Below are 144,179 nucleotides of genomic sequence, written 5' to 3'. Positions count from 1 at the left end.
TGACCCTGCCCACCAAATCAGACTTAGTGACCCCGCCCACCAAATCGGACCCATAGTGACCCCGCCCACCAAATTGGACCCAGAGTCACCGCGCCCACCAAATCGGACCCAGAGTGACCCCGCCCATCAAATCGGACCCAGAGTGACACCGCCCACCAAATCGGAACCAGAGTGACCTTGCCCACTAAATCGGACCCAATGACCCCGGCCGCCAAATCGGACCCAGAGTGACCCCGCCCACCAAATATATCCCTGACTGGCTCCGCCCACTAAACCGCTAAATCGGGCCTTGACTGACCCCACCCACCAAATCTATCCCTGACTGGCCCCGCCCACAAAATCGGACCCAGAGTGACCCCGCCCACCAAATCGGACCCAGTGACCCCGCCCACCAAATCGGACCCAGAGTGACCCCGCCCACCAAATCGGACCCAGAGTGACCCCGCCCATCAAATCGGACACAGAGTGACACCGTCCTTTAAATCGGACCAAGAGTGACCCCGGCCACCAAATTTATCCCTGACTGGCTCCGCCCACTAAATCGGACCCAGAGTGACCCCGCCCACTAAATCGGACCCAGAGTGACCCAGCCAACCAAATCAGACCCAGAGTGACCCCGCCCACCAATTCGGACCCAGAGTGACTCCGCCCACCAAATCAGACGCAGAGTGACTCCACCCACCAAATCGGACCCAGAATTACCCCGCCCACCAAATCGGTCCCAGAGTGACCCCGCCCACCAAATCGGACCCAGAGTGACCCCGCCCACCAAATCGGACCCAGAGTGACCCCACCCACCAAATCGGACCCAGAGTGACCCCGCCTACCAAATCGGACCCAGAGTGACCCCACCCACCAAATCGGACCTGAGTGATCCCACACACCAAATCGGTCCCTGAGTGACCCCGCCCACCAAATCGGTCCGAGTGACCCCGCCCACCAAATCGGTCCCTGAGTGACATTGCCCACCAAATCGGACCCCGAGTGACCCCGCCCACCAAATCGGACCCTGAGTGACCCCGGCCACCAAATCTATCCCTGACTGGCTCCGCCCACCAAATCGGCCCCTGAGTGACCCAGCCCACCAAATCGGACCCAGAGTGACCCAGCCCACCAAATCGGACCCAGAGTGACCCCACCCACCAAATCAGACCCAGAGTGACCCCGCCCACCAAATCGGACCCAGAGTGACCCCGTCCACCAAATCGGACCCAGAGTGACCCCGTCCACCAAATCGGACCTGAGTGACCCCGCACACCAAATCGGACCTGAGTGACCCCGCACACCAAATCGGACCCTGAGTGACCCCGCCCACCAAATTGAACCCTGAGTGACCCTGCCCACCAAATCGGACCCTGAGTGACCCCGCCCACCAAATCGGACCCTGAGTGACCCCGCCCACCAAATCAAATCCTGAGTGACCCCGCCCACCAAGTCTATCCCTGACTGGCTCTGCCCACCAAATCGGTCCCTGAGGTGCCCCGCCCACCAAATCAGACCCAGTGACCCTGCCCACCAAATCGGACCCTGAGTGACCCCGCCCACCAAATCGGGCCCTGAGTGACCCCGTCCACCAAATCGGACCTGAGTGACCCCGCCCACCAAATCGGACCCTGAGTGACCCCGCCCACCAAATCGAACCGAGTGACCCTGCCCACCAAATCAGACCCTGAGTGACCCCGCCCACCAAATCGGACCCTGAGTGACCCCGCCCACCAAATCAAATCCTGAGTGACCCCGCCCACCAAATAAGACCCTGAGTGACCCCACCCACCAAGTCTATCCCTGACTGGCTCCGCCCACCAAATCGGTCCCTGAGGTGCCCCGCCCACCAAATCGGACCCAGAGTGACCCTGCCCACCAAATCGGACCCTGAGTGACCCCGCCCACCAAATCGGACCCTGAGTGACCCCGTCCACCAAATCGGACCTGAGTGACCCCGCCCACCAAATCGGACCCTGAGTGACCCCGCCCACCAAATCGAACCGAGTGACCCTGCCCACCAAATCAGACCCTGAGTGACCCCGCCTACCAAATCGGACCCTGAGTGACCCCGCCCACCAAATCGGACCCTTAGTGACCCCACCCACCAAGTCTATCCCTGACTGGCTCCGCCCACCAAATCGAACCCTGAGTGACCCCGCCCACCAATTCGGACCCAGAGTGACCCCGCCCACCAATTCGGACCTAGAGTGACCCCGCCCACCAATTCGGACCTGAGTGACCCCGCCCACCAAATCGGACCCTGAGTGACCCCGCCCACCAAATCGGACCCTGAGTGACCCCACCCACCAAATCGGACCTGATTGACCCCGCCCACCAAATCGGACCCTGAGTGACCCCGCCCACCAAATCGAACCCTGAGTGACCCCGCCCACCATATCGGACCCAGAGTGACCCCACCCACCAAATCGGACCCAGAGTGACCCCGCCCACCAAATCGGACCCAGAGTTACCCCGCCCACCAAATCGGACCCAGAGTGACCCCGCCCACCAAATCAAATCCTGAGTGACCCCGCCCACCAAATCGGACCCTGAGTGACCCCACCCACCAAGTCTATCCCTGACTGGCTCCACCCACCAAATCAAACCCTGAGTGACCCCGCCCACCAATTCGGACCCAGAGTGACCCCGCCCACCAAATCGGACCCAGAGTGACCCCGCCCACCAAATCGGACCTGATTGACCCCGCCCACCAAATCGGACCTGATTGACCCCGCCCACCAAATCGGACCAAGAGTGACCCCGCCCACCAAATCGGACCCAGAGTGACCCCACCCACCAAATCGGACCCAGAGTGGCCCCGCCCACTAAATCAGACCCAGAGTGGCCCCGCCCACCAAATCGGACCCAGAGTGACCCCACCCACCAAATCGGACCCAGAGTGACCCCACCCACCAAATCAGACCCAGAGTGGCCCCGCCCACTAAATCGGACCCAGAGGGGCCCCGCCCAGCAAACCAGCGCCTGAGGGGCACCCAAGTGTGAAATTCTTGCAGGGGCAGCCCGGGCACCATTCCAAAGCACTTTCTGTAGTTCCTTCAGGAAATACCCATCTAGTTATTCTTATTATAGTGCTTTGGCACAAAGCACTATATTGTTATTCCACTGTAGTAAACTTCCTATTCTTCTTATTATTAGGCTTTTTTCCGCAATTAATGCGGCCCGAACCGCTGCACGCACAGACTCCAGTGAGGTGTCATTTCGAAGCCAGCAAATATAACCAGCAGAAAGAAAAGTATCACTCCAGTTATGCACACCACGTATAAAAAATGAAAACATAATGTAGGAAAAAACACAAGATTTTATTGACACACAACATAATAAAACATACTTAAACAGAAAGGCAAGGCCCTGTCCATAACACTCAGTAAATACAGAGTACAATAATATATATAACCCATAATAAGCATACTGATAACCAATGCTATAAGCCTGCCTGTACCCTAGGACTAGATGCAGACCATACGTGGCCAGCTCACAGGACAAACTAAGGCTACTTTCACACTAGCGTTAACTGCAAACCGTCACAAAAACGTCTTTTTGCCAAAAAAACGGATGCGTCAAAAAAGTGCAAAATGTATGCAACACATACAGCATTTCGACGGATCCGTCTATTTGGGGATGTCTGGCCAATTAGCTAAAAAAATCCTGTTTCTGAGCATGCTCAGTAGAAAAAAACGTATTGCAGCGCTGCAGTGCGTCGTACGACGTGTCTCGACGCATCCGTCGCTCATAGACTTTCATTGTAGCCAAAGACGCATGCCGATGGATGCGCCGAGACACGTTTTTTTGTCGGAGCCAAAAAACGTTGCAATCTACATTTTTCCAGACGACGTGTCGCCTAATTTCGACGCATCCGTCGAAAGACGTATACCGACGTATGCAAATCCGTCGCAATGCGTCGCCAATACAAGTCTATGGGGAAAAAACGCATCCAGCAAAATATTTTGCTGGATGCGTTTTTTCTGCAAAACGACGCATTTTAACGTATTGCAGTTAACGCTAGTGTGAAAGTAGCCTAACCAACCCAGGCGGATGTATACAAAATCCTAAGTGGCCAGTAAACACCCAAATACTGCATTTAGCCCGAACGGCTCATGGGACAAAAATATCTACCCTAAGCCAGTAAGGCAACAGGATCCCAAAATAACAGTGGGAGAAAAAAAAAAAAAAAGCACTGGAACCGCCAGGAAAAACCTCAGAGCACTAGAAGAAGGGGTTACTCAAGTGGTGACCAGAGCGGAGTCCGTGGACAGCCAGGCAAGCAAGCAGGACAGGGACCAGAGCAGCCCCACGCGTATCGCCCTTCAAGAGAGGGCTTCGTCAGGGGAAGTACCAACATGTGTCCCAAACCCTGTATAAATACCATCCCAATAAATTAGAACAAACGGCCCACCTGTGACTGAGCAAAGAAGCTGCAAATGTGCAGAAATTCAGCCAGCAACCATGAGAGGTGTGCTAAGTATTTTTCGTGTCGATCGGATTTGTAGTTTTGGCGCAATTTTCGTTTGAAATTTTTTTTCCCCTCATTGGAAAGCATTGCCTCAATGCATTTCAATAGGAAAATTTTGCCATAGGGAAATAATGGACTGATTTCTGAGGCAATTTCAAAATAACTGCCAACTGCCATCTGGCTGATTAGCTCACTCATTGATATGCGCAGTCAGATCCAGTTATTATGTCAACGCCTACGAACTCTACATGACCCCACCAGGACACAGTTTTGCCAGATAATATCAGCTCTTAAAGTGACCCGCACACCAAATCTGACCCTGAGGTGCCCAGTCCACCAAATCGGACCCTGAGGGGCCCAGCCCACCAAATCGGACTCAGAGGGGTCCCGCCCACCAAATCGGATGCTGAGGGGCCCCGCCCACCAAATCGGATGCTGAGGGGCGCCGCCCACCAAATCGGACCCTGAGGGGCCCCGCCCACCAAATCGGACCCAGACTGACCCCGCCCACCAAATTGGACCCTGAGGGGCCCCGCCCACCAAATCGGACCCCGAGCGGCCCCGACCACCAAATCGGCCTCCGAGCGGCCCCGACCACCAAAACGGCCCCCGAGCGGCCCGACCACCAATTCGGCCCCTGACCGGCTCCAACCACCAAATCGGCCCCCGAGCGGCCCCGACCATGAAATTGGCCCCCGAGCGGCCCCGACCACCAAATCTGACCCAGAGCGGCCCCGCCCACCAAATCGGACCCTGGGGGGGCCCGCCCACCAAATCGGACCCAGAGTGACTCCGCCCTCCAAATCGGTCGCTGAGGGGCCCCGCCCACCAAATCGGACCCAGAGCGACCCCGCCCACCAAATCGGACCCTGAGGGGCCCCGACCACCAAATCGGCCCCCGAGCAGCCCCGACCACCAAATCTGACCCAGAGCGGCCCCGCCCACCAAATTGGACCCTGAGGGGCCCCGCCCACCAAATCGGTCCTTGAGGGGCCCCGACCACCAAATCGGACCCTGAGGGGCCCCGCCCACCAAATCGGACCCAGAGTGACCCCGCCCACCAAATCGGACCCAGGGTGACCCCGCCCACCAAATCGGACCAAGAGTGACCCCGCCCACCAAATAGGTCCCACAGTGAACCCACCCACCAAATCGGACCCAGAGTAACCCCGCCCACCAAATCGGTCTCTGAGGTCCCCCGCCCACCAAATCTGACCCTGAGTGGCCCCGCACACCAAATCGGACCCAGAGTGACCCACCCACCAATTCGGACCCAGAGTGACCCCACCCACCAAATCGGACCCAGAGTGACCCCGCCCACCAAATCGGACCCAGAGTAACCCCACCCACCAAATCGGACCCTGAGGGGCCCCGCCCACCAAATCGGACCCTAAGGGGCCCCGCCCACCAAATTGGCCCCTGAGAGGCCCCGCCCACCAAATCGGACCCTGAAGGGCCCCGCCCACCAAATCGGACCCTGAAAGGCCCCGCCCACCAAATCGGACCCTGAGGGGCCCCGCCCACCAAATCGGACCCTGAGGGGCCCCGCCCACCAAATCGGCCCCTGTGGGGCCCCGCCCACCAAATCGGCCCCTGAGGGGCCCCACCCACCAAATCGCCCACCAAATCGGAGGACCCAGTGTGACCCCGCCCACCAAATCGGACCCAGAGTGACCCCGCCCACCAAATCGGACTCAGAGTGGCCCCGCCCACTAAATCGGACCCAGAGGGGCCCCACCCAGCAAACCAGCGCCTGAGGGGCACCCAAGTGTGAAAGTCTTGCGGGGGCAGCCCGGGCACCATTCCAAAGCACTATCTGTAGTTCCTTCAGGAAATACCCATCTAGTTATTATTCTTATTATAGTGCTTTGGCACAAAGCACTATATTGTTATTCCACCGTAGTAAACTTATTCTTATTTAGGCTTTTTTCCGCAATTAATGCGGCCCGAACCGCTGCACGCACAGACTCCAGTGAGGTGTCATTTCGAAGCCAGCAAATATAACCAGCAGAAAGAAACGTATCACTCCAGTTATGCACACCACTTATAAAAAATGAAAACATAATGTAGGAAAAAACACAAGATTTTATTGACACACAACATAATAAAACATACTTAAAAACAGAAAGGCAAGGCCCTGTCCATAACACTCAGTAAATACAGAGTACAATAATATATATAACCCATAATAAGCATACTGATAACCAATGCTATAAGCCTGCCTGTACCCTAGGACTAGATGCAGACCATACTTGGCCAGCTCACAGGACAAACTAAGGCTACTTTCACACTAGCATTAACTTCAAACCGTCACAAAAACATCTTTTTGCCAAAAAAACGGATGCGTCAAAAAAGTGCAAAATGTATGCAACACATACAGCATTTCGACGGATCCGTCTATTTGGGGATGTCTGGCCAATTAGCTAAAAAAATCCTGTTTCTGAGCATGCTCAGTAGAAAAAAACGTATTGCAGCGCTGCATTGCGTCGTACGACGTGTCTCGACGCATCCGTCGCTCATAGACTTTCATTGTAGCCAAAGACGCATGCCGATGGATGCCCCGAGACACGTTTTTTTTGTCGGAGCCAAAAAACGTTGCAATCTACATTTTTCCAGACGACGTGTCGCCTAATTTCGACGCATCCGTCGAAAGACGTATACCGACGTATGAAAATCCGTCGCAATGCGTCGCCAATACAAGTCTATGGGGAAAAAACGCATCCAGCAAAATATTTTGCTGGATGCGTTTTTTCTGCAAAACGACGCATTTTAACGTATTGCAGTTAACGCTAGTGTGAAAGTAGCCTAACCAACCCAGGCGGATGTATACAAAATCCTAAGTGGCCAGTAAACACCCAAATAGTGCATTTAGCCCGAACGGCTCATGGGACAAAAATATCTACCCTAAGCCAGTAAGGCAACAGGATCCCAAAATAACAGTGGGAGAAAAAAAAAAAAAAAGCACTGGAACCGCCAGGAAAAACCTCAGAGCACTAGAAGAAGGGGTTACTCAAGTGGTGACCAGAGCGGAGTCCGTGGACAGCCAGGCAAGCAAGCAGGACAGGGACCAGAGCAGCCCCACGCGTATCGCCCTTCAAGAGAGGGCTTCGTCAGGGGAAGTACCAACATGTGTCCCAAACCCTATATAAATACCATCCCAATAAATTAGAACAAACGGCCCACCTGTGACTGAGCAAAGAAGCTGCAAATGTGCAGAAAGTCAGCCAGCATCCATGAGAGGTGTGCTAAGTATTTTTCGTGTCGATCGGATTTGTAGTTTTGGCGCAATTTTCGTTTTAAATTTTTTTCCCCCTCATTGGAAAGCATTGCCTCAATGCATTTCAATAGGGAAATTTTGCCATAGGGAAATAATGGACTGATTTCTGAGGCAATTTCAAAATAACTGCCAACTGCCATCTGGCTGATTAGCTCACTCATTGATATGTGCAGTCAGATCCAGTTATTATGTCAACGCCTACGAACTCTACATGACCCCACCAGGACACAGTTTTGCCAGATAATATCAGCTCTTAAAGTGACCCGCACACCAAATCTGACCCTGAGGTGCCCAGTCCACCATATCGGACCCTGAGGGGCCCCGCCCACCAAATCGGACCCAGAGTGACCCCGCCCACCAAATCGGACCCAGGGTGACCCCGCCCACCAAATCGGACCCAGAGTGACCCCGCCCACCAAATAGGTCCCAGAGTGAACCCGCCCACCAAATCGGACGCAGAGTAACCCCGCCCACCAAATCGGTCCTTGAGGTCCCCCGCCCACCAAATCTGACCCTGAGTGGCCCCGCACACCAAATCGGACCCAGTGACCCCGCCCACCAAATCGGACCCAGAGTGACCCCGCCCACCAAATCGGACCCAGAGTGACCCCGCCCACCAAATCGGACCTGAGTGACCCCGCCCACCAAATCGGACCTGAGTGACCCCGCCCACCAAATCGGACCTGAGTGACCCCGCCCACCAAATCAGACCCTGAGTGACCCCGCCCACCAAATCGGACGCTGAGGGGCCCCGCCCACCAAATCAGACCCTGAGGGGCCCCGCCCACTAAATCGGACGCTGAGGGGCCCCGCCCACCAAATCGGATGCTGAGGGGCCCCGCCCACCAAATCGGACCCTGAGGGGCCCCGCCCCGCCCACCAAATCGGACCCAGAGTGACCCCGCCCACCAAATCGGACCCAGAGTGACCCCGCCCACCAAATCGGACCTGAGTGACCCCGCCCACCAAATCAGACCCTGAGTGACCCCGCCCACCAAATCGGACGCTGAGGGGCCCCGCCCACCAAATCAGACCCTGAGGGGCCCCGCCCACCAAATCGGACTCAGAGGGGTCCCGCCCACCAAATCGGATGCTGAGGGGCCCCGCCCACCAAATCGGACCCTGAGGGGCCCCGCCCACCAAATCGGACCCTGAGGGGACCCGCCCACCAAATCGGATGCTGAGGGGCCCCGCCCACCAAATCGAACCCTGAGGGGCCCCGCCCACCAAATCGGACCCTGAGGTGCCCCGCCCTCCAAATCGGCCCCTGAGGGGCCCCGCCCACCAAATCGCCCACCAAATCGGACCCTGAGGGGCCTCGCCCACCAAATCAGATGCTTAGGGGCCCCGCCCACCAAATCGGACCCTGAGGGGCCCCGCCCACCAAATCGGACCCAGAGTGACCCCGCCCACCAAATCGGACCCTGAGGGGCCCCGCCCACCAAATCGGACCCAGTGACCCCGCCCACCAAATCGGACCCAGGGTGACCCCGCCCACCAAATCGGACCCAGAGTGACCCCGCCCACCAAATAGGTCCCAGAGTGAACCCGCCCACCAAATCGGACGCAGAGTAACCCCGCCCACCAAATCGGTCTTTGAGGTCCCCCGCCCACCAAATCTGACCCTGAGTGGCCCCCGCACACCAAATCGGACCCAGAGTGACCCCGCCCACCAAATCGGACCCAGAGTGACCCCGCCCACCAAATCGGACCCAGAGTGACCCCGCCCACCAAATCGGACCTGAGTGACCCCGCCCACCAAATCGGACCTGAGTGACCCCGCCCACCAAATCGGACCTGAGTGACCCCGCCCACCAAATCGGACCCTGAGTGACCCCGCCCACCAAATCGGACGCTGAGGGTCCCCGCCCACCAAATCGGACCCTTAGGGGCCCCGCCCACCAAATCGGACTCAGAGGGGTCCCGCCCACCAAATCGGATGCTGAGGGGCCCTGCCCACCAAATCGGATGCTGAGGGGCCCCGCCCACCAAATCGGACCCTGAGGGGCCCCGCCCACTAAATCGGACCCAGAGGGGCCCCGCCCAGCAAACCAGCGCCTGAGGGGCACCCAAGTGTAAAAGTCTTGCAGGGGCAGCCCGGGCACCATTCCAAAGCACTATCTGTAGTTCCTTCAGGAAATACCCATCTAGTTATTATTCTTATTATAGTGCTTTGGCACAAAGCACTATATTGTTATTCCACCGTAGTAAACTTCTTATTCTTCTCATTATTAGGCTTTTTTCCACAATTAATGCGGCCCGAACCGCTGCACGCACAGACTCCAGTGAGGTGTCATTTCGAAGCCAGCAAATATAACCAGCAGAAAGAAAAGTATCACTCCAGTTATGCACACCACGTATAAAAAATGAAAACATAATGTAGGAAAAAACACAAGATTTTATTGACACACAACATAATAAAACATACTTAAAAACAGAAAGGCAAGGCCCTGTCCATAACACTCAGTAAATACAGAGTACAATAATATATATAACCCATAATAAGCATACTGATAACCAATGCTATAAGCCTGCCTGTACCCTAGGACTAGATGCAGACCATACGTGGCCAGCTCACAGGACAAACTAACCAACCCAGCCGGATGTATACAAAATCCTAAGTGGCCAGTAAACACCCAAATAGTGCATTTAGCCCGAACGGCTCATGGGACAAAAATATCTACCCTAAGCCAGTAAGGCAACAGGATCCCAAAATAACAGTGGGAGAAAAAAAAAAAAAAAGCACTGGAACCGCCAGGAAAAACCTCAGAGCACTAGAAGAAGGGGTTACCCAAGTGGTGACCAGAGCGGAGTCCGTGGGCAGCCAGGCAAGCAAGCAGGACAGGGACCAGAGCAGCCCCACGCGTATCGCCCTTCAAGAGAGGGCTTCGTCAGGGGTAGTACCAACATGTGTCCCAAACCCTGTATAAATACCATCCCAATAAATTAGAACAAACGGCCCACCTGTGACTGAGCAAAGAAGCTGCAAATGTGCAGAAAGTCAGCCAGCATCCATGAGAGGTGTGCTAAGTATTTTTCGTGTCGATCGGATTTGTAGTTTTGGCGCAATTTTCGTTTGAAATTATTTTTCCCCTCATTGGAAAGCATTGCCTCAATGCATTTCAATAGGGAAATTTTGCCATAGGGAAATAATGGACTGATTTCTGAGGCAATTTCAAAATAACTGCCAACTGCCATCTGGCTGATTAGCTCACTCATTGATATGCGCAGTCAGATCCAGTTATTATGCCAATGCCTACGAACTCTACATGACCCCACCAGGACACAGTTTTGCCAGATAATATCAGCTCTTAAAGTGACCCGCACACCAAATCTGACCCTGAGGTGCCCAGTCCACCAAATCGGACCCTGAGGGGCCCAGCCCACCAAATCGGACTCAGAGGGGTCCCGCCCACCAAATCCGATGCTGAGGGGCCCCGCCCACCAAATCAGACGCTGAGGGGCCCCGCCCACCAAATCGGATCCTGAGGGGCCCTGCTCACCAAATCGGACCCTGAGGGGCCCCGCCCACCAAATCGGATGCTGAGGGGCCCCGCCCACCAAATTGGACCCTGAGGGGCCCCGCTGTTGTGAATTCTGTGGCTGAATTCACTCCTGTGGTCACAAGTGGTATTGCAGCCTCTGGGCTTCCTCCCTCAGGTGTTTTGGTGAGCTCGTTGGCTGCCTTGCTATTTAACTCCACCTGAGTCTGTCTTCCTTGCTCCTTGTCAATGTTCCAGTGTTGGATCTGAGCTACTGCATCTTTCCTGTGGCCTGCTGCTCTGCTAGATAAGTGTTACTTTGTTTTTGTTTCCGTTTTTTCTGTCCAGCTGTGCTATTCTCTTTTTCTGGAAGCTCTGAGACGCAAAGGGTGCACCGCCGTGCCGTTAGTTCGGCACGGTGGGTCTTTTTGCCCCCCTTTGCGTGGTTCTGCTTTAGGGTTTTTTGTAGACTGCATAGTTCTCTTTGCTATCCTCGCTCTGTCTAGAATATCGGGCCTCACTTTGCTGAATCTATTTCATTCCTACGTTTTGTCTTGGTTCAGAAAGGGTCTCTCTGAAGCTCTTAAGGATGTCATGGTGGGATTTCCTATGCCTGCTGGTTTGAATGAGTCTATGTCCTTGGCCATTCAGATCGGTCGTCGCTTGCGCGAGCGTAAATCTGTGCACCATCTGGCGGTATTGTCTGAGAGTAAACCTGAGCCTATGCAGTGCGACAGGACTATGACTAAAGTTGAACGGCAAGAACACAGACGTCTGAACAGGCTGTGTTTCTACTGTGGTGATTCCACTCATGCTATTTCTAATTGTCCTAAGCGCACTAGGCGGTTCGATAGCTCTGCCGTCATTGGTACTGTACAGTCCAAATTCCTTCTGTCCATTACCTTGATATGCTCTTTGTCATCGTATTCTGTCATGGCGTTTGTGGATTCAGGCGCTGCCCTGAATCTGATGGATTTGGATTATGCTAAACGTTGTGGATTTTTCTTGGAGCCTTTGCGGTGTCCTATTCCGTTGAGAGGAATTGATGCTACACCTTTGGCCAAGAATAAGCCTCAGTACTGGGCCCAGCTGACCATGTGCATGGCTCCTGCACATCAGGAAGTTATTCGCTTTCTGGTACTGCATAATCTGCATGATGTGGTCATGTTGGGGTTGCCATGGCTACAAACCCATAATCCAGTATTAGATTGGAACTCTGTCGGTAACCAGCTGGGGTTGTCAGGGAGTACATGGTGATGTTCCATTTTTGTCTATTTCGTCATCCATTCCTTCTGACATCCCAGAGTTCTTGTCTGACTTTCAGGATGTATTTGAAGAGCCCAAGTCTGATGCCCTACCTCCGCATAGGAATTGTGATTGTGCTATCAATTTGATTCCTGGTAGTAAATTCCCTAAGGGTCGTTTATTTAATTTGTCCGTGCCTGAACACACCGCTATGCGCAGTTATGTGAAAGAATCCCTGGAGAAGGGACATATTCGCCCATCGTCATCACCATTGGGAGCAGGGTTCTTTTTTGTAGCCAAAAAGGATGGTTCGCTAAGACCGTGTATTGATTACCGCCTTCTTAATAAGATCACTGTTAAGTTTCAGTATCCCTTGCCATTGATATCTGACTTGTTTGCTCGGATTAAGGGGGCTAGTTGGTTTACTAAGATTGATCTTCGTGGTGCGTATAATCTGGTGAGAATCAGGCAGGGAGATGAATGGAAAACGGCATTTAATACGCCCGAGGGTCATTTTGAGTATCTGGTGATGCCGTTCGGACTTGCCAATGCTCCATCTGTTTTTCAGTCTTTTATGCATGACATTTTCCGTGAGTATCTGGATAAATTCCTGATTGTTTACTTGGATGACATTTTGATCTTCTCTGATGATTGGGAGTCTCATGTGAAGCAAGTCAGAATGGTTTTCCAGGTACTGCGTGCTAATTCCTTGTTCGTGAAGGGATCAAAGTGTCTCTTCGGTGTGCAGAAAGTTTCATTTTTGGGGTTCATCTTTTCCCCTTCTACTATCGAGATGGATCCGGTTAAGGTCCAGGCCATCCAGGATTGGACTCAGCCGACATCTCTGAAAAGTCTGCAGAAATTCCTGGGCTTTGCTAATTTTTATCGTCGCTTCATCTGTAATTTTTCTAGCATTGCCAGACCATTGACCGATTTGACCAAGAAGGGTGCTGATTTGGTTAATTGGTCTTCTGCTGCCGTGGAAGCTTTTCAGGAGTTGAAGCGTCGTTTTTGCTGTGCCCCTGTGTTGTGTCAACCAGATGTTTCTCTTCCGTTCCAGGTCGAGGTTGATGCTTCTGAGATTGGAGCAGGGGCGGTTTTGTCACAGAGAGGTTCTGGTTGCTCAGTGTTGAAACCATGTGCTTTCTTTTCCAGGAAATTTTCTGCTGCTGAGCGTAATTATGATGTGGGCAACCGAGAGTTGCTGGCCATGAAGTGGGCATTCGAGGAGTGGCGTCATTGGCTTGAGGGAGCTAAGCATCGCGTGGTGGTATTGACTGATCATAAGAATCTTACTTATCTCGAGTCTGCCAAGCGCTTGAATCCTAGACAGGCCCGTTGGTCGTTATTTTTTGCTCGTTTTGATTTTGTGATTTCATACCTTCCGGGCTCTAAAAATGTGAAGGCGGATGCTCTGTCTAGGAGTTTTGTGCCCGACTCTCCGGGGTTATCTGAGCCGGCGAGTATCCTCAAGGAAGGAGTCATTGTGTCTGCCATCTCTCCTGATTTGCGGAGAGTGTTGCAGAAATTTCAGGCTAATAAACCTGATCGTTGTCCGGCCGAGAAACTGTTCGTCCCTGATAGGTGGACTAGTAAAGTTATCTCTGAACTTCATTGTTCGGTGCTGGCTGGTCATCCAGGAATCTTTGGTACCAGAGAGTTAGTGGCTAGATCCTTCTGGTGGCCATCTCTGTCACGGGATGTGCGTGCTTTTGTGCAGTCCTGTGGGATTTGTGCTAGGGCTAAGCCCTGCTGTTCACGTGCCAGTGGGTTGCTTTTGCCCTTGCCGGTCCCGAAGAGGCCTTGGACACATATTTCGATGGATTTCATTTCTGACCTTCCCGTTTCTCAAAAGATGTCGGTCATTTGGGTGGTCTGTGATCGCTTTTCTAAAATGGTCCATCTGGTGCCCTTGGTTAAATTGCCTTCCTCCTCTGATTTGGTGCCTTTGTTCTTCCAGCATGTGGTTCGTTTGCATGGCATTCCTGAGAATATTGTTTCTGACAGAGGTTCCCAGTTTGTCTCGAGGTTCTGGCGAGCCTTTTGTGGTAGGATGGGCATTGACCTATCTTTTTCCTCGGCCTTCCATCCTCAGACTAATGGCCAGACCGAACGAACCAATCAGACCTTGGAAACATATCTGAGATGTTTTGTTTCTGCTGACCAGGATGATTGGGTGTCATTTTTGCCGTTGGCTGAGTTCGCCCTTAATAATCGGGCCAGCTCGGCTACCTTGGTCTCTCCATTTTTCTGCAATTCTGGGTTCCATCCTCGTTTCTCTTCAGGACAGGTTGAGTCTTCGGACTGTCCTGGTGTGGATTCTGTGGTGGACAGGTTGCAGCAGATCTGGACTCAGGTAGTGGACAATTTGACCTTGTCCCAGGAGAGGGCTCAGCTTTTCGCTAATCGTAGACGCCGTGTGGGTCCCCGACTTCGTGTTGGGGATCTGGTTTGGTTATCTTCTCGTCATATTCCTATGAAGGTTTCCTCTCCTAAATTTAAACCTCGTTTTATTGGTCCGTATAGGGTTTCTGAGATTCTCAATCCGGTGTCTTTTCGTCTGACCCTCCCAGACTCCTTTTCCATACATAATGTATTCCATAGGTCGTTGTTGAGAAGATACGTGGCACCTATGGTTCCATCTGTGGAGCCTCCTGCCCCTGTTTTGGTGGAGGGGGAATTGGAGTATATTGTGGAGAAAATTTTGGATTCTCGTGTCTCTAGACGGAAACTCCAGTATCTGGTCAAATGGAAGGGTTATGCTCAGGAGGATAATTCCTGGGTTTTTGCCTCTGATGTCCATGCCCCAGATCTTGTTCGTGCCTTTCATGTGGCTCATCCTGGTCGGCCTGGGGGTTCTGGTGAGGGTTCAGTGACCCCTCCTCAAGGGGAGGGTACTGTTGTGAATTCTGTGGCTGAATTCACTCCTGTGGTCACAAGTGGTATTGCAGCCTCTGGGCTTCCTCCCTCAGGTGTTTTGGTGAGCTCGTTGGCTGCCTTGCTATTTAACTCCACCTGAGTCTGTCTTCCTTGCTCCTTGTCAATGTTCCAGTGTTGGATCTGAGCTACTGCATCTTTCCTGTGGCCTGCTGCTCTGCTAGATAAGTGTTACTTTGTTTTTGTTTCCGTTTCTTCTGTCCAGCTGTGCTATTTTCTTTTTCTGGAAGCTCTGAGACGCAAAGGGTGCACCGCCGTGCCGTTAGTTCGGCACGGTGGGTCTTTTTGCCCCCCTTTGCGTGGTTCTGCTTTAGGGTTTTTTGTAGACTGCATAGTTCTCTTTGCTATCCTCGCTCTGTCTAGAATATCGGGCCTCACTTTGCTGAATCTATTTCATTCCTACGTTTTGTCTTTTCATCTTGCTAACAGTCATTATATGTGGGGGGCTGCCTATTCCTTTGGGGTATTTCTCTGAGGCAAGTCAGGCTTGTATTTCTATCTTCAGGCTAGTCAGCTCCTCAGGCAGTGCCGAGTTGCATAGGTAGTGTTAGGCGCAATCCACTGCTGCTTTTAGTTGTGTGAGGATAGGTTCAGGTATTGCAGTCTGCAGAGATTCCACGTCTCAGAGCTTGTTCTATTGTTTTTGGGTTATTGCCATATCACTGTATGTGCGCTGATTACTGCACACTGTGTTGCCTGATAGCACAGCATAACACCCCGCCCACCAACTCGGACCCTGAGGCGCCCCACCCACCAAATCGGCCCCTGAGGGGCCCCGCCCACCAAATCGGCCCATGAGGGGCCCCGCCCACCAAATCGGACCCTGAGGGGCCCCGCCCACCAAATAGGACCCTGAGAGGCCCCGCCCACCAAATCGCCCACCAAATCGGACCCCGAGGGGCCCCGCCCACCAAATCGGACCCTGAGGGGCCCCGCCCAACAAATCGGACCCTGAAGGGCCCGCCCACCAAATCGAACCCTGAGAGGCCCCGCCCACCAAATCGGACCCTGAGAGGCCCCGCCCACCAAATCGGACCCTGAGGGGCCCCGCCCACCAAATCGGACCCTGAGGGGCCCCGCCCACCAAATCGGTCCTTGAGGTCCCCCGCCCACCAAATCTGACCCTGAGTGGCCCCGCACACCAAATCGGACCCAGAGTGACCCCGCCCACCAATTCGGACCCAGAGTGACCCCGCCCACCAAATTGGACCCAGAGTGACCCCGCCCACCAAATCGGACCCAGAGTGACCCCGCCCACCAAATCGGACCTGAGTGACCCCGCCCACCAAATCGGACCTGAGTGACCCCGCCCACCAAATCGGACCTGAGTGACCCCGCCCACCAAATCGGACCTGAGTGACCCCGCCCACCAAATCGGACCCTGAGTGACCCCGCCCACCAAATCGGACGCTGAGGGGCCACGCCCACCAAATCGGACCCTTAGGGGCCCCGCCCACCAAATCGGACTCAGAGGGGTCCCGCCCACGAAATCGGATGCTGAGGGGCCCTGCCCACCAAATCGGATGCTGAGGGGCCCCGCCCACCAAATCGGACCCTGAGGGGCCCCGCCCACCAAATCGGACCCTGAGGGGCCCCACCCACCAAATCGGACCCAGAGTAACCCCACCCACCAAATCGGCCCCTGAGGGGCACCGCCCACCAAATCGGCCTCTGAGGGGCCCAGCCCACCAAATCGGACTCAGAGGGGTCCCGCCCACCAAATCGGATGCTGAGGGGCCCAGCCCACCAAATCGGATGCTGAGGGGCCCCGCCCACCAAATCGGACCCTGAGGGGCCCCGCACACCAAATCGGACCCTGAGGGGCCCCGCACACCAAATCGGACCCTGAGGGGCACCGCACACCAAATCGGCCCCTGAGGGGCCCCGCCCAACAAATCGGACCCTGAAGGGCCCGCCCACCAAATCGAACCCTGAGAGGCCCCGCCCACCAAATCGGACCCTGAGGGGCCCCGCCCACCAAATCGGCCCCTGAGGGGCCCCGCCCACCAAATCGGACCCTGAGGGGCCCCGCCCACCAAATCGGACCCTGAAGGGCCCGCCCACCAAATCGAACCCTGAGAGGCCCCGCCCACCAAATCGGACCCTGAGAGGCCCCGCCCACCAAATCGGACCCTGAGGGGCCCCGCCCACCAAATCGGCCCCTGAGGGGCCCCGCCCACCAAATCGCCCACCAAATCGGACCCTGAGGGGCCCCGCCCACCAAATCGGACCCTGAGAGGCCCCACCCAACAAATCGGACCCTGAAGGGCCCGCCCACCAAATCGAACCCTGAGAGGCCCCGCCCACCAAATCGGACCCTGAGAGGCCCCGCCCACCAAATCGGACCCTGAGGTGCCCCGCCCACCAAATCAGACCCTGAGAGGTCCCGCCCACCAAATCGGTCCTTGAGGTCCCCCGCCCTCCAAATCTGACCCTGAGTGGCCCCGCACACCAAATCGGACCCAGAGTGACCCCGCACACCAAATCGGACCCAGAGTGACCCCGCCCACCAATTCGGACCCAGAGTGACCCCGCCCACCAAATTGCACCCAGAGTGACCCCGCCCACCAAATCGGACCCAGAGTGACCCCGCCCACCAAATCGGACCTGAGTGACCCCACCCACCAAATCGGACCCTTTGGGGCCCCGCCCACCAAATCGGACTCAGAGTGGTCCCGCCCACCAAATCGGATGCTGAGGGGCCCCGCCCACCAAATCGTATGCTGAGGGGCCCCGCCCACCAAATCAGACCCTGAGGGGCCCCGCCCACCAAATCGGACCCTGAGGGGCCCCGCCCACCAAATCGGATGCTGAGGGGCCCCGCCCACCAAATCGGACCCTGAGGGGCCCCGCCCACCAAATCGGACCCAGAGTGACCCCGCCCACCAAATCGGTGGCTGAGGGGCCCCGCCCACCAAATCGGACCCAGAGTGACCCCGCCCACCAAATCGGACCCTGAGGGGCCCCGCCCACCAAATCGGACCCAGAGTGACCCCGCCCACCAAATCGGACCCAGAGTGACCCCGCCCACCAAATCGGACCCAGAGTGACCCCGCCCACCAAATAGGTCCCAGAGTGAACCCGCCCACCAAATCGGACGCAGAGTAACCCCGCCCACCAAATCGGTCCTTGAGGTCCCCCGTCCACCAAATCTGACCCTGAGTGGCCCCGTACACCAAATCGGACCCAGGGTGACCCCGCCCACCAAATCGGACCCAGAGTGACCCCGCCCACCAAATAGGTCCCAGAGTGACCCCGCCCACCAAATCGGACCCAGAGTGACCCTGCCCACCAAATCGGACCTGAGTGACCCCGCCCACCAAATCGGACCTGAGTGACCCCGCCCACCAAATCAGACCCTGAGTGACCCCGCCCACCAAATCGGACCCAGAGTGACCCCGCCCACCAAATCGGACCCAGAGTAACCCCACCCACCAAATCGGACCCAGAGTGATCCCACCCACCAAATCGGACCCAGAGTGACCCCGCCCACCAAATCGGACCCAGAGTGACCCCGCCCACCAAATCGGACCCAGAGTGACCCCGCCCACCAAATCGGACCCAGGGTGACCCCGCCCACCAAATCGGACCCAGAGTGACCCCGCCCACCAAATAGGTCCCAGAGTGAACCCGCCCACCAAATCGGACGCAGAGTAACCCCGTCCACCAAATCGGTCCTTGAGGTCCCCCGCCCACCAAATCGGTCCTTGAGGTCCCCCGCCCACCAAATCGGACCCAGAGTGACCCCGCCCACCAATTCGGACCCAGAGTGACCCCGCCCACCAAATCGGACCCAGAGTGACCCCGCCCACCAAATCGGACCTGAGTGACCCCGCCAACTAAATCGGTCCTTGTGGTCCCCTGCCCACCAAATCTGACCCTGAGTGGCCCCGCACACCAAATCGGACCCAGTGACCCCGCCCACCAAATCGGACCCAGAGTGACACCGCCCACCAAATCGGACCCAGGGTGACGCCGCCCACCAAATCGGACCCAGTGTGACCCCGCCCACCAAATCGGACCCAGAGTAACCCCGCCTAACAAATAGGTCCCAGAGTGAACCCGCCCACCAAATCGGACGCAGAGTAACCCCGCCCACCAAATCGGTCCTTGAGGTCCCCCACCCACCAAATCTGACCCTGAGTGGCCCCGCACACCGAATCGGACCCAGAGTGACCCCGCCCACCAATTCGGACCCAGAGTGACCCCGCCCACCAAATCGGACCCAGAGTGGCCCCGCACACCAAATCGGACCCAGAGTGACCCCGCCCACCAAATCGGACCCAGAGTGACCCCGCCCACCAAATAGGTCCCAGAGTGACCCCGCCCACCAAATCGGACCCAGAGTGACCCTGCCCACCAAATCGGACCTGAGTGACCCCGCCCACCAAATCGGACCTGAGTGACCCCGCCCACCAAATCAGACCCTGAGTGACCCCGCCCACCAAATCGGACCCAGAGTGACCCCGCCCACCAAATCGGACCCAGAGTAACCCCACCCACCAAATCGGACCCAGAGTGATCCCACCCACCAAATCGGACCCAGAGTGACCCCGCCCACCAAATCGGACCCAGAGTGACCCCGCCCACCAAATCGGACCCAGAGTGACCCCGCCCACCAAATCGGACCCAGGGTGACCCCGCCCACCAAATCGGACCCAGAGTGACCCCGCCCACCAAATAGGTCCCAGAGTGAACCCGCCCACCAAATCGGACGCAGAGTAACCCCGTCCACCAAATCGGTCCTTGAGGTCCCCCGCCCACCAAATCGGTCCTTGAGGTCCCCCGCCCACCAAATCGGACCCAGAGTGACCCCGCCCACCAATTCGGACCCAGAGTGACCCCGCCCACCAAATCGGACCCAGAGTGACCCCGCCCACCAAATCGGACCTGAGTGACCCCGCCAACTAAATCGGTCCTTGTGGTCCCCTGCCCACCAAATCTGACCCTGAGTGGCCCCGCACACCAAATCGGACCCAGTGACCCCGCCCACCAAATCGGACCCAGAGTGACACCGCCCACCAAATCGGACCCAGGGTGACGCCGCCCACCAAATCGGACCCAGTGTGACCCCGCCCACCAAATCGGACCCAGAGTAACCCCGCCTAACAAATAGGTCCCAGAGTGAACCCGCCCACCAAATCGGACGCAGAGTAACCCCGCCCACCAAATCGGTCCTTGAGGTCCCCCACCCACCAAATCTGACCCTGAGTGGCCCCGCACACCGAATCGGACCCAGAGTGACCCCGCCCACCAATTCGGACCCAGAGTGACCCCGCCCACCAAATCGGACCCAGAGTGGCCCCGCACACCAAATCGGACCCAGAGTGACCCCGCCCACCAAATCGGACCCAGAGTGACCCCACCCACCAAATCGGACCTGAGTGACCCCGCCAACTAAATCGGTCCTTGTGGTCCCCCGCCCACCAAATCTGACCCTGAGTGGCCCCGCACACCAAATCGGACCCAGTGACCCCGCCCACCAAATCAGACCCAGAGTGACACCGCCCACCAAATCGGACCCAGGGTGACCCCGCCCACCAATTCGGACCCAGAGTGACCCCGCCCACCAAATCGGACCCAGAGTGACCCCGCCCACCAAATCGGACCCTGAGTGACCCCGCCAACTAAATCGGTCCTTGTGGTCCCCCGCCCACCAAATCTGACCCTGAGTGGCCCCGCACACCAAATCAGACCCAGTAACCCCGCCCACCAAATCGGACTCAGAGTGACACCGCCCATCAAATCGGACCCAGGGTGACGCCGCCCACCAAATCGGACCCAGTGTGACCCCGCCCACCAAATCGGACCCAGAGTAACCCCGCCCACCAAATAGGTCCCAGAGTGAACCCGCCCACCAAATCGGACGCAGAGTAACCCCGCACACCGAATCGGACCCAGAGTGACCCCGCCCACCAATTCGGACCCAGAGTGACCCCGCCCACCAAATCGGACCCAGAGTGGCCCCGCCCACTAAATCGGACCCAGAGGGGCCCCGCCCAGCAAACCAGCGCCTGAGGGGCACCCAAGTGTGAAAGTCTTGCAGGGGCAGCCCGGGCACCATTCCAAAGCACTATCTGTAGTTCCTTCAGGAAATACCCATCTAGTTATTATTCTTATTATAGTGCTTTGGCACAAAGCACTATATTGTTATTCCACTGTAGTAAACTTCCTATTCTTCTTATTATTAGGCTTTTTTCCGCAATTAATGCGGCCCGAACCGCTGCACGCACAGACTCCAGTGAGGTGTCATTTCGAAGCCAGCAAATATAACCAGCAGAAAGAAAAGTATCACTCCAGTTATGCACACCACGTATAAAAAATGAAAACATAATGTAGGAAAAAACACAAGATTTTATTGACACACAACATAATAAAACATACTTAAAAACAGAAAGGCAAGGCCTTGTCCATAACACTCAGTAAATACAGAGTACAATAATATATATAACCCATAATAAGCATACTGATAACCAATGCTATAAGCCTGCCTGTACCCTAGGACTAGATGCAGACCATACGTGGCCAGCTCACAGGACGAACTAACCAACCCAGCCGAATGTATACAAAATCCTAAGTGGCCAGTAAACACCCAAATAGTGCATTTAGCCCGAACGGCTCATGGGACAAAAATATCTACCCTAAGCCAGTAAGGCAACAGGATCCCAAAATAACAGTGGGAGAAAAAAAAAAAAAAAAGCACTGGAACCGCCAGGAAAAACCTCAGAGCACTAGAAGAAGGGGTTACCCAAGTGGTGACCAGAGCGGAGTCCGTGGGCAGCCAGGCAAGCAAGCAGGACAGGGACCAGAGCAGCCCCACGCGTATCGCCCTTCAAGAGAGGGCTTCATCAGGGGAAGTACCAACATGTGTCCCAAACCCTGTATAAATACCATCCCAATAAATTAGAACAAACGGCCCACCTGTGACTGAGCAAAGAAGCTGCAAATGTGCAGAAATTCAGCCAGCATCCATGAGAGGTGTGCTAAGTATTTTTCGTGTCGATCGGATTTGTAGTTTTGGTGCAATTTTCGTTTGAAATTTTTTTTCCCCTCATTGTAAAGCATTGCCTCAATGCATTTCAATAGGGAAATTTTGCCATAGGGAAATAATGGACTGATTTCTGAGGCAATTTCAAGATAACTGCCAACTGCCATCTGGCTGATTAGCTCACTCATTGATATGCGCAGTCAGATCCAGTTATTATGTCAACGCCTACGAACTCTACATGACCCCACCAGGACACAGTTTTGCCAGATAATATCAGCTCTTAAAGTGACCCGCACACCAAATCTGACCCTGAGGTGCCTGTTATGGCCGGCAATCAGGCAACACAGCGTGCAGTAATCAGCGCACATACAGAGATCTGGCAATAACCAAAAACAATAGGACGAGCTCTGAGACGTGGAATCTCTGTAGACTGCAGTACCTGATCTATCCTCACACAACTATAAGCAGCAGTGGATTGCGCCTATCAACTACCTATGCAACTCGGCACTGCCTGAGGAGCTGACTAGCCTGAAGATAGAAATACAAGCCTGACTTACCTCAGAGAAATACCCCAAAGGAATAGGCAGCCCCCCACATATAATGACTGTTAGCAAGATGAAAAGACAAACGTAGGAATGAAATAGATTCAGCAAAGTGAGGCCCGATATTCTAGACAGAGCGAGGATAGCAAAGAGAACTATGCAGTCTACAAAAAACCCTAAAACGAAAACCACGCAAAGGGGCAAAAAGACCCACCGTGCCGAACTAACAGCACGGCGGTGCACCCCTTTGCTTCTCAGAGCTTCCAGCAAAAGTTAATAGCAAGCTGGACAGAAAAAACAGAAAACAAACTAGAAGCACTTATCTAGCAGAGCAGCAGGCCCAAGGAAAGATGCAGTAGCTCAGATCCAACACTGGAACATTGACAAGGAGCAAGGAAGACAGACTCAGGTGGAGCTAAATAGCAAGGCAGCCAACGAGCTCACCAAAACACCTGAGGGAGGAAGCCCAGAGACTGCAATACCACTTGTGACCACAGAAGTGAACTCAGCCACAGAATTCACAACAGGTGCCCAGTCCACCAAATCGGACCCTGAGGGGCCCAGCCCACCAAATCGGATGCTGAGGGGCCCCGCCCACCAAATCGGATGCTGAGGGGCCCCGCCCACCAAATCGGATGCTGAGGGGCCCCACCCACCAAATCACCCACCAAATCGGACCCTGAGGGGCCCCGCCCACCAAATCGGACCCAGACTGACCCCGCCCACCAAATTGGACCCTGAGGGGCCCCGCCCACCAAATCGGCCTCCGAGCGGCCCCGACCACCAAATCGGCCTCCGAGCGGCCCCGACCACCAAAACGGCCCCCGAGCGGCCCGACCACCAAATCGGCCCCTGACCGGCTCCAACCCCCAAATCGGCCCCCGAGCGGCCCCGACCATGAAATTGGCCCCCGAGCTGCCCCGACCACCAAATCTGACCCAGAGCGGCCCCGCCCACCAAATCGAACCCTTGGGGGGCCCGCCCACCAAATCGGACCCTGCAAATCGGACCCTGGGGGGGCCCGCCCACCAAATCGGACCCAGAGTGACTCCGCCCTCCAAATCGGTCGCTGAGGGGCCCCGCCCACCAAATCGGTCCCAGAGCGACCCCACCCACCAAATCGGACCCTGAGGGGCCCCGACCACCAAATCGGCCCCCGAGCAGCCCCGACCACCAAATCTGACCCAGAGCGGCCCCGCCCACCAAATTGGACCCTGAGGGGCCCCGCCCACCAAATCGTTCCCTGAGGGGCCCCGACCACCAAATTGGCCCCCGAGGGGCCCCGCCCACCAAATCGGACCCAGAGTGACCCCGCCCACCAAATCGGTCCCTGAGGGGCCCCGCCCACCAAATCGGACCCTGAGGGGCCCCGCCCACCAAATCGGACCCAGAGTGACCCCGCCCACCAAATCGGACCCAGGGTGACCCCGCCCACCAAATCGGACCAAGAGTGACCCCGCCCACCAAATAGGTCCCACAGTGAACCCGCCCACCAAATCGGACCCAGAGTAACCCCGCCCACCAAATCGGTCTCTGAGGTCCCCCGCCCACCAAATCTGACCCTGAGTGGCCCCGCACACCAAATCGGACCCAGAGTGACCCACCCACCAATTCGGACCCAGAGTGACCCCACCCACCAAATCGGACCCAGAGTGACCCCGCCCACCAAATCGGACCCAGAGTAACCCCACCCACAAAATCGGACCCTGAGGGGCCCCGCCCACCAAATCGGACCCTGAGGGGCCCCGCCCACCAAATTGGCCCCTGAGAGGCCCCGCCCACCAAATCGGACCCTGAAAGGCCCCGCCCACCAAATCGGACCCTGAGGGGCCCCGCCCACCAAATCAGACGCTGAGGGGCCCCGCCCACCAAATCGGCCCATGAGGGGCCCCGCCCACCAAATCGGCCCCTGAGGGGCCCCACCCACCAAATCGCCCACCAAATCGGAGGACCCAGTGTGACCCCGCCCACCAAATCGGACCCAGAGTGACCCCGCCCACCAAATCGGACTCAGAGTGGCCCCGCCCACTAAATCGGACCCAGAGGGGCCTGTTATGGCTGGCAATCAGGCAACACAGCGTGCAGTAATCAGCGCACATACAGAGATCTGGCAATAACCAAAAACAATAGGACGAGCTCTGAGACGTGGAATCTCTGTAGACTGCAGTACCTGATCTATCCTCACACAACTATAAGCAGCAGTGGATTGCGCCTATCAACTACCTATGCAACTCGGCACTGCCTGAGGAGCTGACTAGCCTGAAGATAGAAATACAAGCCTGACTTACCTCAGAGAAATACCCCAAAGGAATAGGCAGCCCCCCACATATAATGACTGTTAGCAAGATGAAAAGACAAACGTAGGAATGAAATAGATTCAGCAAAGTGAGGCCCGATATTCTAGACAGAGCGAGGATAGCAAAGAGAACTATGCAGTCAACAAAAAACCCTAAAACGAAAAACACGCAAAGGGGCAAAAAGACCCACCGTGCCGAACTAACAGCACGGCGGTGCACTCCTTTGCTTCTTAGAGCTTCCAGCAAAAGTTAATAGCAAGCTGGACAGAAAAAACAGAAAACAAACTAGAAGCACTTATCTAGCAGAGCAGCAGGCCCAAGGAAAGATGCAGTAGCTCAGATCCAACACTGGAACATTGACAAGGAGCAAGGAAGACAGACTCAGGTGGAGCTAAATAGCAAGGCAGCCAACGAGCTCACCAAAACACCTGAGGGAGGAAGCCCAGAGACTGCAATACCACTTGTGACCACAGAAGTGAACTCAGCCACAGAATTCACAACAGGGGCCCCACCCAGCAAACCAGCGCCTGAGGGGCACCCAAGTGTGAAAGTCTTGCGGGGGCAGCCCGGGCACCATTCCAAAGCACTATCTGTAGTTCCTTCAGGAAATACCCATCTAGTTATTATTCTTATTATAGTGCTTTGGCACAAAGCACTATATTGTTATTCCACCGTAGTAAACTTATTCTTATTTAGGCTTTTTTCCGCAATTAATGCGGCCCGAACCGCTGCACGCACAGACTCCAGTGAGGTGTCATTTCGAAGCCAGCAAATATAACCAGCAGAAAGAAAAGTATCACTCCAGTTATGCACACCACTTATAAAAAATGAAAACATAATGTAGGAAAAAACACAAGATTTTATTGACACACAACATAATAAAACATACTTAAAAACAGAAAGGCAAGGCCCTGTCCATAACACTCAGTAAATACAGAGTACAATAATATATATAACCCATAATAAGCATACTGATAACCAATGCTATAAGCCTGCCTGTACCCTAGGACTAGATGCAGACCATACGTGGCCAGCTCTCAGGACAAACTAAGGCTACTTTCACACTAGCGTTAACTTCAAACCGTCACAAAAACGTCTTTTTGCCAAAAAAACGGATGCGTCAAAAAAGTGCAAAATGTATGCAACACATACAGCATTTCGACGGATCCGTCTATTTGGGGATGTCTGGCCAATTAGCTAAAAAAATCTTGTTTCTGAGCATGCTCAGTAGAAAAAAACATATTGCAGCGCTGCATTGCATCGTACGACGTGTCTCGACGCATCCGTCGCTCATAGACTTTCATTGTAGCCAAAGACGCATGCCGATGGATGCCCCGAGACACGTTTTTTTTGTCGGAGCCAAAAAACGTTGCAATCTACATTTTTCCAGACGACGTGTCGCCTAATTTCGACGCATCCGTCGAAAGACGTATACCGACGTATGAAAATCCGTCGCAATGCGTCGCCAATACAAGTCTATGGGGAAAAAACGCATCCAGCAAAATATTTTGCTGGATGCGTTTTTTCTGCAAAACGACGCATTTTAACGTATTGCAGTTAACGCTAGTGTGAAAGTAGCCTAACCAACCCAGGCGGATGTATACAAAATCCTAAGTGGCCAGTAAACACCCAAATAGTGCATTTAGCCCGAACGGCTCATGGGACAAAAATATCTACCCTAAGCCAGTAAGGCAACAGGATCCCAAAATAACAGTGGGAGAAAAAAAAAAAAAAAGCACTGGAACCGCCAGGAAAAACCTCAGAGCACTAGAAGAAGGGGTTACCCAAGTGGTGACCAGAGCGGAGTCCGTGGACAGCCAGGCAAGCAAGCAGGACAGGGACCAGAGCAGCCCCACGCGTATCACCCTTCAAGAGAGGGCTTCGTCAGGGGAAGTACCAACATGTGTCCCAAACCCTGTATAAATACCATCCCAATAAATTAGAACAAACGGCCCACCTGTGACTGAGCAAAGAAGCTGCAAATGTGCAGAAAGTCAGCCAGCATCCATGAGAGGTGTGCTAAGTATTTTTCGTGTCGATCGGATTTGTAGTTTTGGCGCAATTTTCGTTTTAAATTTTTTTCCCCCTCATTGGAAAGCATTGCCTCAATGCATTTCAATAGGGAAATTTTGCCATAGGGAAATAATGGACTGATTTCTGAGGCAATTTCAAAATAACTGCCAACTGCCATCTGGCTGATTAGCTCACTCATTGATATGCGCAGTCAGATCCAGTTATTATGTCAACGCCTACGAACTCTACATGACCCCACCAGGACACAGTTTTGCCAGATAATATCAGCTCTTAAAGTGACCCGCACACCAAATCTGACCCTGAGGTGCCCAGTCCACCATATCGGACCCTGAGGGGCCCCGCCCACCAAATCGGACCCAGAGTGACCCCGCCCACCAAATCGGACCCAGGGTGACCCCGCCCACCAAATCGGACCCAGAGTGACCCCGCCCACCAAATAGGTCCCAGAGTGAACCCGCCCACCAAATCGGACGCAGAGTAACCCCGCCCACCAAATCGGTCCTTGAGGTCCCCCGCCCACCAAATCTGACCCTGAGTGGCCCCGCACACCAAATCGGACCCAGAGTGACCCTGCCCACCAATTCGGACCCAGAGTGACCCCGCCCACCATATCGGACCCAGAGTGACCCCGCCCACCAAATCGGACCTGAGTGACCCCGCCCACCAAATCGGACCCAGAGTGACCCCGCCCACCAAATCGGACCTGAGTGACCCCGCCCACCAAATCGGACCTGAGTGACCCCGCCCACCAAATCAGACCCTGAGAGACCCCGCCCACCAAATCGGACGCTGAGGGGCCCCGCCCACCAAATCAGACCCTGAGGGGCCCCGCCCACCAAATCGGACTCAGAGGGGTCCCGCCCACCAAATCGGATGCTGAGGGGCCCCGCCCACCAAATCGGACCCTGAGGGGCCCCGCCCACCAAATCGGACCCTGAGGGGACCCGCCCACCAAATCGGATGCTGAGGGGCCCCGCCCACCAAATCGGACCTGAGTGACCCCACCCACCAAATCAGACCCTGAGTGACCCCGCCCGCCAAATCGGACGCTGAGGGGCCCCGCCCACCAAATCAGACCCTGAGGGGCCCCGCCCACCAAATCGGACTCAGAGGGGTCCCGCCCACCAAATCGGACCCTGAGGGGCCCCGCCCACCAAATCGGACCCAGAGTGACCCCGCCCACCAAATCGGACCTGAGTGACCCCGCCCACCAAATCGGACCCAGAGTGACCCCGCCCACCAAATCGGACCTGAGTGACCCCGCCCACCAAATCGGACCTGAGTGACCCCGCCCACCAAATCAGACCCTGAGAGACCCCGCCCACCAAATCGGACGCTGAGGGGCCCCGCCCACCAAATCAGACCCTGAGGGGCCCCGCCCACCAAATCGGACTCAGAGGGGTCCCGCCCACCAAATCGGATGCTGAGGGGCCCCGCCCACCAAATCGGACCCTGAGGGGCCCCGCCCACCAAATCGGACCCTGAGGGGACCCGCCCACCAAATCGGATGCTGAGGGGCCCCGCCCACCAAATCGGACCTGAGTGACCCCACCCACCAAATCAGACCCTGAGTGACCCCGCCCGCCAAATCGGACGCTGAGGGGCCCCGCCCACCAAATCAGACCCTGAGGGGCCCCGCCCACCAAATCGGACTCAGAGGGGTCCCGCCCACCAAATCGGACCCTGAGGGGCCCCGCCCACCAAATCGGACCCTGAGGGGCCCCGCCCACCAAATCGGACCCTGAGGGGACCCGCCCACCAAATCGGATGCTGAGGGGCCCCGCCCACCAAATCGGACCTGAGTGACCCCGCCCACCAAATTAGACCCTGAGTGACCCCGCCCACCAAATCGGACGCTGAGGGGCCCCGCCCACCAAATCAGACCCTGAGGGGCCCCGCCCACCAAATCGGACTCAGAGGGGTCCCGCCCACCAAATCGGATGCTGAGGGGCCCCGCCCACCAAATCGGACCCTGAGGGGCCCCGCCCCGCCCACCAAATCGGACCCAGAGTGACCCCGCCCACCAAATCGGACCCAGAGTGACCCCGCCCACCAAATCGGACCTGAGTGACCCCGCCCACCAAATCAGACCTGAGTGACCCCGCCTACCAAATCAGACCCTGAGTGACCCCGCCCACCAAATCGGACGCTGAGGGGCCCCGCCCACCAAATCAGACCATGAGGGGCCCCGCCCACCAAATCGGACTCAGAGGGGTCCCGCCCACCAAATCGGATGCTGAGGGGCCCCGCCCACCAAATCGGACCCTGAGGGGCCCCGCTCACCAAATCGGACCCTGAGGGGACCCGCCCACCAAATCGGATGCTGAGGGGCCCCGCCCACCAAATCGAACCCTGAGGGGCCCCGCCCACCAAATCGGACCCTGAGGTGCCCCGCCCTCCAAATCGGCCCCTGAGGGGCCCCGCCCACCAAATCGCCCACCAAATCGGACCCTGAGGGGCCTCGCCCACCAAATCGGATGCTTAGGGGCCCCGCCCACCAAATCGGACCCTGAGGGGCCCCGCCCACCAAATCGGACCCAGAGTGACCCCGCCCACCAAATCGGACCCTATGGGGCCCCGCCCACCAAATCGGACCCAGTGACCCCACCCACCAAATCGGACCCAGGGTGACCCCGCCCACCAAATCGGACCCAGAGTGACCCCGCCCACCAAATAGGTCCCAGAGTGAACCCGCCCACCAAATCGGACGCAGAGTAACCCCGCCCACCAAATCGGTCTTTGAGGTCCCCCGCCCACCAAATCTGACCCTGAGTGGCCCCCGCACACCAAATCGGACCCAGAGTGACCCCGCCCACCAAATCGGACCCAGAGTGACCCCGCCCACCAAATCGGACCCAGAGTGACCCCGCCCACCAAATCGGACCCAGAGTGACCCCGCCCACCAAATCGGACCTGAGTGACCCCGCCCACCAAATCGGACCTGAGTGACCCCGCCCACCAAATCGGACCTGAGTGACCCCGTCCACCAAATCGGACCCTGAGTGACCCCGCCCACCAAATCGGACGCTGAGGGTCCCCGCCCACCAAATCGGACCCTTAGGGTCCCCGCCCACCAAATCGGACTCAGAGGGGTCCCGCCCACCAAATCGGATGCTGAGGGGCCCTGCCCACCAAATCGGATGCTGAGGGGCCCCGCCCACCAAATCGGACCCTGAGGGGCCCCGCCCACCAAATCGGACCCTGAGGGGCCCCGCCCACCAAATCGGATGCTGAGGGGCCCCGCCCACCAAATCGGACCCTGAGGGGCCCCGCCCACCAAATCGGACCCAGAGTGACCCCACCCACCAAATCGGTGCCTGAGGGGCCCCGCCCACCAAATCGGACCCTGAGGGGCCCCGCCCACCAAATCAGACCCAGAGTGACCCCGCCCACCAAATCGGACCCAGAGTGACCCCGCCCACCAAATCGGACCCAGAGTGACCCCGCCCACCAAATAGGTCCCAGAGTGAACCCGCCCACCAAATCGGACGCAGAGTGACCCTGCCCACCAAATCGGACCTGAGTGACCCCGCCCACCAAATCGGACCTGAGTGACCCCGCCCACCAAATCAGACCCTGAGTGACCCCGCCCACCAAATCGGACCCAGAGTGACCCCGCCCACCAAATCGGACCCAGAGTAACCCCACCCACCAAATCGGACCCAGAGTGACCCCACCCACCAAATCGGACCCAGAGTGACCCTGCCCACCAAATCGGACCCAGAGTGACCCCGCCCACCAAATCGGACCCAGGGTGACCCCGCCCACCAAATCGGACCCAGAGTGACCCCGCCCACCAAATAGGTCCCAGAGTGAACCCGCCCACCAAATCGGACGCAGAGTAACCCCGCCAACCAAATCGGTCCTTGAGGTCCCCCGCCCACCAAATCTGACCCTGAGTGGCCCTGCACACCAAATCGGACCCAGAGTGACCCCGCCCACCAATTCGGACCCAGAGTGACCCCGCCCACCAAATCGGACCCAGAGTGACCCCGCCCACCAAATCGGACCTGAGTGACCGCGCCAACCAAATCGGTCCTTGTGGTCCCCCGCCCACCAAATCTGACCCTGAGTGGCCCCGCACACCAAATCGGACCCAGTGACCCCGCCCACCAAATCGGACCCAGAGTAACCCCGCCCACCAAATCGGACCCAGAGTGACACCGCCCACCAAATCGGACCCAGGGTGACCCCGCCCACCAAATCGGACCCAGGGTGACCCCGCCCACCAAATCGGACCCAGAGTGACCCCACCCACCAAATAGGTCCCAGAGTGAACCCGCCAACCAAATCGGACGCAGAGTAACCCCGCCCACCAAATCGGTCCTTGAGGTCCCCCGCCCACCAAATCTGACCCTGAGTGGCCCCGCACACCGAATCGGACCCAGAGTGACCCCGCCCACCAAATCAGACCCAGAGTGACCCCGCCCACCAAATCGGACCCAGAGTGGCCCCGCCCACTAAATCGGACCCAGAGGGGCCCCGCCCAGCAAACCAGCACCTGAGGGGCACCCAAGTGTAAAAGTCTTGCAGGGGCAGCCCGGGCACCATTCCAAAGCACTATCTGTAGTTCCTTCAGGAAATACCCATCTAGTTATTATTCTTATTATAGTGCTTTGGCACAAAGCACTATATTGTTATTCCACCGTAGTAAACTTCTTATTCTTCTTATTATTAGGCTTTTTTCCACAATTAATGCGGCCCGAACCGCTGCACGCACAGACTCCAGTGAGGTGTCATTTCGAAGCCAGCAAATATAACCAGCAGAAAGAAAAGTATCACTCCAGTTATGCACACCACGTATAGAAAATGAAAACATAATATAGGAAAAAACACAAGATTTTATTGACACACAACATAATAAAACATACTTAAAAACAGAAAGGCAAGGCCTTGTCCATAACACTCAGTAAATACAGAGTACAATAATATATATAACCCATAATAAGCATACTGATAACCAATGCTATAAGCCTGCCTGTACCCTAGGACTAGATGCAGACCATACGTGGCCAGCTCACAGGACAAACTAACCAACCCAGCCGGATGTATACAAAATCCTAAGTGGCCAGTAAACACCCAAATAGTGCATTTAGCCCGAACGGCTCATGGGACAAAAATATCTTCCCTAAGCCAGTAAGGCAACAGGATCCCAAAATAACAGTGGGAGAAAAAAAAAAAAAAAGCACTGGAACCGCCAGGAAAAACCTCAGAGCACTAGAAGAAGGGGTTACCCAAGTGGTGACCAGAGCGGAGTCCGTGGGCAGCCAGGCAAGCAAGCAGGACAGGGACCAGAGCAGCCCCACGCGTATCGCCCTTCAAGAGAGGGCTTCGTCAGGGGAAGTACCAACATGTGTCCCAAACCCTGTATAAATACCATCCCAATAAATTAGAACAAACGGCCCACCTGTGACTGAGCAAAGAAGCTGCAAATGTGCAGAAAGTCAGCCAGCATCCATGAGAGGTGTGCTAAGTATTTTTCGTGTCGATCGGATTTGTAGTTTTGGCGCAATTTTCGTTTGAAATTATTTTTCCCCTCATTGGAAAGCATTGCCTCAATGCATTTCAATAGGGAAATTTTGCCATAGGGAAATAATGGACTGATTTCTGAGGCAATTTCAAAATAACTGCCAACTGCCATCTGGCTGATTAGCTCACTCATTGATATGCGCAGTCAGATCCAGTTATTATGCCAATGCCTACGAACTCTACATGACCCCACCAGGACACAGTTTTGCCAGATAATATCAGCTCTTAAAGTGACCCGCACACCAAATCTGACCCTGAGGTGCCCAGTCCACCAAATCGGACCCTGAGGGGCCCAGCCCACCAAATCGGACTCAGAGGGGTCCCGCCCACCAAATCCGATGCTGAGGGGCCCCGCCCACCAAATCAGACGCTGAGGGGCCCCGCCCACCAAATCGGACCCTGAGGGGCCCCGCCCACCAAATCGGATGCTGAGGGGCCCCGCCCACCAAATTGGACCCTGAGGGGCCCCGCTGTTGTGAATTCTGTGGCTGAATTCACTCCTGTGGTCACAAGTGGTATTGCAGCCTCTGGGCTTCCTCCCTCAGGTGTTTTGGTGAGCTCGTTGGCTGCCTTGCTATTTAACTCCACCTGAGTCTGTCTTCCTTGCTCCTTGTCAATGTTCCAGTGTTGGATCTGAGCTACTGCATCTTTCCTGTGGCCTGCTGCTCTGCTAGATAAGTGTTACTTTGTTTTTGTTTCCGTTTTTTCTGTCCAGCTGTGCTATTCTCTTTTTCTGGAAGCTCTGAGACGCAAAGGGTGCACCGCCGTGCCGTTAGTTCGGCACGGTGGGTCTTTTTGCCCCCCTTTGCGTGGTTCTGCTTTAGGGTTTTTTGTAGACTGCATAGTTCTCTTTGCTATCCTCGCTCTGTCTAGAATATCGGGCCTCACTTTGCTGAATCTATTTCATTCCTATGTTTTTTCTTGGTTCAGAAAGGGTCTCTCTGAAGCTCTTAAGGATGTCATGGTGGGATTTCCTATGCCTGCTGGTTTGAATGAGTCTATGTCCTTGGCCATTCAGATCGGTCGTCGCTTGCGCGAGCGTAAATCTGTGCACCATCTGGCGGTATTGTCTGAGAGTAAACCTGAGCCTATGCAGTGCGACAGGACTATGACTAAAGTTGAACGGCAAGAACACAGACGTCTGAACAGGCTGTGTTTCTACTGTGGTGATTCCACTCATGCTATTTCTAATTGTCCTAAGCGCACTAGGCGGTTCGATAGCTCTGCCATCATTGGTACTGTACAGTCCAAATTCCTTCTGTCCATTACCTTGATATGCTCTTTGTCATCGTATTCTGTCATGGCGTTTGTGGATTCAGGCGCTGCCCTGAATCTGATGGATTTGGATTATGCTAAACGTTGTGGATTTTTCTTGGAGCCTTTGCGGTGTGCTATTCCGTTGAGAGGAATTGATGCTACACCTTTGGCCAAGAATAAGCCTCAGTACTGGGCCCAGCTGACCATGTGCATGGCTCCTGCACATCAGGAAGTTATTCGCTTTCTGGTACTGCATAATCTGCATGATGTGGTCGTGTTGGGGTTGCCATGGCTACAAACCCATAATCCAGTATTAGATTGGAACTCTGTCGGTAACCAGCTGGGGTTGTCAGGGAGTACATGGTGATGTTCCATTTTTGTCTATTTCGTCATCCATTCCTTCTGACATCCCAGAGTTCTTGTCTGACTTTCAGGATGTATTTGAAGAGCCCAAGTCTGATGCCCTACCTCCGCATAGGAATTGTGATTGTGCTATCAATTTGATTTCTGGTAGTAAATTCCCTAAGGGTCGTTTATTTAATTTGTCCGTGCCTGAACACACCGCTATGCGCAGTTATGTGAAAGAATCCCTGGAGAAGGGACATATTCGCCCATCGTCATCACCATTGGGAGCAGGGTTCTTTTTTGTAGCCAAAAAGGATGGTTCGCTAAGACCGTGTATTGATTACCGCCTTCTTAATAAGATCACTGTTAAGTTTCAGTATCCCTTGCCATTGATATCTGACTTGTTTGCTCGGATTAAGGGGGCTAGTTGGTTTACTAAGATTGATCTTCGTGGTGCGTATAATCTGGTGAGAATCAGGCAGGGAGATGAATGGAAAACGGCATTTAATACGCCCGAGGGTCATTTTGAGTATCTGGTGATGCCGTTCGGACTTGCCAATGCTCCATCTGTTTTTCAGTCTTTTATGCATGACATTTTCCGTGAGTATCTGGATAAATTCCTGATTGTTTACTTGGATGACATTTTGATCTTCTCTGATGATTGGGAGTCTCATGTGAAGCAAGTCAGAATGGTTTTCCAGGTACTGCGTGCTAATTCCTTGTTCGTGAAGGGATCAAAGTGTCTCTTCGGTGTGCAGAAAGTTTCATTTTTGGGGTTCATCTTTTCCCCTTCTACTATCGAGATGGATCCGGTTAAGGTCCAGGCCATCCAGGATTGGACTCAGCCGACATCTCTGAAAAGTCTGCAGAAATTCCTGGGCTTTGCTAATTTTTATCGTCGCTTCATCTGTAATTTTTCTAGCATTGCAGACCATTGACCGATTTGACCAAGAAGGGTGCTGATTTGGTTAATTGGTCTTCTGTTGCCATGGAAGCTTTTCAGGAGTTGAAGCGTCGTTTTTGCTGTGCCCCTGTGTTGTGTCAACCAGATGTTTCTCTTCCGTTCCAGGTCGAGGTTGATGCTTCTGAGATTGGAGCAGGGGCGGTTTTGTCACAGAGAGGTTCTGGTTGCTCAGTGTTGAAACCATGTGCTTTCTTTTCCAGGAAATTTTCTGCTGCTGAGCGTAATTATGATGTGGGCAACCGAGAGTTGCTGGCCATGAAGTGGGCATTCGAGGAGTGGCGTCATTGGCTTGAGGGAGCTAAGCATCGCGTGGTGGTATTGACTGATCATAAGAATCTTACTTATCTCGAGTCTGCCAAGCGCTTGAATCCTAGACAGGCCCGTTGGTCGTTATTTTTTGCTCGTTTTGATTTTGTGATTTCGTACCTTCCGGGCTCTAAAAATGTGAAGGCGGATGCTCTGTCTAGGAGTTTTGTGCCCGACTCTCCGGGGTTATCTGAGCCGGCGAGTATCCTCAAGGAAGGAGTCATTGTGTCTGCCATCTCTCCTGATTTGCGGAGAGTGTTGCAGAAATTTCAGGCTAATAAACCTGATCGTTGTCCGGCCGAGAAACTGTTCGTCCCTGATAGGTGGACTAGTAAAGTTATCTCTGAACTTCATTGTTCGGTGCTGGCTGGTCATCCAGGAATCTTTGGTACCAGAGAGTTAGTGGCTAGATCCTTCTGGTGGCCATCTCTGTCACGGGATGTGCGTGCTTTTGTGCAGTCCTGTGGGATTTGTGCTAGGGCTAAGCCCTGCTGTTCACGTGCCAGTGGGTTGCTTTTGCCCTTGCCGATCCCGAAGAGGCCTTGGACACATATTTCGATGGATTTCATTTCTGACCTTCCCGTTTCTCAAAAGATGTCGGTCATTTGGGTGGTCTGTGATCGCTTTTCTAAAATGGTCCATCTGGTGCCCTTGGTTAAATTGCCTTCCTCCTCTGATTTGGTGCCTTTGTTCTTCCAGCATGTGGTTCGTTTGCATGGCATTCCTGAGAATATTGTTTCTGACAGAGGTTCCCAGTTTGTCTCGAGGTTCTGGCGAGCCTTTTGTGGTAGGATGGGCATTGACCTATCTTTTTCCTCGGCCTTCCATCCTCAGACTAATGGCCAGACCGAACGAACCAATCAGACCTTGGAAACATATCTGAGATGTTTTGTTTCTGCTGACCAGGATGATTGGGTGTCATTTTTGCCGTTGGCTGAGTTCGCCCTTAATAATCGGGCCAGCTCGGCTACCTTGGTCTCTCCATTTTTCTGCAATTCTGGGTTCCATCCTCGTTTCTCTTCAGGACAGGTTGAGTCTTCGGACTGTCCTGGTGTGGATTCTGTGGTGGACAGGTTGCAGCAGATCTGGACTCAGGTAGTGGACAATTTGACCTTGTCCCAGGAGAAGGCTCAGCTTTTCGCTAATCGTAGACGCCGTGTGGGTCCCCGACTTCGTGTTGGGGATCTGGTTTGGTTATCTTCTCGTCATATTCCTATGAAGGTTTCCTCTCCTAAATTTAAACCTCGTTTTATTGGTCCGTATAGGGTTTCTGAGATTCTCAATCCGGTGTCTTTTCGTCTGACCCTCCCAGACTCCTTTTCCATACATAATGTATTCCATAGGTCGTTGTTGAGAAGATACGTGGCACCTATGGTTCCATCTGTGGAGCCTCCTGCCCCTGTTTTGGTGGAGGGGGAATTGGAGTATATTGTGGAGAAAATTTTGGATTCTCGTGTCTCTAGACGGAAACTCCAGTATCTGGTCAAATGGAAGGGTTATGCTCAGGAGGATAATTCCTGGGTTTTTGCCTCTGATGTCCATGCCCCAGATCTTGTTCGTGCCTTTCATGTGGCTCATCCTGGTCGGCCTGGGGGTTCTGGTGAGGGTTCAGTGACCCCTCCTCAAGGGGGGGGGTACTGTTGTGAATTCTGTGGCTGAATTCACTCCTGTGGTCATAAGTGGTATTGCAGCCTCTGGGCTTCCTCCCTCAGGTGTTTTGGTGAGCTCGTTGGCTGCCTTGCTATTTAACTCCACCTGAGTCTGTCTTCCTTGCTCCTTGTCAATGTTCCAGTGTTGGATCTGAGCTACTGCATCTTTCCTGTGGCCTGCTGCTCTGCTAGATAAGTGTTACTTTGTTTTTGTTTCCGTTTTTTCTGTCCAGCTGTGCTATTCTCTTTTTCTGGAAGCTCTGAGACGCAAAGGGTGCACCGCCGTGCCGTTAGTTCGGCACGGTGGGTCTTTTTGCCCCCCTTTGCGTGGTTCTGCTTTAGGGTTTTTTGTAGACTGCATAGTTCTCTTTGCTATCCTCGCTCTGTCTAGAATATCGGGCCTCACTTTGCTGAATCTATTTCATTCCTACGTTTTGTCTTTTCATCTTGCTAACAGTCATTATATGTGGGGGGCTGCCTATTCCTTTGGGGTATTTCTCTGAGGCAAGTCAGGCTTGTATTTCTATCTTCAGGCTAGTCAGCTCCTCAGGCAGTGCCGAGTTGCATAGGTAGTGTTAGGCGCAATCCACTGCTGCTTTTAGTTGTGTGAGGATAGGTTCAGGTATTGCAGTCTGCAGAGATTCCACGTCTCAGAGCTTGTTCTATTGTTTTTGGGTTATTGCCATATCACTGTATGTGCGCTGATTACTGCACACTGTGTTGCCTGATAGCACAGCATAACACCCCGCCCACCAACTCGGACCCTGAGGCGCCCCACCCACCAAATCGGCCCCTGAGGGGCCCCGCCCACCAAATCGGCCCATGAGGGGCCCCGCCCACCAAATCGGACCCTGAGGGGCCCCGCCCACCAAATAGGACCCTGAGAGGCCCCGCCCACCAAATCGCCCACCAAATCGGACCCTGAGGGGCCCCGCCCACCAAATCGGACCCTGAGGGGCCCCGCCCAACAAATCGGACCCTGAAGGGCCCGCCCACCAAATCGAACCCTGAGAGGCCCCGCCCACCAAATCGGACCCTGAGAGGCCCCGCCCACCAAATCGGACCCTGAGGGGCCCCGCCCACCAGATCGGACCCTGAGAGGCCCCGCCCACCAAATCGGTCCTTGAGGTCCCCCACCCACCAAATCTGACCCTGAGGGGCCCCGCACACCAAATCGGACCCAGAGTGACCCCGCCCACCAATTCGGACCCAGAGTGACCCCGCCCACTAAATTGGACCCAGAGTGACCCCGCCCACCAAATCGGACCCAGAGTGACCCCGCCCACCAAATCGGACCTGAGTGACCCCGCCCACCAAATCGGACCTGAGTGACCCCGCCCACCAAATCGGACCTGAGTGACCCCGCCCACCAAATCGGACCTGAGTGACCCCGCCCACCAAATCGGACCTGAGTGACCCCGCCCACCAAATCGGACCTGAGTGACCCCGCCCACCAAATCGGACCCTGAGTGACCTCGCCCACCAAATCGGACGCTGAGGGGCCCCGCCCACCAAATCGGACTCTTAGGGGCCCCGCCCACCAAATCGGACTCAGAGGGGTCCCGCCCACGAAATCGGATGCTGAGGGTCCCTGCCCACCAAATCGGATGCTGAGGGGCCCCGCCCACCAAATCGGACCCTGAGGGGCCCCGCCCACCAAATCGGACCCTGAGGGGCCCCACCCACCAAATCGGACCCAGAGTAACCCCACCCACCAAATCGGCCCCTGAGGGGCCCCGCACACCAAATCGGACCCTGAGGGGCACCGCACACCAAATCGGCCCCTGAGGGGCCCCGCCCACCAAATCGGCCCCTGAGGGGCCCCGCCCACCAAATCGCCCACCAAATCGGACCCTGAGGGGCCCCGCCCAACAAATCGGACCCTGAAGGGCCCGCCCACCAAATCGAACCCTGAGAGGCCCCGCCCACCAAATCGGACCCTGAGGGGCCCCGCCCACCAAATCGGCCCCTGAGGGGCCCCGCCCACCAAATCGCCCACCAAATCGGACCCTGAGGGGCCCCGCCCACCAAATCGGACCCTGAGAGGCCCCGCCCAACAAATCGGACCCTGAAGGGCCCGCCCACCAAATCGAACCCTGAGAGGCCCCGCCCACCAAATCGGACCCTGAGAGGCCCCGCCCACCAAATCGGACCCTGAGGGGCCCCGCCCACCAAATCAGACCCTGAGAGGTCCCGCCCACCAAATCGGTCCTTGAGGTCCCCCGCCCTCCAAATCTGACCCTGAGTGGCCCCGCACACCAAATCGGACCCAGAGTGACCCCGCACACCAAATCGGACCCAGAGTGACCCCGCCCACCAATTCGGACCCAGAGTGACCCCGCCCACCAAATTGGACCCAGAGTGACCCCGCCCACCAAATCGGACCCAGAGTGACCCCGCCCACCAAATCGGACCTGAGTGACCCCGCCCACCAAATCGGACCCTTTGGGGCCCCGCCCACCAAATCGGACTCAGAGTGGTCCCGCCCACCAAATCGGATGCTGAGGGGCCCTGCCCACCAAATCGTATGCTGAGGGGCCCCGCCCACCAAATCAGACCCTGAGGGGCCCCGCCCACCAAATCGGACCCTGAGGGGCCCCACCCACCAAATCGGATGCTGAGGGGCCCCGCCCACCAACTCGGACCCTGAGGGGCCCCGCCCACCAAATCGGACCCAGAGTGACCCCGCCCACCAAATCGGTGGCTGAGGGGCCCCGCCCACCAAATCGGACCCAGAGTGACCCCGCCCACCAAATCGGACCCTGAGGGGCCCCGCCCACCAAATCGGACCCAGAGTGACCCCGCCCACCAAATCGGACCCAGAGTGACCCCGCCCACCAAATCGGACCCAGAGTGACCCCGCCCACCAAATAGGTCCCAGAGTGAACCCGCCCACCAAATCGGACGCAGAGTAACCCCGCCCACCAAATCGGTCCTTGAGGTCCCCCGTCCACCAAATCTGACCCTGAGTGGCCCCGCACACCAAATCGGACCCAGGGTGACCCCGCCCACCAAATCGGACCCAGAGTGACCCCGCCCACCAAATAGGTCCCAGAGTGACCCCGCCCACCAAATCGGACCCAGAGTGACCCTGCCCACCAAATCGGACCCAGAGTGACCCCGCCCACCAAATCGGACCTGAGTGACCCCGCCCACCAAATCGGACCTGAGTGACCCCGCCCACCAAATCGGACCTGAGTGACCCCGCCCACCAAATCGGACCTGAGTGACCCCGCCTACCAAATCGGACCCTGAGTGACCCCGCCCACCAAATCGGACGCTGAGGGGCCCTTTCCACCAAATCGGACTCTTAGGGGCCCCGCCCACCAAATCGGACTCAGAGGGGTCCCGCCCACGAAATCGGATGCTGAGGGGCCCTGCCCACCAAATCGGATGCTGAGGGGCCCCGCCCACCAAATCGGACCCTGGGGGGCCCCGCCCACCAAATCGGACCCTGAGGGGCCCCACCCACCAAATCGGACCCAGAGTAACCCCACCCACCAAATCGGCCCCTGAGGGGCCCCGCACACCAAATCGGACCCTGAGGGGCACCGCACACCAAATCGGCCCCTGAGGGGCCCCGCCCACCAAATCGGCCCCTGAGGGGCCCCGCCCACCAAATCGCCCACCAAATCGGATCCTGAGGGGCCCCGCCCAACAAATCGGACCCTGAAGGGCCCGCCCACCAAATCGAACCCTGAGAGGCCCCGCCCACCAAATCGGCCCCTGAGGGGCCCCGCCCACCAAATAGGCCCCTGAGGGGCCCCGCCCACCAAATCGCCCACCAAATCGGACCCTGAGGGGCCCCGCCCACCAAATCGGACCCTGAAGGGCCCGCCCACCAAATCGAACCCTGAGAGGCCCCGCCCACCAAATCGGACCCTGAGAGGCCCCGCCCACCAAATCGGACCCTGAGGGGCCCCGCCCACCAAATCGGCCCCTGAGGGGCCCCGCCCACCAAATCGCCCACCAAATCGGACCCTGAGGGGCCCCGCCCACCAAATCGGACCCTGAGAGGCCCCGCCCAACAAATCGGACCCTGAAGGGCCCGCCCACCAAATCGAACCCTGAGAGGCCCCGCCCACCAAATTGGACCCTGAGAGGCCCCGCCCACCAAATCGGACCATGAGGGGCCCCGCCCACCAAATCAGACCCTGAGAGGTCCCGCCCACCAAATCGGTCCTTGAGGTCCTCCGCCCTCCAAATCTGACCCTGAGTGGCCCCGCACACCAAATCGGACCCAGAGTGACCCTGCACACCAAATCGGACCCAGAGTGACCCCGCCCACCAATTCGGACCCAGAGTGACCCCGCCCACCAAATTGGACCCAGAGTGACCCCGCCCACCAAATCGGACCTGAGTGACCCCGCCCACCAAATCGGACACTTTGGGGCCCCGCCCACCAAATCGGACTCAGAGTGGTCCCGCCCACCAAATCGGATGCTGAGGGGCCCTGCCCACCAAATCGTATGCTGAGGGGCCCCGCCCACCAAATCAGACCCTGAGGGGCCCCGCCCACCAAATCGGACCCTGAGGGGCCCCGCCAACTAAATCGGTCCTTGTGGTCCCCCGCCCACCAAATCTGACCCTGAGTGGCCCCGCACACAAAATCGGACCCAGTGACCCCGCCCACCAAATCAGACCCAGAGTGACAACGCCCACCAAATCGGACCCAGGGTGACCCCGCCCACCAATTCGGACCCAGAGTGACCCCGCCCACCAAATCAGACCCAGAGTGACCCCGCCCACCAAATCGGACCTGAGTGACCCCGCCAACTAAATCGGTCCTTGTGGTCCCCCGCCCACCAAATCTGACCCTGAGTGGCCCCGCACACCAAATCGGACCCAGTGACCCCACCCACCAAATCGGACCCAGAGTGACACCGCCCACCAAATCGGACCCAGGGTGACGCCGCCCAACAAATCGGACCCAGTGTGACCCCGCCCACCAAATCGGACCCAGAGTAACCCCACCCACCAAATAGGTCCCAGAGTGAACCCGCCCACCAAATCGGACGCAGAGTAACCCCGCCCACCAAATCGGTCCTTGAGGTCCCCCACCCACCAAATCTGACCCTGAGTGGCCCCGCACACCGAATCGGACCCAGAGTGACCCCGCCCACCAATTCGGACCCAGAGTGACCCCGCCCACCAAATCGGACCCAGAGTGACCCCGCCCACCAAATCGGACCCAGAGGGGCCCCGCCCAGCAAACCAGCGCCTGAGGGGCACCCAAGTGTGAAAGTCTTGCAGGGGCAGCCCAGGCACCATTCCAAAGCACTATCTGTAGTTCCTTCAGGAAATACCCATCTAGTTATTATTCTTATTATAGTGCTTTGGCACAAAGCACTATATTGTTATTCCACTGTAGTAAACTTCCTATTCTTCTTATTATTAGGCTTTTTTCCGCAATTAATGCGGCCCGAACCGCTGCACGCACAGACTCCAGTGAGGTGTCATTTCGAAGCCAGCAAATATAACCAGCAGAAAGAAAAGTATCACTCCAGTTATGCACACCACGTATAAAAAATGAAAACATAATGTAGGAAAAAACACAAGATTTTATTGACACACAACATAATAAAACATACTTAAACAGAAAGGCAAGGCCTTGTCCATAACACTCAGTAAATACAGAGTACAATAATATATATAACCCATAATAAGCATACTGATAACCAATGCTATAAGCCTGCCTGTACCCTAGGACTAGATGCAGACCATACGTGGCCAGCTCACAGGACAAACTAACCAACCCAGCCGAATGTATACAAAATCCTAAGTGGCCAGTAAACACCCAAATAGTGCATTTAGCCCGAACGGCTCATGGGACAAAAATATCTACCCTAAGCCAGTAAGGCAACAGGATCCCAAAATAACAGTGGGAGAAAAAAAAAAAAAAAGCACTGGAACCGCCAGGAAAAACCTCAGAGCACTAGAAGAAGGGGTTACCCAAGTGGTGACCAGAGCGGAGTCCGTGAGCAGCCAGGCAAGCAAGCAGGACAGGGACCAGAGCAGCCCCACGCGTATCGCCCTTCAAGAGAGGGCTTCGTCAGGGGAAGTACCAACATGTGTCCCAAACCCTGTATAAATACCATCCCAATAAATTAGAACAAACGGCCCACCTGTGACTGAGCAAAGAAGCTGCAAATGTGCAGAAATTCAGCCAGCATCCATGAGAGGTGTGCTAAGTATTTTTCGTGTCGATCGGATTTGTAGTTTTGGCGCAATTTTCGTTTGAAATTTTTTTTCCCCTCATTGGAAAGCATTGCCTCAATGCATTTCAATAGGGAAATTTTGCCATAGGGAAATAATGGACTGATTTCTGAGGCAATCTATATATATAATTGTCTAAGGGTTTTTCCGTCTGTCTGTCTGTCTGTCTGTCTGTCTGTCCTGGAAATCCCGGCTCTCTGATTGGTCGAGGCCGCCAGGCCTCGACCAATCAGAGACCGGCACAGCATCGACGTAGAAATCCGGCGTCTCTGATTGGTCGAGGCCGCTAGGCCTCGACCAATCAGCAACGGGCACAGCGACGATGATGTCATAAAGGACGTAGACATCCTGCGTCTCTGATTCAGCGACGGGCACAGCGACGATGATGTCATAAAGGACGTAGACATCTCACGTTTCTGATTCAGCGACGGGCACAGTATCGACGTAGATGTCATAATGGTTGCCATGGCGACGATGATGTCATAAAGGTTGCCTCGACCAATCAGCGACGGGCACAGTCTGCCGCGAATTCTGGAATCATCATTGTCCATATACTACGGGGACATGCATATTCTAGATTACCCGATGCGTTAGAATCGGGCCACAATCTAGTTTCAAAATAACTGCCAACTGCCATCTGGCTGATTAGCTCACTCATTGATATGCGCAGTCAGATCCAGTTATTATGCCAATGCCTACGAACTCTACATGACCCCACCAGGACACAGTTTTGCCAGATAATATCAGCTCTTAAAGTGACCCGCACACCAAATCTGACCCTGAGGTGCCCAGTCCACCAAATCGGACCCTGAGGGGCCCAGCCCACCAAATCGGACTCAGAGGGGTCCCGCCCACCAAATCCGATGCTGAGGGGCCCCGCCCACCAAATCGGATGCTGAGGGGCCCCGCCCACCAAATTGGACCCTGAGGGGCCCCGCCCACCAACTCGGACCCTGAGGGGTCCCGCCCACCAAATCGGCCCATGAGGGGCCCCGCCCACCAAATCAGACCCTGAGAGGCCCCGCCCACCAAATCGCCCACCAAATCGGACCCTGAGGGGTCCCGCCCACCAAATCGGACCCTGAGAGGCCCCGCCCACAAAATCGGACCTTGAGAGGCCCCGCCCACCTAATCGGATGCTGAGGGGCCCCGCCCACCAAATCGGACCCTGAGGGGCCCCGCCCACCAAATCGGACCCTGAGGGGCCCCGCCCACCAAATCGGACCCTGAGGGGCCCCGCACACTAAATCGGCCCCTGAGGGGCCCCACCCACCAAATCGCCCACCAAATCGGACCCTGAGGGGCCCCGCCCACCAAATCGGACCCAGACTGACCCCGCCCACCAAATTGGACCCTGAGGGGCCCCGCCCACCAAATCGGACCCCGAGCGGCCCCGACCACCAAATCGGCCTCCGAGCGGCCCCGACCACCAAAACGGCCCCCGAGCGGCCCGACCACCAAATCGGCCCCTGACCGGCTCCAACCACCAAATCGGCCCCCGAGCGGCCCCGACCATGAAATTGGCCCCCGAGCGGCCCCGACCACCAAATCTGACCCAGAGCGGCCCCGCCCACCAAATCGAACCCTTGGGGGGCCCGCCCACCAAATCGGACCCTGGGGGGCCCCGCCCACCAAATCGGACCTAGAGCGACCCCGCCCACCAAATCGGACCCTGAGGGGCCCCGACCACCAAATCGGCCCCCGAGCAGCCCCGACCACCAAATCTGACCCAGAGCGGCCCCGCCCACCAAATTGGACCCTGAGGGGCCCCGCCCACCAAATCGGTCCCTGAGGGGCCCCGACCACCAAATTGGCCCCCGAGGGGCCCCGCCCACCAAATCGGACCCAGAGTGACCCCGCCCACCAAATCGGTCCCTGAGGGGCCCCGCCCACCAAATCGGACCCTGAGGGGCCCCGCCCACCAAATCGGACCCAGAGTGACCCCGCCCACCAAATCGGTCCCAGGGTGACCCCGCCCACCAAATCTGACCCTGAGTGGCCCCGCACACCAAATCGGACCCAGTGACCCCACCCACCAAATCGGACCCAGAGTGACACCGCCCACCAAATCGGACCCAGGGTGACGCCGCCCAACAAATCGGACCCAGTGTGACCCCGCCCACCAAATCGGACCCAGAGTAACCCCACCCACCAAATAGGTCCCAGAGTGAACCCGCCCACCAAATCGGACGCAGAGTAACCCCGCCCACCAAATCGGTCCTTGAGGTCCCCCACCCACCAAATCTGACCCTGAGTGGCCCCGCACACCGAATCGGACCCAGAGTGACCCCGCCCACCAATTCGGACCCAGAGTGACCCCGCCCACCAAATCGGACCCAGAGTGGCCCCGCCCACTAAATCGGACCCAGAGGGGCCCCGCCCAGCAAACCAGCGCCTGAGGGGCACCCAAGTGTGAAAGTCTTGCAGGGGCAGCCCAGGCACCATTCCAAAGCACTATCTGTAGTTCCTTCAGGAAATACCCATCTAGTTATTATTCTTATTATAGTGCTTTGGCACAAAGCACTATATTGTTATTCCACTGTAGTAAACTTCCTATTCTTCTTATTATTAGGCTTTTTTCCGCAATTAATGCGGCCCGAACCGCTGCACGCACAGACTCCAGTGAGGTGTCATTTCGAAGCCAGCAAATATAACCAGCAGAAAGAAAAGTATCACTCCAGTTATGCACACCACGTATAAAAAATGAAAACATAATGTAGGAAAAAACACAAGATTTTATTGACACACAACATAATAAAACATACTTAAACAGAAAGGCAAGGCCTTGTCCATAACACTCAGTAAATACAGAGTACAATAATATATATAACCCATAATAAGCATACTGATAACCAATGCTATAAGCCTGCCTGTACCCTAGGACTAGATGCAGACCATACGTGGCCAGCTCACAGGACAAACTAACCAACCCAGCCGAATGTATACAAAATCCTAAGTGGCCAGTAAACACCCAAATAGTGCATTTAGCCCGAACGGCTCATGGGACAAAAATATCTACCCTAAGCCAGTAAGGCAACAGGATCCCAAAATAACAGTGGGAGAAAAAAAAAAAAAAAAGCACTGGAACCGCCAGGAAAAACCTCAGAGCACTAGAAGAAGGGGTTACCCAAGTGGTGACCAGAGCGGAGTCCGTGAGCAGCCAGGCAAGCAAGCAGGACAGGGACCAGAGCAGCCCCACGCGTATCGCCCTTCAAGAGAGGGCTTCGTCAGGGGAAGTACCAACATGTGTCCCAAACCCTGTATAAATACCATCCCAATAAATTAGAACAAACGGCCCACCTGTGACTGAGCAAAGAAGCTGCAAATGTGCAGAAATTCAGCCAGCATCCATGAGAGGTGTGCTAAGTATTTTTCGTGTCGATCGGATTTGTAGTTTTGGCGCAATTTTCGTTTGAAATTTTTTTTCCCCTCATTGGAAAGCATTGCCTCAATGCATTTCAATAGGGAAATTTTGCCATAGGGAAATAATGGACTGATTTCTGAGGCAATCTATATATATAATTGTCTAAGGGTTTTTCCGTCTGTCTGTCTGTCTGTCTGTCTGTCTGTCTGTCCTGGAAATCCCGGCTCTCTGATTGGTCGAGGCCGCCAGGCCTCGACCAATCAGAGACCGGCACAGCATCGACGTAGAAATCCGGCGTCTCTGATTGGTCGAGGCCGCTAGGCCTCGACCAATCAGCAACGGGCACAGCGACGATGATGTCATAAAGGACGTAGACATCCTGCGTCTCTGATTCAGCGACGGGCACAGCGACGATGATGTCATAAAGGACGTAGACATCTCACGTTTCTGATTCAGCGACGGGCACAGTATCGACGTAGATGTCATAATGGTTGCCATGGCGACGATGATGTCATAAAGGTTGCCTCGACCAATCAGCGACGGGCACAGTCTGCCGCGAATTCTGGAATCATCATTGTCCATATACTACGGGGACATGCATATTCTAGATTACCCGATGCGTTAGAATCGGGCCACAATCTAGTTTCAAAATAACTGCCAACTGCCATCTGGCTGATTAGCTCACTCATTGATATGCGCAGTCAGATCCAGTTATTATGCCAATGCCTACGAACTCTACATGACCCCACCAGGACACAGTTTTGCCAGATAATATCAGCTCTTAAAGTGACCCGCACACCAAATCTGACCCTGAGGTGCCCAGTCCACCAAATCGGACCCTGAGGGGCCCAGCCCACCAAATCGGACTCAGAAGGGTCCCGCCCACCAAATCCGATGCTGAGGGGCCCCGCCCACCAAATCGGATGCTGAGGGGCCCCGCCCACCAAATTGGACCCTGAGGGGCCCCGCCCACCAACTCGGACCCTGAGGGGTCCCGCCCACCAAATCGGCCCATGAGGGGCCCCGCCCACCAAATCAGACCCTGAGAGGCCCCGCCCACCAAATCGCCCACCAAATCGGACCCTGAGGGGTCCCGCCCACCAAATCGGACCCTGAGAGGCCCCGCCCACCTAATCGGATGCTGAGGGGCCCCGCCCACCAAATCGGACCCTGAGGGGCCCCGCCCACCAAATCGGACCCTGAGGGGCCCCGCCCACCAAATCGGACCCTGAGGGGCCCCGCACACTAAATCGGCCCCTGAGGGGCCCCACCCACCAAATCGCCCACCAAATCGGACCCTGAGGGGCCCCGCCCACCAAATCGGACCCAGACTGACCCCGCCCACCAAATTGGACCCTGAGGGGCCCCGCCCACCAAATCGGACCCCGAGCGGCCCCGACCACCAAATCGGCCTCCGAGCGGCCCCGACCACCAAAACGGCCCCCGAGCGGCCCGACCACCAAATCGGCCCCTGACCGGCTCCAACCACCAAATCGGCCCCCGAGCGGCCCCGACCATGAAATTGGCCCCCGAGCGGCCCCGACCACCAAATCTGACCCAGAGCGGCCCCGCCCACCAAATCGAACCCTTGGGGGGCCCGCCCACCAAATCGGACCCTGGGGGGCCCCGCCCACCAAATCGGACCCAGAGCGACCCCGCCCACCAAATCGGACCCTGAGGGGCCCCGACCACCAAATCGGCCCCCGAGCAGCCCCGACCACCAAATCTGACCCAGAGCGGCCCCGCCCACCAAATTGGACCCTGAGGGGCCCCGCCCACCAAATCGGTCCCTGAGGGGCCCCGACCACCAAATTGGCCCCCGAGGGGCCCCGCCCACCAAATCGGACCCAGAGTGACCCCGCCCACCAAATCGGTCCCTGAGGGGCCCCGCCCACCAAATCGGACCCTGAGGGGCCCCGCCCACCAAATCGGACCCAGAGTGACCCCGCCCACCAAATCGGTCCCAGGGTGACCCCGCCCACCAAATCGGACCAAGAGTGACCCCGCCCACCAAATAGGTCCCACAGTGAACCCGCCCACCAAATCGGACCCAGAGTAACCCCGCCCACCAAATCGGTCTCTGAGGTCCCCCGCCCACCAAATCTGACCCTGAGTGGCCCCGCACACCAAATCGGACCCAGAGTGACCCACCCACCAAATCGGACCCAGAGTGACCCCACCCACCAAATCGGACCCAGAGTGACCCCGCCCACCAAATCGGACCCAGAGTAACCCCACCCACAAAATCGGACCCTGAGGGGCCCCACCCACCAAATCGGACCCTGAGGGGCCCCGCCCACCAAATCGGCCCCTGAGAGGCCCCGCCCACCAAATCGGACCCTGAAGGGCCCCGCCCACCAAATCGGACCCTGAAAGGCCCCGCCCACCAAATCGGACCCAGAGTGACCCCGCCCACCAAATCGGACCCAGAGTGACCCCGCCCACCAAATCGGACCCAGAGTGGCCCCGCCCACCAAATCGGACCCAGAGGGGCCCCACCCACTAAATCGGACCCAGAGGGGCCCCACCCAGCAAACCAGCGCCTGAGGGGCACCCAAGTGTGAAAGTCTTGCGGGGGCAGCCCGGGCACCATTCCAAAGCACTATCTGTAGTTCCTTCAGGAAATACCCATCTAGTTATTATTCTTATTATAGTGCTTTGGCACAAAGCACTATATTGTTATTCCACCGTAGTAAACTTATTCTTATTTAGGCTTTTTTCCGCAATTAATGCAGCCCGAACCGCTGCACGCACAGACTCCAGTGAGGTGTCATTTCGAAGCCAGCAAATATAACCAGCAGAAAGAAAAGTATCCCTCCAGTTATGCACACCACTTATAAAAAATGAAAACATAATGTAGGAAAAAACACAAGATTTTATTGACACACAACATAATAAAACATACTTAAAAACAGAAAGGCAAGGCCCTGTCCATAACACTCAGTAAATACAGAGTACAATAATATATATAACCCATAATAAGCATACTGATAACCAATGCTATAAGCCTGCCTGTACCCTAGGACTAGATGCAGACCATACGTGGCCAGCTCACAGGACAAACTAACCAACCCAGCCGAATGTATACAAAATCCTAAGTGGCCAGTAAACAACCAAATAGTGCATTTAGCCCGAACGGCTCATGGGACAAAAATATCTACCCTAAGCCAGTAAGGCAACAGGATCCCAAAATAACAGTGGGAGAAAAAAAAAAAAAAAAAGCACTGGAACCGCCAGGAAAAACCTCAGAGCACTAGAAGAAGGGGTTACCCAAGTGGTGACCAGAGCGGAGTCCGTGGGCAGCCAGGCAAGCAAGCAGGACAGGGACCAGAGCAGCCCCACGCGTATCGCCCTTCAAGAGAGGGCTTCGTCAGGGGAAGTACCAACATGTGTCCCAAACCCTGTATAAATACCATCCCAATAAATTAGAACAAACGGCCCACCTGTGACTGAGCAAAGAAGCTGCAAATGTGCAGAAATTCAGCCAGCATCCATGAGAGGTGTGCTAAGTATTTTTCGTGTCGATCGGATTTGTAGTTTTGGCACAATTTTCGTTTGAAATTTTTTTTCCCCTCATTGCCCAGTCCACCAAATCGGACCCTGAGGGGCCCAGCCCACCAAATCGGACTCAGAGGGGTCCCGCCCACCAAATCCGATGCTGAGGGGCCACGCCCACCAAATCGGATGCTGAGGGGCCCCGCCCACCAAATTGGACCCTGAGGGGCCCCACCCACCAACTCGGACCCTGAGGGGCCCCACCCACCAAATCGGTCCCTGAGGGGTCCCGCCCACCAAATCGGCCCATGAGGGGCCCCGCCCACCAAATCGGACCCTGAGAGGCCCCGCCCACCAAATCGCCCACCAAATCGGACCCTGAGGGGCCCCGCCCACCAAATCGGACCCTGAGAGGCCCCGCCCACCTAATCGGACCCTGAGAGGCCCCGCCCACCTAATCGGACCCTGAGGGGCCCCGCCCACCAAATCGGACCCTGAGAGGCCCCGCCCACCAAATCGGACCCTGAAGGGCCCCGCCCACCTAATCGGACCCTGAGAGGCCCTGCCCACCAAATTGGACCCTGAGAGGCCCCGTCCACCAAATCGGACCCTGAGGGGCCCCGCCCACCAAATCGGCCCCTGTGGGGCCCCGCCCACCAAATTGGCCCCTGAGGGGCCCCGCCCACCAAATCGGACCCAGAGTGACCCCACCCACCAAATCGGACCCAGAGTGACCCCGCCCACCAAAAAGGTCCCAGAGTGACCCTGCCCACCAAATCAGACCCAGAGTAACCCCGCCCACCAAATCAGACCCAGAGTAACCCCGCCCACCAAATCGGTCCCTGAGGTGCCCCGCCCACCAAATCAGATCCAGAGTGACCCCGCCCACCAAATCGGACCCTGAGGGGCCCCGCACACCAAATCGGACCCTGAGAGGCCCCGCCCACCAAATCGCCCACCAAATCGGACCCTGAGGGGCCCCGCCCACCAAATTGGACCCTGAGAGGCCCCGCCCACCAAATCGGACCCTGAGAGGCCCCGCCCACCTAATCGGACCCTGAGGGGCCCTGCCCACCAAATTGGACCCTGAGAGGCCCCGTCCACCAAATCGGACCGAGGGGCCCCGCCCACCAAATCGGCCCCTGTGGGGCCCCTCCCACCATATTGGCCCCTGAGGGGCCCCGCCCACCAAATCGGACCCAGAGTGACCCCGCCCACCAAATCGGACCCAGAGTGACCCCGCCCACCAAAAAGGTCCCAGAGTGACCCTGCCCACCAAATCAGACCCAGAGTAACCCCGCCCACCAAATCGGTCCCTGAGGTGCCCCGCCCACCAAATCAGATCCAGAGTGACCCCGCCCACCAAATCAGACCCAGAGTGACCCCGCCCACCAAATCTTACCCAGAGTCACCCCGACCACCAAATCGGACCCCGAGCGGCCCCGACCACCAAATCGGCCTCCGAGCGGCCCCGACCACCAAAACGGCCCCCGAGCTGCCCCGACCTCCAAATCGGCCCCTGACCGGCTCCAACCACCAAATCGGCCCCCGAGCGGCCCCGACCACGAAATCGGCCCCCAAGCGGCCCCGCCCACCAAATCTGACCCAGAGCGGCCCCGCCCACCAAATCGAACCCTGGGGGGGCCCGCCCACCAAATTGGACCCTGGGGGGCCCCGCCCACCAAATCGGACCCAGAGTGACTCCGCCCACCAAATCGGACCCTGAGGGGCCCCGACTACCAAATCGGCCCCTGAGCAGCCCCGACCACCAAATCTGACACAGAGCAGCCCCGCCCACCAAATTGGACCCTGAGGGGCCCCGTCCACCAAATCGGTCCCTGAAGGGCCCCGACCACCAAATTGGCCCCCGAGGGGCCCCGCCCACCAAATCGGTCCCTGAGGGGCCCCGCCCACCAAATCGGACCCTGAGGGGCCCCGCCCACCAAATCGGACCCAGAGTGACCCCGCCCACCAAATCAGACCCAGAGTGACCCCGCCCACCAAATAGGTCCCAGAGTGAACCCGCCCACCAAATCGGACCCAGAGTAACCCCGCCCACCAAATCGATATCTGAGGTCCCCCGCCCACCAAATCTGACCCTGAGTGGCCCCGCACACCAAATCGGACCCAGAGTGACCCCACCCACCAATTCGGACCCAGAGTGACCCCACCCACCAAATCGGACCCAGAGTGACCCCGTCCACCAAATCGGACCCAGAGTAACCCCACCCACCAAATCGGCCCCTGAGGGGCCCAGCCCACCAAATCGGACTCAGAGGGGTCCCGCCCACCAAATCGGATGCTGAGGGGCCCAGCCCACCAAATCGGATGCTGAGGGGCCCCGCCCACCAAATCGGACCCTGAGGGGCCCTGCACACCAAATCGGACCCTGAGGAGCCCCGCCCACCAAATCGGACCCAGAGTGACCCCGCCCACCAAATCGGACCCAGAGTGACCCCGCCCACCAAATAGGTCCCAGAGTGAACCCGACCACCAAATCGGACCCAGAGTAACCCCGCCCACCAAATCGGTATCTGAGGTCCCCCGCCCACCAAATCTGACCCTGAGTGGCCCCGCACACCAAATCGGACCCAGAGTGACCCCACCCACCAATTCGGACCCAGAGTGACCCCACTCACCAAATCGGACCCAGAGTGACCCCGTCCACCTAATCGGACCCAGAGGAACCCCACCCACCAAATCGGCCCCTGAGGGGCCCAGGCCACCAAATCGGACTCATAGGGGTCCCGCCCACCAAATCGGATGCTGAGGGGCCCAGCCCACCAAATCGGATGCTGAGGGGCCCCGCCCACCAAATCGGACTCTGAGGGGCTCCGCACACCAAATCGGACCCTGAGGGGCCCCGCACACCAAATCGGCCCATGAGGGGCCCCGCACACCAAATCGGCCCCTGAGGGGCCCCGCCCACCAAATCGCCCACCAAATCGGACCCTGAGGGGCCCCGCCCACCAAATCGGACCCTGAGAGGCCCCGCCCAACAAATCGGACCCTGAAGGGCCCGCCCACCAAATCGAACCCTGAGAGGCCCCGCCCACCAAATCGGCCCCTGAGAGGCCCCGCCCACCAAATCGGACCCTGAGGGGCCCCGCCCACCAAATCGGACCCTGAGAGGCCCCGCCCACCAAATCGGACCCTGAGAGGCCCCGCCCACCAAATCGGACCCTGAGGGGCCCCGCCCACCAAATCGGCCCCTGTGGGGCCCCGCCCACCAAATCGGCCCCTGAGGGGCCCCGCCCACCAAATTGCCCACCAAATCGGACCCTGAGGGGCCCCGCCCACCAAATCGGACCCTGAGGGGCCCCGCCCACCAAATCGCCCACCAAATCGGACCCTGAGGGGCCCCGCCCACCAAATTGGACCCTGAGAGGCCCCGTCCACCAAATCGGACCCTGAGGGGCCCCGCCCACCAAATCGGCCCCTGTGGGGCCCCGCCCACCAAATTGGCCCCTGAGGGGCCCCGCCCACCAAATCGGACCCAGAGTGACCCCGCCCACCAAAAAGGTCCCAGAGTGACCCTGCCCACCAAATCAGACCCAGAGTAACCCCGCCCACCAAATCGGTCCCTGAGGTGCCCCGCCCACCAAATCAGATCCAGAGTGACCCCGCCCACCAAATCGGACCCTGAGGAGCCCCGCCCACCAAATCGGACCCTGAGAGGCCCCGCCCACCAAATCGCCCACCAAATCGGACCCTGAGGGGCCCCGCCCACCAAATTGGACCCTGAGAGGCCCCGCCCACCAAATCGGACCCTGAGAGGCCCCGCCCACCTAATCGGACCCTGAGGGGCCCTGCCCACCAAATTGGACCCTGAGAGGCCCCGTCCACCAAATTGGACCGAGGGGCCCCGCCCACCAAATCGGCCCCTGTGGGGCCCCTCCCACCAAATTGGCCCCTGAGGGGCCCCGCCCACCAAATCGGACCCAGAGTGACCCCGCCCACCAAATCGGACCCAGAGTGACCCCGCCCACCAAAAAGGTCCCAGAGTGACCCTGCCCACCAAATCAGACCCAGAGTAACCCCGCCCACCAAATCGGTCCCTGAGGTGCCCCGCCCACCAAATCAGATCCAGAGTGACCCCGCCCACCAAATCAGACCCAGAGTGACCCCGCCCACCAAATCTTACCCAGAGTCACCCCGACCACCAAATCGGACCCCGAGCGGCCCCGACCACCAAATCGGCCTCCGAGCGGCCCCGACCACCAAAACGGCCCCCGAGCTGCCCCGACCTCCAAATCGGCCCCTGACCGGCTCCAACCACCAAATCGGCCCCCGAGCGGCCCCGACCACGAAATCGGCCCCCAAGCGGCCCCGCCCACCAAATCTGACCCAGAGCGGCCCCGCCCACCAAATCGAACCCTGGGGGGGCCCGCCCACCAAATCGGACCCTGGGGGGCCCCGCCCACCAAATCGGACCCAGAGTGACTCCGCCCACCAAATCGGACCCTGAGGGGCCCCGACTACCAAATCGGCCCCTGAGCAGCCCCGACCACCAAATCTGACACAGAGCAGCCCCGCCCACCAAATTGGACCCTGAGGGGCCCCGTCCACCAAATCGGTCCCTGAAGGGCCCCGACCACCAAATTGGCCCCCGAGGGGCCCCGCCCACCAAATCGGTCCCTGAGGGGCCCCGCCCACCAAATCGGACCCTGAGGGGCCCCGCCCACCAAATCGGACCCAGAGTGACCCCGCCCACCAAATCAGACCCAGAGTGACCCCGCCCACCAAATAGGTCCCAGAGTGAACCCGCCCACCAAATCGGACCCAGAGTAACCCCGCCCACCAAATCGGTATCTGAGGTCCCCCGCCCACCAAATCTGACCCTGAGTGGCCCCGCACACCAAATCGGACCCAGAGTGACCCCACCCACCAATTCGGACCCAGAGTGACCCCACCCACCAAATCGGACCCAGAGTGACCCCGTCCACCAAATCGGACCCAGAGCAGCCCCATCCACCAAATCGGCCCCTGAGGGGCCCAGCCCACCAAATCGGACTCAGAGGGGTCCCGCCCACCAAATCGGATGCTGAGGGGCCCAGCCCACCAAATCGGATGCTGAGGGGCCCCGCCCACCAAATCGGACCCTGAGGGGCCCCGCACAGCAAATCGGACCCTGAGGAGCCCCACCCACCAAATCGGACCCAGAGTGACCCCGCCCACCAAATCGGACCCAGAGTGACCCCGCCCACCAAATAGGTCCCAGAGTGAACCCGAACACCAAATCGGACCCAGAGTAACCCCGCCCACCAAATCGGTATCTGAGGTCCCCCGCCCACCAAATCTGACCCTGAGTGGCCCCGCACACCAAATCGGACCCAGAGTGACCCCACCCACCAATTCGGACCCAGAGTGACCCCACCCACCAAATCGGACCCAGAGTGACCCCGTCCACCTAATCGGACCCAGAGGAACCCCACCCACCAAATCGGCCCCTGAGGGGCCCAGGCCACCAATTCGGACTCATAGGGGTCCCACCCACCAAATCGGATGCTGAGGGGCCCAGCCCACCAAATCGGATGCTGAGGGGCCCCGCCTACCAAATCGGACCCTGAGGGGCTCCGCACACCAAATCGGACCCTGAGGGGCCCCGCACACCAAATCGGCCCCTGAGGGGCCCCGCACACCAAATCGGCCCCTGAGGGGCCCCGCACACCAAATCGGCCCCTGAGGGGCCCCGCACACCAAATCGGCCCCTGAGGGGCCCCGCCCACCAAATCGGCCCCTGAGGGGCCCCGCCCACCAAATCGCCCACCAAATCGGACCCTGAGGGGCCCCGCCCACCAAATCGGACCCTGAGAGGCCCCGCCCAACAAATCGGACCCTGAAGGGCCCGCCCACCAAATCGGCCCCTGAGAGGCCCCGCCCACCAAATTGGCCCCTGAGAGGCCCCGCCCACCAAATTGGACCCTGAGGGGCCCCGCCCACCAAATCGGACCCTGAGAGGCCCCGCCCACCAAATTGGACCCTGAGAGGCCCCGCCCACCAAATCGGACCCTGAGGGGCCCCGCCCACCAAATCGGCCCCTGTGGGGCCCCGCCCACCAAATCGGCCCCTGAGGGGCCCCGCCCACCAAATCGCCCACCAAATCGCCCACCAAATCGGACCCTGAGGGGCCCCGCCCACCAAATCGGACCCTGAGGGGCCCCGCCCACCAAATCGCCCACCAAATCGGACCCTGAGGGGCCCCGCCCACCAAATCGGACCCTGAGAGGCCCCGCCCAACAAATCGGACCCTGAAGGGCCCGCCCACCAAATCGGACCCTGAGGGGCCCCGCCCACCAAATCGGACCCTGAGAGGCCCCGCCCACCAAATCGGACCCTGAGAGGCCCCGCCCACCAAATCGGACCCTGAGGGGCCCCGCCCACCAAATCGGACCCTGAGAGGCCCCGCCCACCAAATCGGACCCTAAGGGGCCCCGCCCACCAAATCGGCCCCTGTGGGGCCCCGCCCACCAAATCGGCCCCTGTGGGGCCCCGCCCACCAAATCGGCCCCTGAGGGGCCCCGCCCACCAAATCGGACCCTGAGAGGCCCCGCCCACCAAATTGGACCCTGAGAGGCCCCGCCCACCAAATCGGACCCTGAGGGGCCCCGCCCACCAAATCGGCCCCTGTGGGGCCCCGCCCACCAAATCGGCCCCTGAGGGGCCCCGCCCACCAAATCGCCCACCAAATCGCCCACCAAATCGGACCCTGAGGGGCCCCGCCCACCAAATCGGACCCTGAGGGGCCCCGCCCACCAAATCGCCCACCAAATCGGACCCTGAGGGGCCCCGCCCACCAAATCGGACCCTGAGAGGCCCCGCCCAACAAATCGGACCCTGAAGGGCCCGCCCACCAAATCGGACCCTGAGGGGCCCCGCCCACCAAATCGGACCCTGAGAGGCCCCGCCCACCAAATCGGACCCTGAGAGGCCCCGCCCACCAAATCGGACCCTGAGGGGCCCCGCCCACCAAATCGGACCCTGAGAGGCCCCGCCCACCAAATCGGACCCTAAGGGGCCCCGCCCACCAAATCGGCCCCTGTGGGGCCCCGCCCACCAAATCGGCCCCTGAGGGGCCCCGCCCACCAAATCGGCCCCTGAGGGGCCCCGCCCACCAAATCGGACCCAGAGTGACCCCGCCCACCAAATCGGACCCAGAGTGACCCCACCCACCAAAAAGGTCCCTGAGTGACACTGCCCACCAAATCAGACCCAGAGTAACCCCGCCCACCAAATCGGTCCCTGAGGTGCCCCGCCCACCAAATCAGACCCAGAGTGACCCCGCCCACCAAATCGGACCCAGAGTGACCCCGCCCACCAAATCGTACCCAGAGTGACCCCGCCCACCAAATCGGACACCGAGCGGCCCCGACCACCAAATCGGCCTCCGAGCGGCCCCGACCGCCAAAACGGCCCCCGAGCGGCCCCGACCACCAAATCGGTCCCTGACCGGCTCCAACCACCAAATCTGACCCAGAGCGGCCCCGCCCACCAATTCGGACCCTGGGGGCCCCGCCCACCAAATCGGACCCAGAGTGACTCCGCCCACCAAATCGGTCACTGAGGGGTCCCACCCACCAAATCGGACCCTGAGGGGCCCCGCCCACCAAATCGGACCCAGAGTGACCCCGCCGACCAAATCGGACCCTGAGGGGCCCCGACCACCAAATCGGCCCCCGAGCAGCCCCGACCACCAAATCTGACCCAGAGCGGCCCCGCCCACTAAATTGGACCCTGAGGGGCCCCGCCCACCAAATCGGTCCCTGAAGGGCCCCGACCACCAAATCGGCCTCCGAGCAACCCCGACCACCAAATCTGACCCAGAGCGGCCCCACCCACCGAATCGGACCCTGAGGGGCCCCGCCCACCAAATCGGACCCAGAGTGACCCCGCCCACCAAATCGGACCCAGGGTGACCCCGCCCACCAAATCAGACACAGAGTGACCCCGCCCACCAAATATGTCCCAGAGTGAACCCGCCCACCAAATCGGACGCAGAGTAACCCCGCCCACCAAATCGGTCCCTGAGGTCCCCGCCCACCAAATCTGACCCTGAGTGGCCTCGCACACCAAATCGGACCCAGAGTGACCCCACCCACCAATTCGGACCCAGAGTGACCCCACCCACCAATTCGGACCCAGAGTGACCCCGCCCACCAAATCGGTCCCAGAGTGACCCCGCCCACCAATTCGGTCTCTGAGGTGCCCCGCCCACCAAATCTGACCCAGAGTGACTGCCCACCAAATCGGACCGAGTGACCCAGCCCACCAAATCGGTATCTGAGGTCCCCCGCCCACCAAATCTGACCTCGAGTGGCCCCGCCCACCAAATCAAACCCAGTGACCCCGCCCACCAATTCAGACCCAGAGTGACCCCACCCACCAAATCGGACCCAGTTACCCCGCCCACCAAATCGGACCCAGAGTGATCCCGCCAACCAAATCGGACCCAGAGTGACCCCGCCCACCAAATCGGACCCAGAGTAACCCCGCCCACCAAATCGGTCCCTGAGGTGCCCCGCCCACCAAATCGGACCCAGAGTGACCCCACCCACCAAATCGAACCCAGTGACCCAGCCCACCAAATCGGTCCCCCGCCCACCAAATCGGTCCCTGAGGTGCCCCGCCCACCAATTCGTACCCAGATTGACCCCACCCACCAAATCGGACCCAGAGTGACCCCACCCAACAAATCGGACCCAGAGTGACCCCGCCCACCAAATCGGACCCAGAGTGACCCCGCCCACCAAATCAGTCCCTGAGGTGCCCCGCCCACCAAATCGGACCCAGAGTGACGCCACCCACCAAATCGGACCCAGAGTGACCCCGCCCACCAAATTGGTCCCTGAGGTCCCCCGCTCACCAATCGGATTTCGAGTGGCCCCGCCCACCAAATCAGACCCAGAGTGACCCCGCCCACCAAATTAGACCCAGAGTGACCCCGCCCACCAAATCGGACCCAGAGTGACCACGCCCACCAAATCGGTCCCTGAGTTGCCCCACCAACCAAATCAAACCCAGAGTGACCCCGCCCACCAAATCGGTCCCTGAGGTGCCCCGCCCACGAAACCGCACCCAGAGTGATCCCTCCCACCAAATCAGACCCAGAGTGGCCCCGCCCACCAAATCGGACCCAGAATGGCCCTGCCCACCAAATCAGACCCAGAGTGGCCCTGCCCACCAAATCGGCCTTAAAGTGGCCCCGCCCACCAAATCGGACCCAGATTGACCCCGCCCACCAAATCGGACCCAGAGTGGCCCCGCCCACCAAATCAGGTATCTCCTATACTAATAGAGCCACATGCTCACCGGTTTGCCACATGCTGCAGGCCTATGGACTGAACAAGAAACCACCAAAAATTTTAACCCATCATCGTTCTCACAACACTGAGGACGATTCATTCGAAATGACTTCTCCATGCATTTTATGCATTGGTAAAAGCACTATGATGAAAAGTGTGATGTTTTCAGGTATCTCCTATACTAACCTGGTCAAAACCAGGGATTCAAGCTTCAGGAGGCTAATTTGCATATTCCAGGTGCCTTCTGGGAGAAGCGAAGTCTCCCTAAGCTAGAAGATCGTTGGGTACAGCCGGGACCAGCTGCTTCGAAAGCATCACCAAACCAGGGATTCAAGCTTCAGGAGGCTAATTTGCATATTCCAGGTGCCTTCTGGGAGAAGCGAAGTCTCCCTAAGCTAGAAGATCGTTGGGTACAGCCGGGACCAGCTGCTTCGAAAGCATCACCAAACCAGGGATTCAAGCTTCAGGAGGCTAATTTGCATATTCCAGGTGCCTTCTGGGAGAAGCGAAGTCTCCCTAAGCTAGAAGATCGTTGGGTACAGCCGGGACCAGCTGCTTCGAAAGCATCACCAAACCAGGGATTCAAGCTTCAGGAGGCTAATTTGCATATTCCAGGTGCCTTCTGGGAGAAGCAAAGTCTCCCTAAGCTAGAATTTTTGCCTGTAGGACATTATTGCAAGAGAGCTTGGCTGAGTAGATTACACAAGAAGGAAAACACACAGCAAGTCAGCAGGATCTAGGAGCAACATGGCAGATGTGACAACCTACATGGTGAGCTGCAGCATGTGCTACATGTTCACAGATCGACCAGAAGAAGAATCCAATTTCACCTGTCAGAAGTGTAGACTAGTGGCCCTTTTAGAAGAAAAGGTGCGGGGTCTGGAAGAAAGAATAGCAACTTTGAAACTCATCAAAGAGAATGAAGACTTTCTAGACAGAACAGAAGCATCTCTACTGGTCACAGAAGGTGCAAAAAGTGTCAGAGAACCTCCAAAAGCAGATGAGTGGAAGCATGTGACCAAAAGAAGCAAGAAGACCATGGAGAAATCACCAACCACACAACTGAAGAACCGATATCAAATCTTTGTAGAGGATGAAGATGGCACACCTAAGGATGAAGCAATACCAGCAAGCAAAAAAGAAAAGGGCACACAGCAACAAGTGACAGCAAAAAGTACAGCCAAGAAGCAACGAAGAGTGGTGGTGGTGGGAGACTCACTACTGAGAGGCACCGAAGCAGCCATCTGCAGACCGGACATAACTGCAAGAGAAGTATGCTGCCTTCCAGGTGCGATGATCAAGGATGTGACCGATAGGATACCAAAGCTCTTCAGCTCCAAGGACGTCCACCCATTTCTTCTGATACATGTTGGCACCAATGACACGGCAAGGAAGGACCTACCGACAATCTGCAAGGACTTTGAAGAGTTGGGGAAGAAAGTAAAGGAACTGGATGCACAGGTAGTTTTTTCTTCTATCCTTCCAGTAGACGGGCATGGCACCAGGAGATGGAACAGGATCCTTGATGCAAACAACTGGCTAAGACGATGGTGCAGACAACAAGGATTTGGATTCCTGGACCACGGTGTGAATTACTGGTATGATGGACTCCTCGCCAGAGATGGACTACACCTCAACAAACCTGGGAAACACACATTCGCCAGAAGACTCGCTACACTCATCAGGAGGGCGTTAAACTAGAAGAAGAGGGGACGGGAAGAAAAACATTAGACTCGAACAAAGACGACCCAGGAAAACATACTCAGAAGGGAGGTAAGAACATTTCTAAAACAATCCACAGTGAGGAGATTGGAACAAAACAAAATCCTCTAAACTGCATGCTCGCAAACGCCAGAAGCCTGACAAACAAGATGGAAGAACTAGAAGCAGAAATATCTACAGGTAACTTTGACATAGTGGGAATAACCGAGACATGGTTAGATGAAAGCTATGACTGGGCAGTTAACTTACAGGGTTACAGTCTGTTTAGAAAGGATCGTAAAAATCGGAGAGGAGGAGGGGTTTGTCTCTATGTAAAGTCTTGTCTAAAGTCCACTTTAAGGGAGGATATTAGCGAAGGGAATGAGGATGTCGAGTCCATATGGGTTGAAATTCATGGAGGGAAAAATGGTAACAAAATTCTCATTGGGGTCTGTTACAAACCCCCAAATATAACAGAAAGCATGGAAAGTCTACTTCTAAAGCAGATAGATGAAGCTGCAACCCATAATGAGGTCCTGGTTATGGGGGACTTTAACTACCCGGATATTAACTGGGAAACAGAAACCTGTGAAACCCATAAAGGCAACAGGTTTCTGCTAATAACCAAGAAAAATTATCTTTCACAATTGGTGCAGAATCCAACCAGAGGAGCAGCACTTTTAGACCTAATACTATCTAATAGACCTGACAGAATAACAAATCTGCAGGTGGTTGGGCATTTAGGAAATAGCGACCACAATATTGTGCAGTTTCACCTGTCTTTCACTAGGGGGACTTGTCAGGGAGTCACAAAAACATTGAACTTTAGGAAGGCAAAGTTTGAACAGCTTTGAGATGCCCTTAATCTGGTAGACTGGGACAATATCCTCAGAAATAAGAATACAGATAATAAATGGGAAATGTTTAAGAACATCCTAAATAGGCAGTGTAAGCGGTTTATACCTTGTGGGAATAAAAGGACTAGAAATAGGAAAAACCCAATGTGGCTAAACAAAGAAGTAAGACAGGCAATTAACAGTAAAAAGAAAGCATTTGCACTACTAAAGCAGGATGGCACCATTGAAGCTCTAAAAAACTATAGGGAGAAAAATACTTTATCTAAAAAACTAATTAAAGCTGCCAAAAAGGAAACAGAGAAGCACATTGCTAAGGAGAGTAAAACTAATCCCAAACTGTTCTTCAACTATATCAATAGTAAAAGAATAAAAACTGAAAATGTAGGCCCCTTAAAAAATAGTGAGGAAAGAATGGTTGTAGATGACGAGGAAAAAGCTAACATATTAAACACCTTCTTCTCCACGGTATTCACGGTGGAAAATGAAATGCTAGGTGAAATCCCAAGAAACAATGAAAACCCTATATTAAGGGTCACCAATCTAACCCAAGAAGAGGTGCGAAACCGGCTAAATAAGATTAAAATAGATAAATCTCCGGGTCCGGATGGCATACACCCACGAGTACTAAGAGAACTAAGTAATGTAATAGATAAACCATTATTTCTTATTTTTAGTGACTCTATAGCGACAGGGTCTGTTCCGCAGGACTGGCGCATAGCAAATGTGGTGCCAATATTCAAAAAGGGCTCTAAAAGTGAACCTGGAAATTATAGGCCAGTAAGTCTAACCTCTATTGTTGGTAAAATATTTGAAGGGTTTCTGAGGGATGTTATTCTGGATTATCTCAATGAGAATAACTGTTTAACTCCATATCAGCATGGGTTTATGAGAAATCGCTCCTGTCAAACCAATCTAATCAGTTTTTATGAAGAGGTAAGCTATAGACTGGACCACGGTGAGTCATTGGACGTGGTATATCTCGATTTTTCCAAAGCGTTTGATACCGTGCCGCACAAGAGGTTGGTACACAAAATGAGAATGCTTGGTCTGGGGGAAAATGTGTGTAAATGGGTTAGTAACTGGCTTAGTGATAGAAAGCAGAGGGTGGTTATAAATGGTATAGTCTCTAACTGGGTCGCTGTGACCAGTGGGGTACCGCAGGGGTCAGTATTGGGACCTGTTCTCTTCAACATATTCATTAATGATCTGGTAGAAGGTTTACACAGTAAAATATCGATATTTGCAGATGATACAAAACTATGTAAAGCAGTTAATACAAGAGAAGATAGTATTCTGCTACAGATGGATCTGGATAAGTTGGAAACTTGGGCTGAAAGGTGGCAGATGAGGTTTAACAATGATAAATGTAAGGTTATACAAATGGGAAGAGGGAATCAATATCACCATTACACACTGAACGGGAAACCACTGGGTAAATCTGACAGGGAGAAGGACTTGGGGATCCTAGTTAATGATAAACTTACCTGGAGCAGCCAGTGCCAGGCAGCAGCTGCCAAGGCAAACAGGATCATGGGGTGCATTAAAAGAGGTCTGGATACACATGATGAGAGCATTATACTGCCTCTGTACAAATCCCTAGTTAGACCGCACATGGAGTACTGTGTCCAGTTTTGGGCACCGGTGCTCAGGAAGGATATAATGGAACTAGAGAGAGTACAAAGGAGGGCAACAAAATTAATAAAGGGGATGGGAGAACTACAATACCCAGATAGATTAGCGAAATTAGGATTATTTAGTCTAGAAAAAAGACGACTGAGGGGCGATCTAATAACCATGTATAAGTATATAAGGGGACAATACAAATATCTCGCTGAGGATCTGTTTATACCAAGGAAGGTGACGGGCACAAGGGGGCATTCTTTGCGTCTGGAGGAGAGAAGGTTTTTCCACCAACATAGAAGAGGATTCTTTACTGTTAGGGCAGTGAGAATCTGGAATTGCTTGCCTGAGGAGGTGGTGATGGCGAACTCAGTCGAGGGGTTCAAGAGAGGCCTGGATGTCTTCCTGGAGCAGAACAATATTGTATCATACAATTATTAGGTTCTGTAGAAGGACGTAGATCTGGGTATTTATTATGATGGAATATAGGCTGAACTGGATGGACAAATGTCTTTTTTCGGCCTTACTAACTATGTTACTATGTTACTATGTTACTATCTGATCTGCAGGTCATCTAGATGCTCCAAAACCGCTATAGAGGAGATTTTCTGGGAGAAGAGTCTATCTTCAGCCATGGATAGAGTAAATTCCATTTTAACAGCACTGGTCTCCAATTTTGTGAGCTCTCGAGAGTTGTTGCATATCTGATTTAAAGCCATATCTGTAGAAGTGTGAAGAAGGACGAGGCGTTGTCTAATAACATCAGTCTATTCACCTCACGCGCTACAAAAGTGGCTGATGGATTGTCTTCCATGACTGGAGAGTTGGGACTGTCATAGGGAGAAATGGATGAAGGTTTACCCCAGTCAAAAATTTGCAGAGAGCTAAGCTGTTGTAGCTGGATGGGACTTTCCAAGTTTACTTGCAGAGGTTCTTGGAGGTGTGAAAGATTGGTTGACTTGTATGGTCTTCCCTTCTTAACCATATCAGCAGGACAAATAAGCAGTGACTTGTCTGTATTGGGGATGGATGGACAAATAGATGAGTCAGTCCCATAAGTTGCTGCAAGTGAGAGTAATAATTCCACGGTGAGGACAATGAGGTTAGATCACATTAGGTAAGTTTATGAGAAATTGGAACTAACTTACGCCAGAAAGTATAGGTGTCATTGTCCAAAGACTGCAAATGTGTTATCCAGCCTGGGACAGTATGGAAGATTCCGGGTTAGATGTGAAGGCTTGGTGTGGAATAAGATTTGTAAAATTGGTTCCCTCCTATTTTCAAGGCAGCCACAGTGTTTCTTTAGGTAAAGACTTAAAACAGAGGTATGTAGTGCAGCAACACTGTGTAGTGGAGAAAATGCAAAGAGTACTCTACAATGCAGATGTAGGGCTCTGTTTTTCCCAGTGTAAAGATCAGTGGTAGCAGATTTACTGAAGTGCAGCCTGGTCTTTGTGTGGCTGCTTATTAGTGAAGGTTACAAGTGGCCATGTGATGTTGGCTCTCCTGACAGATTGCTGCTTGTGCAGGAGGATCAGAGGGATCAGTGGCTAGAGTAAATGGGCTAAGGATATGTGCACACAAGGTCTCTTAAACTTTCAGGCAAACTGCTTCTTTGTTGGCACATTTTCAGTAGTTATGTTTTTTCCACGGCATTTTTCCTTGCATTTTTTAGTGCAGGGTACTGAGCAAACCTGTCTGAATACATTTTATGTACACATATCCTTAGGTAGTATGGGGGGCACAGTTTTTTCCCTGAAGTCATGTGATGGCGGTCTCCAGAGGAGTGAAGCTGTGGGGGCAGGGGTATAATAGTGATTTGCTGGCAGTGCCGATGCCACATTCATTACCCAACAAAGGTGGTGACTTCTGAGGGACAGAGAAAACCAGTCTTAGGTTATGTGCGCACGTTGAGTTTTTGCTTCAATACATTTCTGGAAAAACGTGATTTGATGCGTTTTCTTATGCGTTTTTTGTATGCGTGTTTGCATGCATATTTTGTACAGCAATGAAGTTTTTTTTAGCTTTTTAAAGAAAAAAAGTTTTGTGATGTGATTTTTTTTTTGGCTCAACACCACCTTTTTCATGCTGATGCAGTGTATCATCAGGGAAATGGGATTAGGGCAGCAGCTGTCCTTGAAATATAGCTATAGGCTTAATAATGAAAAGGCCCGACACCCTCATTACTAAGCCGATACGTAAACACAAATACACACAAACCTACACACACATTGTTACCAGCCTATGTAGGAGCATTAACACAATGACATACACAGGCTGTAGCCAAACTGCAACTGTTAATTTTAACCCCTTACCGACCTCCGCCATACTAGTACGGCGGAGGTCGGATCCCCTGCTTTGATGCGGGCTCCGGCGGTGAGCCTGCATCAAAGCCAGGCAATAGCGGTGGGTGGAATAGCGATTCACCCGCCGCTGTTAACTAGTTAAATGCCGCTGTCAAACTCTGACAGCGGCATTTAACTACTACTTCTGGTCATCGGGCCGGAAATGAGCGCATCGCTGACCCCCCTCACATGATTGGGGGTCAGCGATGCATCAGCGTTACAAACTGAGGTCTCCTTGAGACCTCTATGGTTGTTGATGCCGGATTGCTATTGGAGGCTATTGAAGCATGGCAAAAGTAAAAAAAAAAAAAAAAAATGTTTTAAAAAAAATATGAGAAAAATAAAAAAAAATTTAAATCACCCCCCCCTTTCGCCCCATTCAAAATAAAACATTAAAACAAAATCAAACCTACACGTACTTGGTATCTCCGCGTTCAGAATCGCCCGATCTATCAATAAAAAAAATTATTAACCTGATCGCTAAACGGCGTAGCGAGAAAAAATTCAAAACGCCAGAATTACGGGTTTTTTTTGGTCGCCATGACATTGCATTAAAATGTAATAACAGGCGATCAAAAAAACTTATCTGCACCAAAATGGTATCATTAAAAAAGTCAGCTCGGCACGCAAAAATTAAGCCCTCACCTGACCCCAAATCAGGAAAAATGGAGACGCTACGGGTATTGGAAAACTGCGCATTTGTTTTTTTTTTACCACATAGATAAAACATAACCTAGACATGTTTGGTTTCTATGAACTCGTAATGATCTGGAGAATCAAAATGGCAGGTTAAATTTAGCATTTAGTGAACCTAGCAAAAAAAGCCAAACAAAAAACAAGTGTGGGATTCCATTTTTTTGCAGTTTCATCACACTTGGGATTTTTTCCCCGGTTTCTAGTACACAACATGCTAAAACTAATGATGTCCTTCAAAAGTACAACTTATCCCGCAAAAAACAAGCCCTCAGATGGCCAAATAAAAGTTATGGCTCTGGGAATGAAGGGAGCAAAAAGCGAAAATGCAAAAAATGAAAAAGGGCAAGGTCTTGAAGGGGTTAAAGACAAAAAAATGAAAATAAAAAATTATGGTGTGGGTTTCCACGTAATTGTAACAACCATCGGGAAAAGCCGATAGCTGGGGGCAGATGTATATAGCCTGGGAAGGGGGTTATACCCATGGAGCTTCCCAGGCTATTCATATCAGCTCACAGCTGTATGCTTAGCCTTCATTGGCTATTAAAATGGGGGACCCCCCAAAAAAAATTGTGGGGTACCCCTATAATGAAAAACCAGCAAAGGCTTTGCAGGCAGCTGATATTAATATGCTAGGAAGGGGCCATGGATATTGACTTTCCCCAGCCTAAAAATAGCAGCCCGCAGCTGCCTAGAAAAGACACATCTATTAGCTGCGCCAATTCTGGCACTTTGCCTCTCTCTTCCCACTTGCCCTGTAGTGGTGGCAAGTGGGGTTCATATTTGTGGGGTTGATGTCACCTTTGTATTGTCAAGTGACATCAAACCCACAGGTTAGTAATAATAATATAATAATAATAATTTTTATTTATATAGCGCCAACATATTCCGCAGCGCTTTTTTTAGTAATGGAGAGGAGTTTATGAGACACCTATCCATTAGTAACCCCATAGTGATATTATGTAAAATCACAGACACCCAGAATAAAGTACTTTATTTGAAATAATGACACTCGTTTAATGAATTTTAATTAAACCATACTCGCTGAATGCCTAATCCACAGACGCTAACGTCTTCTGCAACAAAAATAACAATAATAAACCACAAATATTGCTCACCTGTCCGCCGAGAAGATAATCCATAATGTCCCATGACGATCCTGATCACTTTGAGAGCAGTCACATTACTGATGTGACTGCTCTCAAAGACCGCCGCTCTCACAGTGTATCACTTAGCTGCCGTGAGAGTTCACTGGTGTTCATCAGCTCTGGTGAGCTCCCTTACGGCACCACTGCTGCGTGAGAAAGTTCTCACGCAGCAATGCCGTAAGTGAGAGCAGCGGAGCTGTAGAACTCCGGTGAACTCTCACGGCACCTCAGTGATACACTGCGAGAGCGATTACCTCCTGTCAGTGTATCGCCGGTGACGGGTAGAGCGGTCACATCACTGTTCTGCATATTAGATTGCCGTGGGACAATCTGGATTACGTGGACTATGGCTAACAGGTGAGTATATGTTAGTTTATTATTTTACATTCTTTCAAGGAGATGAGGGCATCGGGGATTTGGTGTTAGCTGAGTATAATGTTTTTTTTTTTTAATATTTATGTGAATATGTATGTAATTTGACTTTTTTTTTTAATTAACGGAGCACGTACGCCGGCAGCTGATACTACTTTCCCATCAGCGTCACCTGTTTTCTCTGTTATCAGTGACAGCAGATGTAGCCCGATGGGAGCAGCAGTCTCATTAGCCCATGCATGCTGACCTGTGGTAAGCTTTTTACTGCAGGTCACCGCTGCGATTCACACTGGCGGTGTCCAGCTGACAGGATGACCCTGCAGCGCTCTGACCGACAGTCTTAGCGGCGGCAGCGTTACCGCTGATGAGAACCACCACGTCGGTGTTTCCCATGCTGTCACACAGATGACAGCGAGGGGAAACACCATAGAAAGACGGTAAAACGCAATATAAAAACTCAGGAAATCCATTTTTATACCTGCCTTTTTGCTGCGGATTTGACTAACTCAGTTGTAGTCAGTGGGTGCGGGAGCGCAGCAGAAGCGCAAAAAGAATTGACATGCTGCAGAATGAACACACTGCAAATACTTAAGGAAATTTACTGATCATGTGCACAACACTTCAGGATTGTCATTGAATTACCTTGCATAAGGATTCCATTGCGTTTTTGGACCATTTCCGCGTGGAGAAAACGCATCAAAAACGCATTGTGTGCAGATGGAGAGTCCAGCATCTTCTCCAGGACTTTGCAGCCAATTTTTATGATGTCAAGGTCAGCAGCAGTAAGGCAGATTAAAGACTTTAATTTCTGTGGAGCAGGAGCTCTGTCAAAACATTCCCAAGTATCACCTCCTGGAAGTCCAATCAGTATTTCTGTTTTGACCTTTTTTTCCCGCTATAGGCTTAAACTAGCTAAAAATGCTCTAATCATCATTGCTACAGTCTTTGTTGATAGGCTGCAGTCGTGATGTCACAACTACAGCATTGCAACCAATTACTGTGCTCAACGGTCATGCCAATACAGGTGATTCAAGACCACTGACCACAGTAACATAGTAACATAGTAACATAGTTAGTAAGGCCGAAAAAAGACATTTGTCCATCCAGTTCAGCCTATATTCCATCATAATAAATACCCAGATCTACGTCCTTCTACAGAACCTAATAATTGTATGATACAATATTGTTCTGCTCCAGGAAGACATCCAGGCCTCTCTTGAACCCCTCGACTGAGTTCGCCATCACCACCTCCTCAGGCAAGCAATTCCAGATTCTCACTGCCCTAACAGTAAAGAATCCTCTTCTATGTTGGTGGAAAAACCTTCTCTCCTCCAGACGCAAAGAATGCCCCCTTGTGCCCGTCACCTTCCTTGGTATAAACAGATCCTCAGCAAGATATTTGTATTGTCCCCTTATATACTTATACATAGTTATTAGATCGCCCCTCAGTCGTCTTTTTTCTAGACTAAATAATCCTAATTTCGCTAATCTATCTGGGTATTGTAGTTCTCCCATCCCCTTTATTAATTTTGTTGCCCTCCTTTGTACTCTCTCTAGTTCCATTATATCCTTCCTGAGCACCGGTGCCCAAAACTGGACACAGTACTCCATGTGCGGTCTAACTAGGGATTTGTACAGAGGCAGTATAATGCTCTCATCATGTGTATCCAGACCTCTTTTAATGCACCCCATGATCCTGTTTGCCTTGGCAGCTGCTGCCTGGCACTGGCTGCTCCAGGTAAGTTTATCATTAACTAGGATCCCCAAGTCCTTCTCCCTGTCAGATTTACCCAGTGGTTTCCCGTTCAGTGTGTAATGGTGATATTGATTCCCTCTTCCCATGTGTATAACCTTACATTTATCATTGTTAAACCTCATCTGCCACCTTTCAGCCCAAGTTTCCAACTTATCCAGATCCATCTGTAGCAGAATACTATCTTCTCTTGTATTAACTGCTTTACATAGTTTTGTATCATCTGCAAATATCGATATTTTACTGTGTAAACCTTCTACCAGATCATTAATGAATATGTTGAAGAGAACAGGTCCCAATACTGACCCCTGCGGTACCCCACTGGTCACAGCGACCCAGTTAGAGACTATACCATTTATAACCACCCTCTGTTTTCTATCACTAAGCCAGTTACTAACCCATTTACACACATTTTCCCCCAGACCAAGCATTCTCATTTTGTGTACCAACCTCTTGTGCGGCACGGTATCAAACGCTTTGGAAAAATCGAGATATACCACGTCCAATGACTCACCGTGGTCCAGCCTATAGCTTACCTCTTCATAAAAACTGATTAGATTGGTTTGACAGGAGCGATTTCTCATAAACCCATGCTGATATGGAGTTAAACAGTTATTCTCATTGAGATAATCCAGAATAACATCCCTCAGAAACCCTTCAAATATTTTACCAACAATAGAGGTTAGACTTACTGGCCTATAATTTCCAGGTTCACTTTTAGAGCCCTTTTTGAATATTGGCACCACATTTGCTATGCGCAAATCCTGCGGAACAGACCCTGTCGCTATAGAGTCCCTAAAAATAAGAAATAATGGTTTATCTATTACATTACTTAGTTCTCTTAGTACTCGTGGGTGTATGCCATCCGGACCCGGAGATTTATCTATTTTAATCTTATTTAGCCGGTTTCGCACCTCTTCTTGGGTTAGATTGGTGACCCTTAATATAGGGTTTTCATTGTTTCTTGGGATTTCACCTAGCATTTCATTTTCCACCGTGAATACCGTGGAGAAGAAGGTGTTTAATATGTTAGCTTTTTCCTCGTCATCTACAACCATTCTTTCCTCACTATTTTTTAAGGGGCCTACATTTTCAGTTTTTATTCTTTTACTATTGATATAGTTGAAGAACAGTTTGGGATTAGTTTTACTCTCCTTAGCAATGTGCTTCTCTGTTTCCTTTTTGGCAGCTTTAATTAGTTTTTTAGATAAAGTATTTTTCTCCCTATAGTTTTTTAGAGCTTCAATGGTGCCATCCTGCTTTAGTAGTGCAAATGCTTTCTTTTTACTGTTAATTGCCTGTCTTACTTCTTTGTTTAGCCACATTGGGTTTTTCCTATTTCTAGTCCTTTTATTCCCACAAGGTATAAACCGCTTACACTGCCTATTTAGGATGTTCTTAAACATTTCCCATTTATTATCTGTATTCTCATTTCTGAGGATATTGTCCCAGTCTACCAGATTAAGGGCATCTCTAAGCTGTTCAAACTTTGCCTTCCTAAAGTTCAATGTTTTTGTGACTCCCTGACAAGTCCCCCTAGTGAAAGACAGGTGAAACTGCACAATATTGTGGTCGCTATTTCCTAAATGCCCAACCACCTGCAGATTTGTTATTCTGTCAGGTCTATTAGATAGTATTAGGTCTAAAAGTGCTGCTCCTCTGGTTGGATTCTGCACCAATTGTGAAAGATAATTTTTCTTGGTTATTAGCAGAAACCTGTTGCCTTTATGGGTTTCACAGGTTTCTGTTTCCCAGTTAATATCCGGGTAGTTAAAGTCCCCCATAACCAGGACCTCATTATGGGTTGCAGCTTCATCTATCTGCTTTAGAAGTAGACTTTCCATGCTTTCTGTTATATTTGGGGGTTTGTAACAGACCCCAATGAGAATTTTGTTACCATTTTTCCCTCCATGAATTTCAACCCATATGAACTCGACATCCTCATTTCCTTCGCTAATATCCTCCCTTAAAGTGGACTTTAGACAAGACTTTACATAGAGACAAACCCCTCCTCCTCTCCGATTTTTACGATCATTTCTAAACAGACTGTAACCCTGTAAGTTAACTGCCCAGTCATAGCTTTCATCTAACCATGTCTCGGTTATTCCCACTATGTCAAAGTTACCTGTAGACATTTCTGCTTCTAGTTCTTCCATCTTGTTTGTCAGGCTTCTGGCGTTTGCGAGCATGCAGTTTAGAGGATTTTGTTTTGTTCCAATCTCCTCACTGTGGATTGTTTTAGAAATGTTCTTACCTCCCTTCTGAGTATGTTTTCCTGGGTCGTCTTTGTTCGAGTCTAATGTTTTTCTTCCCGTCCCCTCTTCTTCAGTGATGGGCTGCAGCGGTCTAATGCTGTAGTCGTGACATCCCCGCCTGCAAAGTAAGGCTGGGCACGACAGTAGTGAGGCCTCTCTGGACTTGCGGGTGCTTAGTAACATTTGTTTTATAATTTTTCCAAGCACAGGCATAAAAGTAATTTTAATGGTAAGCTTTAAGGCTGTGTGCACACGTTCAGGATTTCTTGCAGAAATTTCCTGAGCAAAACCGGACATTTTCTGCAAGAAATCTGCATGCGTTTTTGACACGTTTTTTTCTGGAGCTTCCCACTGCATTAAATAGCAGGAAAAACGTGAAAAATCCGCAAAATTAATGAACATGCTGCGTTTTTTACCGCGATGCGTTTTTTTTGCGGGGAAAAAACGCATCATGTGCACAAAAATTGCGGAATGCATTCTAAATGATGGGGTGCATAATGTATGCGTTTTTATAGCGAAAAAAGCTGAAAAAATGCAACGTGTGCACACAGCCTAAATCTGCATCCGTGCTGATAATTTGGAGCTTTGCATCAGAAAATCACCTTCTGGCTGCCACTACATTTAGAAGTGAATCCGCAACTACTTCAGGTAGTCATGAACATGATAATAAACTGTGATTCACTTAAGTACTTATTAGGCTAAGTTCACACTGGGCATTTTTGCTGCATTTTTAATGCTAATTTTCAGCTGCATTGTGCAGTACCAGCCATGTCTATGAGATTTCAGAAATCTCATGCACACACATTGTTGTTGTTTTTTGTCATCAGTATTTTTTGCTTTGTCACTGCTAGAAAAAAAATGCCCATTGTGAACATAGCCTTATTCTTTTACCGATTTTACTATTGTTTTATAGCATAAATCATCTTTCTTTTCTCTGAACAGGCAGTTCTGTATAATAATCACTACACCAATACTAAATATTGCCTGTGCCAGATGATACGAGACCAACTTGAGTCTCCTCTGGGAAGAAAACTCCATGCAACACAGTCCACATTGGATATTTGGTGAGAATGTTGTTTGGCTTGCAAAGAATTTTTAAAGGGGTTTCTGGGTTTTCTAAAAATAAATGTTCTCAACTGCTGTAGTCCCTATCCAAGTGAATGGGGCCAAAAGTAACCAGAATAGCCACATCCTGGCGCTGACTGACAGCCAGCTCTACAGTGCATCAGTTCTGAGCCGGCTGTCAGTCCGTTCTGGGGTCATGGTTGCAGCTGCCGCTGACTGTGTACTGGGTGATGGCTGAAGCTACGTCTCTGTGACACAAAGCCTGAGGCTCCCTGCAGCCACACAGCTTTATAACGGCATTAACCTACTGTTTACAGCCCATTTTTGAAGGCTAATCGTGTTTAGGGACATGGCTGGTTCCCTTTAACAAATGCATTGTTCTAAAGTCTATTATAACCTGTCCAAGGTGGGGCATAATAGGTTTCATGTCACTATTCCAACAACCCCTTCTCCATCACTAATTACCCTTTATGAATTAATAACCGCTACACTTGCCTCTGGTGCCAGTGCCATTGCCGTTCTAGTGGTGTTGTCACTGGCTGTCCCGGGGCTCACGTGACATTGTCTGCAGGGCTCCCATTGCATAACAATCAATGCTGCCTTCACTCTCCCCCCTTTCTGACAACCTGGGAAGTGAGAGCAGCAGCTGCTCTCTGATTTCCTGCCTATGTCAGATTTGTCTGAAGGAGGCGAGAGGGAGAGTGAAACTGTTGCCTTTTGGCTGCAGGGATTACATAGCATAACAATGTCATGGGGGCATCTGGAGAGCTATATTGCTGGCCCCGGAGGGGAGTATAGCTGTTGTTATTTTACTTGGAGGGAACATAGTAATTGAAAAAGGGTTGCCTGATTAGAGGGCAGCCCCTTTTAAGGCCCCAAATAGGTATTGTTCATAAGGGGTTAAAGGCTGAGATTCGTGCACTTATACATTTCCTTGTTTAGTGGTATATTGGCTACTAATAAAAAGTAAATATGAATATGATTGAGATATGCCATTGTTCTTCTTGCTTAGTGAAGTATTTGAAATGACTTCATTTTATGAGAGCTGCCAATTGTCTCAAGAAGCCAAGAAAGGTTCCCTAAATGTCAGTATTCAAGAGACCCTAAAGACTGAGAATGACAATGAGGAAAATCATGACACCGTTCAAATGCCAGTTAAGTTTGAGAGGTAGGATTCTCTGTAGGATATTTCATGTCTATATAGCTTGTATTAGATAAATGACCCTCCATGAATTGTATATGCATTACAGTACCTTTCCTAAGGATGTCCTCTATAAACCTAGCAATTTGTTTAACCTTCACTCTATGGAATTCAATATTCTTAAATTCTTTGAGATGTGACCAATCGTTTTATTTAGATACATGATACAGAAACGTTCCTGATGTTTAGTACAACTTTTCATTTACAAAAATGTCAAGTCTGCTGTGTGTGCACATAGCGGAATGCTCCCTATGCACAAAAGATGGCTGTCAGCCGAGCCATGGTTCAGACGATCTTTCAAAAGACCGTTCTCGACTCCTCCATAACCAAGAGCACTCTGCTCACCGAGAATAGAAGGATCAGCAGTCTAAAATCCAACATGCTGGATTCTTCTTTACCTTCACATCAGAGTTTCTCAACTCCAGTCCTCAAGACCCACCAACAGGCCATGTTTTCAGGATTTCCATAGGTGATGGAGTTAATGCTGGAGCAGATGATGATATTATCACCTGTGCAATACTAAGAGACCCTGAAAACTTGACCTGTTGGTGTGTCTTGAGGACTGGAGTTGAGAAACACTGCTTTTACATGAACGATGAAGGTAGAATCAGGAGACCCCAATATCTGTGGGTTTGGCCGGTGTTAGTCTAATGTACGGTGGCCTTAATGGATCTGTCTTTTAAAGAGCCTGTGGGTGCAGCTTGGTGTTCAAGTCACAATAAAGAGCTTATATTACATTGTAAAAAGGAAAAATCTAATTGAACGGGAGCTGAGCTGCAGTTCACAGCAGTGTCCACTGAATCATGTGTGGCGCCGTGCAGCCCTGTCTGTGCACAGTTTGTCTGCTGGTGGAGCTGGTGACAACTGATTGATGGAGATGCCAGGTGCCAGACCCTTTCCAATCTGATATTACTGTCCTATACTAAGGGTTGGACATCAATATGAAGGTAGTGGATAACCTGTTTATATTCTGAAATATATAGCGTTGTATTTAAACAGCCATTGTCCTTGTGATCCCACATATGTCTAGCTGTATTGATTACTACATTTTTTTGCAACATAGGAATAAAATAATATCTATAAGCTGTAATTTGCAAATAACTATTGCTTTGCCGTAAAAAAAAATAATATATTCAGCAACTAATAAGGCAGTAATTTGTAAGAGCACATGCAAGGAGACCACAAAGCACAATTGTTAATGTTATTTTAATAGAGCAAAACTAAAGTTATACTTTATTAAATTAAAGGTAAATATTATAAGGCAATGAGTGATATTGTTGCTGAAAGGCAATAGATACATTTTCTTGTTCTTTTTTTCATGTCATTGAATAAATCAAATTCCAGGTACCCGCGGCTACTCAGGATTCAGAAAGACCTGGAGTACAGCAGTGTGAGCAGGCTCTTCTTACCTCAGTATTCCTATATCACTAGTATTAGATTAGATAAACATGAAGGACAGCAGTATGAGCAGCCTCTTTTCTCAGCACTGCAAGTGTCTCCATTGTTAGGTCAGAAAAACATGGAGGTCAGCAGTGTGAGCAGCCTCTTTTCTCAGCACTGCAAGTGTCTCCATTATTAGGTCAGAAAACATGGAGGACAGCAGTGTGAGCAGCCTATTTTTACCTCAGCATCCCTATATCACTAGTATTAGATTAGATAAACATGAAGGACTGCAGTATGAGCAGCCTCTTTTCTCAGCACTGCAAGTGTCTCCATTATTAGGTCAGAAACACATGGTAGACCGCAGTAACTTAGTTAGCAAGGCCGAAAAAAGACATTTATCTATCCAGTTCAGCCTATATTCCATCAGAATAAATCCCCAGACCTACGTCCTTCTAAAGAACCTAATAAATGTAAGATACAATATTGTTCTGCTCCAGGAAGACATCCAGGCCTCTCTCGAACACCTCGACTGAGTTCACCATCACCACCTCCTCAGGCAATGAATTCCAGATTCTCACTGCCCTAACAGTAAAGAATATTCTGTGTTGGTGGAAAAACCTTCTCTCCTCCAGACGCAGAGAAAGTGGCCTCTTCTTATCTCAACCACCTTTTGTATCTCCAATATTGGATCAGAATATTCACTGGCAGCACATCTTCCTATACATGAAGGGAGCAGCCAAACCATCCAGCTTGCACATGTTCACAGGCACCTCTCCGATTAACTCTTTCCAGCACCCAGACATACATGCATGCCCCTTTTGAAGTCCTAAAGTATTGCAGTACATAGCACAAGCATTAAACAATGGCAGGTTGAAGTACCCTAGGGAAACTGAAAAAGTAATTGTAATAATAATAAAAAAGTTTAAGAAAATGGACTCTGGCTGGGCCATTCCAAAACTTTGATCTTCTGGAGAAGAAATTACCGGTATCTTGTTTTGCAGGTTGCTTAGGGTTGATAGAGTTCTCAAAAGTGAAATTCCTCTTCATCTTTAGCTTTTTAGCAGTGGCCTGAAGGTTTTGTTGCAAAATTGACTGACTAATATTTGGATCTGTTAATAATTCCCTACACTTTGGCTAACGCCTCAGTTTCAACTGTTGAAAAACAGTCCCAGTGCATAATTCTTCCTCCACCATTTCTCACTGTGGTTGTGGTGTTCTTTTGGTGCTGATCCTTGTTGGCATTTTTTATAACTGAAACATTTATAAAAAAAACTTAATAAAAATTAAACAATCAAAATATGCACAAAATATTCAGATTTCACCAAGCAAAATAGACAAAGAAATGAATCAATGAGGGTAGGGAACATTGAAGGACGAGATCTCGTTGCTGAAATCTCAATCTGCGCCTGGGGTTTCAATCTGAGTTCCGGGGAAATGGCCGCCGGAGGCGGCGCATGCGCAGATTGAGAACTCTGCTCTGAGATCTCAATCTGCACATGCGCCGCCTCCAGCAGCCATTTTTCTGGGGAGCCACAGCATCGAAGCAATAGAAGTGCCGGGGCTTCGGCTTTCCCAAAATGTCAACTCAACCGCCGAACCTGCCGCACTAGACTGAGATTGGATTTCCCGGAGACCACCACATTGCAGCAAAGGATGTGCGGGGGCTCCGGGCATTCCCAAAATGTCACCGTAGCCCCCCACACTGCATGACCTGCGCACCAGTCTGGGTCACATCATCGCCAGATCACCAAATACCCCCTGTGACGCCGCTCCACCAGCTCAACCAGTGTTGCCGATTCCCCCCAGGTAGGTTGAATTCAGGACTGTAAGACGTACCCCCCTTTGGCGCTTTCATTTTTTTCCCCCCATTTCCCTTCTGAAAATTTGGGGTGTGCCTTATGGTCCGGTGCGTCTTATAGTCCAAAAAATACAGTACATAGGGAGGTTCTCCTGAAGTCTACCTGATTATTTCATAATTCAGCGAAAATTCCCTACATACACCTCTAATAGAAGGCTGTGACTTATGCCACTGTGTCGATATACAGTTTGGGTGTCTCATAAATAGCCTCAACAGTGTTAAAAAATAAAAAGCCTTTTAATGAGACGTGTTCTTTTTAAGTTTTCTTTCTGGGTTTCGGTACATTAGAAAATGACCCTCTTGATGTATGCTGGATAAATGTAAACTGTGCAGGCACCAGAATCTTACCCAGTGCTTCCACTGAATGCGGTTCACAAACAGTGTGTATGCAGCTTTAACTTTGTTTCATTGTGTGTGTGTGTGTGTGTGTGTGTGTGTGTGTGTGTGTGTGTGTGTGTGCTCCCTGTAGTCTGTTATCAGGAACTTTTATGTTGTGATTGTAATTAGAAAAGGAAATATATGGTTTTAATGATAAAAACTTCTTGTGCAATTGTGTTTTCTTTTCACTTGTTGATGCTAATGTTGACCCGTTTTCTCATTTTCAGAAAGGACTACCTTCCTCAAATAACTCCTAAGATGTTTCTATTGGAATGGTGCAGAAAGGAAAAGTTACCGCAGCCAGTTTACTACACAGTAAGTCAAACTTCTTAAAAGCACTATAGCGTTTTTTTTTAATTTCCACTGCTGTTCTGAGCGCCACTCCAGTCCTGTTATACTAGTTTTGATCTGCCGAGTCGCTGCCTCCTGAGCAACCTCAATTATACAGGTACTGGCAGCATTTTCACAGTTTACCTTATGCCCCCGGATCCTATCTTTGCAATGGTTATGCAATTATGTATTCTGGTGTCCCCATTTGTTATGCACTTGCACTTTAGCACACTGCGTCTTCATCTTGTGTGGATTACTCCCTTCTGACTCTTTATATGCAACACTTTATTTATTACTAGTTTGATCCTTGAATACTTTCATTTGCCACTTCATTGCTTGTTGGTGTACTTTTTTATTCATGCTCTACTTCAAATGCATCATACCCATTCAAATGTATCATACCCATTTGGTTTATACTGCCATTTAGTTTACTGTATGTGGCTACTTTTTACTATATTTCTACTTTTGTGTATTTACCTGTTTTACGTGGACTACTGTGATTTTGGTTGCTTGGAGGTCACCCTGCCTTTTTCTATTCCCTTTTCTCAAGTACCTATAGTGCTTGTATTATTACTTTCCTTTAAGACTTCTGTTTTAATGAGTACACTAATAAAATATTCTTATTTTATCTTGGGTTGTGCACTTCCCTTCTTTTGGGTATATCACAAATTTTGGAAGTCTCCCTCTATATAATTGTATGGTCTTTACTCGTTTTTTTAACACGTAGGTTAGTTGAAAGGTCCGCCTGCAACCGCCATTTTTTGTGGGAAGAGTGAGCACAACAGACTCACTCTTCACTTCATATAGGCGGTTCTTGATATGGGACAATCGATCATTGGAACATATCATCTTCTGTACTCTAGGTCCCTACAAATACACGACCCACAGGGAGGTCCTAAGGTTTACATTGGAGGTATAAAACATTAAGCTTGTACCAGCACTATACAGCATCAGTTCATCCTAGCTCCTGATGAGCCATGTGTGGTGAAACACGTAGAGGTTTAGGGTAAGTACACACAGGGCTTTTTTGCTGCTTTTTTTTTCTGCAGCAAAACCTGATCATCCTGGCAGGAAAGAAGCTGCGTCAAAAATGCAGGTTTAGGTGCGTTTTTTTGCTGCATTTTTTTTCACTTTGTCCATGCTAATGTCCTTGGATTTTCAGAAGCAAAAACGCAGCAAATAATGATACCTGCGTTTTTGCTGCGTTTTTTTCAACACCCATTTAAGTCAATAGGTGAAAAAAACACTGGAAAAGCGCTGAAAGAAGTGACATGCTCTATGTCCAAAAAACGCAGCAAAGCACAAAATACTGATCACACAAAAACCCAATGTGTGTGCATGAGATTTCTGAAATCTCATAAGCTTTACTGGTATTGTAAAAAGCAGCTGAAATGTGGCATAAAAAAGCAGCAAAAAACGCAGCAAAAACGCCCTGTGTGAACTTACCCTAAAACCGCTAATATAAGTACCTCTTGATGCTGTGTGTTCCATATTAGCTGTTATACTGTTTTCAGTTGTATTGACCCTGTCTGTGATTGTTTCTACTTTCTATCATGACACTAATATTGTCTGCCTGTATTCTTCCTTGGGGGTTATATTGCCTAGTATAGGGACTCCCAGGGTCAGCCATCGTTGAGCAGGGGCGCCATATCCGCTGTCAAGTAGAGTGCCAACCTGCACTGCTAAGCAGATTTGTTCAGATAGGTAACAGTATATAGGGGTATTTTCACATATACACATCATTTCATGTTGCATATCAGTTTATCTTATTTATATCCTAAATGATGCTTTTGGGGTTCACTCTCCCATATTTCTCTCTTTGACTATGACCTACCCATATGTTTGAACCCTAGCTAACCACTGGTCTGATTTTACTTTTTCCCTTCCCTCTCACTAATGCATGAGTGGGTGATTGACTTCACTTATTTGCAGGGTGAAACAGGGCAGTTAAGGTCAGCCGTTGAGGAGCGGGGGTCCCAGTCTCCTCTATCATTATAATCTGGGGTGCCAACCTCTGCTGGTAGATAGTAGGCAAGGTGTGGGTCCTATACACAGGGTGAACTCAGTGTGCACTATTTATGTATGGTGTCTGTGTTGAATGTTACTATTATTGTATTAAAAGTTATATTTTATATATCATTTTTTTTCTTGGGGTTTCCCATGTAAGCTTTAATTGTGATTTTGAACCCCCCTTTCTATAAATAATTCTGAATAACTGATAAGTATATTATTTCAGACAGGTAACAGTTATTGGTGATACCTCTCCAGGGGTGAAATGATGAAAACTGCTGTAGTTGTGCTTTATGAAGAAAGAATTTTAGATAATCTCATAAATCTTCTGTACATGTTTGGAGTAAAGTTTTGTGTCAATTATTAAACTCTACAACACCAGATTGTGTCAGGGGTGGGTTAGGGTTGCGGTTAGGGTTGGGATAAGGGTTAGGGGTGTGTTGAGGTTAGGGTTTTGGTTAGGGTTATAGTTAGAGTTGGGATTAGGGTCAGGGATTTGTTGGGGTTAGGGGTAGAGTTAGAATTGGGGGGGTAACACTGTTTAGGTAATTCAGGGGGTCTTCAAACGCAACATGGCACCGCTATTGATTCCAGCCAATTTTGTGTTCAAAAAGTCTAGTGGTGCTCCCTCCCTTCTGAGCTCTGCCATGCGCCCAAACAGTGGCTTTCCCCCACATACGGGGTATTGGCATACTCAGGAGAAATTACAAAACAAATTTTATGGTCCATTTTCTCCTTATACCCTTGTGAAATTAAAAAAATTTGGTTCCAAAGTAATTTTTTGTGTGAAAAAAAGGAAAATGATCGTTTTCTCTAGTCACCTTTCACGACGGCATATGGAGGTTGCCTCTTTGTCCTGATTGGGAACAGGAAACACAGAGAGGTTAAAAGGGCCTCCCACTTGCCAGTGTCTTTCCTGTTCCCCATGGGACAGGGAGAGTTTCAGTATGCTGTGGTGGCCGGCAACTGCAGTACCTTTTGGTGTCAGGCTTTGCCTGTCTAGCCGGGCAGCGGATGGTCGGTTCTTGCCTGCTCCGAAGCTGCTCCCTTCGACCCCTCTGTGGTGACATCGGGACTCCTCCTGGTCTTCCCGGGCCCCCAAGAGGGTGAAGCAGATCAGGGATCCCTGGCCGGGTGCCTCCCAGAGCTCCCCGGCCTTCTCCTCCATGTGCCTGCTCATGTGTGAACGCTGATGAAAGGCATGGACCCAGGAGAGGAGGGCGAGTGTAATTACGCTGGATGCAGATGCTACCGCTTGACGGATATCAAATCCTGCAGAAGTCTCAGCTGAGGTAAGACTATTCCCTCAGTATGGAAGCCACTTCATGCGCTGCCCCTGCTACAGTGAGTGTATGCAGGGAGTCAGGAAGGTGGTTATTTTCAAGGGGTCCCCTTTCCTGACAACTCTCTCCCTCTTATTTTAGGGAGACAAGTCTGCCACCAATAAGAAGAAATGCCCTATCTGTAATATAAAATTCCCACCTTTATGGGATAAAAATCTCTTATCAGTCAAGCACTGACAGAGTAGTCAGAGCGGAGCAACCATCCCTTTTAGAGAAAATTTGCGCTCTAGTTAAACAAGAGGTGCAAACTTCTCTGGCAGCTTTTACTCCCCCACCTCCGCCTCCACATTCTCCAGGGAAGAAGAGGAAATTTCAGGTCGAGGACTCTGAGTCCGAGTCAGACCTATCCTATAGTTCGTCCTTGGGTAGATGGGAGGATCTTGTATCACCCAGAGCTGAATCCATGAAGTACTTCTTCTCCTCTGACTATATTGAGGATCTGGTTTCTGCAGTACGTAACACCATGGGTCTAGAGGAGGAACCTGAGCCTCAGTCCATTCAGGATCAAATGCTTGGCGGGCTAAAAATGGAGAACATTGCGGTGTTCCTGGTGCATCCTAACATTCTTAGTATGATTGCTCAGGAATGGGAGCTACCGGAAAAATGCCTCAGCATCCCCTCGGAAATGAAGCATAGGTTTCCCCTGGAAGGTGATTTGGTCAAAGGGGAAATTCCCAAAGTTGATGTCCAGGTGGCTAGAGCTGCAAAACGAACTGCGCTCCCATTCAAAGATTCTTCACAGTTGAAGGATTTTAAGGACAGTTACATAGTTACATAGTTATTAAGGTTGAAGGAAGACTATAAGTCCATCTAGTTCAACCCATAGCCTAACCTAACATACCCTAACGTGTTGATCCAGAAGAAGGCAAAATAAAAACGATGTGGCAAAGAGTAAGCTCCACATTGGGGAAAAAAATTCCTTCCCGACTCCACATACGGCAATCAGACTAGTTCCCTGGATCAACGCCCTATCAAGGAATCTAGTGTATATACCCTGTAACATTATACTTTTCCAGAAAGGTATCCAGTCCCTTCTTAAATTTAAGTAAGGAATCACTCATTACAACATCATACAGCAGAGAGTTCCATAGTCTCACTGCTCTTACAGTAAAGAATCCGCGTCTGTTATTATGCTTAAACCTTTTTTCCTCCAAACGTAGAGGATGCCCCCTTGTCCCTGTTTCAGGTCTATGATTAAAAAGATCATCAGAATGGTCTTTGTACTGTCCCCTCATATATTTATACATTAAAATAAGATCACCCCTTAGTCTTCGTTTTTCCAAACTAAACAGCCCCAAGTGTAATAATCTATCTTGGTATTGCAGACCCCCCAGTCCTCTAACAACCTTGGTCGCTCTTCTCTGCACCCGCTCTAGTTCAGCTATGTCTTTCTTATACACTGGAGACCAGAACTGTGCACAGTATTCTAAGTGTGGTCGAACAAGTGACTTGTATAGAGGTAAAATTATGTTCTACTCATGAGCATCTATGCCTCTTTTAATGCATCCCATTATTTTATTTGCCTTTGTAGCAGCTACCTGACACTGGCCACTGAATATGAGTTTGTCATCCACCCATACACCCAGGTCTTTTTCATTGACGGTTTTGCCCAGAGTTTTAGAATTAAGCACACAATTATACATCTTATTACTTCTACCCAAGTGCATGACCTTACATTTATCCCCATTAAAGCTCATTTGCCATTTATCAGCCCAAGCTTTTAGTTTACATAAATCATCCTGTAATATAAAATTGTCCCCCTCTGTATTGATTACCCTGCAGAGTTTAGTGTCATCTGCAAATATTGAATTTCTACTCTGAATGCCCCCTACAAGGTCATTAATAAATATGTTAAAAAGAAGAGGGCCCAATACTGACCCCTGTGGTACCCCACTGCTAACCGCAACCCAGTCCAAGTGTGCTCCATTAATAACCACCCTTTGTTTCCTATCCCTGAGCCAGCTCTCAACCCACTTACACATATTTTCCCCAATCCCCATTATTCTCATTTTATGTATCAACCTTTTGTGTGGCACCGTATCAAAAGCTTTTGAAAAGTCCATATACACTACATCCACTGGGTTCCCTTGGTCCATTCCAGAACTTACCTCTTCATAGAAACTGATCAAATTAGTCTGACATGAACGGTCCCTAGTAAACAGGTGCTGATACTGGGTCATGAGGTTATTCCTCTTCAGATACTCCAGTATAGCATCCCTATAGGAAAATAGAAAGTCTCCTAAAGAAAGGGCAAGAGGAAAGGGCAATACCAGGAGATGGAGCTACGCAAAGGGTAGAGGGAGAAATATCCTCCTCCCACAGCAGCCATCTCAACCGGAGAAACAATGACTCCGACCCGGTTGGGAGGAGACTCTCATGATTCGTGCACCAGTGGTAAAATGTCACCAGCTGCCACTGGGTCTTCAATGTTATTAAGGAGGCCATTTTGATAGAGTTTATCTCCTCTCCTCCACAGGGTCTTAAAATCACTTCCCTTCCAACTCCCAAAGATCATGCAACTCTACTAGTGGGTCTCAGAGACCTTAAAAAAACAAAGGTGATCTCCCCGGTTCCAGAATCGGAATGGAGTCTTGGCTATTACTCTCAGTTGTTTCTGGTATCCAAACCATCAGGCGAGGCCCGTGTTATTATAGACCTGAAGGGACTGAATCAACACGTAAAATACCGCAAGTTCAAGATGGAGTCCGTAGGATCAGCTATTGCTCTAGTCGGGCCTCATTTCTTCATGTCGACCATTGACTTGAAGGATGCCTATTTCCATATCCCAATCCATCCGTGACCCAGGAAATATCTCAGGTTTGCGGTACAGGGGAGTCGTCGGATGGAGCACTATCAGTTCAGCATTCTCCCATTCGGAATCTCCTCAGCGCCGTGAGTCTTCTCCAAAATCATTGCAGAGGTAGTGCCATTTATCTGGAGACAAGGTGTCTGTATAATGCCCTATCTGGACGATCTACTGATGGTAGCTTCTGCCGAGACAGTCCTGAAATCCCATGTGTCGGTCACCCTAGAGATACTAAGGTCTCTGGGATGGATCTCAAACCTGAAAAAATCTCAGCTACAACCCTCCAAGACCAGAACATTTCTGGGAGTACTACTAAATTCTGCAAGGCAGATTTCCTTTCTTCCGGATGACCACCGTCTAACATAGCAAAGGTCAAAAGGTTCAGGGAGATGAGGTCTCCTACACTCTGGGAAGGCATGTCGTTCTTAGGGTATGTTCATACGTTCCTGATTTCCATCCTTTTTTTTTTCAGGACTGTTTTTTAAAAAACCCTTTTTTTGGTCCTTTTTTTGTCCTTTTTTGATGCGTTTTTTGATGCGTTTTTTGATCCTTTTTTTGATCCTTTTTTTATGCAGTTTTCTATGCAGAGTCTGTGTGTTTTCTAGGAAGTTTTTTAGGGTTAAAATGGCTGAAAATACCCTAACCCTACCCCTAACCCTACCCCTAACCCTACCCCTAACCCTATTCTAACCTTAGTGGAAAAAAAAAAAAAATTCTTAATTTTTTTTTATTGTCCCTACCTATGGGGGTGACAAAGGGGGGGGGGTGTCATTTACTATTTTTTTTATTTTGATCACTGAGATAGATTATATCTCAGTGATCAAAATGCACTTTGGAACGAATCTGCCGGCCGGCAGATTCGGCGGGCGCACTGCGCATGCGCCCGCCATTTTGCAAGATGGCGGCGCCCAGGGAGAAGACGGCCGGTCGGACGCCGGGTAAGTATAAGGGGGGGAGATTAGGGCACGCGGGGGGCATCGGAGCACTGGGGGGGGGGGCATCGGAGCACGGGGCGGTGGGAATGGAGCACGGGGGGCGGGATCGGAGCACGGGGGGGCAGCCACACTCCGCCCACGCACTTCCGCCCGCTTCCCCGCACTTCCTGCTGCAGCGGTTCTGCACCACAAACCGCAGTAAAACCCGCAGATATTTTTTTCATCTGCGGGTTTTACTGCGGGTTTGACCTCACAATGGAGGTCAATGGGTGCAGAACCGCTGCGGCTCCGAAAAAAGAAGTGACATGGTACTTCTTTTTTCCCGCAGCTATTCAGCGCGGCTTTTTTTTTTTTTTTCCGCATTGTGGGCACAGCAGTTCCTGTTTTCCATAGGGTACAATGTAATGTACCCTGCATGGAAAACGGCTGCGGACCCGCAGCGGGAAAATCGCGGCAATTCCGCATGAAAAAAAGGATCGTGTGAACATGGCCTTAGGCTCAATGACAGCCTGTATACAATCGGTAGCTTGGCCTGTATACAATCGGTAGCTTGGACACAAGCCCACTCCAGAGTCCTCCAAGATCACATTTTAGACAACTGAAACCATCATCCTGGCACCCTGAACAGAAGGATACACACGCCAGGTCAGGTGAAAGCCTCCTTGGCATGGTGGATAAATTTCAAAAATCTCCACAAAGGCGTAAGCTGGACTCAGCTTCCGCTGATTACGATTACATTGGATGCCAGCAGGAGAGGCAGGGGAGCCATGGTAAATCATGTTCCGTTCCAAGGACTCTGGGACCAGACAATAAGCAGAAAGTCGTCAAATTTCAGAGAACTGAAAGCTGTGGAAGAAGCCCTTCTGGTAGCAAGTCGCCAGATATATGGTCAGCACATCTAAATATATTCGGACAACATGACCACAGTTGCTCATATCAAGCACCAAGGCAGCACAAGGTTCAAAAGCCTAAAGAGGGTTTCTGCCCGAATATTCTGTTGGGCCGAGAAAAACCTACTGTTGCTGACAGCAGTCCTCCTAAAAGGCTCTTCCAACATCCAGGCGGATTATCTAAGTCGCCAAGACATCCACCCTGGGGAATGGAGTCTAAACGATCAGAGCTTCAAAATACTAATAGACAGGTGGGGACTACCGGAAATCGATCTTTTCGCTTCTCACCAAAACGCGAAGGTCAAAACCTTGTTCACCTTAAACTCCAGAGACAATTCCAGGAGAGTAGATTCCCTAGTCCAGAGTTGGAATTTTCACCTGGCCTATGCTTTCCAACTGATTCCGATTCTGGCAAAAGTTTTATGAAAAATTCGAGAAGACCGAACCCCAACTATCTTGGTAGCCCGTTATGGCCCAAAAGGAGTTGGTTCAAATTGAACATCCAACTACAAGCGGATGGTCCGATCCCTTTACCAATAAAAATCGACCTCCTCTCCCAGGGGCCCATTCTCCACTCAGATCCTCAGAGGTGGAATTTAGCGGCATGGCTACTGAAGCCCAGGTATTGAAAGCTAAAGGGTTGTCAGACCCAGTGATAGCTACCCTACCCTGCAGAGATCCAGGAATCCAGTAACCAATGCCATCTACTATAAGATCTGGAAATTATTTTCATCCTTCTGTCTACCTTATCTACTGGTTCCACTTTTCCCAAATATATCAAGAATTCTGGATTTTTTACAAAAGGGTTAGAGATCGGCCTTAAACCTAGCACCCTGAAAGTCCAGGTCTCTGCTCTCAGCTCTGTTTTTGACCAGGATCTAGCAGGTCATCGCTGGATCAAGAGATTCATGACATCAGCAGTCAGGATGAATCCCAAGAGACAGATTGTGGTTCCCTCATGGGACCTTAACTTAGTACTCCAAGGTCTCACAGGTCCAGCCTTTGAACCCTTGTTTTCCTGTTCTCCTCAAAACCTTGCATACAAGACGGCTTTCTTGGTGGCCATAACTATGGCTAGGAGAGTAGGAGAATTGCAAGCCTTATCAATAAGAGAGCCCTATCTATTAGATAGAAATGACTCAATAGACCTACGTCTTGATCCATCTTTCCTTCCAAAGGTAGTCTCTGAATTCCACCATTCCCAAGAGATCATTCTACCATCATTTTGCCAAGAATCTGAAAACTAGAAAGAGAGAAAATTCCACACTGTTGATGTGTGGCGCATGGTCCTACATTACTTAGAACAAACCCGTTCTTGTAGAATTGATCAGAACCTGTTTGTCCACCTCCCAGGGCAAAATAAAGGGAAGAAGGTGCCTAAAAGCACCATCTCTAATTGGATTAAAAGAGCTATAACAGAAGCATATCTTGCCCAAAATAAGTCAACCTCAGTGGGGGTTTAAAGCCCACTCAACCAGATCCACTTCAGTTTCCTCGGCAGAAAAAGCAGGTGCATCTGCAGATCAGATCTGCAGGGTAGCAACATGGTCCTCACTACATACTTTTTCCAAGCATTATAGACTGGACGTATTGTCCAATAGGGACTTAATTTTTGGCTGAAAAGTACTCCAGCCCGTTGTCCCTCCCTAGCGCCAAATTAGTTGGTATTCCTCCATATGCCATCGTGGAAGGTGACTAGAGAAAATAGAATTAGACTTACTGGTAATTCGGTTTCTAGGAACCTTCCACGAAGGGGCTAATTCCCCCCCTTTATTCCTGGATAAAATCTGGGATTCAGAAGGTAAACCAGTGCTATGGTCTCAGTTTTAAGTCACTGGCAAGTGGGAGGTGGGAGAGCCTTTTAACCTCTCTGTGTTTCCTGTTCCCCATCAGGACAAAGAGGCAACCTCCATATGCCGTTGTGGAAGGTTCCTAGAAACTGAATTACCGGTAAGTCTAATTCTATTTTTTCCTTCCAGATTGCTTTTGTTCTCGTGAAGTACCTGAAGGGTTAATAAACTTTTTGAATGTGGTTTTATGCACCTTGATGGGTGAAGTATTTATAATGGTGTCACTTTTGGGTATTTTCTGTCATATTGACCCCCCAATGTCACTTCAAATGTGAGGTGGTCCCTAAACAAATTGGTTTTGTAAAAAAATGTTTTGAAAAATGAGAAATCGCGGGTCAACTTTTATCACACATAACGTCCTAACAAACAAAAATGTTGTTTCCAAAATTGTGCTGATGTAAAGTAGACATGTGGGAAATATTATTTATTAACGATTTTATGTGACTTAACTCTCTGATTTAAGGGCATACAAATTCAAAGTTTGAAAATTACTACATGTTTGACACATTTCTGTTTTTTTCATAAATAAACGCAAGTCATGTCTAAGAGTATTTACCACTAACATGAAGTACAATATGTCACGAAGAAACAGTCTCAGAATCACCAGGATCTGTTGAAGCATTCCAGAGTTTTAACCACATAAAGTGACAGTGATCTGAATTGTAAAAATTGACCTGGTCATTAAGCAGCAAATTGGCTCTGTCACTAAGGGGTTAAAATGAGTTAACACCAATCATGTGCTAATGTGTCAGAGTATTATATTGCCATACCTATAAGTACACATGGAGTACAATCTGCTGCATAGAATAATTGTAGTAACGATACTCAGAAGGCCATTTTATAATTCATGTTACAACTTTTACACTCGGTACACATGGTACATGCTGCAATTCATGGAACTATCGATCATACAGCTCCCACCATGCAGTTCAGAAACGTTCTTATTTTCAGCAAAAATTCGCACAGCACATCTTTTTTCTCTGTTTTAAAGAAACCCTTTTTAAAAGAGCTTACTTTTACGGTGTACATTTTCAGTAAAGGTGTTATCCACTACTAGGACAACCCCTTCTCAATCTGAATGTTTGCCCCTCGTTAAAATAACAACTTTTATACTCACGCGTGAGCACCGTTCCCGGGGATGACGTGAGATTGTTATGACACGTGAGCCCTACCCCCAATCAGCGCTGGCATTGCGGTCCCCGCCTTCAGCCGTATAGGTAATCAAGAGGAAATGATCTGCCAGCCACAGAATTGACGTCTTCTTGATTAATTGTACCACTGAAGTCGGGGATCTGACACTAGTACTGATTTCAGCGTGACAACCTCAGGAACGCGAGTACTGACACCGCTGTAACAGTGGCGGAATGGGGAGTGAGTATGTGTATTTATTTTAATGGGGCAAACCTTCAGATTGAGAAGGGATTGACTAAGTAGTGGACACCCCTTTACATAATCTTGGTGATAATATGTTGTCTAGTGAATGATCCCTTTTGGCCTTACATCTACATCCTTCTTGATTAATGTTTTTCACAACTAGATGTTGATGGAGCACAAGTAAGCATTTTGATGGCCCCATAAGATGCTCCATAGAATGTGCCCCATATGCTGCTCCATAAAGGTTAATGGCCCCATAAGATGCTCCATAGAATAATATGCCCCATATGCTGCTGCGATTAAACATTTTTTTTTTTTTATATGACATACTCGCCTCTCGTCGCTGTTGACTCAGGTGTCCTGAGCAGGTGGGGACACTGGTGCGCTATGGGGGGGCCAGGTGCCGGAGTCGCTTCTGGCTCAGGCCCCCGGCACTTGCGATATTCACCTGTCTCCGTTCCACCGCCGTGCGCCGCTGTGTCATCGGCCTCTCTGCACTGACTGTTCGGGCAGAAGGCGCGCATTAAACACGTCATCGCGCCCTCTGACCTGAGCGTCACAGCCAGAGGATGCGGAAGACATAGCCGGGTGGTAGAACAGGGACAGGTGAATATCACATGGCTCATCCTCCCCCGTCATACTCAACCTCCTGGCGCGGTCTCTGCACTTCCCTGCTTCGTCCCGGGGCCTGCAACTCCTTCCAGTTCTGAACGGCAACATGGTGCCGCTCATGAGCTCCACGCCTATGGGAGTGGAATTTCGTCCATATTCATTACTTTAATGAGCGGTACCACGTGACCGCTGAACAAAGAAAGAGCTGCCAGCGCCGGAGAGCGTCTGAGAAGTAGGTAGGTGCAGAGACCTGGAGGTGGTGAGTATGGTATGACAGTCGCCATCTTTTACTTGTCATCTTCTACTTACTTTTGACTTTGTTTGTTTTTCAGCATATCCTGAGCAACACCTATGTTGGATCTTGACTCTTTTAACTATCCAACTCCAATATTGTGACTTTATTTTCCATTGTGTACCTTTTTGTATTGTTTTGGGCATTTACTTTTTTGTTACTAGAGCCACAATTCCCAAATGCTAAACATAGTTTAACAGGTGAAATACTTTGCACTATCCTGATTTCAGTGTCCAGTATTCTAGTCTGTTGTGAAGATGTGTGTAGCAGTACCCAAATAACATGAGTGAAAAATATGTAGTTTGGTGTTAATTCGCCACTACAGAAATCTTGTGTGTGATCTTATCCTAAAGCTTGCAAAGATAACATTCTAGTTTTTAGTTTCTCTCTTACTCTCACTCTCCACAAAAACCTGTATTCTCAGAATTATGTCAAGACTACAGTCACGATCTATGGCTATAGTGTTAGCAGTAATGTATTAAACATGAAAATACAACAAGTAGGTGGAACAATGCCCCAGTACTACTGAATGGTGTCATAATACACACATATTGTTGACATCATTAATGAGGGTAACTTGGAAAGTTGACCGTAAACAAATTTATAATTGACAGCAGGTCTGTGCCGTTCTATCACCTTTTCATCTCATGAGTTGCACTTGTTAAAACACCTGAAATTAGAGCTGACACCGTGAGCTTGTTGGAGAATGCCCTACCTCCAAAGTACAGTGCTGTGCAAATTAATTGGGACAATGCAAAAAAACACATTTTTGATTTAATTATATTTATTTAATAATAAAATGTTATAATGCACTGTTACATACTAATTCTGAAAACCTTTTTCTTCTGGCTAGTTGACCAATATTTATTTATTATATATTAAAACTGGTTTGAATCACTGACTGGTAACCAACTTACGATTTTACTGAAAAAATGCTTTGTCCCAAATAATTTGCACTGCACTGTACCTATTGGAAATTGCCATCATTTGCCCTCTATTACCAAACTGCCCTCTTCATCCTTTAACCCACCTCTTCCCCATCCCCGAAAATGCTGCATCTTTGACACAATATATCCAGGGATTATATATGTCCGGGACCCCTGCATGCTTGATTCTCTGAACTACATCCAACTGGACTGTTGTATGTTTTCTCCCAATAAGTTCCCTAAATAGAGTATGAATTTTGCTGAAGAAAGACATAGGGATCCAAACAGGGGCATTATGTAGAAAGTAAAGGAGTTGCGGCATCTGAAACATTTTGATTACATTGGCTCTACCAACCACTGACTGTGGAAGGCGACCCCAGGTATTAATCTTCATCCTAAATTGGACAAGATGGTCATCTACATTAAGAGCATAATAATCTAGTGGTCTACTGCTCACAACTATCTCAAATACTTAAATCTATCAACAATGGGAATTTGTATTTGTGAAACAGGGAACCCCAATGGTAGAGGGTCTACTGGCATCCAAACTGATTTAGTCTAATTAATAAGAAGTTCAAAGCTCTTACGGAACTCCACAACTATATTTGTTGCTGGAATAGTAGTTGAAGATTCAACATCCCCCATATATAGAAGTTATCTGCAAAGAAAGATACTCGTTGATCTATGGAACCACATTTAAAGCCTGTAATTTCACTGGATGAATGCAATAAAGATGCCGAAAATGGTAGTGGACAGAGATGTCATTTCTGGTTGGTGCTTCTTCCCAAGTCAAAAGGTTCATTATACAATCATTCACCCAAATTGTTGCCATCGCTGAAATGTATAACAGCTTAACCAGGGTGATGACCCTGAAAAAAAGCCCATTTTAACCAAAACCCCATAGGAAATTCCATTCAATGCTATCAAAAGCTCTGGCAGCACTGAGAATGGACTGTCCGGCTCTTTTGTGTTGGATTAACAGTGTTTGATTCTCATGGATCACTGTTGTGACTGCAAGCCTTAATCATTTGGCCAATACTTGTTATTGGCTAAACGTCTATTGGAAGAAGAGGTAAGGTTTCTCCTTGTGGACATACATATATGCTAGCCACCTTAGGGAGAGACCCAAGTTGGGCTAAATGTAGCGGGACGAAAGAGACCGAAAAGCCCTCTACTTAAAGGAAATACATAGTGGATGCTTTCCTAAAACGGAAAGTACTTGCAAGCAGCATAATACAAAGAATAGCAGGTTTACCCAGAATCCTTTGCAGTAGGCGGAGCTAAGCAAATCATCTCTTTCCACCCCAGTCTAATCCACAGCGCTTGGAACCGCCAAGCGTGCAATGCTGCGGATTAGTTTCTAAATTTACACAGCCAACCAATTCCTACCTGTGGACACATGTTTCGGGCTTTAGGCCCTCATCAGCACAGGGCTGGAATTGGTTGGCTGTATGGAGTGGGGCTCGGTGAGCAAGCGATACATATATGCTAGCCACCTTAGGGAGAGACCCAAGTTGGGCTAAATGTAGCAGGACGAAAGAGACCGAAAAGCCCTCTACTTAAAGGAAATACATAGTGGATGCTTTCCTGAAACGGAAAGTACTTGTAAGCAGCATAATACAAAGAATAGCAGGTGTACCTGCTATTCTTTGTATTATGCTGCTTGCAAGTACTTTCCGTTTCAGGAAAGCATCCACTATGTATTTCCTTGTGGAGAGTGACATACCAACTGTGGCTTGGCAAGGCAAAGAGGCTTTACAAAAAGTGGAATATTACGTGATCAAAAAGATGGATATAAATAAACATGGTACCGCTGAAAACGTCATCTTGTCCCTCAAAAAACGAGCCGCCATACAGCCTCATCAGCCAAAAAAGGAAAAAAATTATAGCTCTCAAAATAAAGCGATGCAAAAATAATTATTTTTTATATAAAATATATTTTGTTGTATTAAAGCGCCAAAACATAAAAAAAGATATAAATGATGTATCGCTGTAATCATACTGACCCAAAGAATAAAACTCCCTTATCAATTTTGCCACACGCGGAATGGTATAAACGCCCCACCTACAAGAAATTCATGAATTGCTGGCTTTTGTTCATTCTGCCTCCCAAAAATCGTAATAAAAAGTGATCACAAAAATGTCATGTGCCTGAAAATGGTACCAATAAAAATGTCAAGTCGTCCCACAAAAAACAAGACCTCACATGACTCTGTGGGTCAAAATATGGAAAAATTATAGCTCTCAAAATGTGGTGATGCAAAAACTATATTTTGCAATAAAAAACATCTTTTAACGTGTGACAGCTGCCAAACATAAATCTCTGATATAAAAGCCCGCTATAAATAGTAAGGCTATGTGCACACGTTGCGGATTTCCTGTGGATCCGCAGCGCTTTTTACCGTGCAGAAACGCTGCAGACAAGTGATTTAGAGTACAATGTAAATCAATGGAAAAAAAAATGCTGTGCTAATGGTGCGGATAACTCGGCACTGAAAACGCTGCGGGTTAAAAGAAGGAGCATGTCATTGTTATTTGTGCGGATCTGCAGCGTTTCTGCACCCATTGACTTGCATTGAGTCGGGCACATCCGCAGCAAAACTGCAGATCTGCGGTTTTCCTGTGAGAAACGCTGCAGATCGGAAGGGGGGGAAGAGCGCGTGGGCAGAGTGTGGGCGGTGCGTGGGCAGAGACTGTGTGTGTGTGTGGCGGAGACTGTGTGTATGCGGGGAAGATGCGTGTGTCTGTGTGCGGGTGTTTGTGGTGGTCTGCGGGGGTTTGCGGGGATAGCGAGCTGTCGGGCATCTGTGGGGGGTCTGTGCCGAGCTGTGGGGGGTCTGTGCCGGGCTGCAGGGGTCTGTGCCAGGCTGCGAGGGGCTGTGCCGGGCCGCAGGGATCTGCGCCGGGCTGCAGGGGTCTGCACCAGGCTGCGGGGGATCTGCGCCAGGCTGCGGGGATCTGCGCCGGGCTGCGGGGAGTCTTTATCGGGCTGTGGGGGGTTTCTGCCGGGCTGCGGGGGTCTTTGCCGGGCTGTATGCGGTCTGCGCTGGGCTGTGGGGGGGTCTGCTGGGCTGCGGGGGTCTGTGCCAAGCTGCGAGGGTCTGTGCCGGGCTGCGGGGGTCTGCGCCAGGCTGCAGGGATCTGCGCCGGGCTGCGGGGGTCTGTGCCAGGCTGCGAGGGTCTGTGCCGGGCTGCGGGGGTCTGCGCCAGGCTGCGGGGGATCTGCGCCGGGCTGCGGGGAGTCTTTGTCGGGCTGTGGGGGGTCTGCGCCGGGCTGCGGGGGTCTGTGCCGGTCTGCGGGGGGTCTGTGCCGGGCTGCAGGGGCCTTTGCCGGGCTGTGGGCGGTATGCGCCGGGCTGTGGGGGGTCTGCGGTGGGCTGTCGGGGGTCCTTGGGGGTGTGTGCGCGTGCAGGCATCGTCTGATGGGACTACAATCTCATCGAGCGATGCCTGCTAAAAATGACAGTGATTGACACATTAGCCAATGATGGGACAGTAGTAGTCCCATCATCCAGCTAATGTGTTGAATGTAAAGAAAAAAAAAACATGAACATACTACATACATACAGCATACATACTACATACATACATACATACAACATATTACATGCATACAACATACTGCATACATACAACATACATACATACTACAAGCATACTACATACATACAACATACATACTGCATACAATACATTTATACATTACATACATATAGACATACAGTACATATAACAGAGTACATACTCACCATCACTTGTCACTTTGTTCCCCGAAGCCAGTGTCACCTGTAAAAAATATTAAAATAACAAACAAACAATGTACTCCCTGATCCGCAGAAATCCACGAGTGTCCCACGACGATCTCCCGTGGAGAACAGCAGCATCAGCTGATGCGACTGCTCTCTAGGGGCTCCAAGAATACAATGACAGGAGGAAGGTATCCTTCTGCACTGTATTCCTCCGCCCCTGTAAAAAAAATAGTCCCTAGTCTCACTTTTGGCATTGCTGTGTGAGAAAAGTTCCCACGCAGCTTTTGCCATAAAGTGAGACCAGTGAACTATAGTACCCTCTCAGTGATGCACTGCAGGAGCCATTGTCTCCTGTCAGTGTGTCACTGAGGGTCCTATAGAGCAGTGACATCAACCGATGTCACTGTTCTATAGGGGAGATCGTCGTGGGATACTCATTATTAATTGGACTGCGTCGGACAGGGAGTATACGGTTTATTTTTTTACTTTTTTTTGCAGGCGCTGAAGTATGATAAGAATGGTGAAATTAAGAATAATAAAATACTTTTTTCTGGCTGTCTTTTTTTTAACTATTTCACTACTGTAGGAATAATAATGGATAGGCGTCTTATTGTCGCCTCTCCATTATTAACCCGGCTTAATGTCACCTTACAATAGCAAGGTGACATTAACCCCTTATTACCCCATATCCCACCGCTACACGGGAGTGGGAAGAGAGGGGCTTCGGCGCATCTTACAGATGCGCCATTTCTGGGGCGGCTGCGGACTGGTATTTGTAGCTGGGGGGGACAATATCCATGGCCCCTCTCTAGGTTATAAATATCAGCCCGCAGCTGTCTGCATAGCCTTTCTGGCTATAAAATATAGGGGGACCCCACATCATTTTTTTGCGGGTCCCCCTATTTGAATAGCCAGTAAAGGCTAGGCAGACAGCTGCGGGCTGATATTCATAGCCTGGGAGGGGCCATGAGTATTAACCCCTTCCCAGACTACAAATATTCGCCCCTGGCCGTCGGCTTTCCCCCTCTGGTGCAGAAAATTGTGTGGGAGCCCACGCCGTTTTTTCCCGTTTTTTTTCTTTATGTTCATTAATCAACATCGGCCTATCTATGGATATATCTATAGATATGTCTATAGACTAGATGGTGGCCGGATTCTAACGCATCGGGTATTCTAGAATATGTATGTATGTATATAGCAGCCACATAGTATATAGCACAGCCCACGTAACACAGACAGCCATGTAGTAAATAGCATAGCCAAGTAGTATATAGCACAGCCACGTAGTATATAACATAGCCATGTAGTATATAACACAGCCCACGTAATATATAGCAGCCACGTAGTATATAACACAGCCCAAGTACTATGTAGCAGTGTGGGCACCATATGCCCGTTAAAAAAATAAAATAAAATAAAAAATAGTTAAATACTCACCTTTCGTCGTCCCCCGGATCCAGGCGAGGCATTCCATGCGTGATGTTCCGGTCCCAAGAATGCATTGCGGTCTCGCGAGATGATGACGTAGCGGTCTCGTGAGAGCGCTACGTCATCATCTTGCGAGACTGCAATGCATGGCCCTGAGCGTCGCAAGGAGCGGGAAAGGCCCCGGAAGGTGAGTATATCACAATTTTTTTTTTCATTATTTTTAACATTAGATCTTTTTACTATTGATGCTGCATAGGCAGGATCAATAGTAAAAAGTTTGTCACACAGTGTTAATAGCAGCGTTAACAGCGTTATGCCGCGGTGTAGCGCAGTCGGTTTAACGGACTGCTACAACGCCATGTGGGCGGCGGTCGCTGACTGGGGGGGGGAGTATGGAGCAGGCACTGACGGCAGGGGAGTAGGGAGCTGCCATTTCACGGCCGGACTGTGCCCGTCGCTGATTAGTCCGTGACAGACAGACAGAATGACGGAAGTGACCCTTAGACAATTATATAGTAGATACATAGATGTTTCTATCCATATATCTATCTGGCTAATTTCACACGTCAGGTTTTTGCCGTCGGGCACAATCCGGCGAGTTTTGAAAAAAAGCGATCCTTTTTTTCTGCTGGATCCGTTTTTTCTCATAGAGTTGTATTAGCGCCGGATTGCTCCTGATGGCCACACGTTTCATTCGTTTTTTGCCGGATCCGTCTAAAAAGCTGTTTCTACCTGACGGAAAACACATACAGAGGAACAGTTTTTCTATCTGGCGAAAAAACGCACAGCGACACATCCGGCGAAAAACATATGAAACTGAGATGTTAAATGATGAATCCGGCCTCCGAATCTGTTTTTTTCATGCATGTTTCCATTAAAATCATGCACATTTTCCGTTCGCTCTCTCTTTTTTTTTAAAAAAAAAAACAGGATCAGTCGCATCAGTTTTTCACTATTTGCAATGGATCAGTTTTTTCGAAAATTTGCCGGATCCTGCCTGACGGAAACAAACTGATGTGTGAAAGTAGCCTAACTATACATATAGCTATCTACATCTATCCATCTCATTCCTTCTATCTATCTATCTCAGGCCGGCGTCACACTTGGCGGAGGAAAATACGGTCGGTTTTTTTACTGGCGCAATACGCAGAAATGTTCCCAAAACAGTGTTCTGTATGTAATCCGTTGGCAAGACCTTCATTGGCGGAATTTTTGCGCAATACGCTGACAAACGCATCATGCTGCGATTTTCTACACCCGTAAAATGCAGCTGCAAAATATACGGCAGATAGGAGCTGCCCCATAGAGAATCATTGGTCCATGTGCAATGCGTTGTTTTTGCGCCTCTCATACGTCCGTAAAACTCTCTAGTGTGGCGCCAGCCTCATTCCTTCTATCTATCTATCTCATTCTTTCTATCTGTCTGTCTATCTGTGTGTAATGGATTGTGGGTTGGACAAATGTAAAAGAAGAGGTTGGACAAGAAATGACATCAAAAATCTTTTTTGTTGTTGTCAATAATAGATCTTTATTTAGCTTTCAAAAATGCATACAAATCCGCATTGGAAAAAAACGCAGCAAAAACGCAACAAAACCGCACCTGCATTTTCTGGCAAGAGAGGGAAGAATCTGCAGCAGAAATTCCTAAAGCCGGAAACGTCCCTTCAGGCTTTCTCGCCGGACAGAAAAAACGTTGCAGGAGACGTTTTTTGTGTCCGGCAAAAAAGCCTGAAGGGACGGATCCGGCACAAAACGGATGAAACGCATTTTCTTCAGGCACAATCCGGCAGTAATACAACTCTATGGGGAAAAAACGGATCAGGCGTAACTAAAAAACTGATCCAGATTGTGCCTGAAACTGCCGGATTGTGCCTGAAACAAAAAACCTGATGTGTGAAAGCAGCCTAATGCACCAGCGGTATTTCAGAATTTCATTAATCATGTTTTTTCGGATTTCATTGGGTGCTTCATGGTGAGGTATCTGGATGATATCCTTATATCTGCTGATAAAATGAAACATATGGGTCATCTCTATGCTGTCCTCCAGAGGCTCAGGGAGAACTCTCTCTATGCTAAACTGGAAAAGTGTTCATTTTTTGTGCAAGAATTATCCTTTCTGGGGTGTATTTGTCTGCTGAGGGGTTTCGCATGGACCCTGGAAAGGTAAAGGCTATTATTGATTGGGTGTAACCCAAAGATCTCAAGGGTCTTCAGAGATTTGGGGGTTTTGCCAATTACTGTAGAAAATTCATCAAGGGTTTTCACAGGTAGTTAAACCCCTCACTGATTTAACTCGTAAGGGGGCTGATATAAATGCTACTAAAGCTGGAGCTGACCAATTTTTTTATTGGTCAGCTCCAGCTTTAGCAGCATTTTCTTCTTTATAAGAATGTTTCATGTCTACTCCGGTACTGATTCAACCTAATCTGTCTAAGCCATTTATCGTGGAGGTGGGGCCGCTACCCAATTTAAGACCCTGTGCCTTCTTTTCTAAAAAGTTTCTTCCTCTGCGAAAAGGAATTACGATGTGGGTAACCGGGAGTTACTAGCCATTAAATTGGCTTTTGAAGAATGGAGGCATTTTTTGGAGGGGGCTGTCCATCGAATTATGGTCATCACGGACCACAAGAACCTGTCTTATATTGAGTCAGCCAAATGTTTAACCCCGAGCTAGGCAAGGTGATCACTTTTTTATTTTTTCGATTTCAGTTTTCCATCACTTTTAGACCTGGTTCCAAGAATGTGAAGACGGATGCCTTATCCTGCAGCTTGGATCCAATATCTCCTCCTGAACCTGCAGCATGCTCAGCTAGCAGTGCCCTAAGTGAGGTCACTGGGTTCATCAGCTATGAACTACGATGAACTTTCTCATGGCAGCTCAGCGCTAGACACTGCAGAAGCGATTGCGCTCCTATGTCAGTGTGAGGCGGCAGGCGGGGAGAGCATTCACTGGTGTTACTGCTCTCCAAGTTATCCAGATCGACGTGGGACAGTATGGATTATTGTCACGTTGGACAGGTGAGAGATATGGTTGTTTTAATATTTTTCTTTTCCTGTGGACGTGGGCATTGGTGGATTAGGCATAAAGGTGAGTATAACTGTGCTTTTTTATTTCAAGTTAAGGTGTCTGTGTCATTATTTCAAATAAAGGATTATTTTCTGGCTATTTTCATTTCTACAATCTAACTATGAGGTTAGTATTGGGGGCATCTTATAGATGCCTCTCCATTACAAACTTCTGGCGGCTGACATCAAGCCTAGAGAACAGCTGACATCAACCTCACAATTACTACCCCACTTGCCACCGCACCAGGGCAAGTGGGAAGAGCCGGGCAAAGCAACATGTTTGGCGATTCTAATGTGCGCCTTTTCTTGAGAGGCTGCGGGCTGTTACTTTTACGCTGGGGGGCAATATTCATGGACCCTTATCAGTCTGAGAATAACAGCCCCAGATGTTTGCTTTAGCTTGGCTGATTGTCAAAAATGGGGGGGACTCCATGGCTTTTTTTCCTTATTTATTTCATTAATGTTGAAAAACTGTTAGGGACCCCTCTGTTTTTGATAACCAACCATGATAAAGCTGAGGGTTGCAACCCACAGCTGTCAGTTTTGCCTTTGCTGGTTATCAAAAATTGAAGAGACCCCCCACATCATTTTTTATTTATGTACAGCACAAGCGCCTGCTGATGAATACTCCCATCAGCGGCGCCTGCTCTTTCTGTTATCGGGGACAAGAGGCGTAGCTGATGAGAGTAGTATTCTCTCATCAGCCCGATGCCTGTGACCGGCGGTAACCTTTTTACCGCCTGTCACAGCTGCTGGCTCATGCTGTCATCTGACAGCGTGTGGCCCACTGACCGACAGTAATGATTTTACTGCTGATCAGAGCCACCGGTGTTTCTTGTGCAGATGACAGTGTATGAAACACCCGATGTTAGGGGTGCTGAACCTGAACAGGTAACACATGTACATGTATTTAGCTAATGTAAAAAAAAATGGGGTGGGGCCCCCTATTTTTAATAACCAGCTAAGGGAAAGCAGGCAGCTGTGAGCTGGTCTTATTATACTGGGAAGGGCCCAATAACCATGGAGCTTCCGAGACCATAGACATCAACTCACCCTAAAAAAATGACTTGGGGGTCCCTCCTATTTTTAATAATCTGCAAAGGCTAAACGGACAGCTGCGGGCTTATATTAATAAGCTTGGAAAGGCCAAAAATAATGGCCCCTTCTTAGCGTTATAAGACTATCCTTCAACTGCCCCTGATATGGCACATCCATTAAATGTGCCAATTCTGGCACTTAACCTCGGCTCTTCCCGATTGTCCTGGTGCTGTGGCAGTCGGGGTAATGGGATTGTGGGTAATGACAACAGCTGTCAATGACATCAAGCCCTGGGGTTAGTAAAGGAAAGGTGTATGCTAGACACCCGCATTACTAACCCCATAGTTAAAAGAAATAGAGACACACATGAAAGTCCTTTATTTCTAAAATGCACTCCTCGACAATTTCCCTCTTTCACCTATTTATTAAAAATAAAAAAAATCCACGCTAGTCCGACATAATCCACAGAGGTCCCATGGCAATCCCAGTCTTCTTCCAGTGTCCAGAGACCGAAGCTCCATAGACTGGAGCAGCAGCCACTGCTAGTTCTCGCATTGCACTCTGCGAAAACCCAGCTGCTGTGAAGATTGGTTACGTCAGTCAAGGTCACCGAAGTTCGTAGCCACCAATTCTCACAAGGTCAGTGCAAGAGCCAAAATGATAAGCAGTGAAGTCACCATGGTAACGGTTACCGCTCCTCGTTCCGGCTTTCGCGGTGACATGACCGCTCACACATCATTCCAGCTCTCGCACTGTGTAGAGTGAAACATGGCAGCTGTGATCTGCGGCAACCTTACTGATGTCTTTCTCCTCACAACAGCCGGGTTCTTGTGGAGCACAGCGTAAGAACCGACAGTGGCTGCTGCTCCAGTGAATGGAGCTACATTGTCTGAACGGAGCTCCATACAGTGAGTGAAGAAGACTGGGATTGTTGTGGGACCTCCATTTGGACTACGGCAGACCGGTGTAGATTATTTTTATTTTAATAAATGGGTGAAAGAGGGAAATTGTCAGGGAGTGATTTTTATAAATAAAGGACTTTTGTGTTTATTTCTTTTGACTACGGGGTTAGTAGTGGAGGTGTCTGATAGATGCCTCTCCATTACTAACCCCAGGGCTTGATGTCCTTGACAGCTGCTGAAATCAAACCCATTACCCCGATTGCCACCGCACTAGAGAAATCAGGAAGAGATGAGGATAAGCACCAGAATTGCATCTAATGGATTTGTAATTTCAAGGGCGGCTTTGAGCTGACTGTATCAAGCTGGGAAGGGGCCAATCTCCATGGACCTTCCCAGCATATTAATATCAGCCAGTAGCTGTCTGCTTAGTCTTTGCTGGTTATTAAATATAGGGAGGACTCAATGTCATTTTTTTTTTTGTTAGGGTCCCGCTTCTTTAACCCCTTAAGCCCCAAGGGTGGTTTGCACGTTAATGACCGGACCAATTTTTACAATCCTGACCACTGTCCCTTTATGAGGTTATAACTCTGGAACGCTTCAACGGATCTTGGCGATTCTGACATTGTTTTCTCGTGACATATTGTACTTCATGATAGTGTTAAAATTTCTTCGATATAACTTGTGTTTATATGTGAAAAAAACGGAAATTTTGCGAAGATTTAGAAAATTTTGCAATTTTCCAACTTTGAATTTTTTCCCCCTAAATCACAGAGATATGTCATGTAATATAATTAATAAGTAACATTTCCCACATGTCTACTTTATATCAGCACAATTTTGGAACTAACATTTTTTTTGTTAGGGAGTTATAAGGGTTAAAAGTTGACCAGCAATTTCTCATTTTTACAACACCAATATTTTTTAGGGACCACATCACATTTGAAGTCATTTTGAGGGGTCTATATGATAGAAAATAACCAAGTGTGACACCAATCTGAAAACTGCACCCCTCAAGGTGCTCAAAACCACATTCAAGAAGTTTATTAACCCTTTAGGTGTTTTACAGGAATTTTTGGAATGTTTAAAAAAAATGAACTTTTAACTTTTTTTCACAAAAAATTTAATTCAGCTCCAATTTGTTTTATTTTCCCACGGGTAAGAGAAGAAATTGGACCCCAAAAGTTGTTGTGCCATTTGTTCTGAGTATGCCGATACCCCACATGTGGGGGTAAACCACTGTTTGGGCGCACGGCAGAGCTCTGAAGGGAAGGAGTGCCGTTTAACTTTTCAATGCAAAATTGACTGGAATTGAGATGGGACGCCATGTTGCGTTTGGAGAGCCTCTCATGTGCCTAAACATTGAAACTTCCCACAAGTGACACCATTTTGGAAAGTAGACCCCCTAAGGAACTTATCTAGATGTGTGGTGAGCACTTTACCCACCAAGTGCTTCACAGAAGTTTATAATGCAGAGCCGTAAAAATAAAAAATCATATTTTTTCATAAATATGAACTTTTAACCCCCAATTTTTATTTTCCCAAGGGTAAGAGAAGAAATTGGACCCCAAAAGTTGTTGTGCCATTTGTACTGAGTATGCCGATACCCCACATGTGGGGGTAAACCACTGTTTGGGCGCATGGCAGAGCTCGGAAGGGAAGGAGCGCTGTTTGACTTTTCAATGCAAAATTGACTGGAATTGAGATGGGACACCGTGTCACGTTTGGAGAGCCCCTGATGGGCCTAAACATTGAAACCCCCCCACAAGTAACACCATTTTGGAAAGTAGACCCCCTAAGGAACTTATCTATCTGTGTTTTGACAGCTTTGAACCCCCAAGTGTTTCACTACAGTTTATAATGCAGAGCCGTGAAAATAAAAAGTATTTTTTTTCCACAAAAATTTCTTTTTAGCCCCCAGTTTTGTATTTTCCCAAGGGTAACGGGAGAAATTCAACCCCAAAAGTTGTTATCCAATTTGTCCTGAGTATGCTGATACCCCATATGTGGGAGGAACCACCGTTTGTGCGCATGGCAGAGCTCGGAAGGGAAAGAGCGCCATTTGGAATGCAGACTTAGATGGATTGGTCTGCAGGTATCACATTGCATTTGCAAAGCCCCTGATGTACCTAAACAGTAGAAACCCCCCAGAAGTGACACCATTTTGGAAACTAGACCCCCCCAAGGAACTTTTCTAGATGTGTTTTGACAGCTTTGAACCCCCAAGTGTTTCACTACAGTTTATAACGCAGTCGTGAAAATAAAAAATTATTTTTTTCCCACAAAAATGTTTTTTAGCCTCCCAAATTTTTATTTTCCCAAGGGTAACAAGCGAAATTGGACCCCAATAGTTGTCCAATTTGTCCTGAGTATGCTGATACCCCATATGTTAGGGTAAACCCCTTTTTGGGCGCACGGGAGAGCTCGGAAGGGAAGGACCACTGTTTTACTTTTTCAACGCAGAATTGGCTGGAATTGAGATCGGACGCCATGTCACGTTTGGAGAGCCCTGATGTTCCTAAACAGTGGAAACCCCCAATTCTAATTGAAACCCTATCCCAAACACAACCCTAACCCTAATCCCAACCATTGCCCTTACCACACCCCTAACCCTGACACACCCCTAACTCTAATCCCAACCGTAAATGTAATCGAAACCCTAACTTTAGCCCCAACCCTAACTTTAGCCCCAACCCTAACCCTAACTTTAGCCCCAACCCTAACTTTAGCCCCAACCCTAGCCCCAACCCTAGCCCCCACCCTAGCCCCAACCCTAGCCCCTAACCCTAGCCCCCACCCTAGCCCCAACCCTAGCCCCTAGCCCTAACCCTAATAGGAAAATGGAAATAAATACATTTTATTAATTTTTTATGGTTCCCTAACTAAGGGTTTTCTAGCGGATTTTTATGATTGGCAGCCGTCACACACTAAAAGACGCTTTTTATTGCAAAAAATATTTTTGGCGTTACCACATTTTGAGACCTATAATTTTTCCATATTTTGGTCCACAGAGTCATGTGAGGTCTTGTTTTTTGCGGGACGAGTTGACGTTTTTATTGGTACCATTTTCAGGCAGGTGACATTTTTTGATCACTTTTTATTCCGATTTTTGTGAGGCAGAATGACCAAAAACCAGCTATTCATGAATTTCTTTTTTTTTTTTTTTTTTTTTTTTGGGGGGGGGGGGGGGGGGAGTGTTTATACTGTTCCGTGTTTGGTAAAACGGATAAAGCAGCGTTATTCTTCGGGTCAGTACGATTACAGCGATACCTCATTTATATCATTTTTTTATGTTTTGGCGCTATAAAACTATTTTTTGCCGCTATAAAACTATTTTATAGAAAAAGTAATTATTTTTGCATCGCTTTATTCTGAGGACTGTAACTTTTTTATTTTTTCGCTGATGATGCTGTATGGTGGCTCGTTTTTTGCGGGACAAGATGACGTTTTCAGCGGTACCATGGTTATTTATATCCGTCTTTTTGATCATGTGTTATTCCACTTTTTGTTCGGCGGTATGATAATAAAGCGTTGATTTTTGCCTGGTTTTTTTTTACGGTGGTCACTGAAGGGGTTAACTAGTGGGACACTTTTATAGGTCGGGTCGTTACGGACGCGGCGATACTAAATCTGTGCACTTTTATTGTCTTTTTTTAAAATTTAGATAAAGAAATGTATTTATGGGAACAATATATTTTTTATTCTTTTAGGATTTTTTTTTTTTTTTTTACACATCTAAAAAATTTTTTTTTTACTTGGTCCCAGCGGGGACATCACTGTATAGTGACAGATCGCTGATCTGACACTTTGCAGAGCACTGTGTCAGATCAGCGATCTGGCATGCCCTGCTCCTTGGTTACCTGCGCCTGCTGGAAGTAGCCCCGCGGCCATTTTGGATCCGGGGCCTGCAGGGAGGAGACACTCTGTACAAGATGAGCACATCGCCTTGTACCGATCGTCTCAGGGAAGTGCGCAGGGAGCCCCCTCCCTGCGCGATGCTTCCCTATGCCCCCGGAACACTGCGATCATGTTTGATCACGGTGTGCCCGGGGTTAATGTGCCGGGAGCGGTCCGTGACCGCTCCTGGCACATAGTGCCGGATTTCAGCTGCGATAGTCAGCTGACACCCGGCCGCGATCCCCCCGTGAGCGTGGCCGATCGCATATGACGTACTATCCCGTCACGGGGAATTAAGTCCCAGGTCACCTTGACGGGATAGTACGTCATATGGGATTAAGAGGTTAATAACGAATAAAGGCTAAACAGACAGCTGTGAGCTGATATTAATAGGTTGGTAATCTCCATGGTTGTTGGGCCCTTCCCAGCATAATAAGACCAGCTCTCAGCTTCCTGCTTTCCCTTAGCTGGGTATTAAAAATAAGTGGGATCTCATTGCATTTTTTTCCGTTTATTTTATTTTTTTGGCTAGCTACATGTACAGTTATAACATAATATAACAAACTTGGCACTCAGAATGTGAATAATAGGAGACACCTGACTTGGGCACCTACAGCACCTCAGACCAAGAGTACCGTGTTCTTCTCATCTACATGTACAGTTAATTACTCACGCACTTCACAAATTATGTTTTTCAAGACATCTATCCTATCTCTATGTTTGCACATCTAATGCCTAAACATCTGTAATTTCTATCCTTGTACACACTGATGACACACTTTGTCATAAGGATTCACTTGTGCTGGATGCTGCAGGAAAAAACAGACATGTCTGCATGTGTTTCACATGGACACACAGCGCAGGCCCATATATTTTAAATGGGTCTATGTGTGTAAGTGTCTCAAGTACATGTGAAATTTGTCACCACACGTAATGGAGACACTGACGTGTGAAGTGGGCCTTCTGTAGTATGACTACCCGTTTAAAAACGCAAACATCCACAGATAAGTTCTGTGGTTGATGACCAGTTGGTTGCAGGGAAAATTTGCATCTTTATAAGGCCGCCGTCACACTTGCGAGTTTTACGGACGTAAGAGCGCAGAAACTACGTCCGTAAAACTCGCCAAACAAACGGCACAATTATTCTCTATGCCCCTGCTCCAATCTGCCGTATTTTACTGATCCGTATCATACGGCTTTCTACGGCCGTAGAAAATCACAGCATGCTGCGTTTGTCACCGTATTGCGCAAAAAAAACGCCATTGAAAGTCTATGGAAGCCCCAAAAATACGGATTACACACGGACCAGCAGTGTGACTTGCGAGAAATACGCAGCGGTGTTAGAGAGAAAAGCCGGTAATTCAGTGCGGTGTACAGTAAAATCACACTGACAGCTTACAGTAGAATAGGTAGAATAAATGTGTACACATAGAATAGGCGTATATATATATATATATATATACATATATATATATATATACACCTATTCTATGTCAGTGAGACACATATATGTATATATATTATTACTTCATACAGCGCTAGATAGCTTTAAAGCCGGTAATTCAATTACAGGCTTTTGCTATCTCCTTCCTAAACCCGACATGATTTGTGACATGGTTTACAGACAGTAAACCATCTCGTATCACCTTTTTTTTGCATATTCCACACTACTAATGTTAGTAGTTCATTACCCCATATCCCACCGCTACACGGGAATGGGAAGAGAGTGGCCAAGTGCCAGAATAGGCGCATCTTCCAGATGTTCCTTTTCTGGGGTGGCTGGGGGCAGATGTTTTTAGCCAGGGGGGGCCAATAACCGTGGACCCTCTCCAGGCTATTAATATCTGCCCTCAGTCACTGGCTTTACTACTCTGGCGGAGAAAATTGCGCGGGAGCCCAAGCCAATTTTTTCCGCCATTTAACCCTTTAATTTAGTAGATAGAACGGCCAAATTTTGCATATACACACTACTAACATTAGTAGTGTGGAATATGCAAAAAAAAAGGTGATATGAGATGGTTTACTGTATGTAAACCATGTCTCATATCATGTCGGGTTTAGAAAGGAGATAGCAAAAGCCGGCAATTGAATTACCTGCTTTAAAGCTATCTAGCGTTGTATGAAGTAATAATATATATACATATATGTGTCTAATGACATATATATATATATATATATATATATATATATATATAACAGTATATATATATATATATATATATATATATATAACAGTATATATATATATATATAACAGTATATATATATATATATATATATATATATATATATATATATACAGTGGGGCAAAAAAGTATTTAGTCAGTCAGCAATAGTGCAAGTTCCACCACTTAAAAAGATGAGAGGCGTCTGTAATTTATATCATAGGTAGACCTCAACTATGGGAGACAAACTGAGAAAAAAAAATCCAGAAAATCACATTGTCTGTTTTTTTAACATTTTATTTGCATATTATGGTGGAAAATAAGTATTTGGTCAGAAACAAAATTTCATCTCAATACTTTGTAATATATCCTTTGTTGGCAATGACAGAGGTCAAACGTTTTCTGTAAGTCTTCACAAGGTTGCCACACACTGTTGTTGGTATGTTGGCCCATTCCTCCATGCAGATCTCCTCTAGAGCAGTGATGTTTTTGGCTTTTCGCTTGGCAACACGGACTTTCAACTCCCTCCAAAGGTTTTCTATAGGGTTGAGATCTGGAGACTGGCTAGGCCACTCCAGGACCTTGAAATGCTTCTTACGAAGCCACTCCTTCGTTGCCCTGGCGGTGTGCTTTGGATCATTGTCATGTTGAAAGACCCAGCCACGTTTCATCTTCAATGCCCTTGCTGATGGAAGGAGGTTTGCACTCAAAATCTCACGATACATGGCCCCATTCATTCTTTCATGTACCCGGATCAGTCGTCCTGGCCCCTTTGCAGAGAAACAGCCCCAAAGCATGATGTTTCCACCACCATGCTTTACAGTAGGTATGGTGTTTGATGGATGCAACTCAGTATTATTTTTCCTCCAAACACGACAAGTTGTGTTTCTACCAAACAGTTCCAGTTTGGTTTCATCAGACCATAGGACATTCTCCCAAAACTCTTCTGGATCATCCAAATGCTCTCTAGCAAACTTCAGACGGGCCCGGACATGTACTGGCTTAAGCAGTGGGACACGTCTGGCACTGCAGGATCTGAGTCCATGGTGGCGTAGTGTGTTACTTATGGTAGGCCTTGTTACATTGGTCCCAGCTCTCTGCAGTTCATTCACTAGGTCCCCCCGCGTGGTTCTGGGATTTTTGCTCACCGTTCTTGTGATCATTCTGACCCCACGGGGTGGGATTTTGCGTGGAGCCCCAGATCGAGGGAGATTATCAGTGGTCTTGTATGTCTTCCATTTTCTAATTATTGCTCCCACTGTTGATTTCTTCACTCCAAGCTGGTTGGCTATTGCAGATTCAGTCTTCCCAGCCTGGTGCAGGGCTACAATTTTGTTTCTGGTGTCCTTTGACAGCTCTTTGGTCTTCACCATAGTGGAGTTTGGAGTCAGACTGTTTGAGGGTGTGCACAGGTGTCTTTTTATACTGATAACAAGTTTAAACAGGTGCCATTACTACAGGTAATGAGTGGAGGAAAGCGAAGACTCTTAAAGAAGAAGTTACAGGTCTGTGAGAGCCAGAAATCTTGATTGTTTGTTTCTGACCAAATACTTATTTTCCACCATAATATGCAAAAAAAATGATAAAAAAACAGACAATGTGATTTTCTGGATTTTTTTTTCTCAGTTTGTCTCCCATAGTTGAGGTCTACCTATGATGTAAATTACAGACGCCTCTCATCTTTTTAAGTGGTGGAACTTGCACTATTGCTGACTGACTAAATACTTTTTTGCCCCACTGTATATATATATAATTTTTTTTTTTAACACATGGATCCCTTGTATAGCCGTGTGTTGGTTTTGCAAGCCTGCGAGAAAAACACGCAGTACGGATGCCATACGGATTACATACGGAGGATGCCATGCGCAAAATACGCTGACACACCCTGCCTACGGAGGAGCTACGGACCACTTTTTTGGGGACTTTTCAGCGTATTACGGCCGTAATATACGGACCGTATTGTCTTACGCCATGTGTGACGCCGGCCTTACTGGGGAGGCATAACTTGGAGCTGGTGGAAGGTCCTATTAAAAAAAACCTCTTTTAAGATTTGCCTAAAAAAATCTAAGAATACATCTGAGATATATGATATATAGCATGTCTGTAGATGTATATATGTATACACAAGATTTTGTGCTGAAAGAAAAAAAAAATAAATTGATCAAGACACATACAGTTTGTACAAAAATGCAACCTGCCAACCACAAGTAGAGAAACATTGCTAAATTTGCTTTTGTCGTTAAGGCCATGTATGCAGGGGAAGGGGTTATGTTTCTATGTTAAAAAATATTTGTGTAGGTTTAATATTTAATAAATTTGATTTATGTTTTTTTCTTTAGGTTCAGAGATCGTTTGATAAATTTTTTCGATCTGTGGTCACTGTTAATGAAAAGAAATACTGTTCCACTCTGTGGTAAGATTAGATTTTGTATATATTTATTACCCTTTCAAATTTTACATTTGATTTTTTTTTCTACCTTGACATTTTTTTTAAAACATTGAATACACATCCTTTTGTTTTATGCCTTCTGTAAGACAACATTATCAAAGAAAGAAGTTTTTGTTTGTTTAGTTTTTTTTAATCTTTTTGATTAATGATTGACGATTAACACAAAAATGAATCCTTTAACTTTATGTGCAGTCTTTGTACTTGGATGATCATCCAGCTCCAGAATATGTTTTTGCTCATCACTTCAGATAGTGCAGTGGAAAAACTGCCAAAACTTGGAACAGTGTACTTTTGTGTAAAAAAAAATCATATTAACGGGATCATGCCATCAGAAAAATCTGTATTTACCTACAGCCATGGTGTTAATCTGCAGGTAAAAACAGTTTTTTTTTTATTTGGCAGTCAGTAAATGATTTTAAAGAAGGTCAGCAGATACGATTCACAGTTGACCCATTTTGCACCTGTCTATGTACAGTGAAACATAGAAGCTGTAGAAGTCAAATGTTTGAGATATATATATATATATATATATATATATATATATATATATATACAGTACAAACCAAAAGTTTGGACACGCCTTCTCATTTAAAGATTTTTCTGTATTTTCATGACTATGAAAATTGTACATTCACACTGAAGGCATGAAAACTATGCATTAACACATGTGGAATTATATACTTGACAAAAAAGTGTGAAACAAGTGAAAATATGTCTTATATTGTAGGTTCTTCAAAGTAGCCACATTTTGCTTTGATGACTGCTTTGCACACTCTTGGCATTCTCTTGATGAGCTTCAAGAGGTAGTCACTGGGAATGGTCTTCCAACAATCTTGAAGGAGTTCCCAGAGATGCTTAGCACTTGTTGACCCTTTTGCCTTCACTCTGCGGTCCAGCTCACCCCAAACCATCTCAATTGGGTTCAGGTCTGGCCAGGTCCTATGGCGTAGCACCCCATCACTCTCCTTCTTGGTCAAATAGCCCTGACACAGCCTGGAGGTGTGTTTGGGGTCATTGTCCTGTTGAAAAATAAATGATGGTCCAACTAAACGCAAACGGGATGGAATAGCATGCCACTGCAAGATGCTGTGGTAGCCATGCTGGTTCAGTATGCCTTCAATTTTAAATAAATCCCCAACAGCAAAGCACACCCACACCGTCACACCTCCTCCTCTATGCTTCACTGTGGGAACCAGGCATGTAGAGTCCATTTGTTCACCTTTTCTGTGTCGCACAAAGACACGGTGGTTGGAACCAAAGATCTCAAATTTGGACTCATCAGACCAAAGCACAGATTTCCACTTTTTTTCAAACAAGTCTATTCTGCTTGTTGCCTGTCCTTAGCAGTGGTTTCCTAGCAGCTATTTTACCATGAAGGCCTGCTGCACAAAGTCTTCTCTTAACAGTTGTTGTAGGGATGTGTCTGCTGCTAGAACTCTGTGTGGCATTGACCTGGCCTCTAATCTGAGCTGCTGTTAACCTGCGATTTCTGAGGCTGGTGACTCGGATAAACTTATCCTCAGAAGCAGAGGTGACTCTTGGTCTTCCTTTCCTGGGGCGGTCCTCATGTAAGCCAGTTTCTTTGTAGCGCTTGATGGTTTTTGCAACTGCACTTGGGGACAATTTCATAGTTTTCCCAATTTTTCGGACTGACTGACCTTCATTTCATAAAGTAATGATGGCCACTCATTTTTCTTAACTTAGAATTTGTATTATGACAAGAAAAAAGCAGCTAACAGTCTATTCAGTAGGACTATCAGCTGTGTATCGACCAGACTTCTGCTCAACAAAACTGATGGTCCCAACCCCATTTATAAGGCAAGAAATCCCACTCCCAACCCCATTTATAAGGCAAGAAATCCCACTTATTAAACCTGAAAGGGCACACATGTGAAGTGAAAACCATTTCCGGTAACTACCTCTTGAAGCTCATCAAGAGAATGCCAAGAGTGTGCAAAGCAGTCATCAAAGCAAAAGGTGGCTACTTTGAAGAACCTAGAATATAAGACATATTTTCAGTTGTTTCACTCTTTTTTGTTAAGCATATAATTCCACATGTGTTAATTCATAGTTTTGATGCCTTCAGTGTGAATTTACAATATTCATAGTCATAAAAATACAGAAGAATCTTTAAATGAGAAGGTGTGTCCAAACTTTTGGTCTGTACTGTATATATACATATATATAATTTTTTTTTTTTAATGAATTCCAATTGCAAAAATTATTTTAAAGACATAAGCATATGTATTTAACGCCTACATAACATTTGACGTAAGTCTACGTCATGATCTAGAAGGGGTTCCCACTAAATGACATAAATTTAAATCTTGATCATGCGGGCGCAAGCAGTGCCTGCACAATTGTCACCGAGAGCTCGGTTTAAGTGAAAGTTAAGCTTCGGCTGTCATTTGCAGGAGTAGTGCCCGCACCCCCTCCCCCCCCCGGGCCATTTAACCCCCTAAATCAGGGGTGTAAAAACTGCAATCCTCAAGGGCTGCAAACAGGTAATGTTTTCAGGATTTCCTTGTACTGCACAGGTGATAATTTAATCACCTACACACATAATGATTACAGCACCTTGTGCAAAGCTAAGGAAATCTTGAAAACACGCATGGTTTGCGGCCCTCGAGGAATGCAGTTTGACACCCCTGCCCTAAATGCTGCGATCTATAGCGATCACAGCATTTAGAAGGCTGGGAAGGGGCTTCCTGTACCGTCTGATCGGTGCCTCTGTGAACTCATCGCAAGGGCCCGATCGTTGCCATGGATACTTGAGGTTGTTATGACTACCTCGGGTTAGCTAGCTGCAGCAAACCTGTGATGTTGGACCATGCTCACGGCATGGTCTAAGAGGCTCCTATCGGTTCAGCACTGACAGGTATAATGCATTGTGGTGCTGATGTATTGCAATGCATTATACTAGCTATCAGACTAATAAAAGTTAAGTAGAAACGTTTTTAAAAACATTTAAAATTTAAAAAAATCGTAAAATAAGCAAAATATTTAGAATTGAGAGTCCTCAGTGGTTGATACCTTTTAATGGCTAACTGAAAAGATGGTAACAAATTGCAAGCTTTCGAGACTACATACGTCTCTTCATCAGGCAAAGACTAAAACAAATTCTGAAGAATCACATATTTATGCACAACATTCAAAAATATATTCAAAAAGGGCTCTAAAAGTGAACCTGGAAATTATAGGCCAGTAAGTCTAACCTCTATTGTTGGTAAAATATTTGAAGGGTTTCTGAGGGATGTTATTCTGGATTATCTCAATGAGAATAACTGTTTAACTCCATATCAGCATGGGTTTATGAGAAATCGCTCCTGTCAAACCAATCTAATCAGTTTTTATGAAGAGGTAAGCTATAGACTGGACCACGGTGAGTCATTGGACGTGGTATATCTCGATTTTTCCAAAGCGTTTGATACCGTGCCGCACAAGAGGTTGGTACACAAAATGAGAATGCTTGGTCTGGGGGAAAATGTGTGTAAATGGGTTAGTAACTGGCTTAGTGATAGAAAGCAGAGGGTGGTTATAAATGGTATAGTCTCTAACTGGGTCGCTGTGACCAGTGGGGTACCGCAGGGGTCAGTATTGGGACCTGTTCTCTTCAACATATTCATTAATGATCTGGTAGAAGGTTTACACAGTAAAATATCGATATTTGCAGATGATACAAAACTATGTAAAGCAGTTAATACAAGAGAAGATAGTATTCTGCTACAGATGGATCTGGATAAGTTGGAAACTTGGGCTGAAAGGTGGCAGATGAGGTTTAACAATGATAAATGTAAGGTTATACACATGGGAAGAGGGAATCAATATCACCATTACACACTGAACGGGAAACCACTGGGTAAATCTGACAGGGAGAAGGACTTGGGGATCCTAGTTAATGATAAACTTACCTGGAGCAGCCAGTGCCAGGCAGCAGCTGCCAAGGCAAACAGGATCATGGGGTGCATTAAAAGAGGTCTGGATACACATGATGAGAGCATTATACTGCCTCTGTACAAATCCCTAGTTAGACCGCACATGGAGTACTGTGTCCAGTTTTGGGCACCGGTGCTCAGGAAGGATATAATGGAACTAGAGAGAGTACAAAGGAGGGCAACAAAATTAATAAAGGGGATGGGAGAACTACAATACCCAGATAGATTAGCGAAATTAGGATTATTTAGTCTAGAAAAAAGACGACTGAGGGGCGATCTAATAACCATGTATAAGTATATAAGGGGACAATACAAATATCTCGCTGAGGATCTGTTTATACCAAGGAAGGTGACGGGCACAAGGGGGCATTCTTTGCGTCTGGAGGAGAGAAGGTTTTTCCACCAACATAGAAGAGGATTCTTTACTGTTAGGGCAGTGAGAATCTGGAATTGCTTGCCTGAGGAGGTGGTGATGGCGAACTCAGTCGAGGGGTTCAAGAGAGGCCTGGATGTCTTCCTGGAGCAGAACAATATTGTATCATACAATTATTAGGTTCTGTAGAAGGACGTAGATCTGGGGATTTATTATGATGGAATATAGGCTGAACTGGATGGACAAATGTCTTTTTTTGGCCTTACTAACTATGTTACTATGTAACATAGTATAGAAAAAAAAAGACGGGAAAGAAAAAACCATGGATAAGCCAGGTGACATGAATCAGAATTACCATGGGTGATAAACAGTTATGTCCATAAATATTGGGCCAGCTCTTAGATAAGGATTGTTTTATTGTCCTGTGATTAGGGTCTCTGTTGTGATGACCCCACATGGTCTGAGGGGCAAGTTCCTTAGTTGATGTAAAAAGACATAAATCCATGCGACACATTCATTCCATCAGTGAGAGTGTCAAAGGTCGTCATCAGTTTATATTCCCAAACTCTTCTGTCTTTGCACAAGTAATTTCATGTCCATAATGTTGTGATTTGGGAGACAGAAATGTATTGCCACAGGTAGATCCATTCTTTTTTCTCTTATTGTATGGCGATGAGAGTTCATCCTTGTTCTCAGTTTCTGCCCTGTTTCCCCCACATACAGACCCCCAGTTGGACATTTAGTACAAATAATTAGGTACACCACATTAGAAGTGACGCAGCTGAAAGTACCTGTTATCTTGTAGTCCTGATGTGAATTGGGGATCTTTATCTTGTCCGTGGTCATTATAAATGGACAGGTTTTACATTTTTTTTCTGGTTGAAAGGAAAGGTACCTGCAGCTGTTGGAGAGGATAGAGAGCTCTTGACAATGATGCTTCTTAGATTTGGGGGCTGCCTAAAACACAGTAGTGGGGGGTCTGGAAAAATGGATTGTAAGCGGGCATCTTTTTGCAGTAAAGGTTGTAATAAGCAAAACATTTTTAAAAATATTAAAGCAATATAAAATAGGTATATTTTATGTAAAAAAAGAAACAAATACACATTTGGTATTGTTGCTTCCAGAACGACCCAACCTATAAAACTCATACTACATAATTCCTTCAGTGAACTCCCGTAAACAAAAGTTAATAAAAAATATGGCAAAAAATATGCTTTTTCTTCATGCTGCCAAAAAAGTGTAATAAAACACAATCAAAAAGTTGAATGCCAAGTAATATCTAGTGCATTAGGAGAGCCTACGTCAAATTGTTGGTGACGTCCATTTTTCTTTTGTAAAAAAGAATTATTTGTGTCAGGTAAATTTATAGGAATTGCATTAGTGTATTGAACATCTAAAAAAATTTTATACAAACTTTTTTTTTTTTTCTTTTACCTGATTTTCTAACCCTATACACATGCCCCACACATTACATTTGGGAATAAAATGGCCCATTTGTCAAGAAGACGCTATTTACCAGAGCAGGCACACACCTTCCTTGCATCCAGTGAGGAAGAGCCCACATTTGTTTATTCCTCCTCTTCCTCCTCCTCATCTAGTGAGGAAGGACCCTCAGCAAGGCACCCTAGGACCGAGGCAACTCCTGCTGCAATCGATCCCATATAGATTACACCCCCTCCCGAAAATTATCAGCCCGTCATTACGGATTTCATCGGCAGCTCAGGAATCCAGTTTGACACCACTGGCCTCACTGAAATTGACTTCTTCAGATTCTTTTTCAGTGAGGAAATAATAAATGATGTTGTGACCCAGACAAACTTGTATGCCCATCAATTTTTCACCCAAAATTCAACGTCATCATACACCAGATGGATAACTGTAAGGCTGTGTGCACACATTGATGATTTTTCGCGTTTTTTTCACGATAAAAACGCTATAAAACCGCAAAAAAAGCATACAATATGCATCCCATCATTTAGAATGAATTGTTTTGTGCACATGATGCGTTTTTATCCGTGAAAAAAGCGCATCGCGGTAAAAAACGCAGCATGTTCATTAATTTTGCGGGTTTTTTTGCGGATTTCCCACTATAAAATGCATTGGGAAATGTCCGGAAAAAAAACGCATCAAAAACGCGCAAAAAATGTATGCAGATTTCTTGCAGAAAATTTCAGGTTTTTCTCAGGAATTTTCTGCAAGAAATCCTGAACATGTGCACATAGCCTAAATGCAGCAGAGATGATGACATTTTTGGATAATTGTGCTGCATGGATATTCCTGCACGCAACCTCCGATCCTCACAAGATCTCCTTCTCTACTCCCCTCTTATCTCCTCTTCCCAAAATCATATACAAGATTTCTCTCTCGCATCACCCCTACTCTGGAACTCTCTACCACAAGCGCGGTGGTGTCCCCTACTGCAAGTGGGACCCCTCGCCTGCTAAGGGCCCTGGCAGTTGCCCAGGTGCTGACTCCGGCCCTGAGTGCAGTAAAAAAAAAAAAAAAAAAACAGTTGACCCGGGGGCGTGGCTGGGACCTCACGCTAAACAGACGTGTTTGGAAGGAGCTGCCAGGACCCCATTAATTTGAGACTCCAAACCTGCGCCTAACCTCCCAGAAATACCCCTCAAGACCGGAGAACATAAGGCCCTTGACCTTGTTCCACCTGGAGTCCGGGCCGGGAGAGGCCTTGTGACAGCGGGACGCTGGATAGTGTCGGAAGCATTTTGGGGGAGAGACGCCATTACTGCTCCCCTGTTGGTCTCCGGTGGGGGTTTACCTACTTGCTGTGGAGGACGAGATCGTGGGACCGACGCTGACGCGTGAGGCAAGGAGGGAGACTGCGGCACAGCACGGAGAGGATCCGGTGAGTGTGGGAGTGCCGACGGAGCAGGAGGAGGACACATTCGCCACTGCGTCGGCCATCTTAACATTGGAGCCGCTGAGAGCCGGTCGGCTCGCGGTCAGGACCCACTGAAGTGCGTCCCTGCTCCCCTTCTCTATCGTCCCCTCACGTTTCGCTGTCCTATATCAAACTTGCCTGTCCCTGGTGGAGGGCTTGGAAGCCGATCCCCCTTTTGGCGCCAAACGCCGCCATTATACAGACGAGCAGGTGCATTCCTGAAGAGAAAGTTACACCAGCTGATTTGTTCAGAACACATAAGACTCCAGGTCATATCCCTACCTGAGTGGGAAATTCTAATAGGGGAGAGGTGTATGCTGTTGGGGGAGCCGGCTATCTGATGTAGACACTCTTGCCTCACAAGTTCCCCCTACATCCATATATTAGCCACTAAGGCCCACTGGTGTATATGGGCAAACCCAAATGACGTACTGAACCACCTCCAGATTCTGAAACTCATTCTGACGATATGGATCGTTTCCTAAATACAAATAGCCAGCATAGAAGCACAAGATCCAAATCCTCCACTAAAGGTACTGTCACACTAGACGAGATCGCTAGCGATCCGTGACGTTGCAGCGTCCTCGCTAGCGATATCGTCCAGTGTGACAGGCAGCAGCGATCAGGCCCCTGCTGGGAGATCGCTGGTCGGGGAAGAAAGTCCAGAACTTTATTTCGTCGCTGGACTCCCCGTAGACATCGCTGAATCGGCGTGTGTGACACCGATTCAGCGATGTCTTCACTGGTAACCAGGGTAAACATCGGGTTACTAAGCGCAGGGCCGCGCTTAGTAACCCGATGTTTACCCTGGTTACCAGCGTAAAAAAACAAACAGTACATACTTACATTCAGCTGTCTGTCCCTTGCCGTCTGGTTCCTGCACTGACTGCTGGCCGTAAAGTGAAAGCAGAGCACAGCCACAGCGGTGAGTCACCGCTGTGTGACTCACCGCTGTGCTGTGCTTTCACTTTCACTTTACGGCCAGCAGTCAGTGCAGGAACCAGACGGCAAGGGACAGACAGCTGAATGTAAGTATGTACTGTTTGTTTTTTTACGCTGGTAACCAGGGTAAACATCGGGTTACTAAGCGCGGCCCTGCGCTTAGTTACCCGATGTTTACCCTGGTTACCGGGGACCTTGGGATCGTTGGTCGCTGGAGAGCTGTCTGTGTGACAGCTCTCCAGCGACCAAACAGCGACGCTGCAGCGATCCGGATCGTTGTCGGTATCGCTGCAGCGTCGCTAAGTGTGACGGTACCTTAAGATCTTAAGTGAATGCTCTTTATTACATGACTCATCAGCTTCCCAGGGATCTCCTGATAGAGCAACAGATGAGGGGGATGATGATAATGAACTCTCAGGCCATGTGCACACGTTCAGTATTTTTCGCATTTTTTTGCTATAAAAATGTGATAAAAAACGCGAAAAAAAACGCTTACATATGCCTCCTATTATTTACAGTGTATTCCGCATTTCTTGTGCATATGCTGCATTTTTTTTCCGCGAAAAAATCACATTGCGGAAAAAAAAGCAACATGTTCATTAAATTTGCGGAATTGCGGGGATTCCGCACACCTAGGAATGCATTGATCTGCTTACTTTCCGCATGGGGCTGTGCACACCATGCGGGAAGTAAGCAGATTATGTGCGGTTGGTACCCAGGGTGTAGGAGAGGAGACTCTCCTCCACGGACTGGGCACGATATAATTGGTAAAAAAAAAAGAATTTAAATAAAAAATCGTGATATACTCACCTTCGATGGCCCGGAGTCTTCCCGCCTCTCAGCAGTGCAGGCTGCCGCTTCCGTTCCTATAGATGGTGTGTGTGAAGGACCTGCGATGACGTCGCCGTCTTGTGATTGGTCGCGTGACCGCTCACGTGACCGCGACGTCATCGAAGGTCCTGCACACACACACCATCTATAGGAACGCTGAGGAGATCGGCTGTTTGCAGGTGAGTATAACCATTTTTTTAATTTTTTTAAACATTCTATCTTTTACTATTGATGCTGCATAGGCAGCATCTATAGTAAAAAGTTGGTCACACTTGTCAAACACTATGTTTGACAAGTGTGACCAACCTGTCAGTCAGTTTTCCAAGCGATGCTACAGATCGCTTGGAAAACTTTAGCATTCTGCAAGCTTGCAAAATGCTAAAAAAAAAAAAAAAACGCGAAAAAAACTGGGGAAAAAACGCAAAAAAAAAATGCGGATTTCTTGCAGTAAATTTCCGGTTTTCTTCAGGAAATTTCTGCAAGAAATCCTGACGTGTGCACATACCCTCAGACGACGTGACTGTAAATGACCTTAGCAAATTTATTAGAACACTCCCCACCAAAAAAGACTTGGAAGTTTTTGCTTGTCGAATTGAAAATTCCTACAAAAAAGAACTCCATGCTCTAAAATCAGAATTCACATCTCGAGTAGAGGACGTGGAGAAGTCCCAGGAAATCATCCTACAAGAACTACAAACTCACAGAGAGGTCATTACTAGCCACGCTTTGAGATTGGAGGAGTTTGTAACTGGAATGGAGGATCTAGAAAACCGCAATAGGCGAAACAGCATTAGAATATGTGGCCTTCCTGAATCTGTAAGTTCATCAGATCTGGATCTCACTGTACAAAAACTGTTCCTTGAAATATTAAACGATGAGGAGGCGGGCTCAATAGAATTTGACCGTATACATAGATCTCTTGGGCCTAAACCGCCATCAGAATCAAGACCCAGAGATGTTATCTGCAGAGTACACTACTACAAAGTCAAGGAAGCCATCATGCTGGCTGCCAGACAGAAAGGCACCATCAGTTACTGTGGAACACAGATTTTACTACTCTCAGACCTATCTAGGCGCATATTACAGCTCAGAAGAGCATTACGACCTTTATCTCTCCTAAAATAAAGAGACATTACATATAAGTGGGGATTCCCGTTCCAGATGATAGCCTTTAAAGGAGGGAAAACAGCCACTTTCCGTAATCTGGGGGACCTGACCAACTTTCTGGATACTTTTGAGTTGCCGATGACTGACCTTACTGATTGGCCACACTCTCCCCAACTCCCAGATATCCCTTCAAGATGGCTGAAAATTCAACACACCAAGCAACACAAGAAAAATGGTTCTCCTCCAGTTCCAACATGAAGAGACTTATTTTTTTCTCTCTACCTCCTCCTTTCTCTCTGTGTGAAATATTTTACACACACAAGCCCCACAATGAGTTGCTTTAACTCTTGATTCGGTTTGGTTTTGGGTTGCTCATGTCCAGTTTTGTGGACCATTTCTAATTGGTCTTTAGACCCTATCATCTGTTATTGGAATAACATTGAAGAATAGTCTAATTATCCATTTTATTGTTTATACTGTTAAGTTTGAACTTAAATTTAGTCTGGACAGGACCAGATGTCAGTTAACAAAGTTTGATACAATATTTTATTGTCTAGGTTGTGGGGGTGGCAGACAGAGACTAGTTCTCACCCTCTGCTTCTTCCCACCCCAACTGTTGTATTTGGTGGTCTCCCGCCAAACAACCACATCATGATTTCTCACTCTAGGTGTTTATTCACCTCACATTTAGCTTCTCTCTCTTATTCTCAACCTTCTTGCCTTTCTCTTTCCTTTTCACTCCTCTTCTTCCAATCCCTCGACCTATCCCCACCCAAAATTCACACACAATCCTCCCTAGGGTCTGGTCTCAATGTCCATATAATCAATCCACTCAAATTTACTTTAGTTTTGGCTGGAATTAAATTTTGTTCCCATAACGTTAAAGGGTTGAATATACCCGAGAAAAGAAGACAAATTTTGAACTCTAATCACAAACAACACGTCTCAATTTTAATGCTCAAAAGACACACTTTAAGACCGGGGTGACCCCTAACTGCACATCCCACCATTACCCAAAATGGCTCCATAGTACGAATCCCCATTCTAAATCTAAGGGAGTGTCTATAGGTTTTCATAAATCCTTTCTATCTGCGATCCGCGACTCGGTAATCGACATAGAAGGAAGATATATTTTCTTGAAAGTTGCATGGGGGTCGCGCGCACTTATTTTAGCTAATGTTTACTTTCTTAATCAAGGCCAGCAGAAATTCGGCTCCATATGTAAGAGGCTTCCAGAGAAATTTGCAGGCGCCTTGCCGATAGTTCTCGGAGGCGACTTTAATCTTCCAATGAGCCCTCTAATTGATGTATCATCAGGCAGGACCTCTTTCCCCTTGTCCTCCATTAAAAAAGTAAAGAAACAGATATATGACTTGCGATTGGTAGATGTGTGGAGGACTTTTCCTTGGAAAAGGTCACCTCTGTGGTTCGGGATTTGAAACTAGGCAAAAGCCCTGGTCCCGATGGATACACAGCGGGCTTCTGTAAACAGTTGTCAGATCTGCTATGCTCTCCATTCCTATCAACATGTAATTTTATTTCCTCAGGGGGCTCCTTCCCTCCACAAGCTCTAGCTGCTCACATTAGTCATTCCAAAACTGGGAAAGGATCTATCTCTGTGTAGCAATTACTGTCCTATTTCTCTTATAAATATAGATGTCAAAATTTATGCCAAAATGATTTCAAAGAGACTTAGTTGCCTCTTGCCACATTTGATTAATCAGGACCAAGTAGGTTTTATACCTGGAAGAGAGGCAAGAGATAATACCATTAGATCTATTTCTTTGATCGACAGAGCTAATAGGAGAGGCGATCCCATGTGCATTCTGTCGATAGATGCTGAAAAAGCATTCGACAGAGTGGGATGAGAATTTATGTGTCAAACGCTCGAAGGCATTGGACTACAAAGGAAAGCACTGTGGAGTATCAAGGCCCTCTACGAGTTTCCTTCTGCTCAGGTCAAGGTGAACGGCTCGCTGTCAGATCCCTTTTACATACAAAATAGTACGAGGCAGGGGTGTCCATTGTCGCCCTTACTATATGTATTAATTATGGAACATTTGGCAGTTGCAATCCGCAATAACCAATCTATAGCAGGATTGAGGATCCAATCGGAAAAACACAAATTGGCACTTTTTGCTGATGACGTACTCATGTATATTACCTCCCCCATTACCAGCCTACCCAATATCATATCGGAATTGCACAGATTTGGATCCCTAAGTAATTTCAAAATTAATTCACACAAGTCCAAAATATTAAATATTTCCTTATCACCTTCTTTAATCTCCCAGTTGTGCTCCTCTTTTCCCATTTAGATGGCGATCTGATTCCCTTGTTTATCTGGGTATAAAGTTAACTGCCAAGTCATCACAATTATATGATGCCAATTATAAAATAGCCCTACATAGGGCGGAGCTTGACCTAGAGAAATGGAGCAAACTACACTTATCCTGGCTTGGAAGGATTAATGCAATTAAAATGGACCTATTACCACGCCTTCTTTACTTCTTCCAAACCATTCCTTTGTTTCTCCCAGCCTCCTTTTTCTCCAGACTCAAGACAGCAATAACAAGATTTGTATGGTCTGGTAGACGCCCACGCTTGTCATACCATCTCCTGAGCAGAACTAAACAATCTTGGGGATTGAGCCTTCCAGACTTTTCACTTTACAGCTATGCATCCCTTGGAACTTGCATTTTAGACCTGTTCCATCACAAACTCAGTAAAAAATGGGTTGATTTAGAGATGAAGCTTTCACTTAGTAGCCCTATAGCACACATTTGCAAGGGAGGAAATACGAAAACTCAGGGAGATAACCTGTCTTTTATGACAAGAAACTTGACCCTTTTCATCAAATATGGCAACCAAAAGCCTAATATCTCATCCATACCAGGCCCCTTGACTCCAATCTCTGATAATCCAGACTTCCCCGCAGGTCAGGATAAATTTATATTCTTGCATAAACACAAAGACAGCTAACCAATAGCCTATGACTACATAGACCAGTCCTCAATTAAGCCCCTACAGTCGATCTTTGCCGGAACTGAGCCTCCACCAAGTTCATGGTTTTTCCATGAACAAGTTAAAAGCTACCTTATTAAGTTATCTAAACAGGCTGACATCTTCAGACAACTTACCCCTTTCGAGTCCGTGGGCTTGGAGGAGGGTCCTCTGGTACATACAGTATCCATGCTATATAAAATGTTTCAAGAACACCAAATAACTTCACTTGATCCTCCCCTATTCTTTTTGAAATGGGAGAATGAACTGAACAAACCACTGACGCATGAGGATCGCTCCAAGAGTCTCCTCCTCACTCTCAGATCTTCATTATGCTCAGATTATCAGGAAAGAAGTTATAAACTTTTGACTAGGTGGTATAGATGTCCATCCAGTATTCATGTTATGTTTCCCACAACCCCGGATACCTGTTGGAGGTGTTGGAAGGATAAAGGTTCATATTCGCATATTTGGTGGTCCTGCCCACCTTTTCACAATTTTTGGGTGACCATTTTTGATCTTTATAACAAATTATCTCTTTATAATACCCAGCCTACAATGGAATTGACCTTACTATCTATATGTGACTTCTCCATCGCCAAATTTATGAAAAGCCTACTTAGACATTTCTTGATAGCTGCGCGTAACTTAATCCCTTGTTACTGGAAACAATCCAAACCCCCTTCGCGATCTGATTTTGTCTCAGAACTTAATCATATCTTTAGAATGGAGCAATTGATTGGTCAAGATACTGGAACCTCAGGCAAAGTGCTTAATGTTTGGTCTCCTTGGATTGTTTTCAGAGAGACCGAGGAGCTAAATATTTGGCTACTTTAAATGGCCTGACGGGAAAGTTAAGCCCTTATTATTATTATTATTATTATTATTATTATTAAAAGTGAAACAACCAGTATATAATTCCAAAAGAAATCCAGACTCAAGTCAATTCGGACAAGAGACCAGACCCCACTCCCTCCCCTTCACCCCCCCTTCCCCTCCCCCCCCCCCTTTTTTTTTCTTCTTCTCTCTTCTTCTTACTTTCTCTCTTCCCTCTTCATAGTCTAGGCCACATCTAGACTCTCATTTGGTTGTTGAGTGTTCTAGGGTGCTTAGACGCCCTTACTCCAAATTGACATTTAAGCATCATTCCAAAATTATATGAAAGTTGGACAATGGGAGCTCTTGATGCACAATACTTGTAAACCTTTTTCACGAAAACTACTGTATCTTTAATTCATTTTAAAGTAGACGTTTACAAGGTTGAAATCATAACAATCTGTTGACTTCCAGACTATCTTTTAAGGAGTCCGTTATAACTGTATTTCAATACTGTTAGAGAGATAAAACAATGGTATTATATAGATTTATTCAGAATGTTGTGGTATTTCTACATTTTTACTTGTGTTTATGACTGCATATTAAAACTTTGACTTCTATTGTATAACCACATGTAACTTAATAAACTTGATTTACACAAAAAATAAACAGAGGTGACCCTATTTTGGTATCTACACCCCTTAAGAAGTTTGACTCCAACAGGTGTGTTCTAAAAAAAACACCACTGTGGATGGTGAATAATGGAAGTTGCAATTTTTCCACAAATATGCCATTTAAGTTGTGCCCACCTTGTAATACTGTAAAAGACTATGCTTTCATTATTAAAAGGGGCTGTGTAAGCACAGAATGACTGTTCAAACGAAGTCCCACTGCTCTGTGCTCCATGGCAGAGGCCATCATTTATATACACCTTTCCACCTGTTTGGCGTCCCTTAATTTCCATACCCCTTCCTTGATTGACAGCCCATAGAACCAGATAAGGATGGAGATGGATGGAAACCAAGCAGGTGGGAAGTTGTGCATAACTGTTTGCCTGCCATGGAGCACTGAGCTCTTTGTACTTTGTTCTATCTGTAGTTTTAGGAACACCCTGGTGGCCGCAATCCTACCCATCAGGTAAGGGGGCTCACACCCACCTTCAAGGCAGGTGGAATTATGCATTATGCTGAGCTATTGTATTGGAAATACCATATATTGTGCTTGCACGGGGGCCTCTTCTGTCTGTGTTCGCCAGTGGTGCACTTTTTATTACATATTTTCAGAGGGGACCCTGTGTTATCTAGCTTCATATTCACAATAGAAGTGTTAGCTTTCTTTGTAATCTTCATAATGAGATAATTATCAGTTTATTGTACAAACCAATGGTCCCCAACCTTTATTACCTTGAGAGCCACATTCAGCTCTAAAGTCTTGGTCATGAGCCACATCTAGCTCTCCTTCACCCTGCAATAAATCGCTGAAAAGGAGGATTTGTGGGTTATGATCCGCGCTGCCAGCACATCCAAAAACAGACCAATTGTATAGTTGAACAGTGGTTTATTCTACGCGTTTCCGAGTACACATGACTCCTTCCTCAGGAAATACCACAAGTACAGACAAAAGTTGTTACACACTAAAGATAGGTTCAGATTTCAAAATTCAAATAAACGCGCCAAGGATTCACCTGACACAGCTGCTGACGTGTTGGCACATGACAAGTATATTATTAAATAAAAAATTGGTGTAAAGATAGTTCAATATATTATAAATGCCTTCTTATCTATATATTCTTTTATAGGAATACAGAAAAAATTGAAGAAAAGGGGGAAAAAAGAAGAAAGAAAAAAAAATATATATATATACTTTGTATGTATATATATATATATATATGTATATATATATATGTATATATATATATATATATATATATATACTCGTAGAGAAAAATGTGTAATTGCATCTAGTTCGCTCTCTCTTTATTATCTGCCATGACTTTCCATGAAAAATTTTCTTTTCAAGTGTCTACAATATATTTCTCTGAATGTTTAATTTGCACCATTAATTGATATTTATTTATTCAATAAAAACATCTACTATATAAAGCTTAATGTGTGTGTGTGTGTGTGTGTGTGTATGTGTGTATGTCCGGGATTGGCATCTGCACCGTCGCAGCTACAGCCACAAAATTTTGCACAGTCACACGTCTGGACCACGAGAGCGTCATAGGCTATACTGTGAGGCGAAATTTTAACCCCGCGCGTTCCAATTCACCAAACAATTTTGCCCCTATCTACATAATGGGGAAAAAAGTGAAAGGAAAAGTGTTGGAGGCGTCGCAGCTACAGAAACAAAATTTTGCACAGTCACACGTCTGGACCCTGAGAGCGTCATAGGCTACATTGTGAGGTGAAATTTTAACCCCGCGCTTTCCAATTCACCAAACAATTTTGCCCCTATCTACATAATGGGGAAAAAGTGAAAGGAAAAGTGTATTGACAGCTGCCAGATGTGACCAAGGGGGACTTAAAGAATGAGAGCGATGGCGCAAAAGAGTATATACCGATCAGTTGTTAAGGTGGGGCCCCGACATGAGATACTCACCACACATGGGGATATGAACACACACAAAATGCGCCACACACTACCACGTGCTTGAACACATATACCACCCTCAGCACACATTTCACCACACATACACCAACCTCGCCACATAAAAGTCGAAACACAAAAGTCGCCGCTCAAAACTCGCCACGCGCAAAACTCGCCACATGCAAAAACTAGGCTCCCGCGAAACTCGCCACAAGTGCAAAACTCACCTCATGGAAAACTCGCCACACGCAAAACTTGCACACGCGGAAAAATTGCCACATGCACAAAATTTGCAACACATGCAAAAGTTGCCTCACACAAAACTTGCACATACTCAAAAGGCACCAGACATAAAACTCACCACGCGCAAAACTCGCCATGCGCAAAACTTGCTGCACACAACTTGCTACACTAACCTGTTACATGCAACTCGACACACAAAAAGTTGCTACACGCATGTTGCCACACAAAACTCATCTCACAAAAGTCGCTACATGCATGTCGCCACACACAACTCAACACACACACAACTTGACAAACGAAACTCGCCCTAAAACACACACAAGTCTGGTATTAGCCTTCAAAAATAAAAATCTGATTAATAAGCAGACAAACTACAAGAGCAACTAATGTACCATATAGGAAATACAGCAGCTGTCAGTCACATGACCTGTCTATTATGTGTATGTGTGAGCTAATGTATACTGCCAGGGGGAGGGCTTCCTGTTGGCTGGGGATTTATCAGGCTGCCAATTTATCTTACAAATACTGAGGTAAAAATACTGAGCAAATAACGTGTTAACGAGGTCTAATACAGGAGATCACACAGGTATATACTATATACAGGGGAGATGACACACAGATATATACTATATACAGGAGAGATAACACACCGGTACATACTATATACAGGAGGAGATGACATACAGGTATATACTAAATACAGGAGGAGATGACACACAGGTATATACTATATACAGGAGCAGATTACCTACAGGTATATACTATATACAGGAGGAGATGACATACAGGTATATGCTATATATAGAAGATGACATACAGGTATATACTATATACAGGAGGAGATGACACACAGATATATACTATATACAGGGGAGATGACACACAGGTATATACTATATACAGGAGGAGATGACATACAGGTATATACTATATATAGAAGGAGATGACATACAGGTATATACTATATATAGAAGGAGATGACATACAGGTATATACTATATATAGGAGGAGATGACATACAGGTATATACTATATACAGGGGAGATGACACACAGCAGGTATATACTATATACAGGGGAGATGACATACAGGTATATACTATATACAGGAGATGACATACAGGTGTATACTATATATAAGGGAGATGACAAACATGTATATACTGAGGTGAAAATGAGAGGTGTGAGTGCAAAATGAGAGGAGTGAGGGAAAATAGTGTAGTGATCGGAAAATGACAGATGTGAGGTCGAAATGACAAGTGTTAGGGGGGAATGAGAGGAGTGAGGGAGAAAATGAGAGGTGTGAGGGAGAAAATGAGAGATGTGAGGGGGAAAATGAGAGGCGTGATGGGAAAATAAAAGAAGTGACGTGCTATAACCACAGATATTTACTATGCCCAGGCAACGCCGGGCTCTTCAGCTAGTATGAAATAAATATGTAAAATAAAAATGTCTGTGTTAAATTTATTTATTTTATATTGCTAAATAAAATTTTAAAAATTATATAAAAAGTATCCAAATACTTTTTAGATAATTTTAAAATTTTATTTAGCAATATAAAATAAATAATTTTAACACATTTTTAGTTTACATATTTTATTTCATGTTTTTATTGAATAAATAAATATCAATTAATGGTGGAATATTCACATTCAGAGAAATATATTGTAGACACTTGAAAAGAAAATTTTTCATGGAAGGTCATGGCCGATAATAAAGAGAGAGCGAACTAGATGCAATTACGCATTTTTCTCTGAGTTCTTGCCCCCTTGTTTTTCTTTCTTCTATATATATATATATATATATATATATATATATATATATAATGTTAGGACTGGCGGAACACACCAAGTTTAAGATGGAATAGTATTAGGTGCGTTCGCAGTCCGAGGTCCACCGTGCAGGTGAAAACCTGCTGCTAGTAACGACGGACGATATGGTGGTACAATGTGAATACACACACGGGTTAACTTCACCCTGTGTGAAGGAAGCGAACCCTGTTGCGTCACAGGGCCGCGGTACTGCACCAAGAGCGCAAGCAAGAAGTCTCAGAACTCAATCCCAAGACACAGGATTTGAGTTCATAAAGACCTCATGCGCTCGACACCGCTACTGGGGTGTCAGAGTGACAGAAATAATTGTATTTAGATGCACGAGAGTGCGTGCCGTGCTGCACTGGCGGACGCCACTAACCACCCTGGCTTGGGTAAGGAAAGCGCTGAGAAAGCGCACGGCGCCGCACTGGCGGTCACAGCAATTAGACGCTGTAATGTGTGCTACGTGCTGATGGCTTGGACGGGCGCTAGATAGCTTCCATCATTCACGAACAGTCATCAACACTAGGAATGGGAATGATTTAGGAGCTTTCATCCATCGACATCCATCCATCTACACCAGTGGTCCCCAACTCCGGTCCTCAAGAGCCACCAACAGGTCATGTTTTCAGGATTTCCTTAGTATTGCACAGGTGATTGAATGCTTGCCTGTCCAGATAATGCAATTATCACCTGTGCAATACTAAGGAGATACTGAAAACATGAACTGTTGGTGGCTCTTGAGGACCGGAGTTGGGGAACACTGATCTACACACACACATTATCAAGTCAATACTAGCGCATGGCCGTGCGGCCATGCGAGCCTTAAATAGTTGCAACACGTTTAGGACCTTCAAAGAAGAATTAATGGAGTTGCTGCAGTACCTGAGCATGTGATCCAAGATCTCCACTGAGAGGTCTTGCCCTGGGCATGCTCAGAGTGCAAAGCAGGATTTAGTCCTAGCACCTACAAGGACCTTCCAAGAAGGACCAATGACCTAGCTGCAGTATCTCTGGGCATGGTCAGAACGTGAAAAGCAGGACTTAGTCCCAGAAGCGTCTGCTCGCCGCTGCCAAGCACTGACTTCAATGGCAGAAGCAGGAAATGCAGCAGTAACTCTTAGCACAGAGTCAGACAGAGCGAGACACTGGGATCGACGTCTCTGCTGAGCAGGCTCCACTGCGGCAGGAGAAGAATGGGAGACCGCAGCGGAGATGGCCCGAGATTCCCCCTGTGCAGAGGCAGGAACTCAACCCCTAATATATATAAATATATATATATATATATATATATATATATATACACACACAGTGTATATATACATATACGTATATACTCGAGTATAAGCCGACCCCCCCAATTTTGCCACAAAAAACTGGGAAAGCTTAATGACTCGAGTATAAGCCTAGGGTGGGAAATGCAGCAGCTACCGGTAAATGTCAAAAGTAAAAATAGATACCAATAAAAGTAAAATTGAGACATCAGTAGGTTGTGTTTTTGAATATCCATATTGAATCAGGAGCCCCATATAATGCTCCATAAAGTTCATTATGACCCCATAAGATGCTCCATAGACATATTTGCCCAATATAATGCTGCGCAAATGCTGATTGTGGCCCCATAAGATGCTCCAAAAAGATATTTGCCCCATATAGTGCTGCACAAAAATTGATAATGGCCCCATAAAGACACTTGCCCCATATAGTGCTGCACAAACGTTATGGCCCCTTATAGTGCTGCACAAACGTTATGGCCCCTTATAGTGCTGCACAAACATTATGGCCCCATATAATGCTGCACAAACGTTATGGCCCCTTATAGTGCTGCACAAACGTTATGGCCCCTTATAGTGCTGCACAAACATTATGGCCCCATATAATGCTGCACAAACGTTATGGCCCCTTATAGTGCTGCACAAATGTTATGGCCCCTTATAGTGCTGCACAAACGTTATGGCCCCTTATATTGCTGCACAAACATTATGGCCCCATAGATGCTCCATACAGACACTTGTCCCATTTGCTGTGATAAAAAAAAAATCACATACTCACCTCTCTGTCGCTCAGGCCCCCGGCACTTTCAATATTCACGTGCTGATCGTTCCAGCGCCGCTCCATCTTCAGCACTGGCGTTCAGGCTGAGGGCGCGCACTAACTACGTCACCATGCCCTCTGACCTGAGCACCACTGCTGAAGATGGAGCGGTGCCGAAACGAGGAGCAGGTGAGTATCACGCAGCGCAGCGCTCCACCTCCCCGTTATACTTACCTACTCCTGGCGCTGTGCAGTCCCTGCTTCCCCGGCGCTGCAGCTTCTTCCTGTAGTGAGCGGTCACCGTTACCGCTCATTACAGTAATGAATATGCGTCTCCACCCCTATGGGAAGTGGAGCCGCATATTCATTACTGTATTACTGTAATGAGCGGTACCATGTGACCGCTCAGTACATGAGGAAGCTGTCGGCGCCGGGAAGCCAGGGATCTGCAGGAACCGCGCCAGGAGTAGGTGAGTATGATTAGACAGCCCCTGCTCCCCCTCCCGACCCCTGGGTATGACTCGAGTATAAGCCGAGCGGGTGACTTTCAGCCCAAAAAAGTGGTCTGAAAATCTAGGCTTATACTCGAGTATATACAGTGTGTGTGTGTATATATATATATATATATATATATATATATATATATATCTATATCTATATATATATATATATATATATATCTATCTATATATATAGATATAGATATATAGATATATCTATATATATATATAGATATATCTATATATATATATATATATATATATAGATATATCTATATATATATATAGATATATCTATATATCTATATCTATATATATAGATAGATATATATATATATCTATATATATATATATATATATATATATATTTATTATTATTATTTTTTTCTGTATTCCTATAAAACAATATATAGATAAGAAGGCATTTATTATATATTGAACTATCTTTACACCAATTCTGTATTTAATAATATACTTGTCATGTGCTAACATGTCAGCACCTGTGACGTCAAATGTCAGGTGAATCCTTGGCGCGTTTATTTGAATTTTGAAATGTGAACCTATTTAAAGTGTGTAACAACTTTTGTCTGTACTTGTGGTATGTCCTGAAGAAGGAGTCATGTTCATTCTGAAACGCATAGAATAAATCACTGGTCAACTATACAATTGGTCTGTTTTTGGATGTGCTGGCAGCGCGGATCATAACCCACAAATCCTCCATTTCAGCGATTTAACTACGGTCGCATGTCGACCGGTGGATCCGCGGCAGCCGGCACTCTATGCTTGTGAATATTCTATATCAGGTGAGCAGTTAATTTTACAGGTAAATCCTCTATAATTTGTGAGATAAGACACTATTTGCGCTTCTTTCCTACAAGTTAGGCTACTTTCACACTAGCGTTTTCTGCAATCCGTCACAATGCGTCGTTTTGCAGAAAAAACGCATCCTGCAAAAGTGCTTGCAGGATGCGTTTTTTCCCCATAGACTTGAATTGACGACGCATTTGCGACGGATTGCCACACGGATTGCCACACGTCGCATCCGTCGAGCGACGGATGCGTCGTGCTTCTGCGGACCGTCGGGAGCAAAAAACGCTACAACGTTTTTTGCTCCTGACTGACCGCTTTTTCCGACCGTGCATGCGCGGCCGGAACTCCGCCCCCACCTCCCCGCACCTTACAATGGGGCTGCGGATGCGCCGGAGAAATGCATCCGCTGCCTCCATTGTGCAATGCGCTAAACGCTAGCGTCGGAATCTCTCCCCGACGCATTGCGACGGGGAGATTCCGACGCTAGTGTGAAAGTAGCCTTATTTCACCCCACAATAGAGACATCCAGAGTCCCCCATTTTTGGTACAGTGACAAAGCGTCCACACAGAAAACTTACCAAAATCTTGTGCCCCTGTCCTTTTATAGGCCGTATCCCTACATCCAGTAGTTCCTACTGTACTCCCATTCCTTGTTTTCGCATCAAGCACTCCTACCATGCTATTGCATCCAGTTTCAAGTACTTCCTCTGACGGACAGTATCATACTATCTGCAGCTATTCCCCCCAATATATGAGCATCCAGATCTGCTCTTCTGTATGGTGTTACTCACAAAAGTCACCGTCTGGAGACCTTTTCATGACTGTTTGCTAGACCTAGTACTAATGGACTAAGGCTACATTCACATTTGCGTTGTGCGCCGCGGCGACGCAACGCAAAACGCAAATAAAAACGCACCAAAATGCACGCTAAAACGCTGCGTTTTACGACGCATGCGTCCTTTTTTGCCGAAATTTGGACGCAAGAAAAATGCAACTTGTTGCGTTTTCTGCGCCCAACGCTTGCGGCAAAAAAAACGCATGCGTCGCACAACGCAGCACAACACATGTCCATGCGTCCCCCATGTTAAATATAGTGGCGCATGACGCATGCGTCGCCGCTGCGGCGCCCGACGCAAACACGCAAAACGCTAATGTGAACGTACACTAAGCTGGTGACAGACGCAAGTGTCCCATCCTTATCCCATCTGCATGTGGCTTCTGATCCACAGATTGGGAAACACTGAGATAGACTATTGTGAAAACTGCAATATTTCAGGATTTTTTTAAATCTGAGATTAAAAATATTTGTAAACTTAGATTTATATTTTGAAGTGTTTATAGAACCATTATACAGAGGATAGTGGAAAAGTGAATTAGGACATAAGGCCTCAACATAATAAACTGTAATACATTTGACAGTGACAATGTGTGGGCATAAAAAATGTGTGTGTGCGTATACATGTATATATTTTGGGATATCATGTATAGGTCTGAACACTCCCAGGGAGATTGGATAATGGAGACTGTAGTTACTATTTAAAGTCGGCGACAGCTTTTAGACTCCAATGAACCTTACGTGGCAACGGGTGCAGGGCACTAATTGGTCTCAACTATACCTCATCAGTGAAAAATTAATGGTTGGCATAACATTTTGATTTAAACAGTGATTGATTACTTTTCTGGTTCTACACTTCTTTAAATTAATCTGTGAATTTTCAATCCTTTTCTACTTTCAGGGACAAGTCAAAGAAGTTAGCAGAGCAGGCTGCAGCCATTGTATGTCTTCGAACATTAGGACTTCCAGAAGGAAAACTTGGAGAGAAAGAAAGTGATCTTGTTCTGAAAAGAAAAAGAGGAATCCCAAATGAAAGTGTTGACATGACAGACTCTCAAGGTGGAGAGCAGCTTAAAAAAAGACTCCATAGCAATGAGAATTTTGATGACTCAAAAGTTTAGCAATATATCTGTCACCGTATCTCAATCGTGACTGCACATTTTATTTTAAAGTGTGGCTCCCATCTTTAAAGATGGATATTGTCAGACACTGCTTATAAATACAAGTAATTTAGCAATTTCCTACTTACTAAAATTTTCAGTTCTTGAGATAGCAACACTTTAGCTCACAGCTTGTTACCTTGCACTGCAAAACATGCTCGGTGCTTACAAGCTCTTTATATTCAGCTTGTAATCACTGTTTTGAAGCTGGCCAGGATCACTGGACTGTTACCTCCGAATGCTGGCCAACTTCAGTGCAGTGCTTACAAGCTAGACAGCAGCAGTGGTCGGTGTCTGAAGCAACGAGCTGAAAAGGAAAAAGTGTTAATATTTCAAGAGCGGCATCAAATTTTAATACACTATCAATTGCAAAAGTGCTTGTTTTTACAGTGACTATCTGAAAGTTTGCCTCCATGAAGATGAGAACAATCCCCCTTAACTGTTTATTTTTGCAATATTTTTAAATAACTTTTGTTTTTCAACTGAAATATCTTCAGTGAGTTTGATGCAGCTTACTTCTGTGCTTTGTTTATAGAAATACAGGCAAAATAGAGAAGAAAACCTGGTTGTCTAACTAAATAAATTTGCTTTCAGAGTGCTGATAGAAGAGGTAACACTAGCACTTACACTCATGATAAAAACAAGCTTTTGTCTGCTCAGAAAATTACACCTGTTAATGCCCAATAGTGCCCACATACAAAATGCATATTTACAATGAAATATATCAGAGCAGTTCATGGGGAAAAAACATTAACTGAGTTGAAGCTAATTTTTTGGGGAGAAATAGGTTACGAAATCCTTAACCCCTTTACCCCCAAGGGTGGTTTGCACGTTAATGACCGGGCCAATTTTTACAATTCTGACCACTGTCCCTTTATGAGGTTATAACTCTGGAACGCTTCAATGGATCCTGGTGATTCTGACACTGTTTTCTCGTGACACATTGTACTTCATGACAATGGTAAAAATTATTTGATAGTACCTGCGTTTATTTGTGAAAAAAACAGAAATTTGGCGAAAATTATGAAAATTTCGCAATTTTCCAACTTTGAATTTTTATGCAATTAAATCACAGAGATATGTCACACAAAATACTTAATAAGTAACATTTCCCACATGTCTACTTTACATCAGCACAATTTTGGAACCAAAATTTTTTTTTGTTAGGGAGTTATAAGGGTTAAAAGTTGACCAGCAATTTCTCATTTCTACAACACCATTTTATTTTAGGGACCACATCTCATTTGAAGTCATTTTGAGGGGTCTATATGATAGAAAATACCCAAGTGTGACACCATTCTAAAAACTACACCCCTCAAGGTACTCAAAACCATATTCAAGAAGTTTATTAACCCTTCTGGTGCTTCACAGGAATTTTTTGAATGTTTAAATAAAAATGAACATTTAACTTTTTTTCACAAAAAATTTAATTCAGCTCCAATTTGTTTTATTTTACCAAGGGTAACAGGAGAAAATGGACCCCAAACATTGTTGTACAATTTGTCCTGAGTATGCCAATACTCCACATGTGGGGGTAAACCACTGTTTGGGCGCATGGCAGAGCTCGGAAGCGAAGGAGTGCAATTTGACTTTTCAATGCAAAATTGACTGGAATTGAGATGGGACGCCATGTTTCGTTTGGAGAGCCCCTGATGTGGCTAAACATTGAAACCCCCCACAAGTGACACCATTTTGGAAAGTAGACCCCCTAAGGAACTTATCTAGAGGTGTGGTGAGCACTTTGACCCAACAAGTGCTTCACAGAAGTTTATAATGTAGAACCGTAAAAATAAAAAATCATATTTTTTCACAAAAATTATCTTTTCGCCCCCAATTTTTAATTTTCCCAAGGGTAAGAGAAGAAATTGGACCCCAAAAGTTGTTGTACAATTTGTCCTGAGTACGCTGATAGCCCATATGTGGGGGTAAACCACTGTTTGGGCGGATGGGAGAACTCGGAAGGGAAGGAGCGCCGTTTGACTTTTCAATGCAAAATTGACAGGAATTGAGATGGGACGTCATGTTGCGTTTGAAGAGCCACTGATGTGCCTAAACATTGAAACCCCCCACAAGTGACACCATTTTGGAAAGTAGACCCCCTAAGGAACTTATCTAGAGGTGTGGTGAGCACTTTGACCCACCAAGTGCTTCACAGAAGTTTATAATGTAGAACCGTAAAAATAAAACAAAATTTTTTTCCCACAAAAATTATTTTTTTAGCCCCCAGTTTTGTATTTTCCTGAGGGTAACAGGAGAAATTGGACCCCAAAATTTGTTGCCTAATTTGTCCTGAGTGCGATGATACACCATATGTGGGGGGAACCACTGTTTGGGCACATGGGAGGGCTCAGAAGGGAAGGAGTGCCATTTGAATGCAGACTTAGATGGAATGGTCTGCAGGTGTCACATTGCGTTTGCAGAGCTCCTAATGTACCTAAACAGTAGAAACCCCCCACAAGTGACACCATTTTGGAAAGTAGACCCCCTTAGGAACTTATCTAGATGTGTGCTGAGCGCTTTGACCCACCAAGGGCTTCACAGAAGTTTATAATGGAGAGCCGTAAAAATAAAACAAAAATTTTTTCCCACAAAAATTATTTTTTAGCCCCCAGTTTTGTATTTTCCCGAGGGTAACAGGAGAAATTCGACCCCACAATTTGTTGTCCAATTTGTCCTGAGTGCGCTGATACCCCATATGTGGGGGGGAACCACTGTTTGGGCGCATGGGAGGGCTCGGAAGGGAAGGAGCTCCATTTGGAATGAGGACTTAGATGGAATGGTCTGCAGGTGTCACATTGCATTTGCAGAGCCCCTAATGTACCTAAACAGTAGAAACCTCCCACAAGTGACACCATTTTGGAAACTAGACCCCCTAAGGAACTCATCTAGATGTGTTGTGATAGCTTTGAACCCCCAAGTGTTTCACTACAGTTTGTAACGCAGAGCCGTGAAAATTAAAAAAAAAAATCTTTCCCCCCAAAATTATTTTTTAGCCCCCAGTTTTGTATTTTCCCGAGGGTAAGAGGAGAAATTCGACCCCAAAAGTTGTTGTCCAATTTGTCCTGAGTACGCTGATACCCCGTATGTTGGGGGAAACCAACGTTTGAGCGCATGGCAGAGCTCAGAAGGGAAGGAGCGCCATTTGGAATGCAGACTTAGATGGAATGGTCTGCAGACGTCACATTGCGTTTGCAGAACCCCTAATGTACCTAAACAGTAGAAACCCCCCACAAGTGACCCCATATTGGAAACTAGACCCCCCAGGGAACTAATCTAGATGTGTTGTGAGAACTTTGAACCCCCAAGTGTTTCACTACAGTTTATAACGCAGAGCCGTGAAAATAAAAAATCTTTTTTTTTCCCACAAAAAATATGTTTTAGCCCCGAGTTTTGTATTTTCCCAAGGGTAGCAGGAGAAATTGGACCCCAAAAGTTGTTGTCCTATTTGTCCTGAGTACGCTGATACCCCATATGTTGGGGTAAACCCCTGTTTGGGCACACGGGAGAGCTCGGAAGGGAAGAAGCACTGTTTTACTTTTTCAACGCAGAATTGGCTGGAATTGAGATCGGACGCCATGTCGCGTTTGGAGAGCCCCTGATGTGCCTAAACAGTGGAAACCCCCCAATTATAACTGAAACCCTAATCCAAACACATCCCTAACCCTAATCCCAACAGTAACCCTAACCACACCTCTAACCCTGACACACCCCTAACCCTAATCCCAACCCTATTCCCAACCGTAAATGTAATCTAAACCCTAACTGTAACTTTAGCCCCAACCCAAACTGTAGCCCTAGCCCTAACCCTAGCCCTAACCCTAATCCTAACCCTAGCCCTAACCCTAGCCCTAACCCTAACCCTAGCCCTAACCCTAGCCCTAACCCTAGCCCTAACCCTAGCCCTAACCCTAGCCCTAACTCTAACCCTAGCCCTAATGGGAAAATGGAAATAAATACATTTTTTTAATTTTTCCCTAACTAAGGGGGTGATGAAGGGGGGTTTGATTTACTTTTATAGCGGGTTTTTTAGCGGATTTTTATGATTGGCAGCCGTCACACACTGAAAGACGCTTTTTATTGCAAAAAATATTTTTTGCGTTACCACATTTTGAGAGCTATAATTTTTCTATATTTTGGTCCACAGAGTCATGTGAGGTCTTGTTTTTTGCGGGACGAGTTGATGTTTTTATTGGTAACATTTTCGGGCACGTGACATTTTTTGATCGCTTTTTATTCCGATTTTTGTGAGGCAGAATGACCAAAAACCAGCTATTCATGAATTTCTTTTGGGGGAGGCGTTTATACCGTTCCGCGTTTGGTAAAATTGATGAAGCAGTTTTATTCTTCGGGTCAGTACGATTACAGCGACACCTCATTTATATCATTTTTTTATGTTTTGGCGCTTTTATACGATAAAAACTATTTTATAGAAAAAATAATTATTTTTGCATCGCTTTATTCTCAGGACTATAACTTTTTTATTTTTTTGCTGATGATGCTGTATGGCGGCTCGTTTTTTGCGGGACAAGATGACGTTTTCAGCGGTACCATGGTTAGTTATATCTGTCTTTTTGATCGCGTGTTATTCCACTTTTTGTTCGGCGGTATGATAATAAAGCGTTGTTTTTTGCCTTGTTTTTTTTTTTTTTTCTTACGGTGTTTACTGAAGGGGTTAACTAGTGGGCCAGTTTTATAGGTCGGGCCGTTACGGACGCGGCGATATTAATATGTGTACTTTTATTGTTTTTTTTTTTTTATTTAGATAAAGAAATGTATTTATGGGAATAATATTTTTATTTTTTTTTTCATTATTTTGGAATATTTTTTTTTTTTTTTTTTTTTACACATTTGAAAATTTTTTTTTAACTTTTTTACTTTGTCCCAGGGGGGGACATCACAGATCAGTGATCTGACAGTTTGCACAGCACTCTGTCAGATCACTGATCTGACTAGCAGCGCTGCAGGCTTCACAGTGCCTGCTCTGAGCAGGCTCTGTGAAGCCACCTCCCTCCCTGCAGGACCCGGATCCGCGGCCATCTTGGATCCGGGGCTGGAGGGAGCAGGGAGGGAGGTGAGACCCTCGCAGCAACGCGATCACATCGCGTTGCTGCGGTGGGCTCAGGGAAGCCCGCAGGGAGCCCCCTCCCTGCGCGGTGCTTCCCTGTACCGCCGGCACATCGCGATCATCTTTGATCGCGGTGTGCCGGGGGTTAATGTGCCGGGGGCGGTCCGTGACCGCTCCTGGCACATAGTGCCGGATGTCAGCTGCGATAAACAGCTGACACCCGGCCGCGATCGGCGGCGCTCCCCCCGTGAGCGCTGCCGATCGCATATGACGTACTATTGCGTCCTTGGGAAGTAAAGCCCACCCCACATGGACGCAATAGTACGTCTAATGGCAGAAAGGGGTTAAAGCCGATGTGCAGGACTAAAACAATTACTGGGCACATTTTGATACATTTGATTACTGTTGCAAAAGTTGATCACATCTAGTACTGAAAAAGGTTCACATACTTTTACCACTCACATGATCTAGGATAATTTCCCGCGTTTAGAAAAGTGACCTTCACGAGTTTACCATGACAGAGAAGAGCCTGAAGACTGTGCCGTCTGATTTTTTTTTTCTTACTCCTTCTCTGACGATTAGAAGCAGTGCAGGGGTTAATTTACTCAGTTGAGAGCTCCTGGAAACTTACCTGCGTTTAGGGTGTGTCACGGGTGACTGACACTCCTCCTGGATCCGGCTGTAGTCTTTGCAATTAGATCAAGCACCTTCTTGTTTATTGTAATTCTGTTGTGGAGCGATATCTCTTTCCCTTAAGGACCCAACGGTTACCGAAAGTTTATATTCATTCCGTGTCAGCAGCATGTTGCTGATGTTAGCGCTTGTGTGTGTCTAGTTGGATGTACTAAGAGTTGGTTAGTTCATTCTCAGAGGACTGTTGGAGTATTGCTGGTGTGGCATCTCGGTTGTCTTCAAAGCTAAGTGTTCCCTGTTATGATCCGGTGACCTTGGAGCCGCATGGAACTTTCTCTGAGATGGTGGAACCTGTACTGACCGCAAATCCTGAACTTAACACCGCAACTAGAAGTAGCCGTGGGGTGTGCCTAACAAATCCTAGACTGTTGTGAATTCTGCTTTTGGGCTCCCTCCGGTGGTTGTAGATGGTAATGCAGTTGTGCCTGGACTGCAGGATTGGACAGGTGTATCTGCTAATTGCAAAGCTGATTGGGGTATTTAGCTTTGCAGGACTCATTAGTCCCTGCCAGTTGTCAATGTTCTATTGCCAGTAATGGTTCTCTGCCTGGCGTCTCCTGCCTGCTGCCATTTCAGCTAAAGATAAGTGTCTGATTCTTTTTCTTAGGCTCACAGGCTGTGTGTCTATTTTTTCGTGCTGTTCATAGTTTCTATTTTGTTCCAGCTTCGACTGTCCTGTTGTTTTCTCAGTCTGGTTGGATTAGCTGGTGTTGCAGATATACTCTCCACACCTTTAGTTAGGTGGTGGAGTTTTTGTATTTTTCTGCTGTGGATATTTTGTAGATTTTGTGCTGACCGCTCAGTATCCTGTACTATACTTCCCTATCTAGGTAGAAGTTGCCTCCTTTGCTAAATCTATTTTCCGCCTGCGTGTGTCTTTTCCTCTCCTACTCACCGTCATTATTTGTGGGGGGCTGCCTATACTTTGGGGGTCTACTCTGAGGCAAGTCAGTTTTCCTATTTTCCATCTTTAGGGATAATTAGTCCTCCGGCTGTGTCAAGGTGTCTAGGTCTGGATAGGCACACCCCACGGCTACTTCTAGTGTCTGTGATAAGTTCAGGGTTAGCGGTCTATATAGTTACCACTACTCCAGCGAAGGTTTTTTCATGTTGTTCCAAGGCCGCCTGATCATAACAGTACAACTGGCCAACAATGAGTTAATTGCATCTCAGAAGAAGGGAGGAAAGGTTTTGAGTAATTTTTTTTTCCTCAGCCTGTTTTGTCTTCTCCTCCCTCTTAATCTCTGGGTGGCTGAGGAACCTAGTACTAACATGAATGTTCAAGAGTTAGCTTCTCGTGTGGATCAGCTTGCTGCTAGGGTACAGGGTATTTCAGATTATATTGTTCAGACTCCTGCTTTAGAACCTAAGATTCCCACTCATGATTTATTTTTTGGTGACAGATCCAAATTTTTGAGTTTCAAAAATAACTGTAAACTGTTTTTTGCATTGAGACCCCGGTCCTCTGGTGATCCCATTCAGCAGGTTAAAATCATCATATCCCTGCTGCGTGGTGACCCACAGGATTGGGCATTTTCCCTGGAATCTGGCAATCCTGCTTTGCTTAATGTTGATTCTTTCAAGCATTGGGGTTATTGTATGATGAGCCTAATTCTGTGGATCAAGCTGAGAAGACCTTGTTGGCCCTATCTCAGGGGCAAGAGGCGGCTGAATTGTATTGTCAGAAATTCAGAAAATGGTCTGTGCTGACTAAATGGAATGATGATGCTTTGGCGGCAATTTTCAGAAAGGGTCTTTCTGAATCCGTTAAGGATGTTATGGTGGGGTTTCCCACACCCTCCAATCTGAGTGATTCTATGTCTTTGGCCATTCAGATTGACCGGCGCTTGCGGGAACGCAGAACTGTGCGCGCTATGGCGTTATCCTCAGAGCAAATTCCTGAGCCTATGCAGTGTGATAGGATTCTGTCTAAAACAGAACGAGAAGGTTTCAGACGTCTCAACAGGTTGTGTTTTTATTGTGGTGACGCTTCTCATGTCATTTCTGCCTGCCCTAAGCGGACAAAAAGGATCGCCAGTTCATTTACCATCAGTACTGTACAACCTAAATTTCTGTTATCTTGTGTCCTTGATCTGCTCATTATCGTCATTTTCTGTCATGGCGTTTGTGGATTCAGGCGCCGCCTTGAATTTGATGGACTTTGACTTTGCTAGGCGTTGTGGTTTTCCCTTGCAGCCTTTGCAGAATCCTATTCCTTTAAGGGGCATTGATGCTACACCCTTGGCTAAAAATAAGCCCCAGTTTTGGATACAGGTGACCATGCGCATGGCGCCAGCCCACCAGGAAGATTGTCGATTTCTGGTGTTGCATAGTTTGCATGATGCTGTCGTGCTGGGTTTCCTGTGGTTGCAGGTCCATAATCCTGTTTTGGATTGGAAGTCCATGTCTGTAACTAGTTGGGGTTGTCAGGGGGTTCATAATGATGTTCCTCTGATGTCAATCGCCGCTTCTCCCTCTTCTGAAATTCCAGAGTTTTTGTCTGATTTTCATGTATTCGATGAGCCTAAGTCCAGTTTCCTTCCACCGCATAGGGACTGCGATTGTGCTATTGATTTGATTCCAGGCTGTAAGTTTCCTAAGGGTCGACTTTTCACCCTTTCTGTACCTGAACATACCGCCATGCGGAGTTATATTAAGGAGTCTTTGGAGAAGGGACATATTCGTCCATCTTCTTCACCGTTGGGAGCGGGGTTCTTTTTTGTTGCTAAGAAGGATGGCTCCTTGAGACCCTGTATTGATTATCACCTCTTGAATAAGATCACGGTCAAGTTTCAATACCCTTTACCTTTGCTTTCTGATTTGTTTGCTAGGATTAAGGGGGCTAGTTGGTTTACTAAGATTGACCTTCGGGGGGGCATATAATCTTGCTCGTATTAAGCAGGGTGATGAATGGAAAACTGCGTTTAATACACCCGAAGGTCATTTTGAATATCTTGTGATGCCATTCGGGCTCACTAATGCTCCATCTGTTTTTCAGTCCTTCATGCATGATATCTTCCGGACTTATATTGATAAATTCTTGATTGTATATTTGGACGATATTTTGATTTTTTCCAATGATTGGGAGTCTCATGTGCAACAGGTCAGGATGGTTTTTCAGATCCTTCGTGACAATGCTTTGTTTGTGAAGGGGTCTAAGTGTCTCTTTGGGGTGCAGAAGGTGTCTTTTTTGGGCTTCATTTTTGCTCCCTCATCTATGGAGATGGATCCGGCTAAGGTTCAGGCCATTCATGATTGGATTCAACCCACATCCGTGAAGAGCCTTCAGAAATTTTTGGGTTTCGCTAATTTTTATTGCCGTTTCATTGCTAAATTCTCTAGCGTCGTTAAACCCTTGACCGATTTGACAAAGAAAGGCGCTGATGTGGCAAATTGGTCCTCTGCGGCTGTCTCTGCCTTTCAGGAGCTTAAACGCCGATTTACTTCTGCTCCGGTGTTGCGCCAACCGGATGTTTCTCTTCCGTTTCAGGTTGAGATTGACGCTTCTGAGATTGGGGCAGGGGCCGTTTTGTCTCAGAGGGATCCTGTTGGTTCCTTGATGAAACCGTGTGCCTTCTTTTCTCGTAAGTTTTCGCCTGCTGAACGCAATTATGATGTCGGCAATCGGGAGTTGTTGGCTATGAAGTGGGCGTTTGAGGAGTGGCGACATTGGCTTGAGGGAGCTAAGCACCGTATTGTGGTCTTGACCGATCATAAGAACCTGATTTACCTCGAGTCTGCCAAACAGCTGAATCCTAGACAGGCTCGATGGTCCTTGTTTTTTTCCCGTTTTGATTTCGTAGTTTCGTATCTTCCGGGTTCTAAGAATATTAAGGCTGATGCCCTCTCTAGGAGTTTTTTGCCTGATTCTCCTGAGGTCCTTGAACCGGTCGGCATTCTGAAAGAAGGGGTGGTCCTTTCTGCCATTTCAACTGATTTACGATGGGTTCTTCAGGAATTTCAGGCTGACAGACCTGACCGCTGTCCAGTGGGGAAATTGTTTGTTCCTGACAGATGGACTAGTCGAGTGATTTCTGAGGTTCACTGTTCTGTGTTGGCTGGTCATCCTGGTATTTTTGGTACCAGAGATTTGGTTGGTAGGTCCTTTTGGTGGCCTTCTTTGTCACGTGATGTACGTTCTTTTGTGCAGTCCTG

At 48.8% G+C, this 144,179-nt stretch overlaps 1 protein-coding gene across 2 annotated transcripts; it reads left to right on the top strand.

Moving 5' to 3' along the window:
• Positions 1-73,377: 73,377 nt before the first annotated feature.
• LOC138649561 (tRNA-dihydrouridine(20) synthase [NAD(P)+]-like) lies at positions 73,378-135,194 on the top strand. Of its 2 annotated transcripts, none has more exons than XM_069740063.1 (5): positions 73,378-73,493; positions 74,512-74,662; positions 78,542-78,629; positions 110,264-110,337; positions 134,008-135,194. In XM_069740063.1, the coding sequence occupies exons 1-5, from the start codon at positions 73,466-73,468 to the stop codon at positions 134,225-134,227; spliced, it is 561 nt and encodes a 186-aa protein (XP_069596164.1). In that variant the 5' UTR covers positions 73,378-73,465; the 3' UTR covers positions 134,228-135,194. The 2 variants fall into 2 exon arrangements, with proteins under 2 accessions (XP_069596164.1, XP_069596163.1); XM_069740062.1 differs by having other exon boundaries at positions 74,507-74,662.
• Positions 135,195-144,179: the final 8,985 nt, after the last annotated feature.

This window comes from Ranitomeya imitator, chromosome 9, assembly GCF_032444005.1.
Source record: "Ranitomeya imitator isolate aRanImi1 chromosome 9, aRanImi1.pri, whole genome shotgun sequence".
NCBI classification, from domain to species: domain Eukaryota; kingdom Metazoa; phylum Chordata; class Amphibia; order Anura; family Dendrobatidae; genus Ranitomeya; species Ranitomeya imitator.
This window is presented reverse-complemented; position numbering and strand designations above follow the sequence as displayed.

Coding starts and splice junctions, on each gene's coding strand:
- LOC138649561 (XM_069740062.1), top strand. CDS start 73,423: ATGATACGAGACCAACTTGAGTCTCCTCTGGGAAGAAAACTCCATGCA. Junction 73,494..74,506: donor CAGTCCACATTGGATATTTG/GTGAGAATGTTG, acceptor CTTCTTGCTTAG/TGAAGTATTTGAAATGACTT. Junction 110,338..134,007: donor AAATACTGTTCCACTCTGTG/GTAAGATTAGAT, acceptor TTCTACTTTCAG/GGACAAGTCAAAGAAGTTAG.